The sequence below is a fragment of the Haliotis cracherodii genome, unplaced genomic scaffold, assembly GCF_022045235.1.
Source record: "Haliotis cracherodii isolate W230 unplaced genomic scaffold, xgHalCrac1.p SCAF_3, whole genome shotgun sequence".
Taxonomy (NCBI): Eukaryota; Metazoa; Mollusca; class Gastropoda; order Lepetellida; family Haliotidae; genus Haliotis; species Haliotis cracherodii.
The window spans coordinates 20,038,535-20,182,713 of record NW_027266286.1 but is presented as its reverse complement, the minus strand read 5'-3'; the positions used below and the strand labels follow the sequence as shown (position 1 = coordinate 20,182,713).

Below are 144,179 nucleotides of genomic sequence, written 5' to 3'. Positions count from 1 at the left end.
ATGTTTGAAGGCAAAACGTGCTCTGTCGGCAGCAAAGACAGTTAATTAATGAAGAGCGGAGTTTCCGTGAAAAGCGAATCTTTAAAAAAGTGCACTTGTTTGCTGCTGATGATAATTCTGAGTTGAGTTCATGTACGAGCCGTACAATGTCATTTCTGTTTAATATGTTTGGGTGAGGAAGCATTCACTTTTTGCAATGATAATTTGATGGTGTTAACGTCGAAGGCTTTGATACAGTGACAGCAAATTGCAAGTTATTGTTTTGTACAACGCTGATATCTTTCCAAAAGACAACCACGACCATCTACCTATATTCACATGTAGACAGATTACACAGTTAAATTGTCGTCTTGAAAATAACCAGTGACTCATACAGAAATACAAAATATAATTACCAACTTCAGCTCGAGTGGCATAAACATGGACACCATCTATAGATAGTGTTTGTCTTAAAGTAAAGACTGTAGCTATTAATTAAAAACACCAAGGCCTGATAGCGGTTCATATTCGAATCTGTCACAATGAAAACACAGAGTGAACCCAAGCGAAGTGGGTTCTCAAATTCTTCGGTAAGTAATTGTGATGACACAAGGTGCGAAACGGTCGAACATGACACACGCGAAAGCTGATCATAGTCTTCTATTTAGTTTGCAGAAAGTAGGAGTTCATTACCAGTTCTCATTTATGCATATATTATACTTCTTAAAATATTGGACCCGTGGGGTAGAATGGGTCTTCAAAAACCCATGCTTGCCATAAAAGGTGACTATGCTTGTCGTAAAAGGTGACTATGCTTGTCGTAAAAGGCGACTAACGGGATCGGGTGGTCAGGCTCGCTGACTTGGTTGATACATGTCATCGATCCCAATTGCGTGGATCAATGCTCATGATATTAATCACTGGATTGTCTGGTCCAGACTCGATTATTTACAGACCGCCGTCATATAGCTGGAATATTGCTGAGTGCGGCGTTAAACAACAAACAAACAAAACAAACAAATCTTAAAATAATACTGGAACCCAAGGCATGAGCTTGGAACATCAAATGCTTAAACCAGATCCGTGTCAAAGTGGTAGACGTCTTAGACCTGCATCACTTCAGGCTTTCCGAACACATCAAACTGACACGCAGTGATATAACTCAAATACTTTTAAAGTTTCAAAGTGGCGTAAAGCTAAGTCACCCACAATATACACCATGAAGAAATCGCTGAGTATTATTAATTTATTCCTTGTAACTGCTGAGTCATTAATTGCGTCACCATACTTGAAGGTCAACCCTACCGTATCCGAAAGAAATCGGAATTTATACAATCACTTTTTATCTCTCACTCACGCACTCACAACACGTGTACGGTCTCACGTTTACAGTAACCTGAATCATGACTGAAGTTCTGTCTCTGTAGCAGCTTTACATCCAACCCACACCACCCACTTAATGATCGGACACGATCCTTCGAAACAGCGTGAAATTAATCACACAACCCAAAATGCATGGTTAAGCATCAAAACGACATATACTTGTCATTGTGTACTGTAACAAAGCATCGCTGCATCAGCAATCAAGTAACAGTTCAAGATTGTATGCCACAGTGCGAAATAACAAACGATTTCATGCTGTTTTTGCATTTAATCTAGACATTTACCATCTTAAGTTTTTGAGTTTTTTTAAAAAGAAGGAAATATTTTGAACATATAGGCGTAAGATTATTAAAAGAAAAATATATTATGTAGAAAATGTCTTTTCTTGTCAAAAAGTATGTTTTTTCTTATGACCTGAATAAATCCACACTTTCACAAATGAAGGTTTTTGACAAAAAGGCCAAATATCCTCTACTGATTACATAAAAATATATAATATCTTGTTTATTTGTTTGTTGTTAAACGTCACACTCTTGAATTTTCAGCTATGGGTGCCCCGTACGTGGTCAAGTCCTGACAATCTAGTGATCGAAATTGTGAGCAATGATCCACGCCTCGGGTCACGACGAGAGTTGATCAATTGAGTCAGCGAGCCTCACCTACCGATCCATGTGGTCCTCTTACGACCAGCACAGGTTGCTGTGAACTAAATCCGAAATTCCCAAGGTGACAAGATATCTGACATACTGAATGGGTGAGTGAGTTATTATTTAACGTCACATGGGCAATATTTCAGCCATATCGTGACGAGAAGTTACATTTATGATACATTTATGATACTTATCAAGGGTACAGCCACTAACAATCTAAGTTATGAATTTCGCACTACCAATTTTTAAAACAATACATTGAACACATCAAAATTTATGAAAAAGTTCTATTTCCTTTAAAAAACATAATATTAAACGAGGATTAACATCATTAAAAAGGTCCTTAATTGTTTTTACATTGAAATATTTATCCCTTGTGATAGAAAAATCAACACAATCAAGCAGGACATGCTTGACTGTGATTCCTTCATCACAAGGGATACAAAACGGAGGCAATATTAGAAAGGTAAATGCAGAATGATCAGAACATTGAGGGTGTTATATAGTGACGTCATATGGCATCATGTTGTGAGGGGTAGCCTTGTGGTTAAAGTGCAGGTGTTTGTTCGTCACGCCGAAGACCCGGTTTTGATTTCCCACAAGGGTACAATGTGTTAAGCCCATTTCTGGTGTGCCACGCCACGATATTGCTGGAGTAATGCTAAAAGCGGCGTAAAACAATACTTACGTATTTAGTGACTTCATTTGACTTCAAGTGACTTCAAGACTAGACGTAGACTTGCTTCTGCTGACTACATCCAAATGTCTAGCTGTGTTGGTGTTCCTGAATACTTACGATGAACAATACACAGTCAAATGAATAGTTTCTTTAGCGGTGTTGCGGTGATTAACAAAATCTTGTTTTACATTTACTGAAACTGTTGTAGGTTTTGGCGAGGTAATTTCACATATGAATTCCAATTAAATTACATTGCTTCAGAATCATCTCTTTTTTTGCCGTCTAATCCAATTTTGAGATAATGTGTTTGAGACATCAGAGTAACCTGAATCGGCTATGGATTTGTTTTCAAGTAATTGGTTTCATATTTGTCTCAAACATTACAAAATATAAAACCCGCCCCTGTTGCTGGGCAATACTATCTAGTTACAGTCAGTGAAGAAGATTTACTCGTCAGATGATGTAACGCATGTTGTTGAATATTCACCATGAACAAAACATGATCCACGCCACGTAGATTAAGTGAAATCGGAATTTGAAATGACTGCTTCCATGGTCTAGTGGTAGAGCGTCCTAAAACGGAAGGTCCGGGGTTCCATATGCATCCCCGGCCGCGTCATACGATAAGACGTTTAAAGATGGTACTTGTCGTTACCCTGTCTGGCGCTCGGCATTAAGGGGCTAAAACAAGGACTGGTCGACTCGGAGTCAGTATACTGTGTTAAACTGCGGCATGTTATCTCAGTGAGCTAGCACTATAAATCGGTTTCAGTCCGGACTAGTACAAGCAGACACACACACACACACACACACACACACACACACACGTGCATGCACGTCGCTATTTAAGTGCAATAATATTAGACGCGACGGTAAACCCCATTTCACATCACCTCACCTCACAGTTTTTGAAATTGTTAATAGTTTGGGTTTGAGAAAGAAGCGTTATCAAATGAACAGTTTCTTGGTCGGTGTTGCTGTGACAAACATGTAGGTTTTGACGTTTAATTTCAAATATTAATTCTATGGAAACTGACAATGCTTCAAAATCATCAGTTTTTTGCCTTCTGACCCTATTTTGAAGTACTTTTGAATTGGCTATGGATTTGTTTTCAACAGTTTCATATTTGTTTCAGACATATCAAAATAGAAAAAGACCCTGTTGGTGGACAATACTATCTAGTTCAGTCAGTGAAGGATATTTACTCGTCAGTATCATGTAACTGAAACACGTTGTACAAAATGTGCAATCGCAGATATTGCAGAAAGTAGATATACTTTGAATCGCAATAATATAAACTAGGTCCTTGAGAATAAGATGGATAGCTCACATAAAGTCTCAAATTGGGTAGAGAGGTTTTTGAGCAGAATTTGTAATAATCAAAACACAGTTTGTAGTGAACAAGATGTTGTTAAAGGTAACCGTGTTATATTAGTTTGGTCTGGGTGGTCTAAATAAATTGGTTTGTTTGTTGTTTAAAGCCGAACTCCAGTGGTTGACATCATGAGCATCGTCTACGCAGTTGGATATGGTGATGACATGAATAAACGAGCTTGCGATTCTTGTCACCCGATTCCATTTGTCGCCTCTTTGGACAAGCATGGGTTGCTGAAGACTAATTCAAACTAGCTGTGTTACATTAAGACAGTATCCATGTACACTTACAAAGTAAAGACGGAAGTTGTGGAACAAGTTTATTATTCTTTTCGATATGCACGTAGACAGATCTAGAACAAAGTTTAGAGGGTCAAGGGTCGCCATTCGGCTTGTCCAAGCAGGACACGAGTCTTTACAAATACAGTCATCATATGGTGTATTTGAAATGACACGCAAGATGAAGAAAAACATTTGTTTTAACTTTCCATAGTGTAATACCTTCTTTCGCCTTTACTCTCTGGTATATTCATTCATCTGAATAAACAGCAATATTCAAGTGTAGTTAATGGATCCAAGTGTTATCCTTCAGTCATTGTTAAATGAAAGGATACGATCAGCTTTATACGGGTTACTATCGACAAATTAGCTTTTTGCAATAAAACCGACATCAAAGTAGACATTGTCCGTCAATGTATTTGTTTTTGTTTTTGAAAGCATATAAAGAGTGAAATATGAAAACAGCTGCTATACCGTATGAAGTCCATGTTTCAACCAACAACATTAAAGTTGGGGCCGCAGGTGATATAGTGCTTAGATTCCTTTAATAATTGATGCTCTTTGGGCGCCTATGAAATATATGTATCACTTAACTGTATATTTTATATATGAAAACTCGACTGTATCATATGCGGAAAACGAATTATATGAGTACGTGTTAAGATGACTGGCAGTCGCACCAGTCACACCCTGTTACTTGAAACCTATTTGATTCCCGAGGGAATTCATTCAGCTTCGTCTAAAAAAATAACAATAACTATGATAAATAAATATAGGATCACCTCTTGGTAAATAACATTACTGATCATTCAGTAAGTCTGAGTTACGTTTGGCTTAGGTTATTCTATAGCACCAGTTATTATTTTTAAATGAATCAATATGATAAATAGTCACATCCGAACGGAAGCTCTTATATATAAAGCAAAATCATATATGTGTAGTGATATCTCGAGAACAAATGAGTGATTGAGTGAGTGAGTTTGGTTTAACGCCGCTCGAACACATTAACCTTCATGATTAATAATCATGTCAGCTTAATGTGGGAGAATATATATATATATATATATATTATATATATATATATATATATATATATATATTACGTGAAAACCAACTCACCTTTGCTTCAGTCCTCGACGTCATCAAGTGACAGTATGTTGTACCAAGACACAGCCATGAAATAACATCACTACACAAAAACAAAAATAACATTTATTATGTATAGATAACATTATAAGTTTAGTAACATCTCACAAAACCTGGAAAGGATCTGAAACAAAAGGGTCCAAAGACCCTTTTTCTGTTAAACTGCTTTCTTGTGAAACACTATTATTTATTCGTAAAAACTGCATATTCTGTAACGGAATAAGAAAACTACTTGACAATTAACAATGGAGATATGTACGCATCGGAATCTCACTTGGTTGCATAGATGCATTGTGGAGCGAATTTAAAAAGGATATCTTTACCTCATTGGTCATACATATAGAGATGCAACTTTGTTGCTACTTGATGTGATTGCGTCAGAGAACAGAGTTGTTTTGAAACACGAATTAAATTAATGTATATCCTTGAGCCATAATAATTACTTTTCCTTTGAAATGGACACCAACTGTCGGTAGCATAAATCATGACACGTAAATGGAAATGAATGGAAATATTCCGTTGATAATAGTTTTACCAAATTATTTGTCTACAAAGTTTACATTATTCGGTATCTTTGTCGCGCATGTCATGTCAAAATGAAACTTGACACTTACAACCGGTATATTTGACAGGACCAGTACATATGTTTCCGATACAACGCTTTAATGTAAACATAAAAGTTAACAATGGAATATATAATGCACTAAATGTGAACGTTTAAAGTATTACAGCTAAAATGGATAGAATTATCAGAAATCTGCGGGCCATCCTATAGTATGTTCTTTGACATTGCTATTTGTAACTCAGTGTTTTACAATAAAGAGACCTATTTACACTAGCCAGTCTGCCTAAAATAATATTGAAGTGACACCTGGTGTCGGGACAGTCCTGCCCTCCTTGTCAAACTGGGAGCCGAGCGTATACTTCGAAAAGGAAAGTTTTCAGATTACTATGACTTTATGCTTTTTTTTAATTTTAGGAACGAACATGTACATGTATGACCAAAAATACGAATACAAAGATAACATTCGCCATATGTTAGTGTCCTTGCAACACTCTGAAGATTCACGTTTTGAGTATACCCACTAAATACTAAATAAAATTTGCAAAATCATTTTCATAACCACAAAAAATCTATTTGTACGATTCAATTGTAAGACTGTTTATCAAATCGTGATGATACCAGGTGCGAAAAGCGGAGCGTATCCTGCCCCACCGTGGCGCCCATCACAATCAAAACATGTTAAGTCACAGTGTTAAGATGCATCAAGATACATCATTGCACTGGATCCATGAAGTAAAATCTTATATACGTGTGTAACTCCAATATTAACTCCATATAACTGCAGCCAAAGCACTTTGACCATCCTTTATTCAAGTACGTATCTGGTGAATCATTGGGCGTAACGTTAAGAAGATGATGACAAGTACAGTAAACAAATATAGTTTCAAGATTCACAGTGACAAACTAATGTCCACAAGGGATTACTCCAACTTTCCAATAGTCATTGTCGAGCAATATTCCAACAGGTCCAACGTTTGGTGTCTAGATTTCACAACTTTTGAGATAAAATAGAGCATACCCTATCTACGAAGATTCCAAAGGGCGTTATTCGACTCTTGCTGAAAAATTGTTTGATCAAAGTAACAACATTCAAAGCCTCAGTAAAGCTTTCAAAATGTGTTAAGGTAGACATGTGGACATTTCCAAATTTGACGTATCCGTGATACAAGTTATGTTCGATGCAATTCCTTGTTTTCACTTGTACCATATGTTCCCGTGTTTTATCCAGGTGAAGAAGTGACTTACATTGCATGTGTTGTGATGGGTGACACTGGTGGGCCAGGATACGCTCACCTTTCACGACATCTGGCATCATCACTATTTGATAAACACATGCTTGTCATATAGTCGAAATCGTACAATCGTTTCTGCTTTAATTTGACATACACTAACATAATATAGTCTTCATCTCAAGTTCAAGCTACCCATCTTGATGGACAATAGTCTTAAAAGTGCAAAGGATGGACAGTACAAAGAGGAGCACAATGTAAGTGTTCAGAGACTGAGTGTAACATTACTTCACTTTTAGTAATATTCCAGCCATATCGTTGTGGCTCTGTATTTTCTACCCCAAGATTGTGACAGAGTCACTTGGAATGGGCTTTAATAACTGTACCCATGTGGGCAATGAAGACAGTGCTTAGAACCGTAATATATGAAGAGCAAAAGTCCAGCTAAATGACGATAGACTGTAAATAATAGCTTCTGGACGAGAGAAACCTGTGATTGAGATTACGAGCAGTGATCCACGCAGTCGGGGTACGATGACACGCAATCCACAAAGACAACGAGCTGGATCCACTGAGTCCACTAGGACAACAAGCAAAGGTTGTTTTACTGTATTCTATCCAAGAACCACCCTATCCACTATGGTACTTAACAATATTGAATGTGAGCTCCATTGATATTAACAGAATGTTGCGAAGAACTTCCCCCGTAAATGTCGATATCAATAATAAATTTTCATCTAAGCGTGTGGCTGATTTTTCAATAGTTATGAAGAGGTCAGGTAAGGTACAACACTTGGTGGCGTCCTGCAAAACAAGGATTATTCTTGATGACGAAACCAGGAACGCTGTTTCTGCTGTAACATGCGGTGAACGACCACATGCGATCATTGACCAAAATGAGAAAGTCTTGTTCATGATAAAACTAATAGAAAGTGGCAAATAATGTTTCTTTAGTGCCCTGAAGTACGAAAACAGAAGACTCCACTCGCATATTCTGTAATATAAATGCAATACCAACTAGTTAAAAACTTAATGATCATTGAAAACAAACACAAGTGTTTCTTCCCATCAATGGTTTACAAACTAGAGAGTTTTAATGGCGTCATTGGAGAGGTCCAAATTGATGTTTGAAGGCAAAACGTGCTCTGTCGGCAGCAAAGACAGTTAATTAATGAAGAGCAGAGTTTCCGTGAAAAGCGAATCTTTAAAAAAAGTGCACTTTTTTGCTGATTATGATGATTCTGAGTTGAGGCCCCTGCCAGAGGTATGGGCCGTGCTGCGCAAGAAGTGCTGACTGGATAAGGGACAAAGCTTCAACGGTTGTCGATGTCATTTCTGTTTAATGTGTTTGTGTGAGGAAACATTCACTTTTTGCAATTAAAAATTTGATGGTGTTAACGTCGAAGGCTCGGATACAGTAAGAGCCAGTTAATGTCGCTGATACCTCTTCAACAGACAACCACGACCATGTACCCATATTCACATATAGACAGATTACACAAGTAAATTGTCGTCTTGAAAATAACCAGTGACTCATACAGAAATACAAAATAAAATCGCCCACTTCAGCTCGAGTGGCATAAAAATGAACTCCATCTATAGATAATGTTTGTTGTAAAGTACAGACTGTAGCTATTAAGTAAAAACACCAAGGCCTGGTGAAATCAGGTGGGAAACGGTCGAACATGACACACGCGAAAGCTGATCGTAGTTTTCTATTTAGTTTGCTGAAAGTAGGAGTTAATTATCAGTTCTCATTTACCAAATTTATTATACTTCTAAATTTAATAATCGAACCCAACGCATTATCTTGGAACTTCAAATGCATAAACAAGACACGTGCCAAAGAAGTAAACGTCCGAGGGCTGCATCACTTCAGGCTCTCCTAACACATCAAAGTGACAAGCAGTGATATAACTCAAACACTTTTCAAAGTTTTAAAGTAACGTTAAACAAAGTCATCCACTCCCTCATTTGAAGAGTTTCGGTATACACTCCAAAATGATTGCAGAGTGGAGTTACACTTATTTTTGCAACGCCCTCAAAGTATTATTAATTTATTCCTTGCAACTGCTGAGACATTAATTGCGCACCAAATTTGAAGGTCAAGCCTGCCATGTCCGCATTCAGTGTAAGGAATCAGAATTCATAAACTCTCACTCACTAACTCTCTCACGTATACAGTAAACTGAATCATGACTGAAGTTCTGCCTCTGTAGCAGCGTTACAACTAACCCAACCCCGAAACAACGTGAAATTAATCATACAAATCAAAATGCATGGTTAAGCTTCAATACGACATATTCTTGTCATTTTGTACTGTAACAAAGCATCAGCAATCAAGTAACATTTCAAGATTGTAATTGTATGCCACAGTGAGAAATAACAAACACTTTCTAATATCACGCTGTGTTTGCATTTAATTGAGATGGTTTTACGACTGTGGCTATTATTTCCCGAAGAACAGGTATTAAGCTGAAGATCTAGACCTCATTCAAAGAAACTACTTTATCTAGTTTGATTTTCAAATAAGTGACGTCTCTTAAAAGGCTTCTGAGATTACACTAGTAATCATGCATTGTTGTCCTTTTTTTAATCAGGCTTGTTGAGTGGTGTCTTTGCACGTGTCCGTTTGTTTATTGTTTATTTGACTCAAGCCGTCGGGAAAGCATGACATGATATCAACCAAGTCACCGAATATGACCACCCGATTCATTGATTTAAAATCGCTGTGCAGAATTGCGTCCTTTGGGCACGGCAGAAACCTGTGATTGTAGGTTCAAATTTCGTTTTGCCCAAATTTCAGCACCATACCTGTGTTAAATGTTTGAGACCTACATGATCACTTTAGGCTTTTCTCACACATGAAGCTGACAAGCCGTAATATATAGAGAGAATACTGTTGAAAGGGGCGTTAAACCCACCTCACTCAAAAATTGAAACGCCTACGCACTGACAATATTGGCTTATTCAAACACAGAACAGCAACAGAGCAAGCAGCTTCGGTCCAATTGAGAGTGACATACTGTCACGTGAATGGTCATTTATTAATAAGAGAAACATATAATATACACCTCGTCTTAAATATCGCACCACACATTTTAAAGTAAAAGTAGAAAATATAATTTTCGTTTTTTTAAACTACAAGTACATATTTCATATACTACACCATCTGTGAACATAATATCACAAACACACCCTGTTCCGAGCTACACGTGCATGCTTGCGTTGAGCATGCTTGTACCGGGGGTCGGTTTGCTAAAAATGCAGTATGCACATAGGCGTATGTTGTGTTGGCAGACACAGCTAAAATTTGGTTTTAGGCATAAATTAAGCTTTATTTTGACCAACCTGTGAAATGCCCAAGCGTCCAGTGCCTCTGAACCAAAGTCGGCAAATTATTGGTATGCACCAGACTTGTATGTCATGTCGTGCTATTGGAGCACAACTGAACATTAATCACACTGTCATCAGCAGGCTAATACGTTAGCATACTGCTTCCGGTGAAGTGAAGGAATGGACCGAGGTCTGGACGTCCGAGAAAAACCAATGACAGGGAAGATCGTGTTCTCGTACGCCAAGCCAGACGAAGCTAAAAGTCTACTTGTACAGAGCTGTGACATGGATGGCATCCATAAAACAGAGTGTCCATCAGCACCATCAGACTACGCCTAAATTCTGCAGAATTGAGAGCAAGACGACCAATCAGACGTCCACTCCTCACAAATCAGCACCGCCATGCCCGTTCAGCCTGGTGCCAAGCACGTGCTCGCTGGAACCTGAAGACATAGAGAAGGATCCACTGGTCTGATGAAAGCAGATTTTTGCTGCACCATACAGACGGGAGGGCACGAGTTTGGAGGCAGAGAGGCACAGCATATGATTAAAGGAACATTCAAGCTGATGTTCATTTGGGGATGGATCCGTCATGGTGTGGGGGTGTTGTTCCTGTGATTGTAAACTTGACCTCATCACAGTTCCCGGAAAACTAAATGGACAGAGGTACCAGAACTCGATCCTGAACGGTGCTGTTGTGCCTCATTTCGATAACCATGCTCTCGCCACACGTCCAGTCTTGATGGACGATAATGCCAGTCCAACTCGTGCTCGAACTGTTGTTCAGCATCTCAAACACAAGGTGACAAGATATCTGACACACTGAAGAAATATTAGAAAGGTAAATACAGAATTATCAGAACATTGAGGGTGTTATATAGTGACGTCGTATCATGTTGTGAGGGGTAGCCTAGTGGTTAAAGTGTTTGTTCGTCACGCCGAAGACCCGGTTTTGATTTCCAACAAGGGTGCAATGCGTGAAGCCAATTTCTGGTGTCCCCCGCCATGATATTGCTGGAGTATTGCTTAAAGTGGCGTAAAACAATAATCATGTATTTAGTGACTTCATTTGACTTCAAGACTAGACGTAGACTTGCTTCTGCTGACTACGTCCAAATGTCTAGCTGTGTTGGTGTTCCTGAATATTTACGATGAATAAAACACGATCAAATGAATAGTTTCTTGAGCGGCGTTGCGGTGCTTAACAAAAATTTGTTTTACATTTACTGAAACTGTTGTAGGTTTTGGCGAGGTAATTTCACATATGAATTCCATGTAAAATAATATTGCTTCAGTATCATCGTTTATTGCCGTCTGAACCTATTTTGAGATAATGTTTATAAAACCTCAGAGTAACTCGAATCGGCCGTTGATTTGTAATCAAGTTAGTAATAAGTGGTTTCATATTTGTTTCAGACATTACAAAATATAAAAAAGTCAATGAAGAATATTTACACGTCAGACCATGTAACTCTTAACACTTTGTATAAAATGTGCAATGGCACTTATCGCAGGGAGTTGATTTATTTTGAATCGCATTAATAATATATGGAAACTTGGTCCTTGAGAATAAGATGGGTAGCTCAAAGTCCCAAAAGGGTTAGAGAGGCTTTTGGGCAACATTTGTAATCATCAAAAGACAGTTTGTACGGATTCTCTAGCAATCTGTTGTAAGGGCAGTTTTGTTGAAGGAAGCTATGGACATTGTAAGTAATACCATACGTGAAACAAGCGGACTTATTGGCTGGGACTTCAAGTTATCCGAGTACAGTCGTCCTTCAAAAAAGATTTTGACGAGGGTCAACATGAATGTGTCTGAAATAGGTATACTGAATCGGGAAATATCCCATAATATAAGTTTTGAAATGGTATTGTAATAGTTGTAGGTACAGGGATACATGTTTGATTGTTTGTTGTTAATAGTCCAGCTATATGACGGCGGTCTGTAAATAATCGTGTCTGAACAACACAATCCAGTGATTGACATCATGAGCAACGATCCACGAAATTGGGATCAATGACATGCATCAACCAAGTCAGCGAGCCTGACTACCCTATCCCGTTAGTCGCCTCTTCCGACAAAACAAAGTCGCCTTTTACGGCAAGCGTGGGTTGCCGAAGACCTATTCTACCCCGGATCTTCACGGGCGCGATACACGTACACTGCAGTAGTATTGATAATCTTGAAGAGCTTTTATTAGATAATCAGTCGGAGTTTAAAGCATCCATCAGTGTAGTCTGTAGAGATGTGAATGCTCGTACTGGTCAACAAAACAATCCTCTCGTCTACAAAACGTTATTGTTCATAGTAACTGTCCATTTCCAGAAAATGAAAGCATATTTGTTGAAGATCGGAAATCCCAAGACATTGTCATTAATACATTTGGTCAGATACTGTTAGATATGTTGTATACATTTCAGTTGTTTTTGTCAATAGGATAGTGTATGGGGATACTCTTGGTGAATTTTTCTGTTGTGGAAATCAAGGCGCTAGTGTTCATTATATTAACATGTTGAACATTGGCGATCCTTAATTGAAGTTTAGAGTCTGATTTACCTTTGGAATTGACATGTAAGTTCCCTGATATGAATGAAACATAAAACAAATTAAGAAATGAGGCTGTCACTAAGAAGAAACTAATATGGAATGACGAAGTTCCGCACAATTTACTGCGCAAGCTAAAAGAAAGTTAAAAAGGTACTTCTCGACAAATCTGATAATGATATTGTGGAGACAATTGATGACTTTGTTCAAATTATGTTAAATTCAACATTTTTTTATGAGAAAAGAATAAAAACTGAACATGGATTAAAAAAAGCACACGTAATGTCCACAAAGCGCTACGGAGATTTAGAACTACACGTACTTGACTTGACACAAAGAAATACTGCGAAAGTAGGTATACATATAAAAATTGCTCTCGGAGATAAGAAAATTGATATGCGCATAGACAAGACAAACTAAAAACGTCTTTTAACAACCCTTCTGCGAACTTATGCTGAAGATAATATAACAAAAGCACACTGGTGTTTCAAATGATGCATTATTCAGAAGTTCACCATGGTTGAAAACGAAATAATAGAGGCGATAAATCACCCCCAAACGTGAAACGCAGCTGGCCCTTATAATGTAGTTATTGAAATGTTGAAGTGTTCTAAATGTGAAGTTATGCCTTTTCTTTGCAAATGTTTTAATAATTTATTTGAAAATTGGTTTTACTCTAGCATATGGTAGACTTCAAAAAGGCTTCTGATTCCGTTAATCGACATATGAAAAGCTGGTTTCCGAAGGCAAATGTTTAGGGTTAATGTATTCTAATGTGAGGTCATGCGTTTGTGGGGATGGTAAAACATGTTTCTTTGTTTTTCCTTTGGGCCTAAGACAAGGCTGTATTTTGAGTCCGAGCTTTTTGTCATCAAAGAATTATTTTACGAAATAGCTTCTAATGTTTCCAAATGTTTCCAGATTTGATAGAAATGATACTTTTCGCAGACGATGTCATTTTAGTAACAGAAGGTGGTCTAATAGATTGGTATTCGATGATCAGTTAGTCAGTATAGTAGATCACAATTCATATTTAGGAACCTTGTGCTCATCACACAATGAATTGGAACAAAATGTGCCAATGACGTATCCTTGCTTGCAACGGAAGCTTTAATGAGTGTATGTAACTGTGTAATTTTATTATAAGGTTCTGAAGTATTGGGATTTCAAAAGTATGACTGTTTAGAGAAGCTTAACTTCTTTACATGTAAATATTTTCTACACCAAATTGTATGGCTTATGGTGAATGTGGTACCGTATTTTATCAGCTCTCAGATTAGATGTTTAAAATATACTTATTTAAAATTCTTCATCTTCATGAACAACGTCTCCCTAAATTAGCTTATACCATGTTTATATATTTAGATAAAAAGGGAACGAATAATTGGATATCGCATATAAGAAATCTTTTATTTTCTCATGGTTTTGGTATTATATAGCTCAGTTGGAAATTTCGAAATCGGTCTATAAATATGTTCCACCAAGAACGGCATACCACTTTAGAGGATAGTTTGCGTTATGAAATTTACAGAACTTTCAAGACTTACTTCAGCCAGAAATATATTTATCAGTTCACATGACGTAAAAGTTAACAAACATTTAATTAAATATCGACTTGGTTTACTAGACCTATAAGGAAAAAAACTGTCCATTGAAAAATCGAAAGAAATTTTTTCATACTGTAATATAAAGATAGAACTTGGTTGACTCGCTGATATGGTTGATGCATGTCAATGTATCCCAATTGCGAAGATCCTTGCATACGATGTCAATCACTGCAGCTGGATTGTCTGGTCCACACTCGATTATTGTTAGACCGCCGTCATACAACTGGAGTACTGCTGAATGCTGCGTTAAACATAACTGCCGGGAAGAAGAAAGTACACACCTATGTTTGATGGGGGCTAAACCAGAAACAAACAAGAAGTGGTAATTCGATGGTAATATATTTGATACGGGTGTCATAGGCGATATCACATGGGTCATACGAATGAGGATGAGGTGCCGGTTCCGTCGCAGTGACAAACCTGTGCCCAAATATCGGTCATCGCCTGGCGTCGTCACGAGTGGTCTGCTTAAGCTTGATCTTGCGTCAGGGTACCGACAGTCTGTCTGTAATGTTCAAACAGTCTGACGATGGTTGAACGTGTATAGTTGAAGTTCTTGCAATCGCAGGTTGTGTGTCTGACACCCATCTGCCTCATTCCTTCGGCTTGCTCTCAGTTGCGGGTGGTTTAGAGGGGAGGCGCTAAGGGGAGGGAAGTTGGCAGCGTTCGAGGGGTTGGGGTTGGAGAACGGTGTGGGGTTACGAGTGTACAGAGATAATGTGTTTGTGCTTGTACGTATAATTATACAAGCAGTTTCGAAAGACGGGCTGCTGTATCGTCCGGCTGCCGCTTTTCTTTTTGCAATCGCTTAATTTTGCAAACCGTCCCAACATTAAAACTTTGCATACCATGTGTCTAACCTAGGTGAGTAGTTTTGGGCATATAATGGCCCAAGGTCAAAGTCATTGAAAAACTTTTAATGTTGCATATATGATCATTTTGTATCTCTTATATTTTGGTCCTAATTTGAAGAAATGAGTTGAGTTTAGAGAAAACAATCATTGATATGAAAAGAAGATCACCTTGAGCATAATTGAATACTCCAGCTGTGAAAGTGTGTCAAAGTTGATAATTTCTCTAACTTGATAATTATGGTTACTTAAACCATAAGTAAGTATTTTTTCAGTGCACGCACTCTAACTACCAATTGAGGAACTGAAAATGTTACATCAACAACCTGAGGCATGAGGCCAAGGTCAAGAGTAACACTTTTGGCATGTCTCAGCAAGACGTCTCAACTCCCTGTGGATGAACAAGTGTTCATAAAAAACTTTACAAAAGTCAATGTGTTGTCTGATTCACTAGTTTTATGAGGGGCATCTTTAATATTTGTAATTACAATTAAGTATCAGTTATAAGTATCTTTATACTTTAGTATGTACGCAATTTTAAAGTTTTAAAATGTTATAGTTATAGTGACAGGATGGCATTTTATGGCACTCGCATCCACGCCCCCCTTACCTATTTGCGCGTTTAAAACATTGAAGCGCTCCTCTTTACCAAGGAATAACATCACAGCATGGGACAAATTAGAGGAAAACAGGAAAAACAGTTCCACCAATCAGCAATTGTGCTTCAAGGTGCCTTCGGTTTCTCCTTTTTCCATAGACGCGCAGTTGTCACAGGCTTGAAGGTTCGTTATTCTGATTGTGTTTCATACATTCATTGCAGTAGGAAGGTCTGGCGTTGATACGAATACAACGAAATTTATCGAGTCTTGGTGGCTACTGTATGCATATCACAAATAGTGTTAAGATGGTCTGATACATTTTGAGCTCACGTGTACTGAAAGTCCGTTGTATTTGTTCAATGGCCAATGTCGTCGTACTTTATATAACTTCATAGCTGCAATGATCAAGAGATACTTGAATGTCGGCGTGCATGTTGCAGACGTTGAGCTTATACTTTGTAAAAAAACTGACAGTCTTTGTCCAAGTGTGAAGTTTAAGCTTGATCTACCCGTTCATTCCAGCCACGCCTTGATTATCACGTATTTTACATTTATGCAACAGAAACGCTAAACCTTTATATCAATTATGAAGGCATTAAATGTAATCAATTCCCGATATTTATTTTGTACTAGATGATACAGACTATCCACCATATAGTCGGTCTCTTTTGGCCAGGATAGATTTTCGTTTAAAGTGATGTTATATAGGATGTTTGACTCTCAATACACTATATTTGAAACTCATGCAACCGAAAATAATCATTCGCTAATACAGTGTATTTGCCAAAATGGGTGTGAGTGAGTTGGGTTTAACGCCGCTTTTTAACAGTATTCCAGTTATATCACGGCGTATCGGCTTAATGTGGGAGGAAAGCCCGTGTGATACAGGTTTCAGACGTTTAGCACTTCGGTGAAACCCACGTGCACGGGTATGGTGCTGACAAAACAAGAAACATAATCGGGGCGAACCGGGGCGAACTGGGGCGAACCGGGATTCGAACCCACAATCATAGGTTTCTGGCGTGCCCAAGGAACGCAACTCTGCACAGCGAATCGCGGCGCCTGAGACGATAGGGCCACCCGTGCCCCCCGTATTTGCCAAAACATGTAACACTGATATTGCAGCTGTGAAATTGTAACAATAATGGTAAAGAAATCAAACCATTAAGATCATTACTGTGCAATCAATTAAGAATTGAACTCCAGTTTTTGTGGGTTCACTGAAGTTTGAACGAATTCACAATGTTCTTTAAATTCGTATGAATTCGTATGAATTTAAACAGAGCTTTGATATCATTCAGTTTTGATAATTTAGCACTTGAAATTTACACCCGTACATATACAGATATCGGTTTCAAAAGAAAAACAACTGCCAAATATAGTGACCGAAATTTGATCAAACTTGTTTGCCTTGCCACCTCAACACATTAGTCGTCCCGTGACGTCACTACTTATGACGTCACGGTGTAGCACGGTCTGGGATGGAGCATATCGGTGGCCCGGTGACAATTTGCGGCGATACAAACTATCAACTTTAGACCAAATTCGGTAGGGGAAATATCTTGCTCCTTTATCAGTATAATGAATAATCCTTTCCCAATATCGGATATAATTTGTTGGAAGGAGGAGAGTTTTGTTCGTTGTATCAGGCGGATCTGTATTGGCATACGTTCGTAGGGAGTATGTTTTGTACTGAGGCGGAATTATGTTGTGACACCGGCAAATGTTCACAAGGTAAAAATTCATAAACAATCTTCCACTATCGTGTTAACGATTTTGACAGTTCGCAGGCCTGTAAACCCACAGTTTGAAGTCATGTGACTAGCTTCCCAACGAATAATCGTCATGGAAAGCCTGTAAACTTTAAAGAGATATTATTTGATAAAAAAAAAATATTAAACTGATCTTTCTACATCATAAGAATGTCTGCAGAATAGTTACAACGTCAGGATGGTGGAATCACAATTGTGTCCGATAAGCAACTCATTTTAAGGACATTGGTGTGGTATGTTGTATGATGGGACACGCGACGATATACACTGAAGTCCTTCTAATTGAAGCTATATATTTTCAGTCATTAAAACAGTCGGTTTCTTGTCTACTGCAGTGCCATATTGTCCTTGGCACTATATTTACAAGTACGAACTGCAACAGGCTATTGAAGAATTTGTTTTGGATGAGAACAATTGTAAGAAACTGGAAGTTACATTGTTTTGACATTGTAAGGCAAATGACATCAATTCACTTGTGGCATAGGCGCACGTAAGCCAGTGATATGGCAGTGTAAAAAAAAAAGAAAAAGATTAAAATTACCCTTTACTATTGGAAAAAAAGAAGATTTCATTGGTTCATATCATTTATTATGTACAGAGTATTTTGAAATAAATGATGTAAATATATCGGAGTGTATACAGTTTGTGTGTCACGTTTGTTATACTTGAATGCTTATGTTCCCCTATTTTTTGGACTTCAAATATTGGAAAGAACCAAATGCCCCCCAAGGTCTCACGATGATAATGACAATGATGTAGATACAGTTCAGAAAAAAGAGATACATTTAGTATAACATTCCAACACGTAACACTCTTCTGGGAATGGCTAAAATACAACATTCGATGGTTATTATACCAAATAGCATTTACTTTTTATTTGAAGCTTCTCAAGTGTGGATACAAAAAAATGTTCAAACTATAACTTTGGTTTGATATTTTTGTTTCAGATAATCATGAATTAGTCAGAAGAGAACTGACAGTTCTATTGAGAGTGTTTTTAAATTTTAGTTTTGAAGAGTTTCAAGTAAAGGGCTTGATAAAAATATGATCTCACAAATACTTAATCACGACAGCATAGTGAAAAATAATTGGAGTCTGTGTACTCTCAAGGCGACAAAACATTACAATATTATCCACAAGCCGTTTTCATTACGGAAATATTTTCTCAGTGCATAATCTTGTTTTCAGATACGTGCAGTTACAGTCAAGAACAGTTCTTTCGTCGCAAGCAGCCACAAAATTGAGCAATAAATGCCACATTATTTATTCAACATCAATTATTAATCTACAATACTTACATGTATCTTGTGAAAGTTTATTTTTCAGAACATTTATAATATGACCGCAATATCTTCCGGAATTTCTTCATTGCAAAATAAAAAAAGAATGGTGTAAATATATTATATCTTCAATCAAACACTAAGGGTTGCAAGCGCTATCTTCATATGGCGACACAACGTGTTACATTTGCAGCTGCCAGTGTTCGTTTTAAAAACAGATATTTGTTTTGCAAAAAAAACCAATTAAGTATTTATTCATTACAAGATTATACTGCATCCCCCTAGTGTTCATATGGAGACACATGGGGTTACATTTGCAGCTGCTACTGTTCGATTGCCCAAAACGATCTAATATCTCTGTATAGAAAGTTACAGCTGCATCCCAAAAGTTTGTTTACCTACTTCTGGAAACCAATTTACATTCATGTTATTTGCTGTTTCATCAATTTCATCAATACCCTTGCTGGCGATAAACCTTTTCCTTATCTGACTACTCGGTTTCACAGTAAAATGGTTTTCAGAATCGTGCCAGTAACCACATTAACGAACATATTGCAGAACAAATTTGACCAAGCCGGAAGTAAAGAATGGTTCAAAAACTGAGAATGGTCATTGAATTGTTCTGTGTAATGACCCCAATGTATTTCATTCGTGTATTATGTTCACTTCTTATAGAATAGAATTTGAAAAGTATGAAACATGAAATAACTTACCCCGATAAAAAGTTGTAGTCAAAGGGTTCAAGGATTCAATATTTTAATTATTTTTCTTAACGTGGCCTCTTTCAAGCTTTGCCAAAATACCATAAATATGAAGCCGTCACTTTTGCATGGTGAAGGTAAATTATTTTTGCTTATTTCATCGAAAACATTTATAAATTAGTTTTAACTAGAAACGGTGTTCGTTCGACAAACACTGAAGCAGCTCCTCTACCAGCAACTCATGATCAGCCGGTTTGCATGTTGCTCAATTATTGACAACAAGCAAAATGAGAGAAAATTCGACCAAAGAGATCTTTTCCCAAACGTTTCAATCTCTGCGTTACCTTGACCTGTGTAATGAAATCATGCCCAGTAGTTTTTTCGACAGGTTGGTAACAAGATTTGATGCACAAGAATAACCTTACAGTGATCTTTCTGTGACCTCTCTGTGACCTTGACCTTCAGGACAATTTACGTCCAAAGTCACTTGGCTCGCAACCTCAATGTGGAGATGATATATACCAAGTTTCGTGAACAAGTTTTCTCGAGATTTTTAGCACATGAGTGACATTTCAATTACCTTGACCTTGACCTTAACATGACATGTGTCAAACAAATTCACCAGGAAACCTATATGTCTAATATATCATATATTATTGTCATAGACCTTGAGGTGGACGGTGGCGGATAAATCCTGACGGGACTGCTTAATTATGGCGATTTGAATAGGACTCTTATTATTTGATGATACTACACAATAACATCAAAAGCAGGTGAACAAATTCCAGAGATGCAACTATAATTACGAAAGAATGGATGGGTATGTTTATAAACACATTTAAAAAAAATATAATCACACATTTTAAAAATTTTTTTCTTATATTTTAAAAATAGTTCAAATGACTAGTGTTCTATTTTGGGTATTCTGGGCAGTTCAGAAGTCAACACAAACGGTTGCAATATCAACCCCTCGTGTTTTAATGACACTAACAGCTGCGGATGCAACGCTTAGTGTTCACATGTTTACACTAGGGGTTGCAGTTGCAACCCTTAGTGTTCATAGAGGGGCGGTCGGGTAGCCTAGCGGTTAAAGCCTTCGCTCGTCACGCCGAAGACCCGGGTTCGATTCCCGACATGGGTACAATGTGTGAAGCCCATTTCTGGTGTCCCCCGCCGTGATATTGCTGGAATATTGCTAAAAGAGGCGTAAAAAACAAAATCACTCACTCACTCACTAGTTTTCATAGTTACACGAAGGGTTAGGTAAACACTGGGGGTTGTAACAATGCGTGATTATGTCTTTTTCCTTGGTGCTGTTTAGATGCGTGACTATATGCTATGGCGTTGTGCTATGTTGATGTACTATTGGGTTGTCGTATGATGGTGAGTGACGATGTGCTATGACATTGTGCTGCTGTGATGGATGACGATGTGCTATGGCGTTGCACAATACCACAATGTTTGCTCACGTAATCCCAACGAAATAGGTATGGAAATGACTTCTGTTTCATGTTTGTGAAGAAAGAAAAAATATTTGATAATATGTTAATCTTCCAGTTTTCATAGTCACATAGCTATTTGATGGTGATTAATGAACACCGTCGGAATCGTACAATAGACTCGTATAGATGTTTATTATTATGAAAAGGATTTTGTCGCCTTGTCACACGATAGTCCTTTCTTATAAATCAGAAGGTAATTTTAGTAAAATAAAACCAAACGGGTGGCCCAGTCGTCTAAGGCGCCGCGATTCGCTGTGCAGAGTTGCGTCCCTTAGGCACGCCAGATTGTGGGTTCGAAATCCCGGTTCGCCCCGATTATGTTTCTAGGTTTGTCAGCACCATACCCGTGCTCGTGGGTTTCACCGAAGTGGTAAACGTCTGAGACCTGCATCACTTCGGGCTTTCCTCCCACGTTAAGCTGACACGCCGTGATATAACTGGAATACTGTTAAAAACGCGTTAAACCCAACACACTCACTCACTCAAAACCAAACAAAGCTCCTTCTGGAGACGAGCCCACACGCGCAATTAGGCATACACACAGGAACTAAGTTATTCTTCCTCCGGAAAATGCAAATCGATGCAACGTGTGGACAAACGGAAAGGGATGGAAGTCAATGCAAGTCCATCGTGTCCAATCCTTGACACTATCATGCGTGCATGAAACATAAGGCATATTTACATTCAACATAGACGTCTATGTAGTACACGGGTCAATACGGTGTCTCTAGTGCAACCGCGTGTTCGTAACTGATCAGTCAACACGACTGCAAAGAAGCTGGAGCTGGATATTAAGTAAACCCAATCCCTCCCAAACAATATCGATGTGTACATATCCGGTTGTAGTAAACTTAAACATGTACATTATAGCTACAACCAACGAAGCTATTGTGGTTAAATTTGGCTTAGTAGTTTAACTTAAGCTTCATGTATATCAATGATCCTAAACCGTTTAACAATTTTAAATAGCCGATATCCTTCCACTGACTTACCCACCTGAGCTAGAACTAAAGGAGGTCAGTGAAACCGCCTCACCATGTCCTATTTAGATCTGTACATATGATTCAAAACGACAATCACTCTCCGCAAGACTGTGTCACAAAAGGGATGACTTGAACTGACCAACAGCTAACGTTCACTTGATATATTCCAGCCGCTCCAGCCTTTGGTGTCTACATTTATGAGGTACAATCGAGCATGCTCTTTCTGCAAAGATTTCATACGTCATACGACTCTTGCTCAAAGGTTGTTTTATCCATATGTTTTCAGGTAAACATATGTTTTGCCCTTGGTTTGCATTGGTTTGTGACGTGTGCTACCGGTGGTGAAAGATACTCTCACCTTTTCATGAACGTCTCGTATCAATATTTGACATTTGATTCATAAACACATGCTCATGATATAGTCGGAATCGTACAATCGACTCTGTTTTTAACAGAAATTTCTTCTGATTATGAAAATGTTTTTGCCGCTTTTATTTACAAACTATTTTTGAACACATGGACATCTCCTTACAATGATACATCTTTTGAAGAGGTAAGATATTTGTATTTTTGAAACATTTATTTCAGTCAATAAATGAAGTGACTAGTACATATGCTTCATCACATGATATACAATTACAAGGCATTCATCACATGACATTGTTACTATGTAAACCAACACCAAATATAATCTTTTAGAAAACTACAAATATCAAATATTACGTGCCAACTACAACTTCATCTTTACGCACAGGGAAGATGTTTGAGGGAGAATCTACGTGGGGTGTAAACTATTTCACCGAGAATCTACGTGAGGTGTAAACTATTTCACCGAGAATCTACGTGGGGTGTAAACTATTTCACCGAGAATCTACGTGAGTTGTAAAGTATTATTCTTGAGCGCCACCGAAAATCTGCAAACTATTATTCTAAAAAATCTCCTAGCATATAAGTGGTTGCAAGCTATTTCACCGAGAATCTACGTGGGGTGTAAACTATTTCACCGAGAATCTACGTGGGGTGTTAACTATTTCACCGGGAATCTACGTGGGGTGTAAACTATTTCACCGAGAATCTACGTGGGGTGTAAACTATTTCACCGAGATTCTACGTGAGTTGTAAACTATTTCACTGAGATTCTACGTGGGGTGTAAACTATTTCACCGAGAATCTACGTGGGGTGTAAACTATTTCACCGAGAATTTACGTGGGTTGTAAACTATTTCACCGAGATTCTATGTGGGTTGTAAACTATTTCACCGAGAATCTACGTGGGTTGTAAACTATTTCACCGAGATTCTACGTGGGTTGTAAACTATTTCACCTAGAATCTACGTGGGTTGTAAACTATTTCACTGAGATTCTATGTGGGTTGTAAGCTATTATGCTCGGGAGCCACCGAGAATCAACGTACGTTGTAAACTATTTCACAGAAAATATATGTTGGTTGGCTGGTTGGTTTTTTGTTTTACGCCGCACTCAGCAATAACCCAGTTATATGACGGCGGTCTGTAAATAATCGAGTCTGGACCAGACAATCCAGTGATTGATATCATGAATATCGATCCATGCAAATGGGATACAATGACATGCATGAACCAAGTCATCTAGCCTGACCACCCGATCCCGTTAGTCGCCTCTTACGACAAATATAGTCGCCTTTTAGGGCCGGATCTACCTTCACGGGTCGAAATTATATGTACGGTATGTTGTATACTATTATTCTTCAGGACCACCGAGAATCTTCATGGGTTGTAAACTGTTAATCTCCAAAATCACCTAGAATCTAGGAGGGTTGTTAACAAATTCATTGACATTTTACGTGGGTTGAGAACTATATCACCGAAAATATATGTTAGCTGTAAACTATTATGCTCGAGAGCCACCGAGAACCTACGTGGGTTGTAAACTATTGTTTTAAAAATCACTAAGAATCTACGTGGGATGTAAACTATATCCTTAAAAATCACCGAGAATGGGCTTGGTAGTAAACTCTTTCACCGATAATCTACGTGGGTTGTAAACTATGATTCTTAAAAATCAACGAGAATATACGTGGGTTATAAACTATTTCACTAAGAATGTACGTGTGTTGTTAACTATTATGCTTGATAGTCACCAAGAATCTACTATTATTCTTAAAATTCACCTTCTTTCAGATAATAAAATTACATGTTTTGAAGCAACGACGGAAAATTCTGCTTCAAACACACTCCCCTTCAACAACAACAACAACAACAACAACAACAACATCAACATCAACAGGCACACATCAAAACCATTGAATTGTCAGTCTCATTTCAGTCTGAAACATTTGTAATTCTTGATCATTATTTTGATGACTATATGGATCTAAAAAATATATTTGAGCTAACTGTTGTTACACAGTGAAGCCCTGTTAAACGGGACAGCCTTTTTCCAGTGAAATCGACCAGAATAACAATTTCCGGTTTGATGAACCATGGCCACGGAGATATATCTGTATGTTCCTATGTACCTATATATGTTTGTTCCCCAAAATAATCGTTTGTCATAATATGTCATGATGTAACATATGTACCTATTGCTACGACTAGACAGAAAATGGCGCGGCTATGATGTTAACCACCGAGTAAAAGAAAGTATACGCCCATGTTTGATGGTGGCTAAAAATGAAACAAACAAGAATTGGTTATTCGACGATGATGTATTTGATACGGATTTTGGACCTTCAGTTTGCAGTGTTCAGCCTAGTAACATTTTGATTTAAATTTACAAGTGTATACTTTCTTTTGTCCGGCACTTGGAAGCCTCTTGAAATGTACAGCACTGACATCATGTCTGATCTAAGACTCATTAATAAGTTCTTAAAGATGAAATGCATATGGAACTCACACACACACACAAGCACACACACACAAGCACACACACACACAAGCACACACACACACTTACACATACATATATATTGCGCCATAGTTTTATCGTTTATCGAGTAACAAGATTCTTTTGCGATAATATCTTTCAGAATGGTTCACACATTTAATGGATGATTGCAGCCGTCAATATTTCATAATGTGTGCCTACACGAAGTCAATCTGAGACACATTGCCACCTATATCAGCCATTACAATTGTCTGTTGCTCTTCCACCAAGGCTCGATCGTTTTTCAAAATACGAGATGTCGATACTTTACAGGTGATAATGCGTTTTACAAATCGTTTATAGCGACTATCAAGCAGAAGGAAAATGAGAGGGTTAAGGGCAGAATTGGCAAAAACAAGACAGAATCCAATAATTTTGAAACCATGCCAAAATTCGTTGAAAAGGCCAGGATCAAAGTAATACCATATGAGGAATGTATGTCGAGGCAGCCAGCAGAGGATGAAAACCAAAACGAGGCAGAAGACAGTAATAGCAAATGATTTTCTCTTACGGAATTTTTTGTCCTCTTTTTCGACATTCAGTTGACGATTATCTCCCTTTAATGGTGTTGATGACGTAGGCTGGGTTAGGGTTGCCTTAGAGATGACACTACAGAATATGAGGACATAGAAAGGAAAAATTACAGCAAGTGGAATAACGAACAGCAAAACAAACCGCACTGCGGTGATGATCTTTGGGTAGTCTTGCCCCCACGAAGCTGTGTACGCGAGACAGTAGTACAGCTTGCCTGTATGAGACTTGGGTGATTCCACAACAGCTGAAATTAGGTCAGGAATCGAGATGTAGAGTGAAGTCATCCACACGAACGCCAGAATGACAGCGGGAGAGAAACGTCGCCTTGAGGACCGATGACGACCGGAAATGATCATGTACCTTTCAATGCTGAGAATTGTCAGTGTGAACACCGATACGGCTGTCCCAAGTGTTTCAGCAAAGTGACTGAGTTTACAAATCGCTTCACCATACGGCCACGAGAGAAGGTAGTACCAAGTAGCATTGAAAGGAAGTGACACGAACAAAATAACAAGGTCCCCAATCGCAAGGTTGATGACAAATACATTGTGAGGGGTGCCGAATGTCTTATGCTTTATGAAAGAACATAAGAGCAGAATGTTACCAAAGATACCAATGATAAAAATGAGGACAAAAACAAGCGGGACTGCAACAGCTTCCGGTTGGAGTTCGTGATGATCAGAGTCAGAACAGTTGATGTTGCTGAGAGTCTTGTTGCATCCTTCCTCCACGCCGTCGTCCATCACAGCCTACATACAGCAGCCTTGTCAGCACAACCTGAAATATTAAAGAGTATTAAACTTCAACTGATCATTGAAAGAGTTTCGGTCTGGACAATATTTTAACAGAAGGATAGGAACGAGTGGCCAAGTCGTCTAAGGCGCCACAATTCGCTATGCAGAAACCTACCATCGTGGCTGTAATGTTGTAAACGGCTCAGACATGCATCACTTCGGGCTTCACTGACACGCAGACATACAACTGCGATACTGTCAATGCTGCGTTAAACTAACGCATTCTATTATTCACTCACTCAAAGTAGGCAGCATTTGAGTGTGTGTGTGTGTGTGTGTGTGTGTGTGTGTGTGTGTGTGTGTGTTTGAGTATGTGTGTATGTGTGTGTGTCATTGTGTGTGCTCAATACGACATGGTCGGCATACACACTAGTGACATTACTTGAGATAAATCTTTTCGTATAATTTTACCCAGCGGAAGCTTTCGTTAGTATGTGTGTATCTGAGGTTTCCTTGAAATCATCTTCTTGTGAAAGTGATACACGATATTCCATAGATATTGGTGTTTTAATTAATTATTAACCACAAAACAACAAACAAGTAATATCATTTAAGATATTTACTCGATCAGTAAACACATCGGGGTTAAGATATACTGAACTCGTTCAGCTCATTTACACCTTTAGAAGACATGTATGAAACTGTCATGTGAAAATCGACAAGAAGAGGAAACATCTTGCAGGCAGATCTGCATATCCAACATTTTCAACGGCCAAAGAAGTTGAAAATGTCAACTCAGCACAGTAAAGTTTCCAAGAAATATGATTGTAGTTTCATTTGACTCAACTGTTTGTCATTCTTTGTAGATTATCGATTGCCATTTTTATTTGACAACACACTAACATATCTAATATCTGAACCTATTTAAAGCGTAGTGACCAGCTGCTCTGCTATGTCTCACGTACTACACTTCCTGTTATGGTGATGGCGGGGTAGCAGAGTGGTTACAGAGTTCGTTCGTCACGCGGAAGGCTCCGGTTCGCTTCCCCGCATGGGTACAATGTGCCCTCCTCCATGATATTGCTTGAATATTGCAAAAATGGCGTAAAACCCACCTTACCCACTGACCCATGTAATGTGGTGTTAATTATATAGCACACGTAAACTGTTTCGTGCCTCATCTCCTTTTGAGCCCCTAGACAATGCGTAACCATGTGCGTAGTGACGAAACCAAGGTAGGCGCTTCAAAACTCACTGATGAGCTTCAAAGTGTTCGCAAAGTGTGAAAACATATCTCAAAACTTACTTTTTCACAAATGCACATTTTAATCAAACTTGATCTGATAATATTTTCTTCAGAACAATCGTATGCACCGATGATGTATAGGCCGCTCTTTGTCAACTTCATGTCTGTAATGTCATGTGTTTGATCATGTCGTGCAACCATTGAAACTTGACTGTAATAGAGTGCCTCGAAATCAGGTGACGGTAACAAGATGGCGCCTGATTTCTCGCCTCGCTTGGCGAGGCATTATGACGATCAAATTGACACGATGCTGTCATTTGACTATCCAAATGTAAACAGAAATACATGTTCTCAAAGGTAAGGCTTTGTGTAATGTGATTGTTATTAGACGCGTAATGAGAAATACCTCTTAAGTACTCGAAACCACAGTACGCAAAGAGAGGCACTGAAACAAGAATACAAGCAGTGGTACTGACAACCCAGTCACCCACTGCCTGAAGCTTCTGATCATCATTACAAGCGCGTACTAAAAAGATAAACTGTTCAGATGTTGGTTTTAATTCGAGATGCACGCAAATGTAACCATTTGCAGTCACCTGACTCCCAACCCTTACCCGGATTATAACCACGTGATCAGGACCCCCAGGATTAGATATTATCGTTCATGTCTTAAGGGTTGAAAGTTTTGAGATAAAAAAATCCATTTTAGTTCAACGGATCGGTGTTTAGCCGTGCTGTTGTCTGACTTCGGGTCCGTTTCGATTTGATAGTGTAGGTCTCTAGTTGAGTGTCCCATAGAGTTGAAATGTTTGGCGACGGGTTTGGTCCCTTTTATGGTTGATGTGGGCAAAGTGTTCTTTGAGTCTGACCAAAAGACGTTAAAAGATGGTCCTTGTTTTTACCCTGTCTGGCGCTCGGCATTAAGGGGCTAAAACAAGGACTGGTCGACTCGGAGTCAGTATACTGTGTCTGAGTGGGGTATTCATGTTAAACTGCGGCATGGTATCTCAGTGAGCTAGCTCCATAAATCGGCATCAGTCCGGACTAGTACAAGCAGCCACACAAACACACACGTACATGCACGTCGCTATATAAGTGCAATAATCTTGGACGCGACGTTAAACCCCATTTCACCTCACCTCACCTCACCTCACCTCTTTGAGTCTGATGCAAAAGTGTCGTGTTGTTTCTCCTACACACTGTTTCCCACCATTTGGAGCAGTTTCGTAAGTAGATTATGTTTCTACTCTTACAGATGAAGTGCATTTGGCATTTGGCCTATAAGTCTGTTGAGAGCCATTCAGCTCGAAACTAGTCACCAATACCAGAGGTTACTTTTGGGTTTTAGGCCAAAACATCTTCTTGAGACGTTCATACAGTTTGTCTCTATGTAGGTGCATACTCCAATCAACTCACACAAAGTGAAAGACAGTATCCAAGATTAGAAATTACTGTGTGGTGTGTTTGGAACATTTGTAAATCGTATGGAAGTGTGTGCTGCAATCTGAGAGAAGGTTGAGAATCGTTATTAAATGGAATTAAATTTGCTGCGCATTTCATGTGTGGGTGCAGAGGTTGTAATGTATTGGGTATGATGTTACAGTGTATTCATGATTAGCAATGTTCGGTGGTGGGTTTGTGAGGCTTGTATGGTGATGCCGTTGTGGTGTTATCCATCAACCAGAATTTCAACAAAAACAGAAAGATTGAACTAGTGGAAAACAGCTTAATGTACCGGCAGAAATATTCCCGATCCAAATGGGATCACATAGAGGAAGCGATGGGATTTGTTACATAGCCTTTCATACTTCAAAGAATCCACAATCTGAACAGTAAAACGCATCAGCCATTGGTTCACGTCGACAAAAAGTCAATTGCAGAAGACATGGTTTAAAGTCACCTGCTGTCGGTATCTCAGACCTGTAATTGGATCAAAGACAGGCTGTTTGAGTGTAACAGATGAAAACAGATGGCTACTCATCCAATAACAGGAGATGCTTTTCAAATTATTGCCAGATTATTTTAGGATAGTTTTATCTGATTTCACATTTCTTCCTTGGCACCATTGTATAGATTGTAAGTAGACTATTTTGTGTGAGGTTTCCATGTTAATCAAGTCATCTTAAGAGTGGAAGTTTGCAGGGGGGTGGGGGTGGGGGGTGGTTTGGGGAACGTTGGTGAGGTTGAGGTTGAGGTGAGGTTGGGGGTGAGGGTGGTGACGGATGTGTGGTTGTGCAGGTATTACTTGAATGTGTGTTACGGCGATAGTGTGGTACTGCAGGTATTGCTGGAAGGTGTGTCACGGCGGTAGTGTAGTTATGCAGGTATTGCTTGGAGGTGTCTGGCGGGGGTAGTGTGGCTTTGCAGGTATTGCTTGAAGGTGTTTGACGGTGGTAGTGTAGTTGTGCATGTGTTGCTTGAAGGTGTGTGGCAACGGATGTGTGGTTGTGCAGGTATTGTGTGAATGTGTGTGATAGTGGTAGTGTTTGTGCAGGTATTGCTTAAAGGATTGTGGCAGCGGTAGTGTAGTTGTGCAGGATTGCTTGAAGGTGTGTGACGGCGGTAGTGTAGTTGTGCAGGTATTGCTTGAAGGTGTGTGACGGCGGTAGTGTTGGTGTGCAGGTATTGTTTGAAGGTGTGTGACGGCGGTAGTTTTTTGTGCAGGTATTGTTTGAAGGTGTGTGACGGCGTAGTTTTTTGTGCAGGTATTGTTTGAAGGTGTGTGACAGCGGTAGTGTAGATGTGCAGGTATTGCTTGAATGTGTGTGCGGTGGTGTTGGTGTGCAGGTATTGCTTGAAGGTGTGTGGCGACGGATGTGTGGTCGTGCAGGTATTGCTTGAATGTGTGTGACGACGGATATGTGGTCGTGCAGGTATTGCTTGAAGGTGTGTGACGACGGTAGTGTTGGTGTGCAGGTATTGCTTGAAGGTGTATGACGGCGGTAGTTTTTTTGTGCAGGTATTGTTTCAAGGTGTTTGACGGTGGTAGTGTGGTTGTGCGGGTGATGCTTAAGGGTGTGTGGCGACGGATGTGTGGCCGTGCAGGTATTGCGTGAATGTGTGTGCGGTAGTGTTTGTGCAGGTATTGCTTGAAGGATTGTGGCAGCGGTAGTGTAGTTGTGCAGGTATTGCTTAAAGGAGTGTGGTGACGGATGTATGGCTGTGCAGGTATTGCTTGAAGCTGTGTGACAGCGGTAGTGTGGTTGTGCAGATATTACTTGAAGGTGTGTGACGGCGGTAGTGTGATTGTGCAGGTATTGGATGAAGGTGTTTTCTGTGTGTGTGCGTGTGTATGCGTGTGTAAGCGTGTGTGTGACAGCGGAGGTTCGGACACATATTGTACGGATCCGTGGGTGAGCAGTTGAACGACTTGCATGTTTATTTGGGTACAGTATTGCGGTTGGGTATTTGGGTACAGTATGTACATTTGGAAAGTACTGATCTATAGGTATACATGTCGGGAGCGCAGGTTAGAGGTAGTGTTGTTCTACAGGTATGTTGGTCAGGAGCGCTTGTGACTGAAACAACAGTTGATCAAATGCTTGACTTCCTCATTGATAAAATACATGTACAATCCGAGTGGTAAGACATTTAGGTAAGAAGTAGGCATTCCCATGGGCACCAATAGTGTTTCCCTTCTTGCTGATCTGTTGCATGAGTCGTTATGCATAGGAATTTGATTTTCTGTTATGTTGGCAAAGTCCAACAAGGGAATTTGGCCCGGAAGTTTTACCAAAGCTTCAGGTATTAATGATATGTTATCGTTCATTAACCATCAAAACGCCAATTCCCTTCCACTGATCTTCCCACCTAAACTAGAAATAAAAGAGACCAGTCTGGCGACCTCGACTGGTTCATATTAGGATCTATGAAAAAAGATTCAGCGTGACAATCAACTCTCCACAAGACACGAGGGATTACTTCAACTTTCCAGCAGTCGACTTTCCCTTTATTTCGAGCAATATCCAGCAGCTCCACCCTTCGGTAAATCTACTTTTCACAACTTTTGAGGTACAATAGAGCATACTCTTTCTACCAAGATTTCAATACTCATACGACTACTGCTCATAAGTTGTTCAATCAAGGTTACAACGTTCAAGGCATCAGTAAAGCTTTCAAAACGTTTTATGGTAGACATGGGGAGGATATTTCCAAATTTGACGCATCAGTGTCAAAGATGATGTCCCTATTTTGACATGCACCAAATGTTCCCATTTGGAAAGATGGAATGCTTGTCGCAGAGAAATAATGAAGATCCATGACTTTGTACTTTGCTAATTACTGAATGTCAATCAAAACTTATTTATATAGTTTCAACCAATCATACATCGCACAATGTCTACAGACTAAAATATCTAAACCTATGAGAATGTGCCTCGATATAAGTCAGGTACACTCACCGACATGTCATAATAGATAAAAAAAATCGAAGTTTTTCATCGGGAAATGATGCCTGGCATTGTGGTAAGGATGTTGTATGTTTCTGAAGCGGTTGTCAGATTTGGACAACATGCTTTCAGATCGATTTGAGAGTAAAATTAACTATCAAATACGCATTAATGTCGCACTGGCTGAAACGTCCCCGTCTATTGTGATGAGACACTTTATGATTGACTTATCTGAATCCATTGTATTGACATCATGTTCTCTGTTCGACCTTCGAACAAAAATAAACGACCAGTCCAGAAACTAGAAGAAGGTTAATGACGCATTTTATCGCGTTCGGCTCATCCCTTATCACATTGTGTCAATTTCGTGACACTTTGGTACAAGGAATTGGATATTTGTTCAAAGTTCGTTTTCAAAAGTAAGTATTTGACAGCTTCATTGTCACAGAAACGAGATGTTAATATAAAAAACAACGTTACATCTCCATCCAAAGTCTATTCATCCACAGTAACAGTAAATTGTAGTTTTTTGAGAGTGACCTAAATGTGTGCTCTTTGTTGCATTTATTCTGAATATTTCCTTGGTAGGACATAAATATATCGACAAAAGTTAACCCTTTCCATTTTCAATAGAAATATTTGGATAAACAGGCTGAGTCGTTTGTACGATTCCGACTATATCATGAACATGTGTTTATGAATCACCATCACATAGTAATGATACAGGGGTTTGCGAAAAGGTGAGCATATCCTGCCTCACCAGTGGCACAAACACATGCAAAGGCAAGTCAATTGTTCAACTGAAAAACACCACGGGAACATATGGTACAAGTCAAAAATAGGGAATTGCATCGGATATCGTTTTTGTCACTGATGCGTCAAGTTTGGAAATGTCTTCCACATGTCTACCATAAAACGTTTTGAAAGCTTTACTGAGGCCTTGAATGTTGTAACCTTGATCAAGCAAATTCTGAGCAAGAGTCGAATGAAGCTCTTTGAAATCTTGATAGAAAGAACATGCTCGATTGTATCTCAAAAGTTGTGAAATGTGTTTTGTAACTCAATTTAATAAAAGCGAGTTTGGTTCACAAAATTATTGACAAAATGAATGACGTCATTTTACAAAGTCTTTAAGATAAGAAAAAGTGCGTATATACACACTTCCGTACATATACATCTCCGTATATACATACTTCCGTATATATACACTTCCCGTATAAACAGTATCCCTAATACCAACGAAAGGTTTGTGCGACATGACTGCCAAATATTTGTCACAAGTTTGACGCATTAAAATAACTTCTCTAGTTGTTCATGTGTACTGTCTTTGACTCAGGAAACGTTGATCTGAATTAAAAATTGGCGCGGTGGACAAACAGTAATACAATCGCACACCATATTTGAGAAGAATACAACTGTGTTGAATTTTTAAGTGCCCCCGGTTTTTTTTTGTCTACGAGCCTTCCACCCTCAACGGTTATAATGAATTATCAGTCCACTTCCAGTCCCTCTGACATGCGTTAAGCGTTTAACGTAGAACTTAAAGTTTAAGTATTTGTATTATTCTATTCTATTATTTAGTTTATTACTGTTAAGTACCTTCACCATCAGGACACATTTGTCGTAACAAGTTTGGCTTCATCAAGTAACGACTGTGGTATAAAAGAGCTCCTAAATAAGCAAAATTCAACATTTGAACGCAACGTTGTTTTGGCATTAACTGTACCGCTACAATATTATTTTACTGTCAATAAAACTCAAAAGTGAAAATACAGGAGGTTATATAAAATGGATATCCTGTTAAGTAAGTGTTTTCTTAAGGCTGTAGCATGCTGACAATGGCACATGCGTTCGTGTTCCTGAAATAAATGATAGCTTCATCCCTTTTATTAAATAGAACTAACGTAACACGAGTCTAACCAAACCGTGTATATGATCTCCTCAGCCCACGATATGACAGACATTTCCACCAGCCATCTAGTGTGACTAATGGCGTGTATGGTGACTGGTGAGGCGTTGGCTTACACGGTAAACCTGGAAGTGTCAGGGGCACACAGACACACGCACGCACGCACGCACGCACGCACGCACGCACGCACGCACGCACGCACGCACGCACGCACGCACGCACACATACATACACGCGCACACATGCACATACACATAAACTATGTTTATAACGATCACCCTTATAACGAACTAACGGATAAAACGAACTGCTTTTTGTTGCCGTCCATTTGATGTATATATGCTTTTAACGAACCACGGTTATAACGAACTAAAATAAATAAAAATAAATAAATAATATATTAAACACGAATTGTTCTCCTACATGTTCAAGCTTAATCTCCCTGAAGAAGCTGAAAAATGAAGACCAATCTGTGTCGTGTCATTATCTTTGCGAAATTCAATACAAATGTGCTACTGTACACTGGTCAATCTCACAAATATATATATTTACTGTGTCATGTAGGGGATTGTGGGAATCATCCAGACATATCTTCTGATCTATATGGCACTGGCTAATGGAAATGATATGGTCATGTCTGCAGGGGTGTAACCGATGAAGTGAAGCGAAATGGGGTTTAACGTGCATGAGTGCGTGTGTGTGTGTGTGTGTGTGTGTGTGTGTGTGTGTGTGTGTGTGTGTGTGTGTTTGTGTACTTGTCCGGACTGATGCCGATTAATAGTGCCAGCCCACTGAGATAACATGTTGCAGTTTAACATGAATTCCCCACTCAGACATCGTATACTGACTCCGAGCCGACCAGTCCTTGTTTTAGCCCCTTTATGCCGAGCGCCAGACAGGGTAAGAACAAGTAACATCTGTTAACGTCTTTTGGTATGACGTGGCCGGGGATCGAACCCCGGACCTTCCAATCTCCGGGCGGACGCTCTACCGCTTAACCACGGAGGTGGCTCGGGTGTAGCCGGTTGGATCATCAGGTTCAAACAGTTGCTGTGATGAGATGGTGGCGTACTAGGCCGTTAAAGAAGTATGTTGGCCAGACATGCACGAATTCGTCCAGGCATGCTTCTCATGAGTCGACCAATGTCAGCTTGACTCATGTTGTTCCACTCATGAGTGAGAGCAACACCGGGTGCAATGAAAGTTGTGGGTGGATTTTGACGTTGACGTACACGCCTGACAATGACGTCCAACACGTGTTCATTGCGGGAAAGGTCAGGACTGAGTGCTGACCATGGCATGACATGGATGATTTGCTGTTGGAAGAATCGGGTCACAATCCAGGTACATGGATTATCATCTTCAAAGATGAAACGTTTCCCAAATCGACGTGCAAATGAGACCACGAGTGGTGCCTTGATGTTGTCCCGATGGTTTGGGCCTGTGACTCTGTCATTTGGCGGTCGGGTAGCCTAGTGGTAAAAGCGTTTGCTCATCACGCCGAAGACCCGGGTTCGATTCCCCACATGGAGAAATGTGTGAAACGGATTTTCTGGTGTCCTCCGCCGTGATATTGCTGGAATATTGCTAAAAGCGGCGTTAAGCCATACTCACTCACTCACTCTTATTAAAACGCTTGTTCTCCCTTTCACCTTTGTGCGCTGAAATAGTCATGCGTATTTCGTCACCCCAGGGAGGGGATCATTAACTCACAACGTGACAAGTACTGGCCACGTTACAGCGTCTCTGGTAGGCGAGACGTGACCAAGACCCGGAGATGCAATCAGAGACAGAGATATAAAGTAGACAGTAAAACAATCAAATACAGAACCACAGTCTATAAACAGTGAAAAGTGTACGCACCGACTACCTGATATTTTCATACAAAATAGCCTTACACACAATCATATTTATTAATTTTGTGCTGAAACACCATTGTCTTTACTTGGAAAGGGACATACACGTATTGAAAAACAAACGATTGCTGTATCGTGTATCTAATGACTGTTTGTTGCTGCTCCATGATCAAAGATATTCGTCTACTATTTCAAAGAGATTCCTGGCATGATATGATATGCCAGTGTAGCAAAAGGTAAATATAGTAAAAAGCTTAAAATACCTGTGTGGAAATCTATCACTATCAAAAAGTCTATCACTTTTCTCGAATGTTCTAATGATAATGACATTTAAACTTCATTATATGACAATATTTTATCAGTTGGAGGTTATTCTTGATAACCTAATGAAATTATTTCATGTTCATTAAAACATACATCATCCAATTTAAGAGTGTGCAAAAATATATTATGTCAAGAAAGATATTCTATTAACATTAAGACATATCGTATGTTACATTTCGTGTTTTTTTCCATTTACAATCCCACACCAAGTGACTTTTTCCATTAATCACGTTTATATTTTCAATATTTACACTTGTTCGCTGTCTGCATATATGTTCATGGAAAGGGCGTTGTAAGTTATCTTTTGCTCAATCCACTAAAACTTTTAATATCAATAACATTTGTTTAAAGCTAATATAAAATACCTTCTAGAAAGTTATAAAAAGTTACAAGAATCATGTAAAAAGTTCATCAAGTTTCAATACTAGTATGTTACATTTATCAAAATGAGATCCATGTCGAACTATTTATTCCAAAAGGATGCGTGTAAGTTCGGCACATGGTGTTTCGAGAGTGTGACACTAAACTTAGTTCATGTTGTAAGCTCGGCTACACTGTAGATTCGGAAACCCACGTTGTGTCTAACAGGGACCAATACATTAAGATGAATTATTTTCCAGTCTTCGTTTTTATGAACAATCAATGATTCAGTCTAGTGTCTACCATATGAATCATCTAATTCAATTATATGTCAAGGAACATAGCCCGAACCGTATTAACCATAAATACACAGCACTATACGTTCAGAAGTATAAAAAGCGGGTAAAGTATTAAATTTATTCTTGAAGAAGGTAAATAAAACCGTTAAATAATATAAGAAATATATGAATATGAGACTTTATCCTTTGAACATTATAAAAGAATGTTTTGCTGAAATCCATATAATAAAAAGGAACATGCATTCATTGTGACGGCCTTTGAAACTATTTTATAAACATGACTAGGAATTGGATTACCATACACTACACTTGGGCACTGGCAGAAAAATACATACAAAACCCCAAGAAGCGGTTTAACAATAGCGAGTGAGCGAGTGAGTGAGTATTGCAGTGTATAGTATGGATAAATTCAAATACTGAAAACTTCGCAAGTTCCCACAATTGAAAGAAGGGGTCAAGTAAGGAATCTTAGTCATTACATGTAAATAGTCTTTGATGATTAATGCTAATATGTTGTTTATTCATACATATCAATATGGAGTTTGTAGTGAACAGGGAAACGTGTCTATTGAAAAAGATGTGTTAACATCTACATGTACTTTTATGATGTTTGATGATTAATATGAATGATATAATATAATATATGATATAATGATAACCGACCATTTGTACATCGTTATATATCATCATCATTTCAATCTTCGGTTATGACACACCTGCCTCCATGTTTTTGTGTAATTTGATATTTATGTGTCTGTTTCACTGTGATACATGTTCATGTGTTCACGATATTTCACATACAGTTCAGCATATATCAGTTGACTGAAAAACATTCGAAAATTCGAGACTATTACATTCGAGGACGAGTTAAAAATTCTCTTATCATTTGAGATATACAATATCATAAAACTATTCTAAAACGAATCTAACAGGCTCATCAGGCAGAATCAAAATACCCGTACTTTGATGCTACCTTAATCTGTATAAAAAGTAATTCTGCAGCCCTGGGCAATAGGTAGAGAAATAGCGTCACTCACCTGGTGTTATGTGCAGCCTTGACACGTGTGTAACAGTTACAGATGGTGAAGTCGTTCTGTGACAGAGGCTGATTCAACAGGCGACGAGCTTCATCGCCATCCCCTTTGAAAACATACACGCTTTCCTAAAATGCTTTACTTTTTATAGACGACAAATAAGGTAACTGAGATGGAAGACTATCTCACGTTGCTGCCACCGGGCGGTGCAGATATTGCTGTGGACGTGCTCCTCGCGAGAACGCCAGCGGTATGGGTCACTCACAGCTTTGCAGCGTACCGCAGTCCACTGCCGCTGCAATTCTGCATTCAATATTGATGGCAAAAACAATTGTCACAGATACAATTGAGTTAGTTGGAAACTACGGTTAATGTCAAACGATTAGCTCCTTTTCTAGCTCTATTAAATGTCGCTTCATATTGTTAATTAGTGTCTATGAAAGCATGCCAGATGTACTGTGATTGTATAACGTAGGATGATATCGGCAGATTGGTTTCATTTCCAGAACATAATAGTTGGTGATGAGGAAGAATAATTAGTTATGGTGATGCTTGCTATTCTTGTTGACAGCGTCCCCTTAGGAAACAGACATCTCGTCAAGCTTTCAGCTCAGATCTCATGCATGGAAAAGCAAAACTTATTTAACTCGTTTTGTTTTATTTGTTTAATTGTTGCACTCAGCAATTTCCCAGCTATGACGGCGGTCTGTAAATAATCGAGTCTGGAGTCGCCGCATAAGACAAACATTGTCGCCTTTTACGGCAAACATGGGTTACTAAAGCCCTATTCTACCTCGATTCTTCACGGGTCAGTTCAACTAGTAGTGTAAGGGTAACGCTATTTTTCAGGGCATTATCATTTTCAGAAGACCGAGGTCTTCCATTAACTGACCGACGAAGGAGGTCAGTTGAAAATACCGAGGGGTTCTGCAATTGATAATGCCCTGAAAAATAACGTTACCGTTATTATAGCTAAAATGGATGGAATTTTTTATCAAATAAAAAGAAACAACAATATCGGTTTTGAAAAATTTACTGCAATCAACACGAATGTCACTGACCCACTTTTACAAATATGGAAACGTCATAGAACTAACCAGATGACGTCACTATTCATTGTGACGTCACCTATCCCTATCCTCTGACGTCACCTACCAACGGGCGTGATAATGGCCCGTCGTCAAGCAATATGAGGGCATTATCAACTTACAGTGGCCCGCTCATTTCCAACAACATGCGGGCGGTTTAATGATAATTCTATCCATTTTACTTTAATATATGGTATTTATGTGATGTACTGATGTTGATCCGGGGAAAGTAAGAAGATGGTAGCTGTACCTTCTGTTGCTTATTGTGCTCAGGTATATGACCACTCGTGGATTGGTACCAAGCAGAATATGCTTGTCAAACTAAATGGATCGGGTGGTCATACTCGGTGACTTGGTGGATTGGATGTCGTGATATGACAACGGCTTAGGACGTTGAAAATAGTATCGATCACTGGTTTGTCTGGTACAGACTAGATTTATTAACAGATCCCCCTTATGCAGCTGGGATATAGGTTAGTGTGGCATTAAGCAACAAACAACAAATTCATATGTGTGTATGTGTGTGTGTGTGTTTGTGTGTGTGTGTGAGTGTGTGTGTGTGTGTGTGTGTGTGTGTGTGTCTGTCTGTCTGTCTGTCTCTGTGTGTGTCTGTGATTGATTGAGTGAGTGAGTTTACATTCGTACGTTGTCACGTCGGAATTATTTGAACCATACTGTGACTAGTACACGCCAGTGACTGTTCAGAAGGACGACTTGTTGAAATGACGCAGGGAAAAACAATTGATTTAGTTTTACATATTGATAATGTCAAGTTACTTAGAACGTTTCAATGTGAAATGAGAGATGTTCTTTACACCTACGTCTTGCTAGCAAGTAAATTATTCCCATCTTACGAAATTTCTGGTCAAAGATGTGGAAAATGTTGCAGATTATGAAATACTAAAAGTTTCTTAAGAAAGCACCATATTTATTCTTTGCTAGATTGATCTACCCACAAACACCTGTGACAGACATACGAAAGTGAAACTCGAGGGCTTGATCTATTTTGGTGAAATATATGGATTGCCTTATTTGTAGCAAGCTCTTACTGGCGTTTTTGTTCTAACCTTTGAATGCATGTGATTGGTGAGTAAAGAGATAATCCCTGAAACGTCCAAACTCTTAATATCATATTCGTATGTGTTTCAGGCCGTGACCTTAACGCTCGAAAGGTTAAAACATCTTTAAGAAGGTAAAGGGATTAAACTCACCATTGCGCTCTCTGTATTTGTACTTAACCCTAAAATACCTTATGGGTTGTGCGTGATTCGTGAGGGTATTAAAACTAAACTCAACATGTTGATATTTTGAGCAGTTTTGGATGATAGGTTCCGTTGACGGTGAGTCGGACGAGGTAATCTAAGTTGCAACGTCACGTTCACGATTATTGCACTTATATCGCGATGTGCATGCACGTGTGTGCGCGTGTGTGTGTGTGTGTGTGTGTGTGTGTGTGTGTGTGTGTGCCTTGTTGTACTAGTCAGGACAAATGTCGATTTTATAGTACTAGCCCACTGATACACCGTGCCGCAGTTTAACATGCATACTCAACTCAGACACAGTATACCGACTCTGAGCCGACCAGTCTTTGTTTTAACCCCTTAATGCCGAGCACCAGACAGTGTCACAACCGGTACCATCTTTCAACGTCTTTCTCGGTATGCCGCAGCCGGGGATCGAAACCCCGGCCTTCCGCTCTCCGGGCAGACGCTCTACCACTAGACCACAGAGGCGGTCGGTTCCGTTTAACATTACAGATATCTTTTCCCATCAGTTCATTCCGGTCATAAATACAAATGTTAAAGGAATATAATTGAAAGCGCTTCTTAGTGCAATATTTCACATTATCATATTATTTTAAGATTTACAAGGGAAGTGGGATAGCCTAGTGGTTTAAGCGTTCGCTCATCACTCCGAAGATCCGGGTTCGATTCCCCATAGGGGTTCAATGTGTGAAGCCCATTTCTGGTGGTACAAACTATGATCCGGCTGGAATATTGATAAAAGCGGCCTCAAACCATATTCACTCACTTCATACGGACTTTCTGTACATATGTCCTAACTGGAAGATATGCAAATGATGGATTTATGAGGCACGGGAATTCCATTCTGACGTATTTTGTCACGTGGTACTTTAGGTCTTCCAGCCTTTGAATATCGCTCGATGGTGTGCTTTTAGGCTAATATAACAACTATTCCCCCTACGCATCATGCAAATTCTAAATGTAACGGTGCAGATGGGACTCAGGCTGCATTGATAAAGACATAAATCAAGAGTGTTGTACCGCTGTGCCCAGTCACCTGTGGACTACATATTCCGGGCCAGGGAGATTTATATAGTCTAACTAGTTACTAAGCTACTGAGTGAGTCCGCTTCCCTCTGGAATGTTTCCAATATGTTTTTGTATTATATGTTAAACCTTTATGTTACATTACGACCGCTTTTACGCGAATCTGACTTATTACAGATATATTACATATATTGTTTCACAACATTGCTGACCGCCTCCGTGGTCTAGTGGTAGAGCGTCCGCCCGGAGAGCGGAAGGTCCGGGGTTCGATCCCCAGCCGCGTCATACCAAAAGACGTTGAAAGGTGGTACTTGTTGTTACCCTGTCTGGCACTCGGTATTAAGGGGCTAAAACAAGGACTGGTCGGCCCTATAGTCAGTATACTGTGTCTGATTGGGGTATTCATGTTAAAACTGCGGCATGGTATCTCAGTGTGCTAGCACTATAAATCTGCATCAGTCCGGACTAGTACAAGCAGCCACACAAACACACACACGTGCATGCACGTCGCCATAAAAGTGCAATAATCTTGGACGCGACGTTAAACCCCATTTTCACCTCACGTCACAACATTGCTTACATTTTAGAAACCGTACCTCTGTGAAAATGTTTGTCTAAATTAAACCATGTAGATTCTTCCTCAATGACCCATGACATTGGTATTGTGGCGGATTGGAAGGGGGTTGAATAACGTCGTGGTTAAAGCGTACACTCGTCACGAACTCAGCAATATTCAAGCTACATGGTGGCAGTCTGTAAATAATCGAGTCTGGACCAGACAATCCAGTGATTGACATCATGAGCATCGATCTACGCAATTGGGATACGATGACACGCATCTACAAAGTCTGCGAGCCTGACCACCCTGACCACGACAAGCATAGTCGCCTTTTACGGCAAGCATGGGTTGCCGAAGACCTATTCTATCCCGGATCTTCACGGGTACGTCACACTAAAGGCCCGGGTTCAATTTCCCACGTAGGTTCATTGTGTGAAGCCCATCTGGTGTCTTCAGATGTAATATTACTGGGATTTGGGTAAAATCGGCGTAAACACTTTAACACATCTACTGTGTACAAAGAATGGAGGTTGGGAAGAGTACTTGTCATGATAGAGATTGGAGATTGAATATTTCAGCCCAAAAGAAATAAAGATCCTCATTGACGATATTGTTAGTTAAACACCACTTAGCAGGGATGGAGGGGAACTTCTTTCCCCTCCATCCCCACCCGCAGCTTCACCCCCCTTCCCCTGCTCCACCCCCGGGACACCCGAGTCGCCAAAAAAAGAGGTGCACGTCTCACACAGTGTTCTCAAAGTTGTGCATAGTGTACTTGAATATCTGTTTAAATTCTGTTCTCAAAACAATGTTGTGTAAGCATTTTAGGTGCTAGGGTTCTTTGAACTATGATTAAAATTGGTTAGATCTTTTAGGAGCTCCGAGCCTTGGGGTTTTAACTGATCATTTCAACGATTAAACATCAGATTAACTGCAACTCATTCTATGTTATTTTTCACCTGTATTGTCTGTATAATTTGCTATTTACTTGTTTCTTGGAAGCGGTATTCAGCAGTTGTCAACAGTGAGTGCAGAATGGCCGCAAAACTTTATTGAAGTGTAATAAAACTTACTACAAGCTTAGTAAGTGAACTATTTCAGTTATTAATTTATGAGAAGAGCATTCTTCGAAAGATGGTTAGTAATTTCTACTAACGGATTAGTAAATTGTACTTGTCTGCGATAAGCCACTTATACGTGTCTAATAAGCAATTTTATACTCACTGGTTAGTAAAATCTCCTAAAATGTGAGTGTCTTAGTAGACAGTGATGTCACGTAGTAAGTAAACTTCATTAACTATTTCTGTCTGTGCTAGTTCAGTTTAACTTCCTCCTTTTCGGGCAGAAAATGGCAGACCTCGGGCTTCTGCAAATGATAAAACCCTTGAAAATCGCGTTACCTTTATGCCATGAACCTCCGGAACGTCTACTATAAAGAATAACATTATATTTCACGAGCGATCGTAAGTTGAGCTATCTGTCAGGACTAACTTTATCAATCTTCCTTCTCCCCTCCGTCTGACAGATAGACAAACCAATGCAATAAGATCAACACTAACAGGCAAAGGTTATCGTCGCAACCAGAGGTTGTGTGCCCCAAGCGGATCATTACAAAACTACCGGAGGATATTGATGTAATAAATCGACGATATCAAGTGCAGGGTTATTCCCCCTAGGCCCGGAAATCTCCTGATTTGATAAGTGAAAGAAATGCCAATCACGCCATCTTTGATTCTCGAAGTTCCGTTATGAATTAGATTAACTACGACACCCGGTCATGGGTTCTGAAGAAGGGCATTGAAGAGAGTGCATCTGGCGAATATATATTACATTTACTGTCCCTAGGTCAGTCGTATAGTACAGCAACACTATAATATGAAACTACACTAGACAGTTGGATTAGATGGTCCGTTTTCAAGGAGAGTCATACCGGACATGTGTCATCAATAGTATCAAGTTGTCCTGCCTTTGTCACGGTGTGTACTCAACTGAAAATAATTGATTAATAACTTAATGCACTTTATGAGATTTGTGGGTTCGAATCCCTGAAGCCAGATTGTTATTTATGGTATCTGTTATTTTCATATCGAATTTGATATATTTGACAGACACACTTTCTTTGATTTGTTGGTGGAAGAACTTTGAAAGAGATTGCAATTTAAAATATTTGCATGTGGACCAATGTTGGTTTGATAAGGGCTTTTCAGACAAATACTCTCTCGTGTGAGTGAGATTGGTATGGTTGCAATTGTACGCCGCTTGTAGTAATATTCCAGCATCATCACGGCGGGGAACACCAGAAATGGGCTTCACACATGGTACTCATATGGGAAATCGAACCCGGGTCTTCGGCATGGCGAGTGAACGCTTTAACCACTAGGTTACCCCACTGCCCCAGTTACACTTATTACAGCTGATTATTTATGATGTATTATGTATCAAAATCACCTCTGTATTCTCAAGGAGAAATTCTAAATGGATATTCCTTAAATCATTTTCACTGCACTCAGTTTGCGAAGACAGTTTTGGTTTGTTTAAAAATAACTGAACAGTTTATCATTTGTCAATCAGTCAATATTTTACACACTAATATTTTCACACGTATACGTAGACAACAGTAAAGGACACACGGACTCAAGTTTTTCCGCCCCGATTATGTTTCTAAGTTTGTCAGCACCATATCCGTGCTCGTGAGTTTCACCGAAGTGGTAAACGCCTGAGACCTGCATTACTTGGGGCTTTCCTCCCACATTAAGCTGACACGCCGTGATATGACTGGAATACTGTTAAAAGCGGCGTTAAACCCAACTCACTCACTCCAGTTTTTCGTGGGGTCGTAAGAGCCAATTAAAATGACTGGTGGCTACAGATAATACATCTGCACCCCCGACGACCGCTGAACATTCAACATCACGTGGTTTGATAGCGTTGATAATGATCAACGTCATGATGACAAATATGCAGCCAGATCACACAAACCAACAAAACGATCTTATGCTTTTACGACATGCCTAAGTTTAGGATACAGGACTTCTTCGCGACTGTGCTTGTCGTGAGAGGCGACTAACGGGATCGGTTGGTCAGGCTCGCTGACTTGATATATATGCATGTCATCGTATTCCAATTGCGTAGAACGAGCTCATGATGTCAATCACTGGACTGCCTGGTCGTGAATCGATTTTTTACAGACCGCCGTCAAAAGGCTGGAATAATGTCCAGTGCCGCGTTCAACGACAAAAACAAAACAAACCCAAACCAAAACAAACAAACAAACATGACTTCTATCATAGAATCCTCACGGGAAGTGAAGAATTAAGACTTCGTTCATCGTAGTGATCACAGGACAATGTTTCTTAAGCTACAGTCACACAGACATTGCGACCGCGATGCAACCTCTTGGCGAATTTCCTTTGCGACCGACTGGCGATCGCTGAGACCGGTGCAACTACAGTAACTTCTGCCCATATTTGGAATTAGGGTTTTGCAACTTGTCAGTGATTGATCGGCAACTGTTCACCGCAGATACACCGAAATGTTTGCAACTGGTTGAGACCGATCGGAGATTAGTCAGCGAATCTTCGGTGACTTGTTGCAACTGAACGGGGACTGGTCGGTGACTAGTTGTCGATCGATCACCGATCAAAACATAATGCATATGAAAAGGGAGTTTTTCTGAATCAAATAATTTCTTTGCAAGTTGTCAAGATGTTAACAGCAGAACAGTTGCAGTTGCTCCGCCTGCAAAGAATAATTCAAAATGCTGCAGTTGCTGCCATGATTGTGTACTGAAGAATGAGAAGGATAAGACGAAAGCAGTATTGTGTGATACCTTGGATCGCAAGAATGCCACAGCTAGGAGTCGTGAGAATCTGATGGCAGAATGGTGATTTCGTGGGCTACCTCAGAATGGAGCCTGTCACGTTTCAAGAACCCGTACAAAGACTCACACCGAGATTGACCAAAGAAGACTCTAATTGAAGTTATCACAGCTTGGCCTTCTCATTCAGATTTCGGTATTTGTTCGTGAAATTTGTGGAACCATCATCGAAGAGTATGTTGATGAAGTAGTGAAAACACCCTCAACACCTGAAAAGTGGCGCCAATTGAGTGACAAATTCGAGTTAAGATAGAACTTTCCACATGCAGTTGGGGCCATAGATGTCGCCACTAGAGCACCCAGTAAATCTGGCTCCCTCTACTCTTCCTTTGTTGAGATGTTGTTGGCTGTGGCTCAATTGAAGCAGACCTGTGCACCACAGCAGCTGTCTCTATTGTATCTTCTACAATTTCTGGTTATTTAATTTTCCTGCCTTCAAGGACCATAGTGATGAATGGAAATAATTGATGTGAACTCTCTGAGTACTTATGACCAAATGATGCTGTAACACACAGACAGGTCTTTTTATGGACGGTGACATGTTGCAAACCCAGCGGCGAATGATCGACATACACTTGGAAACCACTTTGCAACCGATCGACAACCAGTCACTGATGAAGCGCAGGTCGATCACCGCCACATCACCGATCAATCACCAATAGGTCGCCAATAGGTTGCAAAAGAGTCAACACCCTTGTGTAGATGAAACCCGTCGCCACACAGTGGAATCCAATCAGCGATTAAAATAACACCACTTGGGGACCTCTAGGAGACCAGTGAAACCTCCAAGCGACCAAATCGGTCGCAGCCAGTCTTTTGTGCATGTTCAAAAGACTGGTTGCCACCGAATGGGTTTTGCAACCGCTCTGAAACCTTGTATCGACCTCAGTGAAACCCTTCAGAGACCCCGGAAACATTATTGCGATTGTCAAATAGTTTGGTTGCCAGGAGGTTGCATCGCGGTCGCATTGTCTGTGTGACTGAGGCTTTGACGAGACAAGCAGTCACTACATGGACATCGTTTACGAAGGTAGTGTCCGTCGACATTCAGTCTTGTACATGCTCAGTCGCTGAAACCAGTGAAATTCTTCCTGTCTGCCACTGAAAGCTCACATCAAAGGATAGCGATGCCGAAGTAGATGTGGTACACCCTTCTGCTTAAACGATGCATGTCTACAAAAATTCCATGTCAATAATCAAGAATATTAAAATGGATGGATGTACTCACAGACGTCCTATAAATATTCCGATTTGCGTGACCTTATGAAAAAACAAATATACATTTTTTGTTAAAATACTGCAATGTTTTAATGGTAAGGTGTTCAGGAAAGATCACGAGCAGGTACAAGGTAACAGTGATACATCTATAGTTTTACTGGGCCGATTGTCAGAAGGTGAAGAGATGGAAGTTTTTCTTGACAGTGGGTTATTGCATAGACTCTTGCCAATGCATGTGTTTGTGACGGGTGGCACCGGTGGGGCAGGATACGCGTTCCATTCAGCGAACTCCTGGTATCATCACTATATGATAGTGATTCATAAATACGTGCTCATTAGATAGTGAGAATCGTACAACCAACTCTGCTTTGGCAGATATTTCTAAACAATATGGAAAGTATTTTTACGCTTTTATTTAAATGTACGTGTAGCACAGAGAGGGTTGTATTTACGTTTAAAACGAGGGGTCTATATGTGCATGTAGCACAAAATGAGTTTTATGTACGTGAGTGAGTTTGTTTTAAGCCTCTTTTAGCAATATTACAGCAATAACACGGCGGGGGACACAATAAATTGACTTCACACATTGTACCCATGTGGGGAATCGAACCCGGGTATTCGGCGTGATCAAGCGAACGCGTTAACCACTAGACCTGCTTTATGTACATGTAACACAGAGGGATATATATACATGTAACACAGAGATGGTTGTATGTACGTGTAGCACAAAGAGGGTTGTATGTACGTATAGCACAAAGAGGGTTATATGTACGTGTAACACAAAGATTGTTATATGTACGTGTAGCTCAAAGGGGGTTATATGTACGTGTAACACAAAGATTGTTATATGTACGTGTAGCACAAAGGGGGTTATATGTACGTGTAGCACAAAGATGGTTGTATGTACGCGTAGCACAAAGAGGGTTGTATGTACGTGTAGCACAAACAGGGTTGTATGTACGTGTAGCACAAAGGGGGTTGTATGTACGTGTAGCACAAAGGGGGTTGTATGTACGTGTAGCACAAAGATGGTTCCATCTACGTGCAGTACAAAGGGGATTTTATGTAAGTGAAGCACAAGAGGGTTATATGTACGTGTAGCACAAAAGGGGTTATATGTACGTGTAGCACAAAGGGGGTTGTATGTTTTTTTCAGCACAAAGAGGGTTTTATTTACGTGTAGCACAAAGATGGTTGTATGTACGTATAGCACAAAGAGGGTTGTATGTACGTGTAGCACAAAGGGGGTTGTATGTACGTGTAGCACAAAGATGGTTCCATCTACGTGTAGCACAAAGGGGGTTATATGTAAGTGTAGCACAAAGGGGATTATATGTAAGTGTAGCACAAAGATTGTTATATGTACGTGTAGCGCAAAGGGGGTTATATGTACGTGTAGCGCAAAGGGGGTTATATGTAAGTGTAACACAAAGATTGTTATATGTACGTGTAGCGCAAAGAGGGTTATATGTAAGTGTAACACAAAGATTGTTATATGTACGTGTAGCGCAAAGGGGGTTATATGTAAGTGTAACACAAAGATTGTTATATGTACGTGTAGCGCAAAGGGGGTTATATGTAAGTGTAACACAAAGATTGTTATATGTACGTGTAGCGCAAAGGGGGTTATATGTACATGTAACACAAAGATTGTTTTATGTACGTGTAGCGCAAAGGGGGTTATATGTAAGTGTAACACAAAGATTGTTATATGTACGTGTAGCACAAAGGGGGTTATATGTACGTGTAGCACAAAGATGGTTGTATGTACGTGTAGCACAAAGAGGGTTGTATGTACGTGTAGCACAAAGAGGGTTGTATGTACGTGTAGCACAAAGGGGGTTATATGTACGTGTAGCACAAAGATGGTTGTATGTACGCGTAGCACAAAGAGGGTTGTATGTACGTGTAGCACAAAGAGGGTTGTATGTACGTGTAGCACAAAGGGGGTTGTATGTACGTGTAGCACAAAGATGGTTCCATCTGCGTGCAGTACAAAGGGGATTATATGTAAGTGTAGCACAAAGGGGGTTATATGTACGTGTAGCACAAAGGGGGTTATATGTACGTGTAGCACAAAGATGGTTCCATCTACGTGTAGCACAAAGGGGGTTATATGTAAGTGTAGCACAAAGGGGGTTATATGTAAGTGTAGCACAAAGGGGGTTATATGTACGTGTAGCACAAAGAGGGTTGTATGGACGTATAGCACAAAGGGGGTTGTATGTACGTGTAGCACAAAGGGGGTTATATGTACGTGTAGCACAAAGGGGGTTGTATGTACGTGTAGCACAAAGGGGGTTGTATGTACGTGTAGCACAAAGGGGGTTATATGTACGTGTAGCACAAAAGGGGTTGTATGCTTTTTCAGCACAAATAGGGTTTTTATGTACATGTAAAACAAAGAGGGTTGTATGTATCTGAAAAACAAAGGGCCTATATGTACGTGGAGTTCCAAGAGGGATATATGTACATATAATACATAGAGGGTTAGATGTACGTGTAGCACAAAGGGTGTTGTATGTACGTATAGCACAACGGGGGTTATATGTACGTGTAGCACAAAGGGTGTTATATGTACGTGTAGCACAAAGATGGTTGTATGTACGCGTAGCACAAAGAGGGTTGTATGTACGTGTAGCACAAAGAGGGTTGTATGTACGTGTAGCACAAAGGGGGTTGTATGTACGTGTAGCACAAAGATGGTTCCATCTGCGTGCAGTACAAAGGGGATTATATGTACGTGTAGCACAAAGGGGGTTATATGTAAGTGTAGCACAAAGAGGGTTGTATGAACGCGTAATACAAAGACGGAAGCATGCACGGCAGAATAAGGACTGTTGTATAAATAACCATTTTGCTGTTAAACTGTATGGCAGCATCGAATTCCCTGACATGTTTCGTCACATCAAAGCACCAAAATAGTGACTCTAATCCAGAGCTTGCGCTGAGTGTTCGATTATGATATGAACCCAAGGGAGACAGAAAGTTTATGTTTGATATAAACAGAACTGCCTCTAACTATTCGTCTTCTTTACCCAAAGGCGACTAAAATGTGTGCGCAGCGCTGATGGAATCAATAGACACACCTGTAATTTAATGTGACAAGCCGCCATTTATGATATATTTCTCACGTTCCATCACGTATTTACTCTTCATATATCAAATGTCAACTAAATTTATCATTCAAAGCCCGGCGTCTAATTTCCTTACACAACAGAGGAAGCACACAGAGTAGAGACGTAAGCCTTTGTTACATCGCCAACGTCGCCTGTTTGATGAAACTAACAATCCCCAATGTAACTCCAACATGTAGAAAGTAGAGTGCTCCTTTGTATAATTGCAACTTTAGGCTCAGACGTCATTACGTGACTAATAGTTGTGGTGCTTATATTTGTATCTCAAACATACGTGGAAATCGATCGCGTAGTAGTCTAAACTTTCAAACAAACTCCGGAATAAAACCTATTGTCATTTTGAATACATTGTCCTGAAAATATATCGGATGCTATGAATATTGTGATTAATTTAATGAAATACACGTTTTATGGCATATCGAGGATGATATAATACTCTTAAAACTGCATATCCAATCTAAAAAATCCAAAGGCCGGAAATTTGAATGTCCTCTCTACGAATAAGTTAAAAAAAATCAATTTAGCCAGAGCATAGATCGAAAGCGTCAATACCTCACTTTATAGGCCCAACAGAACATCTCTTTTGAGTTGATTACAACTGGGTCTCTCGAGGCCTGGCGCCGGGAATAAAGTCGTAGTTAGAAGCAACGCTTTATCTGTGTGTATAGCCGTGATAAAGGGCCGCTATCACTGAGGCCGATTAGGAGGGTTGTTGAGATAACACGCCTCATGCTGAGAACCACATTCACTATCAGAACATATTGAGAAACAAAATGAACGTTTGTTTAACGAGTTTGGATAATTTTGTTTTTCTTAAGTGTAAACATATTTTCTGTCGTAAGGATTCAAATTGTTTGAAAAAATATGCAATACGTGGTGTGTCAAGCGAACAGGTTTTTTTGTTCAGAAAAATATATCTTCTTTCGCAAAACAAATGACTGCTTGACGATACTAGTCATCTTTTATACGAAAGCGGTTTATCTCTGTTTTTTGTTTCCTTTCACTTAAATAGTGAATCTAACCAGAGATATCCTCTTGTAAATTATATGCGTACCATGTAGTCGTGGTGAAATGGGAAATACCATACACAAATCGTGAGATCTGATTGAAAAACGCAGTAATTTACTATTCCTTTGGTAATTCGTGGTGCATTGTGTAACAAATGAGTGTTATGCAATAAATGAGTCGTCAACAGTGCTTTGTATAATAAATGAGTTCACGGTGCCTTATGCAATAAATGCGTTGTTCATAGTGTTTTGTGTAATAAATTAGTCGTCCCCAGTTTCTTGTCCAGTGAAGGGGTCGTCCACTGTGCCTTTTGTGATAAATGGGTAGCTAACAGTGCCTCGTGCAATAAATAGGTATCTGACAGTGCCTCGTGTAACAAATTGGTAGCTCACGGTGCCTCGTGCAATAAATTGGTAGCTGACAGTGCCTTGTGCAATAAATGGTATCTGACAGTGCCCCGTGCAATACTGGGTAGCTGACAGTACCTCGTACAATACATTGGTAGCTCACAGTGCCTAGTGCAATAAATGGGTAGCTCAGAGTTCCTTGTCCAATAAATGGGTAGTTCAGAGTTCCTTTTCCAATAAATGGGTAGGTTGCAGTGTTTTGTACAATATAAAAGACGTTCACATTAATACCTTATACAAAACATAATTCACACTTCTTGTAACATAAAGGGTCAATGAGACTGAATAGTTAAAAAACAATGGTCATTAATGGTAGCGTGTTCAACACATCAATATTGTATATTCCACCGGCAAAATATTTTGTCATTTATACTTTTATCCATGGTAAATACTACTTAACCAATTCATCTAACGGCCCATGCATCTTTTGCATTGTGAACCAATTACACTGTTCATAGCAAATGTAGACAGGAATACTTTTGTACCTACGTCAAAATATCACAAAACACATAATAGTGTTATTTATTTGATAAATAGATATTTTCAGGAGCAAAAATTTGTTGACAAACCAATTAAGGTTCGAATCCGTACTGCATATTTCAAACTTTTATATAGCTGACCTTTTTAAATGAGTAAACAATGAACAAAACATGTTTTAAAATCCATCAATATCCCATCTACATAAGAATGCAAGCGATAAATTCCTTTCTATAATCATAAGAAACCTCTGATAAAAGCAGAGTCAGGTGCACGATTCCGACATATATCATAAACCTGCGTTGATGAATCGCTATGAAATATTGATGATGCCAGGTGTTCGCCAAAAGGCAAGCGTATCCTGTACCAGAGGTGACATCCGTCATTAACACATGCAATGGCAAGTCGTTATTTACAGTTAAGCCAAAAACAATGTTTTGTGAGCTCCTGATAGCTGCACAATCATTGTATGCTGTTCGCATTAATAACCATATGTGCGATAATCCTGATCCCAACAGACACGCAAACATACAGCTTGTGTGCCGTGCTTTAACATGCACATGCAATTTGAGACTCACGCCCTTGAAGTCGGGGAGATGTCTTCAAGGATATGCATGGAAAAGAGGCATTAATTAATTTCAGAATAACTTATTTTTATTGAATTTTATATGAAGCGCCGTTGCTAAAATCCGTAAGCGATCAAATGGGTCGCTCAACTGGTCCCTTTTATGTCGAGCTCAGGTGGGTAAATCAGTTGAAGGGAACTGGATATTTGACCAATATGGAACGATATCAGATCTTCGAAAAACACGAAGCTTAAGTTGAACATCGTGGCGATATTCCCTATTTATTTTTATGCTGCAAAATGTTAATGTTAATGCGAAAGTCTCAATAGCATGACAGTTTAGTTTAGTAAGTAACAGTAAGTCATCTGCCCTTCTTTTAAGCGAACCACACGATTTGCCAAGCAGTGTTTCTTAATGAAGCCTTTTGTCGCTGGCCTAATGGTGACCCTCCACCAGTTCATCAAAGTCAATCGAAGTGTCTGTTCTACTAATTGCAAGTGTGTCCGCTGGGACGCCCATAGTCCTGTATTTCCGGCGAAGTATTCATCTCCCCATGCACTCATAAAGTGGCGTATACAGTTTCAGCTTTCGTGTTGTTCAAGCTGCTTGGAAAACGCTTATGCCTCTGGACAATGAATGGAACGCACTGCACCATGTAACCTAGCATTTGCCTATTTGGATGGCACATATTTTCAATTTGGTCTACATTTGCCACGTTTCTTATATAAACATTAGTATCTTTGCTTAATGGGAGTTTTATTTTCAGACACATTTTGAAGGTTTGGCTGTTTTGAAACGCTCCAAGAGACAACATTTGTATTCATAAAGCGCAGATTAAACAGTACTTAATAATCCCATTGCAGATGTAGTGGCCTGTGTGCTGTCACGGACGTAGCACACGACAGGATTAAATTCATCACTGTTGGCATTGGCAATCTGTTACCAGCTATCTTAGCACGTCGTCACGGAAATCACGGATGCTAGGGTATTATCAAACTGTTAATCGGTTGGCGAAAATTGGAAAATTGATACAGTCATAATAAAATCGACTCACATTCTTCATAAAGCATGATGTTTATAGTACTCGTTATGAACGGACATCTAAAATTCTCTAATATTCTTCTGACGTTTATATCTATTTTAATATTCACAAATACAAGATAAATGAAATGTAATATTTGCTGACGTACCTTTTATTCAAGGGTTGTGTTTCACCACATACGTTAAAAAGATCAACTATTAGATTAGAAGGTATAGTGGTATGTACTGTTTCTGAAAGGTATAAGTGTGAGGGGCACGGGGGGCCCAGTCATCTAAGGCGCCGCAATTCGCTTTGCAGAGTTGCGACCCTTGGGCATGCCAGAAACCTATGATTAAGAGTTCGAATCCCGGTTCGCCCCGATTATGTTTCTAGGTTTGTCAGCACCATGCTCGTTGGTTTCACTGAAGTGGTAAACGTCTAAGGAGGGTTACTTCGGGCTTTCCTCACACATTAAGCTGACACGCTGTGACATAACTGGAATACTGTTAAAAGCGACGTTAAACCCAACTCACTTACTCACTATAAGTGTGAGTGAGTATGGTTTTACGCCGCATTTAGCAGTATTCCAATAATATCACGGTGACACCAGAAATGGGCTTCACACATTGTATCCATGTCGGGCATCGGACCCGGGTTTTCGACGTGACGAGCGAACGCTTTAACCACCGACCGAAAGATATGAAAAGGCTGAACAGAAAGTTAAATCTGTTTAATACATCACGAGTCTTCCAATGCACTGGTAACCTCATATGTCTTATAAGACAATAACTACTAACTTTTTATGCAAATTGTATGAATGGCGGGTGTTACCGGTAGGGCAGGACATGCGTACCCTTTTCGCTAACTCCTGGTGTCATCAATGATTTGCCCTGTACGCAAAGGGAAATCTGTTTCGTTAGATGATCGAGACAGGTTATTCTCTGTCATTGACAATCTACTTTTACTTTAAATGGATCGATGTTTCTGTTGGTGGACTGAAGTCCCCGCGTTTCATCATAAGCTCAGTTGCATTTATCCATGCTGGGTCAACTACAAAAAAATGTTGGGGCCGAGACTATAACCGCGCCCCACTTTGTTGCAAAACGAATATATATATCTTAATTTGTTTTAATTAATTTGTTTCAATTTCTTATAAGCAGCAAAATATCTGCACTTCCACACAGCTGACGTAATTCAAAATGAACATACTTTTTATATTAGTAATGGTACTCTGAGACTCGTTTCACTTGATTACACTCTGTTTGTTAACAGACATGGTAGGAGTACTACTGTGCTGCGATAAATACTTAAACTTTTTTATGCAAATTGTACGAATGGTTGGTGCTACCGGTACGGCGGGACATGCTTACCATGAAAACCTGGTGTCATCAGCCGTCTAGGTGTATGACAAAAGTCTTATCGCCGCCAGTCTACATGAATGTTAGCTGTTCATTACCAATCTATAAGCATGATGTCTGTCATATCACCCGTCTATATGTATGACATATTTCTGATCACCAGCCTATATATGTGATATATATCTTATTACCAGTCTGTAAAGCTGATATATGTCTGATCACCAGCCTATATGTATGATATATGTCTTATTACAAGTGTGTATGGTTGATACATGTCATATCACTAGTCTATAAATATGTTATATTTCTTATTACCAGTCTTTATGGCTGATATATGTCTTATTACCAGTCTGTTTGGCTGATATATGTCTTATCACCAGTTAATGAGTATGCCCTATGTCTTATCACAAGTCTTTATGTATGATATATGTCTGATTACCAGTCTGTATGGCTGATATATGTCTTATCACCAGTTAATGAGTATGCCCTATGTCTTATCACAAGTCTTTATGTATGATATATGTCTGATTACCAGTCTGTATGGCTGATATATGTCTTATCACCAGTTTATAAGTATGACATATGTTTTATCACAAGTCTTTATGTATGATATATGTCTTATTACCAGTCTGTATGGCTGATATATGTCTTATCACCAGTTTATAAGTATGACATATGTTTTATCACAAGTCTTTATGTATGATATATGTCTTATTACCAGTCTGTATGGCTGATATATGTCTTATCACCAGTTTATAAGTATGACATATGTTTTATCACAAGTCTTTATGTATGATATATGTCTTATTACCAGTCTGTATGGCTGATATATGTCTTATCACCAGTTTATAAGTATGACATATGTTTTATCACAAGTCTTTATGTATGATATATGTCTTATAACCAGTCTGTTTGGCTGATATATGTCTTATCACCAGTTTATAAGTATGACATACATGTATGTCTTATCACAAGTCTATATGTAAGATATATGTCTTATTACCAGTCTGTATGGCTGATATATGTCTGATCACCAGTTTATAAGTATGATATATGTCTTATTACCAGTCTGTATGGCTGATTTATGTCTGATCACCAGTTTATAAGTATGACATATGTTTTATCACAAGTCTGTATGTAAGATATATGTCTTATTACCAGTCTGTATGGCTGATATATATCTGATCACCAGTTTATAAGTATGACATATGTCTTATCACAAGTATATATGTATGATATATGTCTTATTACCAGTCTGTATGGCTGATTTATGTCTGATCACCAGTTTATAAGTATGACATATGTTTTATCACAAGTCTATATGTATGATATATGTCTTATTACCAGTCTGTATGGCTGATATATGTCTTATCACCAGTTTATAAGTATGACATAGTCTTATCACAAGTCTATATGTATGATATATGTCTTATTACCAGTCTGCATGGCTGATATATGTCTTATCACCAGTATATAAGTATGACATATGTCTTATCACAAGTCTATATGTATGATATATCCCTTATTACCAGTCTGTATGCTCGGACCGCCTAACGAGTCTCCCTCAACAACACAAGCATACGAATAACGTTCCCCCGGCGTCGCCATAGTTTCTCTGCCATCTGCTGTTGAGATACGGTAACGCCTCTCGTCTTAGAATAGGACTCTTCTCCAATGCTGGTGGCGCCAATGCTGGTGCTGTGTTGCCCACTGACCCTTGGTCTTCCACTGCGTTGTCGGTCATCTGTATTGTTGGTGGTCTGGTACCATTGCTGGAGTCTGTATGGTCCTTACGTGGACTTGAAATGCATTGGCTACTTGCCGGGCGGTTTGTCCCGCTTGCAATCGTCCAAGGGCTTGGTGTCGCTGATTTCTTGTCAATCTTGGCAAGTGGTAGCAATTCAATAAGGAATAAATGTTATCCGATCTGGGCGGATTTTTATAGGGCAAGAACTGGGGGGACGCATGTGCATTTCAATTTGTGCGGAACTCACCTGCATCGGGTTACCATGGCCGTTCCCGTGATGCGTTCGGGCGATAGGTTTTATTGTCATCTGTTTCGTTTTTTATCATCAGATTTTATTTTCCGGACAAGCTAATGTTAAATTTTAGAAACTTTGACAAAAATACCCCAGATATTTAAATGACAACTTTTCATGCAATGTTACTTGGGGTGACGTTTCTTTTGCGGTTCAGTATATTGAGCCGTTATAAAATACCCACCATAAAAATGTCAATATATCAACTCTTATTTTCTGCAAAAGCAATTCGGGAAGATAGACTGTGAGAGAGATGACTCAGAGATCTTTGTAGACAGCAGCTGGTGGATATATGGTGATTATTCCGCACTGTTTCACTTCTTGAGACATCTTTCCTGATGATACTACAGCTCACAGGTGGTGTGCGCCCGGAACACGTAGTATCTAGTTACATGTGTACACTTTATCTCGCCTCCTTCTTTTCCCAAACTAACCTACCCAAGCATCAACCCCCGCAACGCACACCCTCTTCCATGCGCTCCTGGGACATACATTAACGGCATCTTGACAACATATTGTTCCAAAATATCCCACCATATGCAACATCAGCGCCATTAAACCCACCCACGAGCCGACTTCTTCCACGTGAATGCTCCTGCCTCAGATCTCTCCCCCTTGCTGGGTGAGAAGGAGAGTGGAAGTGGGTCAGTGGGAAGACGAGGGGTGGGTCAGTGGAAGGAATAGGGGTGGGTCAGTGGGAGGACGAGGGGTGGATCAGTGGGAGTACTAGGGGTGGATCAGTGGGAGGACTTGGGATGGGTCAGTGGGAGGACTAGGGATGGATCAGTGGGAGGACTTGGAATGGGTCAGTGGGAGGACTAGGGATAGATCAGTGGGAGGACTAGGGATGGGTCAGTGGGAGGACTTGGGATGGGTCAGTGGGAGGACTAGGGATGGATCAGTGGGAGGACTTGGAATGGGTCAGTGGGAGGACTAGGGGTGGATCAGTGGGAGGACTTGAGATGGGCCAGTGGGGGAAATAGGGATGGTCAGTCGGAAGACTTGGGATGGATCAGTGGGAAGACGAGGGGACGGGCAGTTGGAGGACTATGGATAGTCAGTAGGAAGAATGAGGATGGGTCAGTGGGAGGACTTGGAATGGGTCAGTGGGAGGACTAGGGGTGGATCAGTGGGAGGACTTGAGATGGGTCAGTGGGGGGAATAGGGATGGTCAGTTGGAAGACTTGGGATGGGTCAGTGGGAAGACGAGGGGACGGTCAGTTGGAGGACTATGGATAGTCAGTAGGAAGAATGAGGATGGGTCAGCGGGAGGACTAGGGATGGGTCAGTGGGAGGACTAGGGATGGTCAGAGGGAGGAATAGGGGTGTGTCAGTGGGATGACTAGGAGTGGGTCCGTGCTCTGGAATATGGGGCGATACAGCGACCAAGAACAATCAGACCTTTTCTCCTACTCTGAGTTATCGTAATTCCATTACGATTATTACTGAGTTAGGGCTCCATAAAACATCTTAATGGCATCTCTGCACTAACAGGCATAGTTGGTTTTGCTTCATCGTGAGAACAATCTAAAGTTGTGGGCGATTGCTAAGATGGAAAACTTTAAGAAGTGGGAGTTTGGGATTATTTGTTAATGAGGCGTGTGTTAAGATGATATATATCATAACGTGTAAAGGATGTAGAAAATGAGTAAAGTACTTGTTTGTAATAGGATCAAAGATATATAGTACATCATGCTATGAATAACACACAAGACATATACAAATAGTGGTATACACATTCACATAAACGGACACAGATACAGACACAGACACACAAACCGAGATACATATTCAGATACGATGCTGACACATGAATAGGTACAGGTAAACATAATTAAGAACAAGAAATCATAATATATACAGACACAGACACAAACACAAAACAAACACAGGCAGCTTATGCCAAGGCAATTACAAAACCAAAGACACACACGTGTGCTACATTTTTCATTCATCGGTGAAGATCCGTCTTACTATCTGTCTGCATAACTGAAGGCCTACTGTCTGTTTACCTATCTTTCTGGCAATGTATTTGTCTGCAAATCTTTTCTACTGTCTAGTCTGCCTACCTGTTATTTGCCAAGATGTATGCTTACCTAAAGTATCTGTTTGTTTACCTGTCTGTCTACTATCCTTTTAAATGTTTATCTGCCTACCTGTCTGACGATATATACTACAAATCTTCTTTGGAAAACTTTTGCCAAGTTTATATTTTCCATAAATGTTTCTTTTGCAGTTTATGGCCAACCATAATATCAAAAGATGCGTGTGATTTCGGCTCACTAGCAAAATCTGAACAAGAGCTTTCGTCAGCGTGCAGATCTAGAGTGATCTCGCAATTGTCATTTCCTTTCTTCCGCAGCTCACAGACCGAGCCTGATCGGATACCTTTCTGGGTAATGTCTGTCGTCCAAGTGAGTAGCACAAGCAAAAGAGCCACACGATTGAGGAAATTACAGGATTACTCCTGCGCCGGTATCGTGTGACCCCGAACACCTTCAGATAATTGTTCACGTTTAACTTCCTTGGTCCTATGTTACTTCATGGTTAACCCAACAATAGAGTTGACTGACAAATAATCGTTTTTTTTATTAAAACAATAAGGTAATGTTACTAGTTATATGAACGACAATCTAAATTTATTCAATTTGCATATATTGATATATGTACTTGGCACGAAACAAAACTGCACATACATGTTGTGTCATAATTTTGTATTCGATCTTTTGAGGTCTGTGGGAACAACACAACCAATGAAAAGCCAATATGAAAACAAGCACAAATCCAAATGCACACCTTCACGTATGCTTCTGTAAGACACGTGAACAATCAAACCTCAAGCCATGAATGTCATGGTAGTCGACTATTAGACGTTGCTATTCGGCGTCAACAGTCTAATGACGTCATTGACCAACCACGTTCTGGACATCCAAGATGTACGACGCTGCCCAACACCGTTGGATACGGCTGATTTGGCATAGACCATCGCAAATTATGGGCGGTTTCATACCATCAACGTCAGACGCCGTCACCCGCCGGTTGCGACATCACGCACCGGGTTCAACCTTACGATGCAAAGACATCGGCAGCTACGTCTACAACTGTGTAATCACCTCATCCGCCATCCTCTCTGTTGGTGGAAGAACGTCTCGTTCACAGATGAATCCAGATTTCAGAGAACTGATGATCATCAGCGCTTGTTTTAGACATGTGTTCGTTGCATGGGTGTCTTACTCAGGAGCAGAGCGGTGCTGATTGCACATGCTGGACACGTACTCGCTATTGACGCTTGTGATTTCGACAAATGACCCCTAGGCCTGTGACTAGATGATGACGTTGCTGATTCATGAGTTGCACTTCATGATTGTAACCATCGCCTCATCTAAATAAGATGGGATTATTTTAACTTCAATCTAATCTATCGTTCTGGTTTGGTTAGCACAATCTTTATGGTGCCGCCAACTAATGCACAGTTTCTGTTGGTGCCAAGTATATATAATAATTTCTCCAGTGTCAGTTATAATGAAATATTAATGAATCAGGCCACAATACATCGCTTTTTTGTCTTCACGTACCCCCCCCCCCCTCCCCAATAGTAATGACAGATGAAATGGCAGTATGTATTTATTTCTCAAAGACATACACTTTTTTGTAATGCGCCCAAAACATATGTCTTTGTCAATGTTCAGGATCAGAAAAGCCACACCCCAATATATTAATTTGTTGTGAGTAAAATGTATGTTCATATCACATTTTTTGTATAGCAATTGCATATCTGATTATGACCTTCATCGATGAAAACAAATCTATCACGTAATTCAGCTAAAACGGATATAATTATTTTGTTTCATTCTGAGTTGGCGTTGGCCAAGGTACCTAGTAAGCACTCCAGTCTACATGTAAATAGCAATCAGACTGTTGTGAAATTGTTACGACCGACAGCTGTGTACGAAATTAGAACAAGGCTACATGTACTGATACAGTGTGGGTGTTGGCATATGACTTGTGAAATTATTCTAAGTAGGAGAAACGTACATTGTGCGACACAATGACGTAAGGCAACTGAAAAAGATACCAAGACCCTTTACTTTGCAGGGAATCTAATCATTCGCTTCACAGGACACCATTCCACTACATTGATAAAACGTGTATATCATTACATTGAGTAACACTTTATTAATAAATAATGTATACACAATTAAAATAAAACTGGAATTAAAAAAATAATTGAATACGTATCTAAAACAGATGCTTTACATGTAAATTGGATGTAATGTGTTGTTTAAAAAATTTACCGTTTCGTCTTTCCAATTTCATTGTATCCGAATCTAAGCAGTGACGGTTGGTTTTGTTATTGGTTAAAGTTAAAAAACGTGATTATATTGCATCTATTTTTAATTCAGCTAATTAAACTTTGCTTTGTAAGGTCATTTGATGATACTGGTCATACGTTGTAAGGCTTGACAATTTCGAATGAATTATAGCTATAATTATTTATCACGAATACGAGGAGTTTTTGTCATGAAGAGACCGTATCAGGAGTGACCGGACATTTAAAGTAACGAAGACAACAGTCCCCTGAAGCTCAATAGACACGCATGGGTTGCAGTAGAAGAAAGTCAATCGAAGATTTCACATGATTTTAGTTTAAGTGCCCCATGAAGGACTTGAAACGTGAAATGAAGACGCCAGATGAATGACAGGACGAGGATATTAAAGAGTCATACAGGAAAAGAAGTCCATTCAAACATGTGGTAGACGTGGTGAGGCTGTCAGTCAGATGCACACAGGCCATAGGCAACAACGGTTAAAGCTGTTTGAGTAAAGGAGAACCAATGCAACAATTTAATATACTACAATAGACCGAGGAGGAAACTGTTTGTTTGTTGTTTAACGCCATATTCCTGCTATATGACGGTGGCATTTCAATAATCGAAACTGGACCAGACAATCCAGTGATTGCAGTCATAGACATCGATAAGCACCCATGTCGTTTGTTACAAGCAGGGGTTGCTGAAGACAAATTCTAACCCGGATCTACACAACTTAGAGGGATAGTGTACCAATGGCATGTACTACGGTAGCCCAAATACACAAAAGCGTTACTTTATATTAATATAACATTATTGATTTAATGACTAAAACTTATGTTCCTGTCCAATGTACTATGATGTATATATGCAGTTGTTCTAACTATATTTATATTACAACTAAAATATATAGGTTCTTTCGTAAATCTTCTTAGATAATGATACATATGTACATTGAAAAATATATGATAAGTTTGGTTGCTGGTAGTTATTGGATCAAACTCAACAAATACCAGACTATTACCATAGCACCCATTCTGTTAACGTGCCTGTACTTCGTGAGGCAGTTCTCCCCGGTAACCTGAACCTATTGTAAGTATCGACTGTATGTATCGGTGGGTCACGTTCGGTGACTTGGTTGATTGCTTGTCCCGAAGGCTTGGTCGTTGATCTTGCCCACAATCACTTGTTTGTCTGGCCCAAACCTGTTTATTTACAGGATGTCGTAGGTAGGTAGAATATTGCTGACCGCGGTGCTAATAAACATTCACTCACACGCTCAATGTAACATTGGGAAATATTAATGTTACAAAACAAACATAATACTTAAGTGTTTCTCTTTACTTGTAGGGGCAGCCGGTAGCCTAGTAGTTAAAGCGTTCGCTTGCCACGTCGAAGACCCGGGTTCGATTCCCGACATGGGGACAATGTGTGAAGCCCATTTCTTGTGTCCCCCATCCTCGCCGTGATATTGCAGGAATATTGCTAAAACCATACTAACTCACCCTTTACTTGTAAACAGCATTTGTGTGCTAATGACATAATTCGTAATCAACATATCGTTGTGAGGTTCCCCAACGGGGGAGGGAGGGGGGCACATAAGCACGTCACCACGCGTGATGCTGGATGAGAAGTGTTCAAGAGAACTTGGACGAAGTACTGACATAACAACGTCGGGTAGGGTTACGTATCTCCAAGAACATAATTGCTTTCTACACTCTACTTCAACCATTTGTTTGTTCAGTAAGATTCACAACTAAAAATAGTCCATATTCCAACCATAATCTTTATTCTCACATCCTTCGTGTGTAATCCTTTATTTCTAGATCACCATTTGACATATAAGAAATATCCCCAGTTTTCCCAAGTGCGTATCTATGTGTTGTGACAGCGGCAACGCGCGATGATTATCCAGCTAGAAATAGAATCAATCCTCGTAAACAAATCAGATATAATCGAATCAATGTCTTTGAAAGAGGGACCCAAATTGCCCCAAGTCGACCAGCAGGGCCTGATAGTATCTCTTGTGTAATTACAAAAAGGGCCACAAGTTTGCAAACTATCCAGAATATTGATTATCAATTTCATCGCACATCTCTTCTAAATATAACAGCGACTAAAACGCTGAAGATGGACCGATGGCGGCACTGTTTACTTATGTGACCTGAGCCGCGTCGAACAAGGGGTCACCAATCTTTATGTCGTTTCGCTAAATTGATCCAAACTTTTCGTCTTATTTCTGTGTTTGGTAGACACTTAGAAAGGGTGATGACTAGCATTTTCCTCCCCATTTGCGACGATGCCGTTATGTATGCTTAACCCCGGGTAAATAATGTTCTAGACATTTCATATGTATTTAGTTTCCTCGTAATGTTTTCCATCACGATTAAGTACCGTTTTCTGAGTCAATCAGTACTTCATCGTGTTTTTAAGCCAGCGAAGCAAGACGCTTCGGAATAAAAGGTCTTTGTTTCCCGTTTATGTTTTATCTGTAAAGTTATACGACACTTTAAAGACTGATGGCCATTATTATCAGATAATCTGTAGCCTGGGAGGCTTATAGTGATAATTTGAAAGTGAATTGTCAACTCGTCTCCTGATTCATGGCATGTTACTAATCAGTACAGCCACAGAAGATCTCCATTCAAAAGCGTATATATGCCTTATGTGTCTGTTCATCTGACAGTCTCAGACTATACATTATAAGCACAAAAAACTATTTAAAAAAAGTTCAACGCATGCGTCAATCAAAACCTTAACGGATCCTAATAACAATATAATTGAAATCATAATATTTCAGGAGATCAGATGTCTGTGAAGACAGTCGGAGAAGATCCCATTTACATGTATGTGATTTATTGGTCTTGTAATCACAAATGATTCTCTATTGTTGACAATAACAACCCTCGTCTCGTATTCAAATATGCATCAAATTATAACGAGCAGCCTCCTACCAATTGTTATCACAACTTTAAAATTATTTTGGCTGCTGTCGAATATTTTGGGCCAAATAGAAGAAGATGTTCAATGGCCTAAGAAGGGGTTACGTCAGTGAGTGATGTTGTCAATGGTAGAATGCACCAATTGAAAAAGAGGAACCGCATTGGAATAAACCATTATGTTCCAGCCAGCTGTCATCCTAAGTCTGGCAGACCTTAATGAAAAGTTGTATCTGTTCCCAGAGAAGGCTTCAAGTAACATACCCATTAAATGTAAGCATCACTACGTTCATTGTATGATCAAAGAACTTCCTACAAGTGACATCTACATCAATGCCGTATATCAAGACAAAGAAAGGAAGAAATCTGCCAAAACCACGCATCAGTACTTTGGACTTGACTCTAAAACCCGAAGACATACCACACAAAACAATATTCAAAGAGTCATCAGGGAAAAGTGGCTTTATTCAGAATTACACTTTCTTGGTAAAGTACAAATTCTAGTACATTTTTGGGGTCCCATCCAGGATTCAAACCCGTACTCTCAGAGTGAGACACCTTATCGCCAACACACAAGTCACCGATTGCTAAGACAGTGTAACCTCAAATACAACATTTGTTACATTTGACCACTTTCTAAAAGTGTATTCATATTTTTCGGCAATGGGACCCGTGTCATTTTATACTTACCAGAAGGGTACATAAAGTACGTGATCCAGACTACCAGTTGTCGGACTTTCATTTCAGTGCTTGCCTCGGTGGCTGAGTTGGTTAGATCGCTGACTTAATTAAGCCATTTGGTGCCTCACTCTGAGAGTGTGGGTCTGAATCCCGGACGGATCTCAACCCCCAAAAGGTAAAATTGTGTCTACCTTGTAAACAACATATACAAAACTTTTAATGACCTAAGAAAGAAAATCTTTTGTGCATGTTCGCGCTCAAAGTAAGCCCAAAATACTATGATACTTGTGAAAATTGATATATGGTATTTACGTTAAAAGCAGCGCTAACTCCAAAATATTAATTTGGAAAATAAAGTATCTTATTAACGGTATTTGTATCTTCAATATATAAAGAGTTTTTTATCCGATCACGCGCATATATATTAAAACAATTTTTCTGATATCATGATAATTAATTCAATTAATAATTGGCCAGAATTAGGATTGTTGATTATGCTGTTTGCTTTAATTCAATAACAGGATTTACTCCAATCATGAACAAAGTGTTTATTTGACGTCTAGAAAAATATTTCAGTAAATTACTGTTTCGCTTTTGACCATACATGATAAGAAAGACTTCATTTTTACATATGCCAGACAAACCATCTACATAAGTATAACAAACATCATATTCACCAAATAATCATCCCTTTTATGTCTCTTCGACTCCATCGCTTGGTGCTTATAGTAACTATGATTGAAACACTGTGGTTAACCCTATTGTTAAATACTTTAATGTTCATGTTGATAGTAAAATAATAAATTTTATTTGGCATTAAAGATATAGAACTTATTGCTGTTTAAGTGTGAAAATATCGACTTTCCAACTTGTACTGACCCATTGACCATCAACACACATACCTCTTGAACTGGCTAGCCATAATATGAGAACTGGACTTAATCTGGATTCTTCTCTAGTCTGGAACAATAATTGTTCATCACGAAAACTACAAGCAGAGGAGGGATATGTCTAGTGTAACAGATACCTACAAACATGTATCGTATTTCTATCAGTACTCATTGGACGTTTAATCCAATGAAACTGCATCAGAAAGTACTCAGTAAATATCATATATGCCTTACTATTGACAAAGCTATTCTCACAAATGGCAAATATTGACCTTCTTGGTTTGAAATGAAAAGCTTATTCAGCTTCAGAGAATACTGTGTATATTATCCCAATGTAAGATTACAATAGTTTAGGAACGTTATGAATAGAAGTTTCGCTTTCTGTTGAAATTGGTAACAGGATAGTTATTATAATGTTTTGAACAAAGAATTAAATAAAACCCCAAAATAAATGACAAATGTTATTTTGGGGATAACGCTTTGTTAGTACAGATTCTAGTACTTTTTGGGGTTTGGACTCGTACGAGAATCTGTACTGTACTAAGAAAGTGTTTGTTACATTTGACCACTTTCTTAATTTCTGGCATTGTGTGTTCACAAAATGATGACAACGGGTGTTCACGTATTAGATGATCATACCTCATAAATCAGCTGTCCCCTGTTTTCATATTGCTGGAATATTGCAATAAAAGGCCTAACATCCAAACCACTTTTTTTGTCTCTTTGTCCAGGACCCTTGAACCTTTGACGAATGAAATGTAACTATATCTATAGTCACCACGTATAGTGACAAATGCCTCATAGATCAAGGATAAGAGTTTTACGTAAGTTTGTCGTTGCGTATGGAAAAAGATATGTTTTGGCATAATTAAACTGTGTTCTTTTCTGAGACTTACAAACATTCAAGCAAATCGTTTGATTTTTTGAGAATCCGCATTGCCTCAAATTCCACTTGTCTCCAATTCTTTCTGTGACTATGTAGCAGGTAGTCGTTTCTTGGTTGTTTGAGGCATAATTGGTTGGGTTGCAATGAGACCTGGGCGTAGAAAGCCTTAAAATACGACGCCTAGACAAGATCGTCTCATTACATTAAATGCACTACGCTATAGATACAGATCTGCTCCTGTTGTCAATAGAGAGTTTTGTACAACAGGCAGGCGAATTTCAACATGTTTGCTTGTTTCTTTGTTGTTTAACGCGCACTCAGCAATATTCCAGCTATGAGACGGTGGTCTATGAATAATCGAGACAAACCAGTGATTGACATCATGAGCATGGGAATTGGAATACGATGACATGCATCAACCAAGTCAACAAGTCAGCGAGCGTGACCACCCGATTACTCGCCTCTAACGACAAGCATAGTCGCCTTTTACGGCAAGAACGTTCAACATGTCCCGCTTAGAACCGTCTCTTCACAGCCCGCCTACGTGCAAGGTGTCCTGTGAAGGGTGTGACCCTAACAGCTTACGATAGGCGGCAAAGATTGGGTTGGGATGGGCAACTCTAGGGACGGGATGTACGCAAATGGCGTTACACCAGGTTTACAGCCGAATCATTGTTTTGTCTCCGATTCACAGATGGCAGAAAACGTTGTTGGCGACGTAGCGACGAGCGGTATGTCAGGGCAACGATTCTTGATCATGATCGGTATAGGGGCGGTAGTGTCATAGTGTAGGGTGGTATTACACATGACAGGCGAACTGATTTGGTTATTGTGAAAGGGTACTTGACTTACCAACGATATGCCGACGAAACTGTGCGTTCTGTCGTTGTACGAATCGCCAGAATTATCGGCAGAATGTTTCAACTGCAAGATGATAATTTCAGACATTTCAAGAATGGCCAGATCGTCACCGTATATCTCCGACGTAAAGGCATACGGACGTTGGACTGGTCCGCTAAGTTCCGTGACATGTCCCCAATAGAGCAGCTGTGGGATGTTCTTAGCTGGAACCATACCCGTGCTCGTGGGTTTCATCGAAGTGGTAAACGTCTGAGCCCTGCATTACTTCGGGCTTTCCTCCCACATTAAGCTGACACATCGCGATATAACTGGATTACTGTTAAAAGCGGCGTTAAACCCAACTCACTCACTCTCTCACTCTTGGCTGGAACACCCAGAGACCCACCACCCGCCAACGTGGCACAGCTCTCCGGGAGGTGGGCCTCTATACGCAAGTTAATCAACAGTATGCCATCAACAAGTTGCCAACACGGTGAACACACCGGATACTGATGTACATGTCCGAAATGAATTTACAGACATTTATCGCCATTGCACCTTCACTATCATTTCATCAGTGACCGCAGTGCTTGTCGATCGATAGTATAGATAATAGCTGATAATTATTTTAGTCCCTTTACTTTTCGTTGTAATTCCACAAACGTGAAGTGACAAAAAGTGTCTACAATACAGCGTTTCAAGTTGAAATCGATATGGTAAAGTTTAAATATACAAAGGAGTGGTTGTTTTTTATACAAAATGTACTCTATTGCACCTTCGTGTGATCGCCCCCTCGAGGAGTCAGATTCTAATTCGTGGATGTCTTGGATTTAATACATGGTTCATGCTCACAATGGCTTAACTTTTTCCAGAAAGTCTAGACAATGTCGAAACAGCTTGTAAAATTAGTGTTCAGTTCTATATAATTTGAACATTTGAAAAGTGGATGATTAATGCCTTGTTAAGTTCCATGTCCATTGTTTAAATGTCAACCAAGTGACACACAACAGATTTGGCGTTAGAAATATCACGATCCGTTCCAATAAAGAGGCGACACGCGTTATGCAATCCTTTTTGAAGAAAGTCATTTGTGTTTCGATTCATTGCTCAATGACGATATTGATAGTAAAATCTTGCCTGGCATACGTTATAGATTGTGTCTGTATCATACAAAATATCTCTGTTGTAACAGACATTTAACTAACATGATGTAGTAAACTGGAAACGGGTCACGGGTGTCCAAGTCATCTGAGGCGCCGCAATTTGCTGAGCAGAGTTGCGTCCCTTGGGAACACCAGAAACCTATGATTGTTGGTTCGCATCCCGGTTCGCCCCGATTATGTTTCTAGGTTTGTCAGTGGTTTCACCGAAGTGGTAAATGTCTAAGACCTGAATCACTTCGGGCTTTCCTCCCACGTTAAGCTGACGCGACGTGATATAACTCGAATACTGTTCAAAACGGCGTAAAAACAACTCACAAACACAGACTGGAAAAGTTTCCCCATTACAATTACAGTGAATCATATCACGCTTGACTCACGACCAAGAGAAGATCGGGTCCACACAGAGACCACTCCTTTGCCTAAAGAGAATACTTCCTTCAAATGCGTTAAAAGCTGCGATGATTAATGTAGGACTTTTCGGAAACGCAGTTTAATATTACGGATATGCAACATCAATTTAAGAAAAAAAATGATTTGCAAAAGTAAAATCTCAAGATGACATATCTGCAACATATTCAGTAATTACCCCATATATACCACAAACGGAATTACTTTCAGATAAACAAATCTTGCTCGTTTGGGGTGATTTCATTCAAAAGTGTTCATCCAGCAGTAGATGAAAACCCGGTAAGGTGGGTGAGTGAGTGAGTTCGGTTTAACGCCGCTTTTAACAGTATTCCAGTTATATCGCGGCGTGTCAGTTTAATGTGGGAGGAAAGCCCGAAGTGATGCAGGTCTTAGACGTTTACCACTTCGATGAAACCCACGAGCACGGGTATGGTGCTCACAAACCTAGAAACATAATCGAGGCGAACCGGGATTCGAACCCATAATCAAAGGTTTCTGGCGTGCCCAAGGGACGCAACTCTGCACAGCGATTCTCTGCGTCTTAGACGACTGGGCCACCCGTGTCCCCCGGTAAGGTGAGATGGAATTATGAATTCAGAACGTTCCTAATAGGCAGGTTGGGTTTTATACCCCCCAGGGAGTTGAGAAAGGAACATGAACCTACAAATACTAGATTCGTTAGCCAAGGTAATACTTGTACGCGCTATGATCATATGTCGTGTGGAGGTCGTGCTATACATGTGCACATATTGTTATGATGCCGGATATATATATGTCATACCTTTTTCATAAAATATCTGTGATATCAAATGATGCGAGATGATTTGTAGAATGTTCATCTGAAAATATCCACATTCTGGTAAAAAAAATACACCCAACGTTCGAATTTGAAACCTTCCAAAGGGAATCTCAAAACCGGTATGGTTAGATTCAGAATGGTAACAAGTTCTGATAATGAAGGGCAAACTTTCGATACGTGGAGGAATGGTAATTCCTAAATGATATTGCTTAGGATCGTCTGGATTATGTAGTGAGAGTTATGTTGTATGGGTCAGTATTAAGTTGTAACCAGCAACTGGGAATGGAATTTTTGTTTGGAAATTACCTTTGCATATAAGCCTTGGATGCGTTGATGCTCCTTGATCCAGTGCTCTATACGGTAGGGAATAGGAAAGGCACGGACGGGGAATTAGCAGGACAAAAATGAGGAATAAGCAAGGCAAAATCTGAAAAGAACATAAGATGAGACAATTATATTAAAAACACAGAACTTTTTGCATTTATATCGTGCGCGTGTACCGCCCCTACCCCCATTCTCCCCCTGAAAGATCATAAAATACATTTCTCTTCGTTTTTGTCATTCAAAAAAAAAAAAAAAAAAATCATCTTGAGATTTAAGGGTACATATCCCCTAAATTCCCCATAAACCGGTTTTTGTGTGAGGAGGAGTGGGTTTGTGAAATAATAATAATAATAATAATAATAATCATCATCATCATCTTAGTTTATTTGTATGGCGCCAAACTCCAAACCAGCACGTGTGCTCATGGCGCTTGCATTATTACCCCAGTCAATGGATCAATGAGAAGTAAGTCATGTCTATGAAGCTAGAATCAATTTCATGTTCTACATTTAAGAAGTAAAAACAATTGTCACGAAGATAACTGTTTTCCATGTATTCTGAAAGCATTATGATAACCGTCTGATTCTTTTTTGACCGTGTTGTGCGTGACGTACGAGTGATAACTTTTAGTCACTGGGTGTCACGTTTCAACATTATTACGTTACTATGTTTTCGCATTTTGTCAAAATGTGTTTGTTACGAATTTGTCATTCAAGTCTTTATATGTTTGTTAATACTTTTTAATATTGATAATGTTGTCTCCTTTTGATTCGAATTGAATTTCCGTTTATCGAACTTTACATGGGTACTCGGTAGTATGAAACTTGACACATGAAGACAAATTTCTCAGGCTCATAGTTAATATACTGCCGAGGGAGTTGATCATGAGGAAGCGAATTAAAGCTCTTTGATCCGTTGACCGGAATAATAACATACCACAAGATTTGTGCATGCCTGAGTTGAGTTTAGAATCGAATAATTATTATTTATACTCATAAGACCTACGCTACAATATGATTAGTAGAAAAAGCAATAATGATCGAAAAAATATACCCAAGAGTATTCTAACACGGACGGCCTCAACATAGTCCTGGTTAAATACCGATTTCACTAATGATCAATATTCATGCTCAGAAGATTTGATTCGGGATGTACCATATTCTAAGGTCTTTTCAGTGTTATCAACAATGGATTTCACTGTTACATTTGGCACCAACTTTATATTATATAACCGTGGGTGTGACCATCGATATATCTAAGTTGGTCAGACACTATATTATATATACAACATTATATATATCCTGTCGTAATGGACCTGTTCCCGTAAGCGTCATACATTCGCAAGTCAATGTAAATTGAGGTGGCACCAGTCAGTATGTTCCGACAATATCCAATCCAGGTCTGGATTTTTAACTTTGCACCATGTGTGAAAATTAAGACATTTCCAGTGCACTTAGGGCAATAAGTAACTGACAAATTGATCACAAAAGACAGCAGACAAACAAGGTGGTGTTTGACAGATTGGAGTCAAACTTGCTGGGACCGCCAATTAGCTTGAACCCAGACCCCCTTTAAGGAACTGCGATAGGGGGTAGTTAAAAATATACAAAACCAGAGGTTATTCTGTTCCATGGGATAACTTGAGTCGAGGTAAGAATTTTGGGTCGTCAGTCAGAGTTCGATTCCCAGTATGGTACAATGGTCGGAATCCTGGCGTAACTGCAATATTGTAAGAATAAGCTTAAAACCCTACAGTTTCACCTTCCGGCACCGGGGGTAGTCCCCTACTGTGTCCGATAGTAAGCGTGGGGGCCTGCACGATTGAAGTATCGATCTTGTGTTCGCGCTATCAGCCTTCAAGTAAACCCCAGTACGACCACGAAGCATTACAACACGTAGTTGCACGATAAAGATTGAGAAATGACAATTTGGTGACCTGAGTTAAACGTCAGACAGTAACAAAGTCCAATCAAGTAATCCCCCACAAAGTAAACACTTCAATATTGTACGGTAGAGGGCGGAATGCGAACACAGTACCTGTTTGAAAAGTAGTCGCTTTATTGAACAGTTTGATAAAACGTCATCATTAGGAAGCATCGATAGATTCATGAGCGTGTGTTTGAGACGGGCGTTCGTCGTGACGCAACGCGGCGGCTGGACATTGCTGGGCGGCCAATAAGCTGTCTCTGAGTGGGAAGTGTGGGCTGGCCTAGTCTTAAAGGAAGGCACTCCAGCTTCCGAGAGTTGTGCTAAGCCTATACCGTGTAATGGACTTGCTCGCCCGCTCTTAACACTGCATCAATACTATCACATAGACCGGGGGCGGCCGTGCTAAACAACCCAGCTTGGGTGCCTTGCTCAGTGACGGAACGATAGGGCTTGAACGAACCTTGTAAGAGCTGGGCTGGCACAATTTATGAAATAAAGTTGGAAAAAATTAAAGACGGTTTAGGCAGTTCTGTGATAGCAAACAAGGAGTTTAAGTGAAAAGACAGTAAAGATCAAAGAAACTTGATTACAGGTATGGATTCCCAGCATTCGTGGTGCATCTCCTTCACAGCATTGATCTACCTGGCGCTCCTACTTCAACCTGCAACAGGTAAGAAATATTGTTTTTTGTAACTGGACAGACAGTTTGATATATGTATCTGAGTATATTATAACTTTGGATACAAATCATGGCAAATATATATATGTATGTCCTGTATGTTTACCAATAGGATTTCATATATGTATAAATTCTTTTCTTCTAAACCTTGATTTATGTACTGGATAATAAATCAACTTTGATCGGCAATACAAATACTTTTTATCTGCAAGGGGACGTTCGAATATCATTAAGATAATTAAATATGAGTAAAAAATACTCGTCATTCAATATCTGTTTGAAAAAAGTGGCTGGATATTTTGAATGAGCATAATATCACTCAGGGACATTGGTAATTCCCTTGAGGAATTTCCTGTTTTTTAAGATTCCTAGTATCAAGAAGTGAGCGTAATACCCCAATGCCGTAGTAGTCACGTAACCTGGAGGGGATATTGTGGTGATGTTGTTAGAAGATTTGTTCTTTGTAAAGTCCCCATTGCAGACAATACAGATTACCCTATACAGATGTATTTGCTTTTATTCATTGATAAGCATCTAAACTCCCCGAAACGGATAGGTAATTTAGCATAATCATATAATTAAAATTAATTTCTATAAATTCTCATACATACTGATGTCATAATGAAGATTGTCATGGCAGCACCTCAGTATCAAAATTAAGAAGCTACTTATGAGTGTAGGCCGAAATATGATGCTGTGCAAGTATTAAGAGTCGTGATATTTGACAGATACACAAAACTAATGCCACGTCGTTTGCATGACTATTAAATGGTTTGTTCTCTGTAAGTAGAAGATACATTTGGGGCATTTCAGAGGCAATATAGTGCCTAGAAGGACATCACGAGCTATATGGTGGAACTGCTATATAGTTGACAGCGCACACACCAATGCTATACTTGGCATATGTCAGGGATGAACTTGTTATTATTTGCTGACGACAAATCGTTCAGAGGTATAACAAGATAAAAGACCCGAATGGTGATTTTGACGCTGAATAACGTTTATTCTTGATAAAACCCACATACAGATATCCTTTTGGATGAACCCAAAGAAGAGCAATAAGGGAAGCTTCACTGTATCCCTACCAATTCTCAGACTGACCAAAGGTGACTGATTAATGTGGTGCATATCATACCTCCGTGTAATATTTCGTTATAAAGTTACATAATTGCTATGGGATACATTTATTTTTTAATCGAGCATTCACATAGAAGTTGTCGGTGATACAATATGATAATTGTACGTTCTCTTTACAAAATCAGAGGCATTTGCTTGTCAATATCTTCTTCTGCTACATACTGTAAGAAACTTGCTGTTAACGCTTACGTCTATATCATTGGACAGAAGCATTCTTACCTGGAATGACCGAGAGACATAAAGAGAGTTTCAGATAGGGGACTGAAAGAAGTCAATACCAAACTGCTATTGTGCACAATAGGTCATGCAGTATTCGGTGACATAACAAAAGTGAATTACTTGCTACCAACGCTTCACACCTCATTAACGTCGACAATAGTCCGAAATCGTGACTGTGAACATGTGCACACTATCGAGTACATGCAAACCGAACACATTTATTAACGAGAAACAAACTTAAAGAAATGTATTTCATTCGACAATCTGCTGATAGAAATGAGTTTTGGATTAAGTTGATCCCTTATTGCCACTGCTATTACTGAGGTGTTAAGATTTGAACCTTCACTACCGTATTCCACTACGACCAGAATCCTCTCACAGCATTCGTATCATGGTATCAAAGATACGTGTGCATTTCGGTATTAGCAAAATTCCATTGGAGCTATAGCAATCTAGCCTCATTATAACTCTTTGTAAACTGGTCTGAGGTTTTGTTTGAAGAAACATTAGAACACATCATTTAATTATCAGATTATTGCCTGATGCTGATGTTGTTCTAAAACAACATTATCATGAAATCAGCTGACATTATATACACCTGTGAGGAAATGCTCTTCTGTTTCCAGGTTGCATTTAAAACGCCTCAATTGTTCTTCCTGTCGGGTAGTTTAAAGAGAGAATTGAAATATGGATATCAAAATAACAAAAAGATCACACTTCTTTCACGAATTGTCTTGAAGTTAAAAACCTGATTCTGTAGTTGTATAATATAAACACAATATCTTCACGACTATCACATATATCTTTCATTGTATTCTATGCATTTACATTCCATTCCATTCCATTGGGTGGAAGCAAAAACGAAATAGGGGTGAAAATGATATGAAAGGATCACTGAAAATCGCTTAACACCAGGTGTAACAATTGTACGGCTAAATATATATGTAAGCAAGGTCATTATACACAAGAATGTTATATTGAAATATATTTCCCTCAATGGAGAGAAATCCTTATTTGTGGGAAAAAGAAAACCAGTGCTATCTTGTCAAAAATCTTCACGGCGAGATGGCGTAATGACATGTACACGCCTTCAAGGCGAGATGGAGCAATGACATGTACACGCCTTCACATCGAGATGGCGTTGTGGCATGTACACGCCTTCACGGTGAGATGGAGTAATGGCATGTACACGCCTTCACATTGAAGTGGAGTAATGACATGTACACGCCTTCACATCGAGATGGCGTTATGGCATGTACACGCCTTCACGGTGAGATGGAGTAATGGCATGTACACGCCTTCACATTGAAGTGGAGTAATGACATGTACACGCCTTCACATCGAGATGGCGTTATGGCATGTACACGCCTTCACGGTGAGATGGAGTAATGACATGTACACGCCTTCACGGCGAGATGGAGCAATGACATGTTCACGCCTTCACATCGAGATGGGGTAATGACATGTACACGCCTTCACATCGAGATAGAGTAATGACATGTACACGCCTTCACGACGAGATGAATTAATGACATGTACACGCCTTCACAACGAGATGGAGTAATGACATGTTCACGCCTTCACATTATAGTGGAGTAATGACATGTACACGCCTTCACATCGAGATGGAGTAGTGACATGTACACGCCTTCACGGCGAGATGGAATAATGACATTTAAACGCCTTCACATAGAGATGGAGTAATGACATGTATACGGCTTCACATCAATTTGGAGTAATGACATGTACACGCCTTCACATCGGGATGGAGCAAAGACATGTACACGCCTTCACAGCGAGATGGAGCAATGACATGTACACGCCTTAACATCGAGATGGAGTAATGACATGTACACGCCTTCACATCGGGATGGAGCAAAGACATGTACACGCCTTCACATCGGGATGGAGCAAAGACATGTACACGCCTTCACATCGAGATGGAGTAATGACATGTACACGCCTTCACGACGAGATGGAGTAATGACATGTACACGCCTTCACGACGAGATGGAGTAATGACATGTACACGCCTTCACGACGAGATGGAGTAATGACATGTACACGCCTTCACGACGAGATGGAGTAATGACATGTACGCGCCTTCACATCGAGAAGGAGTAATGACATGTACACGCCTTCACATCGAGATGGAGTAATGACATGTACACGCCTTCACATCGAGATGGAGTAATGACATGTACACGCCTTCACATCGAGATGGAGCAATAACATGTACGCGCCTTCACATCGAGATGGAGTAATGACATGTACACGCCTTCACATCGAGATGGAGTAATGACATGTACACGCCTTCACATCGAGATGGAGTAATGACATGTACGCGCCTTCACATCGAGATGGAGTAATGACATGTACACGCCTTCACGGCGAGATGGGGTAATGACATGTACCGGCTTCACATCGAGATGGAGTAATGACATTTTAACGCCTTCACATCGAGACGGCGTTATGGCATGTACACGCCTTCACGGCGAGATTGAGTAATGGCATGTACACGCCTTCACGGCGAGATGGAGTAATGACATGTACGCGCCTTCACATCGAGATGGAGTAATGACATGTACGCGCCTTCACATCGAGATGGAGTAATGACAGGTATACGCCTTCACATCGAGATGGAGTAATGACATGTACACGCCTTAACATCGAGATGGAGTAATGACATGTACGCGCCTTCACATCGAGATGGAGTAATGACATGAACACGCCTTCAAATCAAGTTGGAGTAATGACATGTACACGCTTTCACGATGAGATGGAGTAATGACATGTATACGGTTTCACAGCGAGATTGAGTAATGACATGTACACGACTTCACATCGAGATGGAACCATGGCATGTACACAGCTTCACATCAAGATGGAGTAATGACATGTACACGCCTTCACATCGAGATGGAGTAATGACATGTACACGCCTTAACAGCGAGATTGAGTAATGACATGTACGCGCCTTCACATCGAGATGGAGTAATGACATGAACACGCCTTCAAATCAAGTTGGAGTAATGACATGTACACGCTTTCACGATGAGATGGAGTAATGACATGTATACGTTTTCACAGCGAGATTGAGTAATGGCATGTACACGCCTTCACATCGAGATGGCGTCATGACATGTACACAGCTTCACATCAAGATGGAGTAATGACATGTACACGCCTTCACATCGAGATGGAGTAATGACATGTACACGCCTTCACATCGAGATGGAGTAATGACATGTACACGCCTTCACATCGAGATGGAGTAATGACATGTACACGCCTTCACATCGAGATGGAGTAATGACATGTACGCGCCTTCACATCGAGATGGAGTAATGACATGTACACGCCTTCACATCGAGATGAATTAATGACATGTACACGCCTTCAGGGCGAGATGGAGTAATGACATGTACACGCCTTCACATCGAGATGGAACCATGGCATGTACACGCCTTCAGGGCGAGATGGAGTAATGACATGTACACGCCTTCACATCGAGATGGAGTAATGACATGTACACGCCTTCACATCGAGATGGAGTAATGACATGTACACGCCTTCACATCGAGATGGAGTAATGACATGTACGCGCCTTCACATCGAGATGGAGTAATGACATGTACACGCCTTCACATCGAGATGGAGTAATGACATGTACGCGCCTTCACATCGAGATGGAGTAATGACATGTACACGCCTTCACATCGAGATGGAGTAATGACATGTACGCGCCTTCACATCGAGATGGAGTAATGACATGTACACGCCTTCACATCGAGATGGAGTAATGACATGTACACGCCTTCACATCGAGATGGAGTAATGACATGTACACGCCTTCACATCGAGATGGAGCAATGACATGTACACGTCGAGACAAATCGATAACATCTTGACGTCTTCGTGACAATTCGGTTTAAGGACATGGGGGCGGTCGGGTAGCCTAGTGGTTAAAGCGTTCGCTCGTCACGCCGAAGACCCGGGTTCGATTCCCGACATAGTTACAATGTGTGAAGCCCATTTCTGGTGTTCCCCGCCGTGATATTGCAGGAATATTGCTAAATGCGGCGTAAAACCATACTCACTCACTCACTCATGCCGAGATGGAAATTAGCCTGTTCACATTTCATGATGAGTTGGAGTAATGACATGCAGACGTCTAATGTACATCAGTACAGTAACAAAACATGCAAAGGAACAGGTGCAGACATGCTATGTTCACTGAGGTCCACCAAGATAATTACCGACCTAATTATAACGTGTCACTGCAGTAATTAACACGATCACGTCCATGTCACTTGATATCATACCAATGGCCATTCCACCTTTCTTGTATCTCATGACACGATCTAGACAGCAATGGTCCCCCACTTGGTGAATATATCTCAAAATATTGACTTTGAAGACCTGTCGTAAATAAATCTCTTCATGCAAATGTGTTTCATATCATCTTGTTGCGCTGTTAAACGTATCAACAATTAATTACATTCTACAGGACGTCCGTTTAATAACCACAGACAAACAATTGCACTCCGGTTGTCTTTTTTGTCATTTGTGTGTGAAGATAACTGATAAAATTAGTTCTTTTTGTTGCATCTGATGATGCAACGATGAAAACAGGTCATGTCGGCACGGGAATGTTGATCTGGTCCAGTTAACACACCATAAGGCATTACCCGTTTAACACCTCGTTGAAAGCTACTTCATCAATGCTGAATTGATGGAGTTGGTATGTGTGCATGACGGCGTGGAGAAATACCAACCTCACTATGAGCACTCCTACTTTCAGCACAACTAGTTCTATTCGAATGGAGACTTAAGGGCCTCACTTGTATTCATAACATTTTAATTCGTATATCAGAAAATGCTGATATATGAATAATAATAATGACTTGCGACAAATAAAATTCGTTTTGGAATGGGTTTGTTTCAATTGATATAACCGTATACTTGGAAATTATCATGATATTCGATGGGTACCTACAAATTATACTCTCTCGGTGCATCAAATATGACATTACATTAAATGCGTTATAGTGTTACGTCAATATTGAAACACGAATATAATTAGTGGCCTAATGATCCTTCTCTACATTAGATACAATCAGAACCCTCAACGTGTTGCAAATGTTGTAATATAGAAAAAAACCCATTGGAAGTTCCAGTAGGCTAAGCTTACCGTTAGACCTCATTTTCATTGCTTAAAGTGTTCCTCGCCCTAGTTTCAGTTCCATGGTGACCATCTTCTACATTTCACGGGTGTCCAAGACAATTAAGTGGCCAGACACTTCTTCTGTTTGGTGAATCTCATGGCCAAGTCCCGAATCTTTCTCAGCGCCATACCTGTGCTCGTGTAGCTCACCCAAGTGGTAAACGAAACTAGTTATAGGCATTTAGAAGGTAGGAATATTATGGATAACAACTTCTTTATTATAAACGCACAACGTTTCAGGGCTTCGACTTGCCCGCTACATCAGGTGAATGATGATGTCCACATTCCTCCTTGTCATGAAGTTGTAAACGTCTAAGACCATCATTACTGCAGTTTCTCCACTTTAAGCCGACATACTGTTACGACGTTAAACTGACTCACTCTACGGCGTTACATTTAGAGTGAGTGAGTATGGTTTTACACCGCTTTTGTAATATTCCAGCAATATCACGGCGGGGACACCAGAAATGGGCTTCACACATTGAAGCCTTGTCGGGAATCGAACCCGGGTCTTCGGCGTGACGAGCGAACGCTTTAACCACTGGGCTACGCGACCACCCCTGTTACATTAAGAGCTACAACGCAGGACAAAACATTGAGAACAATTAACACCTGGTGTCCCCGACATTTTACCAGCCCCACTGGCCATGTCATGACCATGGTCATTGATTATCTAATAGCTTTCTTAAAGCATGTGCGATGCAAATTCGAAAGGTCAATGTCTATAACTTAAACAGAAACAACCTGTTTGTGGGTTAATCGGAAATTCCAATTAAATCAATGAAGTGATAATCTGGACCATTTATCTCCCTATCATGTATGCGTTTAGTTCCCCAGATAAGAAGTAATTCACATGCATCTGAGTCCATGCCTGTTTGGCAAACACGAGAAGAAATGGGTCTGCTAATCTATTATGCAGGCTAACATTTCACAGCTTGTTGAACACGAGCATTGGAGCTCTGGTACGAGAGTTGTTGACATACTGATTGAATTCATGGTTTGCTTCCATCACTCCACTATTGTTCTACCGGGTATAACGCCATTCAGCCATGAAGTCTTTTCTTTTCCACGCCTATCAAGGTATTTCTATATTTGGAATAGAATAATGGCAATCAATATCCAATTTCCAGTATGAATACAACCCCTCCCCATTAGCTTGAGCCAATTCCGTTTGTCAAATACATGTACCCGTTTCAGACCCGACCCAGCCGGGGTAATGGGTGCATGGAGGCGTCAGTACTAGGAGTCATCACATTGAGGATCGGTCCAGTAAATTGCAATCGTCAAGTCAGCCTGTCTCTCCTGGGTGATAAGTCAGCACATTGGTATTGCAAATTCATCTATATGTTCAACACATTGAATCTGAAAACTTGTCAAAAAGCTTGAATCATTAAACATTCCTTTCCCTTTAGCCCTTAAATTACTCTTCTTTCCAACAACCTGTCACCGCTTGCCTATTGAAAGAGGAAGATGGATTATAACATCGATATGGGATCATATTTGTAAATTATGTGATATGAAAATGTTGGTGATGAATATCATTACATTTGTAAAAAACATATTTTAACAATGGTCATAAATTGTATATCCAATTTAAATATAGGAATGAACCAAATATGCTGAAGTTCGTAGACTTGTTTAACTCCTAAAAATATCTGTCCAGAAGAAACTTTCTAAATTAACTGATGTCATCACGAAAGCCGCTAAAGATCCACGCTAATCCTCTCTACGCCTCACTGTTTGTACCTCATATGCCGAGGACCGATGTTAGAGTTTAATTAAGTTTTGTTTTGGTTATATCAGTCTATACATGCACAATTTTCTGTTTTGTCCTCTCACAGCTGTCATATCGTGATATTACTGAAATATTGTTAAAGTTAAGTCGCGTTAACTTCAGTAAAGAACCCGTAAGATTTATGTAACGTAACGTTCGTTCTTCATCGTCACCACCTACCAAGTATCAATAAATCGTCACGTCATTAATTACTAAGTACCCGTACGTAGACACGCCACTAGCTGCTTAGTACCCTTACGTCGTCACGCTAATTATCTACTGAGTACGTATATGTCTTCCCGTCATTATCTACGCGCTACCCGTACGTTGTCACGTCAGCGTCTAAAATGCAGCTGTACTTCGTCACAGCATTTTATCTACCGAATAGCCGTACATCGTCACCGACGTTGTCTACAAAGTATTCTTACATTTTCTTCATTATATATTAAGTATCAAAACGTCGTCACGTCATTATCTCCTAAGTATCAGTATGTCGTCACGTTATTATCTACTGAATATCCGTACGACGTTTACGTCATGATTTACTAACTATCAGTACGTCGTCACGTCATTATGTACTAATAATCAGTACGTCGTCACGTCTTATCTCCTAAGTATCAGTACGTCGTCACGTCATTATCTCCTAAGTAGCAGTACGTCGTCACGTTATTTTCTACTGAATATCCGTACAACGTTTACGTCATGATCTACTATCAGTATGTCGTCAAGTCATTATCTCCTAAGTATCAGTACGTCGTCACTTTATTATCTACAGAATATCCGTACGACGTTTACGTCTTGATCTACTATCAGTATGTCGTCACGTCATTATGTACTAATTATCAGTACGTTGCCACGTCAATATGTGCTAAGTATCCGTACGGCGTCAACTTCATCATCTACTAAAAATCCGTACGTCGTCAGCATCACCATCTACTAAATATCCTTGCGGCGTCTATCAATCCAGTATACGACATGACATTACCATCAGTCTAATAATCGTTCATCATCACTTCAGTCCTAAAGCACTAACAATGACAAATGCTTCTCTACCTTGAAGATAACTTCGTAAATGCAGTTACTTCATTTCATTTTAGATAATCGATGTTAACAGTTCGATAGGAGGTAATCAACTGTGTTTCGCTATAATCAATCAAAGGCGCATTGATGTAAGATTAGATATGTCAACAGATCTGCCTTGTGACAAGATGACAGGATCTCCAGACCTTGCTACGTTGCATAAGAGATTAGCGGTCTTTACGTGAGATTACTGACACAGTCAAATCCCGGCTGCATGCCTGTCTGATGAAATGTCGGCATCGCGAAGGGGCAACACTCTTTCAGAAGATTAAATACAATTTTGACGACATGTGAAACGCATTACCACATTTCTTATTCCATTTCATTTTAGGCAAAGCCTGCTTCGAGCTCATCTTAAAGATAGTCCTCGAGTGATATTAAAAGGCCAGAGCACTAGACTGACATTTAGTCCCAGAAATAAAGTTATCTTATTTAAAAATACATATCTACAAAACAAAAAAGAATGAAATCTAAATGGAGCCCAGAACAATCCTTAATTTCAGAACTGACAAGAAAAACTGTTTTTGATACCAATGATGATCTTTCAACGCATATGAAGTCTTGCATGGAGACACGGGGTACATCACGTTGACACGTCATGTGAGAATTCCCCAAGTCGCCTACAGTGAGTTTCAGTCGTTTGATCAACACATGTTGATCAATGATAACTCAATCGAGTCTGCGTTTTTTTAAAATAAACACCAGTTGTTTGGTCTATATTTCTTTTCTTGTGAGTATGGGGGCGGTCGCGTAGCTTATCGGTTAAAGCGTTCGCTCGTCACGCCGAAGACCCGGGTACGATTCCCGACATGGGTACACTGTGTGAAGCCCATTTCTGGTTCCGCCCACCCCCCACACATATTCTCTTTAATTTCTCTCCTTACTTTCACTCCTGACTAAAATCTTCATTCAATAGTCTATTAATTGATGTTTATTCTTGACCTGCATTATAACAAGAACAAATAAACTCATTGTATATAATCATTAATATAGTTATTAGAAAGATGATACATCTTACATTCACATTCCTGCCAGCAATTATATTCTCCATCTATAAGTGCAATGCCATGAGGATAGGTACTTTATGTAATGCATACAATTACATTTTAACAGGTTGCCATTGTAATGAATATACAAAACAGTGCATATCAGTATCGTTTTCACAGCTAGATTATCTGTCATGGAGGAGCAATGGACACTTCGGTCAGCAAATCAATGTCGCTTAACCTTATCTGGCGAGAAGCTGCTACAACGCATAGCATTATAACGAGATTCGTCTTCGGGCTCTCATTAACTCGTTACACAATTCCTGGGTTTCAAATTAAATTTAAGCATCAACGCACAAACTATAAACGTATCACATGATAACATATTTGGAGAAATCTTGAGGGAGAGATTTGTCTCCCTTTATTTCTTCCGTTGCATAAAACTAAGCTGGCAGCAGCCTGATATCGGATGAAATGCTCAAATTTGAGAGGTTATAACCCTTTATGTGTCGTGATCATCAAAAGTGGAGGTTTTCATTTTTTGTCAGTGAGGCGTTTCTTGGCTTTCATTTTATCTTTCACGTTTCTATCAATCTAATTTATCCGAAATTATAACCGGTCAACCAATAGAGAGGCTGTTTGATGGTAGGAGAGAACATTTGACACAATGAACAGCCCTCGCTGGCTTCAGTACTATCTTGTTCAATTACACATTTCTCAATTACGTGTTCATGATGACGAATGCTCCTAAAGTAGCATTTTGTTTGATGCTGATGTTTTATAACCAATAAATGAATATTTCATTTGTTGAATTGGCATGTGACGTTCATGTGTTAACCTTTCCATATACACAAGAAATCGCTGCCCAGTGGAGAGTACATTGTACGATTTCAACTAGATCATGAGCATGTATTTATGAATCACAATCTAATGGCGATGATACCAGTTTCGCGAAAAGGTGGGACTATCCTACCCACCGGTGACACCTGTCACAAACGCATGCAAAGGGAAGTCAATTATTCACCTGAAAAATTAATCTACTGGAACATAATTATGATTGCAGGTCAACACAGTGAATTGTAAAGGAGAACGTTCTTTACCAAACAACATTTGTGGTTGATGATGTGAATCGGTAATGATCGAAATAACACAGCATCCCGGAAACAATGTCTCTTTTAAACGAATGATTCAGATACTATGAAGTACATTTAGGTGAAGACGTCAAAGCGGTGACACCCGTCACAAACGCATGCAAAGGGAAGTCAATTGTTCACCTGAAAAATAAATCTACTGGAACATAATTATGATTGCAGGTCAACACAGTGAATTGTAAAGGAGAACGTTCTTTGCCAAACAACATTTTTGGTTGATGATGTGAATCGGTAATGATCGAAATAACACAGCATCCCAGAAACAATGTCTCTTTTAAACGAATGATTCAGATACTATGAAGTACATTTAGGTGAAGACGTCAAAGCCCGACATCACTGACTATAGTGTCGATTACTAATGGGAACTAGATATAAAACAGATGGTTTTCTAATCTACAATCAACAGGTCGTACGTCCTTGGTTCAACGCCAAACATCTCGGATTTCATGCCTACATTACAGTTCTGTAATGTATTGTTATGTACCAAACGTCTGGACCCGGAAACCTATATTTATCCGATAATTACACAGACACTTCGCAATTAGTCCAATGTCCGCCATTTACTGTCTCCACCACAACATTCTTCCTGTGTGTTTAAACCAGTATTACCCGAACAGACGTTTATATAATCGCCTCAATAACTATAATAGTCACATATCTACGCCCGATAGTTGTGTCAGAAACATATGGTTGCTTAATGGTTACGGAAAACCTATAATTGACAACTATGATGACATGTGAGCCAAAAACGACACCGTCCCCAGCCATGTAAAATGACACCCTGTAAATCCGGATGTAATATTTCCTGACGAACTGACCCGAAATGCCAGATTTTCCGCACTTTGTTTGTTGTTTAACGCCGTAATATTCCAAGTATATGACTCCGATCGGTTAATAATTTCATCTACCCCAGACAATCCTATAATTGACGTCAAATACTTCATCCAAGTCGTCGAGCCTGACCATGCAATCCCGTTAGTCGCTTCTTACGACATGCATGAGATGATGAAGACCAATTCCAATATGAAATGTTAATACAAGGGAATAGCCAGTCTTTCTTATCCACTGAAACAGATTCCATTTGAGGTAGAGGGCCCCGACCCTCACTGGTGGATATTTGTATTTACAAAGTAGTTATAGTGACTTGTTTTCGTTTGACGGTATCATTGGTACTGCGTAGAATCCCTGTGTATGTGCGTGTGTACGTGTGTGCCTGTGTGCGTGCGCGTGTATGCGTGCTTACGCACGTGCATGTGCCAATGCGAGTGCGAGTGCGAGTGCGAGTGCGTGTGTGTATCATAATAATTGCTCATAATGATAGTCCTATGTTGGTCGCGGTCAAAAGTGATGACTGTTCCCGATATGATAATTTTCATTCCAAAAATCTTTCTCTTATAAGTGGTCAGGAGAGTTTTGGGCCATTCCCTTTTATGCACCTCTTTGCTCATCAGAAAGTAAGTGAACAGACCGTCTCGATGAGTCTGTAAATAGAACAGTAACATTCTTCGTTACAGTCAAATCATAAACTGCTTCCACGTCTGGCTCATCATTACAGTCTAAGGATTAAGCTAGGGTTTACAAAGTGATTATGGGTCTTGGGGCATAGATTTGTAATCACTGTCCATGTAACTACACATTTCTTGTTTTTTATGATAAGTTGATTATCTGAATAACAATAACCTTAGGGACCGAACCTATATTACAGGGGGTGGGGGAAGAGGTGAGATTACGGCAGTGTGTGTGGAAAAAATGACAGGGAAGGAGGGGGTCGCCAAAATGTATTGGGAAGGGCCATGAACAAACAAATGTTGGGGTGGGTGGGGGGTGGGGAGGTGTGCTCGGCAATGTATGATATAGTCCTAATACCAACCTCATCCTTCCCACCCTAATAAATTACCAGTCCCTTACCATTGTAGAGCTTGTGTGGTATACTGACGACTCCGCGCCGATCAGTCCTTGTTTAAGCCTCTTAATACCGAGCACCAGGCAGGTTAACGACAACTTCCATCTTTTAACGTCCTTTGGTTTGGCAGGACTCGGCCGGGGATCGAACCCCCGACCTTCCGCATTCCGGGCAGACGCTCAACGTTTCTTCTGTATAACATGTTACAAAACACACAAGAGTCTACTTTCTACTTTCTATTTTGCCTTTCACACCCAATGGTTTCGTCGGATAATTGAGACTGATTATCTCTGACCATGACTTCATATTCACTGAACGTGGCTATGTTACATGTGTCATTTTATTTACGTTGCACATCTTTTCAGTCATATATCAGGAATAAGTTTGAATTACCGCCAGTACCGTCCAGGTTGACCTTTCTGTATACACTTACCTGTATTTTAAAACTTTCTCGACATCGACACTTATTCTCATCGGGAACAACAGCGGTGATAGAGGAGACAGGGTAACTGGGAATTGATTTTCAGTGAGGTTTTGTTTTAGTGAGTGAATATTTCACTTAATGAGTGAATAATTATATGTGTACTTAAGTTGTATTCGCCTGATATATCACTTGGAAGGACTAGTGAGTGCGTTGTAACGTTTTTACGCCGCTTGTAGCAATATTCCTTGAATCTCCCGGTTGGGGACACCAGGAGTGGGCTTCACACGTTGTACCCATGTTTGAAATTCGAACCCGGGCCTTTGGAGTGACTAGGAGTGTCCACTAGGCTACCTCATAGCCAACTGAAGGTGAGCGTAACATTTTGAAAGCTTTGCTGAGGCCATGAAGGTTGAAACCCTGATCAAACAACTTTTAGAATCGCGAGACGATTTTTGAAGTCTTCGTGGAAAGAGCATGCTCGATTGTACCTCAGAACTTATGAACTGTAGACACCAAATATAAAACGTCAACACCAGAGTCCATAACCTACCGAGAGTAGACTCCACTGGGCGTAAACGGCAAATATGAACATTTATATGAATACATCACTGAAAATCAGTGAAGGCTGAAGCGGCTGGAAGTTGAAGTCATCCCTCATGACAAACAATCTTGTGAGTTATTTTTTCACGGTATGCAAACAACTAACTATGAAACAGACGAGGCGGTTTTATGTCTGGTTCAGGAGTGTAGATCAATGGAAGGTAATTGTCTATTTGGCAATTATTGAACGACATCAGTTCATCGCTGAGGCTTATGTTAAACTTCTTGTCCAAATTCCCTTAGTTTGATTTTGTCAATCCGAGCAGAAATTATATATATGAATCGGAATATATATATATATAACTTTCTCGATATATATATTGAATCCGAGCAGAAATTCCGATTCATATATATAATTTCTGCTCGGATTGACTATATATATATATATATATATATATATATATATATATATATATATATATATATATATATATATATATATATATGAAAGTTATGAATTGTGGTGATTTCTGGTAACATTACATCTTCAATCACGGAGAGTGTAAAGGACAATATTACTTTCGTTTCAATTCAATTTTCACATAAAGTTGGCTCTTCAAAAGATTCAGTGTAAGATATTTGTTTTTTTATTAGGATATCAATCATGGAAATATAGAAAAGAGCTAACTAATTTATCCAAAGCTTACTTTTGAAATGATCTTCAGCTCCAAAGGAGTCTAAAATGTCATGCAAAAATCAATTCTTGAGAAATGATGATGATAAATATATGTGCAAGGAGAGCATGTTTACTTTAGTTACAAATAGTATTTGCACAGATATATCAAATCATTAATCATTGCTTTTATATCGTTCATAATGTAGAAATACCGATATTTCATCTTGTAAATGAGAACAGTGATTTATATTGGTTGAGAATTAATGTAACTGCAACAACTTACAATGTAGATATCAGACGCCAAGTTTTCGAACGGCGTTTGGAAGTGATACACAGAAGAGAGAAAATTTATGGATGTAAACATCTTTATCAGGAGGAACACAACGCAGATCCCTTGTTTAATTTCATATCTTGTTATCATATACTTTCGTTGTTTTACATGTATATATACGTGCTCTCTACGTTCTAACATTCAGCGAAGGAGTAAACATATACTCCGAAACGTTTTGTTCCTCATAATAAAGAAGTTGATATCCATAAATTCTCTCTCTTATCAGACACCAAGTAATTAATATTTTAGAAGGACGAAATACGATGACCTATGATATTTGGTCAGTATTTTTGACTAAAAGATATGATTGCTTTTGAACCGTGAAGAACTCTACCAACAGCATTTTGTAATCTGCTGTGTTATAGAAACTGCATCGATCTGGTTGTACACACATCCTTTATAAAGTGCGATACAAAACAATCAATGGTCAATTGATTGGTGCTAATCTGGACCTGGATCCTACCAGTGTTGCTTGAACAAACATATAATATCCCGCTGTTCCTGCTATGCATGTAGACAAAAGGAAATTAAGTTAAATAGTGCAAATGTGTATTTAAAAGGGAACTGAGACTACGAAAGAGAGACTTGGCGATTTCTGTAATGGATTGGTCTCGTATGAAAATATTGATAACGTTCCCTAATGGGAGCACTACTGTATCTCCATCAATATACAGCCAAGCTTAGATTTGACACTCTCTTCGTCTTTGATTAGCTATTAGGAACCTCTAACTTGGTGAATGACTTAATCCTATATTGAACATGGGTTTTGAGCAAAGATAACATGTTTTTGATTCCTCAGTCTCTGTTCGATGTTGGGTTAATTTCCCATAGGTCGACCATATGAAGGTCATCAGGATAAATGAGTTACAGTTGTGTCTAAAAGCTACTGCTTTTAACGTTCGCAATGTATTGTCTTGATCACTTACTGCGAGATTTTATTGTTGAGAAGAATGAAAGCAAAAACAAAAGGTGAGGTGAGGTAAAATGGGGCTTTACGTCGCGTTGAAGAATATTGCACTTAAAAAGTCCACGCACGTATGTGTGTGTGTGTGTGTGTGTGTGTGTGTGTGTGTGTGTGTGTGTGTGTGTGTGTGTGTGTGTGTGGTTGTTGTTGTTGTTTGCTGCGTGTACTAGTCCAGACTAGTATGCTATTCCGGACCGACAGCCAGGCAGGGTAACAACAAATACCATCTATTAACGTCTTTTGGTATGACGGCCTTCCACAGCAAAATCAAAGGACATAAGTACCACCACGCTGCTTTGTTGAAGTAGATGTAGTCAGCGAGAGTTGATACTACCTACCTGTTTTAACCGTACAACCTAATTTCTAAAATTGATTTCCAGAGTTATCAGGTTTAAGAATCACGGAGCATCTGAAAAATGCCTCTTGTAATCAGATAGAGACGGTATTCAGTTGATAACTATTGCTCAGAAAAGGGATGACATGCCTTGTCACCTTCGTCTGATCTGAACGTTCATGATACTTAAGTACAGAAATACATTTAGTGTACCAGAGTACGCTGAGATGTCTCCCAGGGGATTCTGCCTTGACACACAGCTATTTATTGGGGAAGAAATAATTGGCCGTTTAAAGTGCTCATGTCATTGCCGAGAATGGGGAAGTACCATACCAGAGCAAACTGCCAGGTAAATTAACTCGTGATTTCCTTTTTTGTATGATTACAAGTCTCCAGAGTATGTTTTTGACGTTGAACATGCACACTGTGTTTTTATTTCAATTGCGGATTCGAGTTTTAAAGTACGTGAGCTCTCAAATCTGTGTACCTTTTTGGTAATTAAATTACAAGAACACGTTTCTGTACATTATATACATCTTTAAAATTATAACCACAAACCTGTTTCCTGGTATAAAACCGGGGGACTGTTCATTCAGGACCAGAGGGAATCGATGAAGGGTCGTCCAAACATGTCACAGTTACATTTGTGGTTGTGTGTGTGTGTGTGTGTGTGTGTGTGTGCGTGCGTGTGTGCGTGTGTGTGTCTGTGCGTGTGCGTGTGCGTGTGCGTGCGTGTATGTGTGTTAGTTTGTTAGTGTAAGTGGGTGTTTTAGTGTTAGTATGTGTGTGTTAGTGTTAGTGTGTGTTTTAGTGTTAGTGTTAGTGTGTGTTAGTGTTAGTGTTAGTGTGTTTTTTTTAGTGTTAGTGTGTGTGTTTTAGTGTTAGTGTTAGTGTTAGTGTGTGAGTGTGTATTTCACGATAGGTAGACCTTGACATGAGAATGTTGGTAACCCTTGCTATGCATGGCCAGTATTGTGACGTGGATATCTCGTGACATGTATTGCCAGGAAACGGTGACACGTGTAGCTCGTATCAGGCATGACAAGGCCTCAGTGTTCCGCGTATCGCGTGCCATGTGCACAAGTTAAACTGATTTTATCATACCTCCCCACCCCAGTTGCGTACAAATGTATTTCTCTGACACTCACGTTTCAAACTAATTACTCCACAACACGTCTGGCAATGTGTACTTCTGACACATCTAAAGCATTAACGTCAGTTTCACGTTCATGTGTGATCCTATCATTCTGTGAATAGATATTACTGAATACCATTAGTGCCATAACAATGCACTCTAGATTTCCTATCTTGCACAGAGCGAGGCTCCTGATCAATTTTAATGTGCATGCTGCATTCGCTTCATAATTATAATCTCCCTAAAGACAAGTGTTCAATTTTTTGCAGAATTACGTTATACATTTGCATTCTAGTGTATGCAGTCGCATTGCTTCGGGTCTATAACACCGTTACTTGAAATGTTTGCCTGTCCATTTCTCACTATTTCGAATGTCCGGATATCTCAAAGTTCAGACAGCGCTACGGTCTTCGTGGATCTTGTTTCCTTGTAACTTAGGAACCTAACAACCTCAACATTTGTTAGAGACATCTGAGAATCTGTATTTACATTTATTTTTAAACATTTTATGGTACTGTTTTTCAGCAACACAATTCTAATATAGATGACTCTATCACTCCTCTGTCATTATGTATTCTGTGCAATGTGTTATCTCTCGATTCAAACGAGACGCTCAGGAGTTTATCACTTTCCCCTAGGGAAATATATTAGTTGACATATTCGAATTTATTACTTGCCCGTGAAGAGATCACCCGTTTAATAAACATACAGCTGTATTACACAATGTGTAATACCAACACGGGTGCTTATGTATTGTCGGAACAAGTTTCACGAAAAAATATTTAAAGCTCTCAACATCCCTTGGCTTATGACATTATGCGTGGAGATGATAAATCACTGAGAGTAGCTTATGCACACCCGATGACCCCAGCAACCTTGTTGCTAGGCTGACGTCATATGACATTTTTTCGCCGATGGATCTTGCAACACAATTCCACAAATTACGTCATCGGATATTGTGACGTGATTGTAAACTTTGTGGTGCAGGGCCACGTTCCACAAGGCGATAGGACTGTAGTGCAACGCGGTCGTAAGTTTATATTAAAGTATGTGAGTTACGATAACCTTAGCGCTACGATAACTTTGTGGAACTGACGCCTGAATTCTAAACGTGGACCGTTGTATGGTATTAAATTAATACGTTTCAACTTTTGGCGTGTTTGAAGTATTATTATGTTAAACTAAATTGGATTATGCCGTGGATCGTGTAGCTGTCAGCCTATTCACACGCGACAGTATGTGCAAATAATGGCAAATAATAAAACAAATGAGAGAGAGAGAGAGAGAGAGAGAGAGAGAGAGAGAGAGAGAGAGAGAGAGAGAGAGAGAGAGAGAGAGACACGCACACACACACACACGTGCATGTAATATAAGTGCAATAATATTGGACGCGACGTTAAACCCATTTCACCTAACCTCACCGTATAGTGAGAATGGCCTCCGCCGCTTCTAATTACATCAATAATCCACACAAAGTACCCGTGTAGAAGACATCAACAGATTAACAAGGCATACCCACCGCTCCCAGACAAAAGGGTGACATTTAGGACAAAGAGGAGTGGAGAATGTTGATATAGGGTAGTGTATGAATTAATATACTGTAATATAATGGCTTATTCTCTATGCATCATTTGTAAGTGATGTATTTCCACGTGGATGAGCGATTAACGCTACATTATACTGAAGCTATATCTAGTAAATTAACAATTGTCATCGCTAGAGTATTTTCCTTTGTAACACTAAATAACATTTACAACGTTAAGGGTTATGTTAGTACGAGGAATCCCTAAATTAGAACAACCCTGATAAGGGAATAAGACCATTAGTTACCTTTTATTTACATTTATTTGTACCTAATTATTTTTACGAGCATTTTACTTACAGTGAACGTTACGTGGTACCTACAGTGGCACCGGAAATATATCGAGTTATCCATAGTTTGACACAAGGGATGTTTCAAAACGAAGCCATATTCTCGGTACCATACAGTTAGTTTTACTGTAGCTTTTAGACATCATGGATCTACCATGTTAATGTTGTTTTACTGTATGTTTAGTACGTCGTAGATCTACCATGTTGATGTTGTTTTACTGTATGTTTAGTACGTCGTGGATCTACCATGTTGGTGCTATTTTACGGTATGTTTTATTAAGTCCTGGATCTCACATCGTGTACCATTACACCTGAATTCACGTTGACGTTAGCATGTACAATAATCTCCCACACTGTTGCAAGTATCAGAGTAATGATTGACAGGAATGTTTATTCACTGCTAGTCGTGATGAATAGCATGTTAATACTGTTTACATAAACACACCAGCCATCCCTGCTGATGATATATGTAGATGGCGCCGAGGGCATTAAAACACTGTTAGGCTAAATAACACTTTTGTAGTTCCCGTAATGACGAGGATAAAAGGTATAAAAGGATAACTGGCTGTGAAGTCATTCATTTGGCACTGTTGGCAAGACAATCAGGGAAGGATCACATTTAATACACACGAAGTTGCTTGATAACTAGCACTTGATCTTCTTGCTTTCCACCACGACTACCAATAAATATATCTGTTCTGCTATAATGTCCATAGGGGTTGTGCAAGGAACGTGACATTCCGCTTACACATGTACAGTTGCTGAACATAATTATATGTACCCTTTACAAGGTAAATACAGATGGATTATGTCGGTGTTCATGAATCCAGGACATTGTCCAGACACTGGACATAAGACTTTATCATCATGGCGTCCACACGCATCGGCAGCTTTAGCTTCGGTCCAAGTCTCATGATAATGCTGGTCGTTAATACCAATCTACACTGCAAGCGTAATGCATGACTTAGATATCTGTGATCAGTGAGGCTGTAACTTTAGATAGGATACAATAGATGTATAGATGTTGATTGATCCCCTGGGAGAGGTTTCAAGAAGCAATACGCCTACAAAGCTCGAGAGATTGAAAAGTAAAATGTTTAAAGTGACCCTTATATTCTCGCTTGACGGCTTCATTACCATGGTAATCCATCACTCTACTCACTGCATTGCCACTACACAACACTGCTGTTAAATCTTTACAGAGGAACGTACAGCTGTTTTTGCACTTTCAATTGTTGTTTAATGAGTGGTTATTAAGCACATTTAAAAAAATGAAATATACGATAATAGCCTCATCGCCAAAGAGACTTGGATAATTAATATTCATGGTCAAGCTCTGCATATTCCCCTTAAGGGAATGAAGAATGCCGACATAATTAAGCCTTTATTCATCTTGGTTTATGACTGACGATTTGTTTATATGGAAAGGCAAGTTTATAGGACCCGGTGCCTGTTATCGTTCTTGTTTAATGCATCAACTATTTTTGGTTGTTTAACGCCGCATTCAGGATTATTTCAGCTTTATGACGGCGTCCTATAAATAATTGAATCTGAAATAGACAAACCAATGATAGATATTATGAGCAACGATCCGTAAAATCGGGGTACGACAGGTTATCAAGTCAACGCCCTATACATTAAACCGCCTCGAAAAACAAGATAGGTTGTTAGGGGTAAATTCTAACCCGGAATTCCACCCATGACACATGAATACAATTTTTCAACATTAATATCAAAACGACACGGACTGTTTCATTTCTTGGAATAGTGGTTATGTCACACTATTGTAGAAAGTGTTACAAATGACCACTTGGGGGAAGGCAATAAAAGCGTAATGCTGCAAAATCAAAGTTTCAATTTAATTTGTTCCTTTGTGAGTTCTATTTGTTATGGGCAACAAATTCCCAAATGGATTATTTTTTCCTGTGTCTTGTGCGAGAGCATTGGGCATAAAGCCAAAGGGTAGTCTTAAACGGGCTGTTGGCTGGTAGGTTCCATCGAAATATATGAAAAATATAGATTTCACTGTAGTTTTTAACACATTTTCACATAATGCTGTTGTATGAAGCTTGAACGACACCTTTCCTGTATTCGAAAGACGCCAAAAGCAGTGGCGTGTGTAAAAATTATGAATGTTTGCCTGCTGATACTTTATTCAAACATAATTTGCAGTTGTATCGAATCCTTCACACGTACCTGATCTTGACCTGTTATAGTTATGATGTACTACACATGTATATGTGCATGTGTGGCCTCTCGTGATCACTTTATCTCTGAAATAGACAAAACCAATGCCATGTGTAATACACAAATGATGATATATAGAAATGTTAAGCATGAACAAATCATGATATATAGAAAAAGTCAAGCATGAACAAATCATGATACATAGAAAAGTCAAGCATGAACAAATCATGATATATAGAAATGTCAAGCATGAACAAATCATGATATATAGAAATGTCAAGCATGAACAAAAGATGATACATAGAAATGTCAAACATGAACAAAAGATGATACATAGAAATGTCAAGCATGAACAAAAGATGATATACAGAAATGTCAAGCATGAACAAAAGATGATATAGAGAAATGTCAAGCATGAACAAAAGATGATATATAGAAATGTCAAACATGAACAAAAGATGATATATAGAAATGTCAAGCATGAACAAAAGATGATATATATAAATGTCAAGCATGAGCAAATTATGACATAGAAATGTCAAGCATGAACAAAAGATGATGTATAGAAATGTCAAGCATGTACAAATCATGATATATAGAAATGTCAAGCATGAACAAAAGATGATATGTAGAAGTGTCAATCATGAACAAAAGATGATATATAGAAATGTCAAGCATGAACAAAAGATGATATCTAGAAATGTTAAGCATGAAAAAATCATGATATGTAAAAATGTCAAGCATGAACAAATCATGATGCATAGAAATGTCAAGCATGAACATGTGCCGTTAACCTCGCAGTATACTTGTGCACGACTTTAATCACCAGAACTATACACAGGGATATTATATTCTTAGCTTAGTGTAAAACTCAAAACACGAAAAACAATGTAAAGTTATCACGTTTAACCTTACTTGACGTCACGCCTTTCAATGCCGTGGCTGGTTGTTGTGGGGGAGTAGATATTATTTCTGACGGAATTATATACATCATGATGGGGGTGGGTATAAATAGTTGTAATATGATACTATTGATTGTCATTTATTGTGATGTGCATTTGCTGAGTAAGCAGGTTGTCATTGCCACATAGCATTGTTAGTTGTTATTGTGTGAGTATCACTGTGAGTTGTTTGTGCTTATTGAACAGTAAGTACAAATGTTGCCTTGTAACGAGGGAAGAAAAGCCTATTTCCCGACATGGAAAGAAAATGGAATGAACAGTTGTTCCAAACTTTGTGAGTGATTATTTACTCCGAAATGTCCAACATTCGAATGACCCAGAATAATTCTAAATTGTATTGCTTCGGAATTCGTATGATTGTTCTTGAATGGTTTTGATTGTGTCGTCTAGAATATTTGGTATGATTTCTATGCATGTATTAGTTTTTACACAAAATGGAAAGACTATGTTTTTGCTGTGTTTCATACGCTGGACGTTCTGTCCAGGCTAATACATCACGAGGAGGCTTCTTTTGAGACATGTTAATGAGATTAAGAAGAATACATTAAGAATACCACTTTTCAAAATGACATTGAAATTTGATACTATTACTTTTATGTTAAACCGTCATACTGTTGTCAATATTTTTCATTAGCAGTATTGTTGTAGATGCCCAGTGCACAAGTGTATCAGTATCACACTTAAATAGTGTCGAGCGATGTCAAACGTTAATGTCTGATAATCGTGTTTCTTCACTTTTATAAACACATCTTGCAGTAATGAACACCACATATATATAGAATGGGCTTTGTCTGACAGTGAATACGGTAAAGGGTTACACTGTCCATCATGGCGAAGAACAAGAAAGAAATTTTACATAGCGAAATGTAAACTAGTATCTTGACAACTGCTTCTTCGAATCTCAGCTGGTTCGGTATGAACTTTCATGGTGACTCGCCTTCTCTCGAGTGTCGTGTGTAGAGCTGACGGGATCGATACGCTGCCCCTGACGAAGATGAAAGTTCTCCCGTTACTGAGGCTTCTGTTTAGCTGGCGATATGTGCTGACAATCAAAGACATCATTAGGAACATGATAGTGATGGACAGACAATGCTACACTTCTATTGGACTTCATAGTGGAATCAAACTGGTTAATTTGAATTGTATAGTTCAAACCATGTCCCTGGTACCTGATCTGGGAGATTCGTCAGGTAAAAAAAGGACATAATTCAGTTTGGCTAATGACACAAGACCTCAAAGTGATGATTTGGATACTAAAGTGTGGTTTAAAAGGTTGCACGAAGATCTCGAAATAAGCATACTTATGCTATGATTGAAATTATCTGATTTACACATGAGTTCATTAAAGATGTAAGTTCCTGTTTTAAGAATATACTCTTTAGGAGATGCATATTGATGTGAGTGAGCGTACACATTCTTATCAGGGCAACAGTATACCTGTCATCTGTATGGTATGTTTTATCTAGTGACAAATGTTGTAAAATCTCCTGTGTAACAAAATTGCTCGATAATGTTTCATCGGTGATGAAAAGTTCTTTTGATGGCAATCTCTCTTTTCAACGGAGCCAAATTAAGATTTCCTCATTTATCACGCACAATACATGCATATCGGTACATAACAAAATCGGACCAATTCGAAAATAATTGAAAAACTGTTACTCTTTTCAACATGTATTGACCGTCGTTACGGCTGCAGTTTGTTCATAATTAAGCCTGTTGACAGCTTAGTATTCTTTTTTAATGACGAACCTATTTTACCATCGGCGATTAAATGTATTGCACAAGAAAGAGGTGGGTGAATTAGTTTAACGCCGTTTTTCAGTAAAATTGTCACGTCGAACAAAAGTAACAACCTGTAACTTCGTACAAACGTAACACAGTATAACCTCGTGTAAAAATTACAGAATGAACATCATACAAAAGTGACACAATGTAACGTCGTACAAAAGTAACACAATGCGACGTCACACAAAAGTTACTATGTAACGTCATAGAAAAGTAACACAATATAACGTCATATAAATATAACACAATGTAACGTCAAACAAAAGTAGCACAATGTACCATCATACAAAAGTAACACAATGTAACGTCGTACAAAATTAACACAATGTAACGCCATACAAATGTAACACAATGCAACGTCGTACAAAAGTAACACAATATAACGTCATGAAAATGTAACACAATGTAACGTCAAACAAAAGTTACACAATGCAACGTTGTACAAAAGTAACACAATGTAACGTCATACAAATGTAACACAATGTAACGTCAAACAAAAGTAACACAATATAACGACGTACAGAAGTAACAAAGTGAAATGTCTAACAAAAGTAACACAGTGTAAAGTCTTAAAAAAGGTAACACAGTGAATCGTCGTTCAAAAGTAACAAAATGTAACGCCATACAAAAGTAACAAACTGAAACATCGTACGAAAGTTACAATGTAACGCCGTAAAAAAGTAACAAACTGTAACTGTACAAAGGTAACTTAATACAACAATAGTAATACAAAGTAACGTCTTACAAAAGCAACAGTGTAACATGGTACAATACGTAAACGTAGTGTGACGTGATATTGCATAATGTGTGACATTGTTGAGTCGTCCAGCCAGGAATAGTGTGGCCACTGCACACAGAGGCTGAAGACCGTGTTAATGGTGTGTAATAGTTACACATTCATATTATGTATCTGTCACAGAGACGATAGACCGACAAACATCTGAGGATACACGTGCTGGATTACAAGACATCGTGGAGGAGTCAGTGTAGTTTTTCAAATTCTCATCCCGAAAGAAGCTTTTGTTTCGGCGACAATACGGTCGCTCAATACACGTCTCTTTATCCCTGGAGCTACAACGTGCAGCAGATCAGGCTAGTGGTAGCATGTTCTTTATGCGCAAACATGACGAATTACTCAAGTACACACACGTGACTTAAATAATGAAATACTGAGGACAAGAAACGGTTGCCACTAACCTTGGCACAAGTTGCGTTCTTTGCTACCAATATTTTCAGTTCAGAAATCACGTTCAGCTTATTATCTGACAGTAAAAGAAAGGGAGTCTTTGTTCACTGCTATGCTTTTCATATTGCTGGAATTATTACGGTGTATATATTACTAGTCGATGGTCAATACAATAACAGTGCATCTGAATATATTGATTTTAGTGATTACACGCCCACAGTACATTATCTTGATGCTGGGTAAGCTTCATCATCTTCCCCTCCCCTGCAACATCACATCTCCACCTGAACAACTGTTCCTGGGGAAGTGCTCTGTGGGAAACAGTACGTGAGAATATATGTTTCCATGCAACAAATACATCTCGAATTGTAGACTTGTACCCATGTCGGGAATCGAACCCGGGTCTTCGGCGTGACGAACGAACGCTTTAACCACTAGGCTACCCGACCGCCCTTATATATACACGTACACTTTTGTGTGTGTGTGTGTGTGTGTGTGTGTGTGTGTGTGTGGATATGGAATATCATTAGTACTCCTAAAAGTTGAGTTTGTGACAAATACCAGAATAAAGTAGTACTCTTGCTGTGATATCAACTCTTTCTTTGATTATGGAAAGATTTATGTCGCTTTTATGTATTTGAACAAATTACAAGACACCGTGGAAATGAGTCAACACATTAAATGACCTCTTGACGTCATTGATCATAGCGCGTGCAACATGGGACAAGGACATCTGTTATCGCGTTTCACGTCACTTGATTTGTCTCATATACTTTTACACGTGCCAGCTTTAGAAAGAAGCATTATTCCTCGATTAATCTTCGAGAGTAGTCAGAACTTCTGCCAGTTTGACTAACACCGTATGTGTTGGGGTCTAAGCCAGGCAACAAGACACTGCTTAATAACAGGTCTTAAAAAACAATTAATTTCAATGAAAATCTTGGCATGAATGATTATTACTTCTTCCACGATAATTCTGTAGCAATTTATTGTTGGATGACTCCACAGAGACGAAGGAATCTTGCTGTCACGAGAGGGCAAACCTGACGGGGACTTGAGGGCAATAAATTGGCTTCCCCTTGGTACTGAGTGCTTCTTATCACAAGGCAGTAAGCTGCTGCATCTCACTGATACCAACCCCGTGAAATAGGACATTTATGCTTAAGAGGGATATTGTATTTGATAAAAGTCGTTATAACTGATCACGTTGGTCGGTTTATTTGTGCCGAAAGCTCAAAATCGAGGCCAGCGACTACGGCCCTTGTTGCTACAACAAACAAGCGATACTCAGTCTGCAGTCATATTAAATGGAATGCGTGCTTGTATGGAATACGTGTGTACGGAGAGAAGTGCGGATTAATGCGTACGGAGAGAAGTACGGATTTGTCAGGGGTATTCACCTTGTTCGGGCAGTACCAAGAACGACATTTTACTCCAGACAAAGTCATCTTCAGTTTCATAGAAGTAAAATATTACGATATGCCGATTTCATAGTGCTAACCCACTGAGTTTAACATGAATACCCTACTCAGACACAGAATACTGACTCCTTATTTTAGCCTCTTAATGCCTAGCGCCAGCAGGGTAACAAGAAGTACCATCTTTTAACGTATTTTTAGTACGAAGCGGCCGGGGATCGAATCCCTGACCTCCCGCTGTCCGGGCAGACGCTCTACCACTAGACCACGGTGTCGGTCTCAGGTATTAGGATGTCGGTTATGACAAAGTGGATATAATGAGGTCAGATATAATGAAGTGGATATAACGAATCAAAATACTAGAGTCAGATACAGCGAAGTGGGATATTATGAAGTCAAATGAAAGAAAGTGCGATACAGCGAAGTGAACATAACAAAATGAGGTATTATGAAGTCGGATATTACGAATGCAACCTCCATTTCCATTCCAGGATCGGTAATGGATGCGAATATGGACGTGAGTAGCGTCCTTCGAACATACCAGCTTACAAATTTCTTCTCAGACAGGGATGCTATGTGTGTCATTCACTGTTCATTCAACTTACTGGTATATCTTAAGGTTGGTTGGTTGGTTGGTTGGTTTGTTGTTTAACGCCGCACTCAGCAATATTCCAGCTATATGACGGCGGTCTGTAAATAATCGAGTCTGGACCAGACAATCCAGTGATTAATATCATGAGCATCGAGCCACGCAACTGGGACCGATGACATGTATCAACCAAGTCAGCGAGCCTGACCGCCCGATCCCGTTAGTCGCCTTTTACGACAAGCATAGTCGCCTTTTACGGCAAGCATGGATTGCTGAAGACCTATTCTACCCCGGAATCTTCACGGGTCGTATATCTTAAGGATTAATGTACAGCGATTCACCATTGCATTACAAGATCTTTATTCACATGAATGCTACACCCCAAATGAGTGAGTGAGTGAGTGAGTGTGTGTATGGTTTTACACAGTTTTTAGCAATATTCTAGCAATATCAAGGTGGGGCACAGGAAAAATGGGCTTCAAACATTGTATCCATGTCAGGAATCGAACTCGAGTTTTCGGCATGACGAGCGAACGCTTTAACCATTAAGCTTTCACACCGCCCAAAATGTGATATGTATATAATCCACATTCACATATCATTCTCATCTTAAATGACCAACATGCTGCCATGTCTAACCCTTCAGGTGAAAGTTATCAGAATCCATTAATGTATATGTGCCAACGTTTTGCGCAATCGTCGTTTTATCTGAGTTCCGTAGACTTCTGACATCTTCATGTATTTGCAATGCTTCGAAAACCTTCCGATGCATAAAGCTCAGATTATGTAAACGACTGGATGTTTTTCTTTTCAACTGGTGAATCATCGGGAATTTGCACTGTCAGCAGTTTCGTAGACAATACGAAACTTTATGTTTTAATTCCAGGTGTCAGTTATTAGAATTGTTTAAGGTGAATCATTTTAATGTTCTATTTATCTGTGTGTATTCTATTTATATCTGCATGTATGTAACACTTCCACTTGGTTTTCATGAGCTCATCTGTGAACTATTTGAATTCCATTGAAACTTCAGCTGAAAATTAATCTGAGTGAGTGAGTTAAATTTTAAGTCACATGGGCAATATTTCAGCCATATCGTGACTATCAATAGTTAAACACAATATATATACTGAAAACTTGCATAAAATTACTAGATTCATCACAGAAAAAGATATAAAACTAGTACGGAATTATAAAAGAGAAGAACACTATACATAACGATACAAGATAAAAAGAGGCTATAGATCGCCAGCTGCTGAAGGTAGACCACCATGCTATGGTCCATGGGGACTTACAGTACTTTTGCTACCTGCATGGACGAAAAGTAATTTGATGAATAATCGTTAAAACCCAAATGTGATGCGTTCTTCTGATATTGGATCCTTGTGAATGCGAAGATCTCATTGTCATATTTCCACACACGTTAACTAGATCTCATAATGCAAATGAAACACGTAGATAAGGTAAACAATAGACAATCCCACATTTCGCAATGTTATGTATTCACGATACGTTCCATCGACAGATGTTTGAGACTCGACAAAGTGCACGAAATAGTCAATTAAAGCAAGTGTACATTTACATTTACTGGGTGTGAAGGTTATATTTCATAACAACTTATTATAACAATGATATTCGTGTCAACTTTATGATGTTTAGAGAGAACAATTTCTACCTATGTATTTATATCTATCCCCAGATCCAGTAGTTGTGTGCGTTATTCAATTTGATTAATCCACGTCATATAACATATCTTGCAAAGTTACTTCTTAAGACTTAGTAAGGATAGACAATGCTTTCAATCACCTGTATTGTGGGTGTTGTATCTTCGTGAATCTTTAACATATCTGGTATGACTGAGGTAGTGTATGTCTATAATGACGTATTAATACAACTGAATGTATAAAATATATGTAGAAAAGGTCTGTGGTTTCTGTGCTGAAATAATCATAAGCATGATAAGGGGATGTCCCGTGTATTATACAGTTATATCACATTTACTTGATGTCCCGTGTATTGTAAAGTTATATCACATTTACTTGATGTCCCTGTGTATTATACAGTTATATCACATTTACTTGATGTCCCGTGTATTGTAAAGTTTTATAACATTTACTTGATGTCCCTGTGTATTATACAGTTATATCACATTTACTTGATGTCCCCGTGTATTATACAGTTATATCACATTTACTTCATGTCCCGTGTATTATACAGTTATATCACATTTACTTGATGTCCCGTGTATTGTAAAGTTATATCACATTTACTTGATGTCCCCGTGTATTATACAGTTATATCACATTTACTTGATGTCCCGTGTATTATAAAGTTATATCACATTTACTTGATGTCCCGTGTATTGTAAAGTTATATCACATTTACTTGATGTCCCTGTGTATTATACAGTTATATCACATTTACTTGATGTCCCGTGTATTGTAAAGTTTTATAACATTTACTTGATGTCCCTGTGTATTATACAGTTCTATCACATTTACTTGATGTCCCCATGTATTATAAAGTTATATCACATTTACTTGATGTCCCCGTGTATTATACAGTTATATCACATTTACTTGATGTCCCCGTGTATTATACAGCTATATCACATTTACTTGATGTCCCGTGTATTATACAGTTATATCACATTTACTTGATGTCCCGTGTATTGTAAAGTTATATCACATTTAATTGAAGTCCCCGTGTATTATACAGTTATATCACATTTACTTGATGTCCCTGTGTATTATACAGTTATATCACATTTACTTGATGTCCCCGTGTATTATACAGTTATATCACATTTACTTGATGTCCCGTGTATTATACAGTTCTATCACATTTACTTGATGTCCCTGTGTATTATATAGTTATATCACATTTACTTGATGTCCCCGTGTATTATACAGTTCTATCACATTTACTTGATGTCCCCGTGTATTATACAGTTATATCACATTTACTTGATGTCCCCGTGTATTATACAGTTCTATAAGATGTACTTCATGTCTCCGAGTATCATACAGTTATGTTTCATTTATTTGATGTCCGCATGTATTATACAGTTTATACATGTGGGGAATCGAACCTGGGTCTTCGGCTTGACGACCGAACGCTTTATCCACTAGGCTATCCCACCTCCCCTTGTTCACATGGAAGTACATTTTCTGAAACTGCCGGGCAAAAAAAAGTACCACAATACACCGATGTTTGATTCTGGCTAAATGTAAAACAAACAAAAATGGGTTTTCGATGGTGATATATTTGATATGGACATCATAGTTATGTTTTGGACCTTTAAGCAGGGTTTCGGCGACTGTTTTCAGCCTTGTAACGTTTGTATAACGTTTGTATAACGTTTGTATAACGTTTGTAATTGTTTGGTAAAATCTAAGTGTGTACGTTTTCTTCGCCCTACAGTTAAGGTTAATAAAGATGATAGCGCGTTGAGGAACCAGAGAACCTTGTACCAAACTGAAATGTTTCCAAAGCTTCTGCCTCTTTTTATGAATTTCATGTCTTAGAATAAGCAATAAAATGCATTTCTTTTATCTTTCCAGGGAAATGCGTTGGGAAATGGGCGATACATTCATGTTTTGGAGGTGAGTACACACGTATTACACATATCAAACTACACACATAAGCATATCAACACATATCAACTTCTGTCGGTGATTGATCACAAATGATGCGGACGTATTGCGTGTGACAACAAGACAAGGACATTTTCATTTGTTGTTTAAAGTCACCGTCAGCAAGATTCCAGCAATATCACGGCAACATATTCGTAGATGCAGCTTGAGGCCCAACGTGACCAAGCCTGACCACTCGATCCATTGCTGGGGACCTATTCGGGTCCCAACATGCCCTCAGCAAGGAAACACGCGGACTACATTTAGGTTTACAGAAACGTTTGCTTATTACGTTTGCTGGTTATAAGACCAGGTAAAACGTCAGTACACGCACATGCAAAACGATACCTCATTTGCTTTGAAAACATATTTTGTTGCCGTAAATACTGGACCAAAGTATATTTGCCCCAGGTACAGAAAAAGTTTGTAATTTGTTTAGCACCACTAAACTAAATATATGAATTATCTTGAAGCAGCCCCCCGCCTCCCCCCACCCCCCCAAACAAAAAATAAAAAAAATAGAAAAGAATCGCTCTTACGAATTCCCATCTCCTCCTACAGAAGATTACATAAACGGCCCCTAACTACTACATAATTTGAATTACGTTTGACGGAGGGCATCTGATTTATTGAAATTGGTGTTAACATTAAAGTTCCGGTTTTCATATAACACTTTATAGATAATATTTTCATGGAACGTCAACGTATGATACTATTGCTATTGCGTTGCCCTTGTCCATAATGCGCTTTGAAATCATTGAAAGCATCTTTTGGGGCAGAATAAATTATCTACCCCATAGAATGTTAATTGATACAAGATCGTTGGCAACGTAACCCACTCAGTTGTTTCGTCTTCGAGGGTTGATTGATGCGTTCTGAGCAGCACATAGAACGAATTGCGTAGTAGCGAAATCTGTGTTGTGGATATTGCATGATGGTATATCCGCAAAAACTTGAAGGGTAGTGATCAAGTACTAGTACTTGCAGAAAGGCGGCTTAACACCAAACACCATCGATGAAGATATTGGTACAACACAAGGGACGGATGACCCTTCCTTTGCCACCATAAAGAAGAGTTTAAGCTTGGAAGGGAGAGCCTTGAAGACGATCCCTGTCCGCTGAGGCCTATCACATCAGCAACGCCAGAAATGATTCGCAGAAGTCACGATATGGTGGTCACGACCGGCGAATGACCGAGCGTCATATTGCCAGTTCATTATACTTTTTTCACAGTTGAGAGAATATTCTGTTATCACAGAAACTATCAGCTTTTTAGGTTCCAATACTTCTGTTAACTGATAAAATAACGCTTCACGCACAACATGTCTCGTGGTGATCAAGCACTGTTTGAAGCTGACCAAGAAAGCTTTGTGCAACAATTTGTGACTATGGAAAACATGAGTTCAACACTTCCAAACAAAAAACGAAACAGTGGAAGCATCAGTCATCACTACCACCAAAGGAAGCAAAGACTGTCCCATCAGCTGGTAAAGTTATGGCCTCTCGTGTTCTGAAGATTCCGAGCATCCTCACCATGGTGGACTATCTTCCAAGGCCAGACAATAACCGGATGATATTATGCTGCACTTTTGAGGCACCTACGGGATGAAAGTAGGACTATGAGAAGCGGAAACCAAAGGAAAAGATGCAATCTTCCTTTGGGACAACGTGCCAGTGCCCAAGTCAGATATTGCCATGGCTACATTCCACGAATGTGGCTTTGAACTCCTTCAGCATCCACCTTATTCTTCTGTTCTGAGTGGCGTTGTACAAAGCAACCGTAGCGCTACGATTGTTGGAAGTCTATGCTTAGGTAAGGGTGTTACGATCACCTTAGGGCATCTTTGTATAAGGGTCAGTCAAGACTTTCTCCTGTTCCCAAACATTAAGAAAACTCTAGTCGGGACCCATTTCGACTTGAAAGATGGCATCATATCAGCTATGGAGAACGTTTTGTTCGGCCAAGAGAAGGACTTCTACGAAACACCCCCCCTCCCCCCACCCCCCGACATCGCTGGCAAAATTGTATCAATGTGGAAGGGAATCATTTTGAAAAATATATCATGTCTTCAGTTCAAATCGTTCAATATAATGCTCAGAACATACTTATCACCCCTTGTACATATTCAGACAATGCACACCAAGGGACAAATATGAATTAACATCTAAAACTGATCATTTTATGTGTCAATGCAACAAGCGATGAAGCCTGAAGTGTGAAATGCCAGAGAGTTTGATTAATCAATGTATCCGATCAAGTAACAGAGTCTTGTCACGTCCAGTGTGTGGTGACAGAGAAGCGTGATGATGACTGTTAGTGTCACTGCTGATTGACGGCGATGTAGGCCGATTGCTTGACACCAAATTACATGCAAGCCTTGGTCCTCGTAGGCGTTAATTAGCGCGATTGAAATAGTGTTGTCCTACTACTAATCTCATGTCATCAGTTTGATACAGGACAGACAGTGCGACTAACTATTTGGGAGCTATTAAGATTTCACTTTTAGATTTGATTGGGTACGCATAGCCGTATGGGATTAATGCCTTTGGTGATTGCATCTATCATTCCGTTAACCAGTATTACTCTTGTCTGATGTCGGATTATGTTCCCTTTAGAGGTTTTGTTCACAAAAAGTTAATGATGAGTAGCATTAAAACCAAATGATATTGGAAACTGCTACGGGAAATATTACGGCAAATCCCTTTACCATAACATAAGAAATTTCGGCAAAATTCAGTTCATTGTACGATTCCGACTTTATCGTATGCATGTGTTTATGGATCACTATCAAATAGCGATGATGCCAGGTGAGCTAAAAGGTGAGCGTCTCCTGCCCCATCAGTGGCACCCGTCACAAAGACATGTAACGACAGGTCAAGTTTTCACCTGAACAAACATGGAATCATTCGTATGATACAAAATAGAGAACTGAAGTTGAGAATACCCTTACATAAATGATGACTATTTGGAAAATTGAAAACTTTCTCTACAACTTAATAATTATGAAAAACATACAACATATTTGAAATGCGTATATACATTTAATTTAACATTATTAACTATATGATGTATACTGTTTCTGATCCTATTTATGTTCCTAATTTAGAAGAAACGGAGAACTCGAATCAATGTTATAATATTGTAGTTAGATGGGCAGCTTTATTTCTCTTCGACGTTCGCCACCGATGATTTAGTGAGTTTGGTTTAACACAGCTTTAAACAGATTATCAGTTATCTCATAGTTTGTCAGCTTGATGTGGGGGAAAGCCTGATGTGATGCAGGTCTTGAACAATTACCACTTTGGTGAGACCCACGAGTGTAGATATGATGGTGATGATCACCGGTGATTGAACGAACTACTGGCAGAAACTTCTACAGATAGCATAATACCATATCATTAATGGCCACACAAGTTGCTACAATCGCGAATAATCGTAAACGTATAGTGATTGCACCAAGATATTGCATGGCGATAGATATCATCCGTGGATTACCCGCCAGTATTACCAGTCTCCAGTGATGCAGACCTAATAAATGATCACATAACAGTTCCTTAAGAAATAGTTATCAGTCAATTTGACATTTACATCCTTGTGTAGTCTAAATGTATTACCATTACTCAGAATCTAGCAATCAAATTGGCTATTCGCCGTCTTGTAAAAACACATACAAGTCGGCTAGTCGTTATGTATGGATATCACGACGTCATCATACTTGACGTAAAGCCACTTGTTTGTCACGTCACAACTGTCTCTGCTCTTAGTTTGAGTTCCCATTCTGAATGCCGCCCAGTCTCTTGGTATAGAAGACCAATGAGCTCGTAAAAAGCCAACATTCGTCATTAACACATGTATCCAACAGCGAGTTTTAAAACAATGCTTCGGCCAAGAGCGAAAAGAAAATCATACCCAAAAGATCTTTGTTGAAACTGCATTCAACTGATCAAAACTAAAAGGTATTACAAAGTGCTATGAATGAGGGTGAGTAAATGGGATTCTATGGAGGGTTAAGCAACTCGGGGTATTTTCGGCATGACAGGTCTTCAGCAACCCATGCTTGCCGTAAAAGGTGGCTATGCTTGTAAGAGGCGACTAACGGGATCGGGTGGTCAGGCTCGCTCACTTGGTTGATGCATGTTATCGATCCCAGTTGCGTGGATCAATGCTCATGATGTCAACCACTGGACTGTCTGATCCAGATTCGATTATTTACAGGCCGCCGTCAGATAGCTGGAATATTGCTGAGTGCGGCGTTAAACAACAACAACAATAACGACAACGACATTGCACCAGCGCGACCATAAAAAAAACTGTCTTTCCAATTCAGATGTTTGGAACTCCGATTCGATACCTCTAAATTTCAATTTTTCTTTCATCAGCAACATGATTGTCTGAGGAAGATTCTAAATTAGTCTGAATTGTCATGACAGAATATGATAAGACAAACGCTGAACATTGATATGTACTCATTTTTTAGAAAAATATCCTTACATAAATGTCAAAGTATGTTCATACTTGTACAGTGTCAATTCTTCGGGTTCATTTGCAAGTACATTGACCACTATTCTTGGCGTTAATGTAACGTTCCATGACGATATAAATACAACGATTTTGACACCAATAATCTGTTCCCACGACCTTTCAATCTCCAACGTAGGCTGAGCACACGATTGGCCTTGTAATTAACGTATGTTGAACTCCCAAGTTCCGTTGAGAGGCTTGTGTATTGTTAGCAAGGACATCCAGCACAATGAAGCTTCAGAAAGTGCCATGTTGAAGTTACTTCCCGCTTGGCCATCTGAATAGCGCCGACAACCCTTCACAATAAGTGAATCAGTTCATCTTAGAGCTAACATGATCATATGTACATTTTACCTTCTTCATTGAGCCAAGGTTGTGTGTAACTTTCTATTTTACTATTTTTAATGATTTACCCTTGATAAACAAATTAACCCATTTTTGCACACAATCAGATGAAATCATTTCCTTCTAATAATGAATCGTGGAGAACTGTGCTACAGAAATGGATCACAGTCAACATTTGGTTTTACACAATGGTCTGTTAGTTGTCAAGTGAAGTTTCAAATATAATCAATGAAGTAAACTAATGTCAAGCATCAAGCATAATCAGCGTTTAAGTGGTTAATAAGAAAGACTTAAACAGATGCAGTAAATAGTCCGTCTAAGTATCTCATAAGTTCCCTTTTGTGAAAAGACATGATTTTTTCATGCGTTTGTCTTGCCATGTCATCAGGAACGGCATCCGTATTGATCCAGGAAAGTCTATTGATTAAGTACCGTAGCGTCACTTCCTTCTAATGAATTTAAAGAACTAATTAATAACACGGATAAGATTTCAGAGCCACCGGCATCGTAACTGAGACCGGTAGACCAGGGGAATTAATTACCTCCGACAGAGATTTCCTGAATGATTATTAGTAAGGGTATCGTGTCTGCGCCCTTTACATAGACCATTGTAACCTTACCCTGCTTCTTAATGTATTGGGGGCGGTCGAGTAGCCTAGTGGTTAAAGCGTTCGCTCGTCACGCTGAAGACCCGGGTTCGATTCCCGACATGGGTACAATGTGTGAAGCCCATTTCTGGTGTCCCCCGCCGTGATATTGCTGGAATATTGCTAAACGCGGCGTAAAACCATACTCATTCACTCACTCTTAATGTATTGAAGTTGTAGTTAACAGTAATTCACTTTATATAGTAAACAATAGACACCCTTCATTTTTTCGGGTGACTCTTGTCCATCAGTTTTAAGTTTTATGCTTTTTCGCGGATTGAAACTGAAACTGAGAATATTGTGTTTTATATCTGGTGCGGCGATACCTCTGTTGCAACTGTCTGCTGGAAATCGTGAATCACTGACAATGATGTCCCCTCTCTTCTTGATTATAGCAAGCATTTCTGTCGTGAAGACGGGGGGCACGGGTGGCCCAGTCGTCTAAGGCGCCGCGATTCGCTGTGCAATCGGGCACAGCAACATTTCAGCTATTTGACGGCGATTTGTACATAAGGGAGTCTCAACCAGACGATCCAATGATTGACATCATGATCATCGGTCTACGCTATTGGGATACATTGATATGCATCAACCAAGTCAGCGAGCCTGAACAACCGATCCCGTTAGTCGTCTCTTACGACAAGCTCGCCGCGAATAGCTGCAAAATTGCTGATGCGGCGTTAAGCAATATTCACTCACTTACGACAAGCATGGGTTGCTGGAGAGCAATTCTAACCCGGATCTTTACGGGGTGGGTCACGTACTGATGTCCTAGTAGAATTAAGTTCGTGTAGGACTTCTCCTTATCACTGCATGTGAAGGGGGCACATTTTTTTGTAATATGTCAACAATGCAATTCTAAATGATCCGGGGATGTTTTCCCTAAATCTTTGTGTCCTTGAAATGCATTGATGACTGAAATACTCAATTCTACCGAGAATTTAAAAATTATTCGATTCTGATTGGTCAATCAGAGGTATCAAATTACAACTACCTTTGATAGTAACAGCTGATTTGATGACCGCATCAACGCGGAGGCTAATATTTATAGAAATGTACTTCGATTGTTTGTCGGTTTGCATGTTTAAACATTTATACGCACAATTATAGGTTACAATATGCCAAGATGTAGATACTACAACATTAAATGTATGTACATGTATGGCAATACAATTTGTGCAGAAAACGCAGTAGAAATCGATAAAGAGAATGTATTTCAAGTTTTAGAGACAACAGAGAACTTAAAGGTAACAAGGCTATGGTCGGTGTTCCCATAATTTAGATCAACAACCAACTCAATGCATCAGCCGCAACCCATGCTCACTCATTTTGTCTCTCTCACATCAACAAATTCGCGTTCACTCGGAAAGCTACAGTAGACACAGCTTTTAGTAGAAATTTCTAATGATTCTGGAAATGGTTTTGTCTCTCTTATTTGAAGCCATGCGCGTTCGCTTTCAAATTCAATTTAGCAAGTTTAAATGTATAAGTATGTGTGTGTGAGTTAAAGCTTTACGTCACATCGGTAATATTTCAGCCATATCGTGACGAGAACATTTATAATACTGACATTAAAATAAAAAAAACCCTGTCATCGACGGACAGTATAACAACTAGCATATCACAGTTTATAAGTAAAACTAGTTTAGAACAATCAAAAGAATAACCTATTATTCAACAATACATTATAAAAACGGGCTAGAGATCGCCAGCAACCAAAGTTAGGCCACCTTACTGGGGACCGTGGGGACTTACAATACTTCTGCTACCTGCAATGCTCCCCAGCAGGATTTACACCATCCCTTCATCTGCTGGCGATGGTACGCAATTAAACCATAATTAAAACAAAACAAATATACTACGTTTAAAAACAGTGGTATGAATAAACGTACTTTCAGGATGTGGTCTTACATATCCTCTCAGGGGGACAATAATTTTACACTACTTCAAACCCCTTTGAGGATACAGCCATTTATTATATACTTCAGTGTGAAAGACTGAGTTTTCTGAAGTTTAGAAAAGTGATATTTTCATTGCAGTGAACATAACACTTGATATTTCACTGCAGTGAAAATAACACCTGATATTTCACTGCAGTGAACATAACACGTTGACGGAACTATGTTGGCCTACACGAAACAGCTCGTATACAAACTGTTGATTTACGTCAGTTTAACGTTGACAAGTCATATAATGACAGATGGTCATTTACGTAGTTAATACCGATTCTTACCGTTTGTTATTTTGTTGAAAATGATTTGTATTAAACTGTGAATTTCTCTTCTGATTTGTCAGTCGATACTTAACGTTTCGCAAAGCGCCATTTTGTTACTTGAATTGCGTGTATTCTTTCGCTTCGAACAACCGTCTCATTGATTTGAAATTTATTTTTTAAAGAAGTTGATTTTGTATATAATCATATCCAAATGTATACTAAAGAATTTTAGTGACATCAAATATTTTTGGTTACTTTTGTTAATATTTTTTAAGATTTGCAAAGACGGAACTACATTTTTAGTCGTACTTACAGGGGGTGGAAAACCGTCCATGTGTGTTATGTAGGGAGAATTTACGCTTGAAGGTTTTACGTTTGTAATGAAATAATTTAATCTTCCTGCAGACAACTACACCAAACGTATATAATAAATAGGATATTTCATGTGTCGAGTGAAATATCATGTTTCTCTCACCGAGTGACGGGGGGAAAGGAGATATTTCCACTCATGGCTACGCCACTCGTGAAAATATCTCCTTTCCCCCCGTCACTCGATGAGAGAAACATGATATTTCACTCGACACATGAAATATCCTCTATAAACCATCTAAGTTACTCATTAAACACTACTAAAAATAAAAAAAATGTATAAGTAACCTAGCTCTACATTGAACACACACTAGTTTATCTCCTATATTACTCACTCATGAACACACACTAGTTCATCTCCTATATTACTCACTCATGAACACACACTAGTTTATCTCCTATATTACTCACTCATGAACACACACTAGTTTATGTCCTATATTACTCACTCATGAACACACACTAGTTTATGTCCTATGTTACTCACTCATGAACACACACTAGTTTATCTCCTATATTACTCACCCATGAACACACACGAGTTTATCTCCTATATTACTCACTCATGAACACACACTAGTTTATCTCCTATATTACTCACTCATGAACACCATCTACGTTTGACAAATGCTATCATATGAGACCAGTATTGATCCAAAATATTGAATAAAGGCTGACATCTGTGAAAAAAATGACACACAATATCGAGTATTGGTACAAGTTTGTGAAGATTAAAGTTCAATAATTGTTTATCCTCGTGTAATATATTTTATCCGATTATGTTCGTACCGGCGTTGCCTAAACTTTTACAGTTTAGGATTAGAAAGTAATGTTTGTATTCCAAAAAATACCAAACACATTTAAAGTGTTCATTGCTTGATATAAAAACCAGTTTTACAGTAAGTACTGACATGACTTTTGCTCGTACGAGTTAATAAGTCCTAATCACGAGTCCTGATCGTGATTCCTTGTATCAACTGGTGTTTTACACACACTGCACACAGCTGTTTCTAGTGAAGTCCAACACCGCCAATGCTGGTTTTTCGACCCGGAGCCATGGGAGGATGCATCAGCACCGAGACAGCTCAAGGCACTAGCTTCATTTTTTGCACAATTTAATTCGCAAAAGCCAATAAAATGGACACCACACTCACCAGAAACTGTCTAATTACATCGCGATTGCTCGATAATGGTGTCTTTTTTACGCTTCCCGATCCTTTAGAAAAACGTTCCAGCATTTAAAATGGCATTGTGTAGCAGGGGGTATCGACAAAACATCCTGGAAATGACTTTTAACAGAATTCAAGATGATTAAATTGTGCTGGATATTACGATTTGGCTATGACAATTACATGTCATTTTTTGCGAGACGGATAAACCATCCTCATAAAAAACATTGTCACGTTCTAAGCCTGAAAAGATATTTTCAATTGAGATGAATATAGTTAAAGTTATTGAAGGATACACATCTAAATAGGATGAGAGGAATTCCTTCGACGCTAACCGCAAACAAGTTTAGAAGAAGAAAGTCAGGTCATCAAAACCAAAGTTGAAGAAACGTTACAAGAAGAGGGAAAAACGTGATCCGATACAAGTAGTCTGCTTACTTAAACATCTGAGACAGGAATTAGTTAGCCTATGTAGAAATAAGTATATTAACTCAATACTTGCAAGTTTGTTTATATTAGTGAACTCCAAATATATTTTTTGGTGCTTGAACACGTTTGTATTTTGATATTACTCAATATTTCCACCTGTCTTCTTGTCGCTGAACACCTGTCTGTACGAAGGTAAACACATGATCTGTTCCCAACTCTTGTAGTTGTCTTATACCGCATTGCGAAACCACAGCTGTGTATTCGTGTAGGTTGTTCATAAACTATATATCTCGAAACAGTTGACTCAAGAGTCAAGATCCAGCTGAAGTTTGCAAGAATTTCACAGGTGTTGTTATTGTTGACGCAAGTCTCCTGCTTAAACTGTTATCGACTTCTGGGATCACGGGTGGCCAGATCGTCTAAAGCAGTTCGCTGTGCAGAGTTGTGTCCCTTGGGCACGATAGAAACCTATGATTGTGGGTTCGAATCTCGGTTCGCCCTGATTATGTTTCAAGGTTTGTTAGCACCATACCCGTACTCGTCAACATTGTTTAAGACCTTCATCTCTTCCCTGCAACATTAAGCAGAGACGCCGTCATATAACTAGAATAATGTTAAAAGCGGTGTTAAACCCAACTAAAGAAAGATTTTGTCTTCTGGTAATCAGGTATGTGTGCACCATGGAATCCATTGTGGCATTCAGTTCATGTCAGAATACGATCAGTGATATAGTTTACAGTCTTCTTCACCAACGTATAGATTGACAAAAATGAGTTTGATTTGCATCCGGTTATCTTAAACCAAGATGTTTCAATAGATACAGAAGTTGTCAATTGATAGGAATTAGATGTTCAAAACAATTTGTGGAGAGTGTTTCCCATGGGAAGTATTGATTGTGTGTGAGGGGGATGTTTCACGTGGGAAGTGTTGATTGCGTGCACGGTGACATGTGATTTCTTGTAACAAGGACGTGGCGATTTACCGTGTTAGTTCATGACATCACGTATCCAGAAATGGACGATTATAAATAACGAAATGGACGACTTTTTTGCAGCTGATATTCAGCTTTTATTGTTTTCAGATTTAAATGTCAAAGAGGTAAGAAAAGACAGGTGATGTCACAATTCATAAGGTTAATGTGTTTTTTTAACGTCTCATAACTATCGTGAAGTAATAGCGTCAGAATTTCAAATTCTCCAGAGATAGAAACGATTGTCATTCGTTCCTAACGAATGAGAGACGCCATTTATTTTTGAATGGCAAAAGCATTTAGGTTGACGAGGATAGTGTTTAGTGTACATGGGGGCAGTCATACACAGAGTTAGTGCAGTTTCCTATCCGCTGCTTCTCAGCGGCCAGCTAATGAAATGACCTTTAGATACAAGGTGTCAGCATCAAGGAGGCACCTCCGGCAACTGGTCAGCTTTAGATGGCGACCGTTTAATTGGCGGCCTATGGCCAATTGTCATGCTTAGTCTCCTGTAGTTTTCTTTATTCGCAAAGTCCGAGAAACCCTAGAGCAGAGTGGTCAGCTTGGGAACACATACCAACCGAAGGCTGTTTGTAGCTTATTGAAACTAACAGGTCTGCATAGGATGGCCTCAAGGATACACACATGGTGTGCTTGTGCTAACATGATACATTTATGTGTGAAGACATGAAACATTATAATAATTTGTTATTGCTTTTAATCCTGAACGTACACGTTTCACAATAGCAATTACTCACACATCACACACAAAGTATAACGTGAGAGATGTTTTGTTCTCCAGGCATTTGGTTGGACACAAACAATGGCTATTAGTCACAAGCCTACTCCACCACCCAACGAAGCTTAAAGACGATTATTGCAGAATGACATTGATTCTGAAATATAGTAATATAGCTTGTGAGTATATATCAGGTGAATGAGGAATAAGTATATACTTCGAAATGTTGTGTTCCTCAGGATGAAGAAGTTCACATCCATAAATTCTCTTCCTGATGTGTATCACTTCTCAATGTCTTTCAAAGACTTATATAAACTCCTTGTTGGTAAAGCATAATAATTATAGGTCGGGGATAAAGTAGACATGTTAGAGAAACTGTATCCTTATCTCATAAAGTGCATGATAAAAAATACACGTTTTGTTTGATATTTTATAGTCCTTGGTTAACTCTCTTAGGGTTTCTCGACAATCCCACTTTTAGTTTTATCTTCTCTTGAAAAATTGGACAGCGATTTCTTACACTTTAATCGTGTTAAATGTATGAACTTTAAATGTAAGACATATCCAGAAAGTATTACACATAAAATAACGTACGATATAATATTATTGTGCTTTCTGCAATGTATGTTTTAAAACCCAAAGGAAATGCTTTGTGAATAAATTATTCTTTGATGTACAAAACAGGTTACATAAAGCAGTAAACTAGTTTGCCCAATATGATGATTCTGGTTTTACCAACCTTTCATATACATTCTTAGGCAAAACATACAATCAACGTGTGTCCACAAATAAACATGTTCCCTTTTTGTCATTGAAGCTAATTACAAAGTACAAGATGTACACTCACACACTTTCGTCTGGTCTCCTAACCATTCATTCCGACAGGAATCCACACAAGGTACATGGTGTTATATATAAATAAGTTATTTTCTATACCGGGAACATTGGTACATATAGTTTAGTTTAACCAGACACTGGTTAAAGTATTTTGGTGTACGGGAACTATCGGATTTAAGTGTATACTTATTAGTTTTATGCCCTGAGGAAAAAAATAGAAATTACATAAAGGAACAAGAATTCATCAGACCAGTAATAAGCTAGATGGTACTTCAGATGAAGCTATTACTGCAGAATCTCTGAAAAAATCTCTGATATAATTTACCCTTTGGGGGATTAATCATCCGACGTGATTAATATAATGATTTCAGACATATCAAAATTAGAACTAATTAAGACCAGCCTTGACATTGCAATCAATGCATCAAAGCCTTGCATATATTCATGCTTGTATCTCCACCACAACATAATTATGTTAAGTATGTATTTGTATTCTACTAATTACTGTTTTCACTCTGTCACAATGAATGACACAGATTCCGAACTATCACATATAACTTAGTTTAAAAGGAAAGAGAAGAACAACACGAATAATAAAGTAAACCAAAGCTAAAGTACATTATCATTTCTATGCCCTTTATGTCGTTTATTTTCGACCGACTCATCACGTTATTTTTCCAGTTCTGGTCTGCATCCTACACAATTCCACTTCTGAAAATGACTCAGTATTTGTTATAACAACGCTGGTATAAATAAGCTTATATTGCTCTACTATTTAAATATTCAAGGTGGGTGCTACCGATATATCTCCAAAATCATGTATACACAAAACTATTTAGATTTTCTGCGGCGTTAAGCAATAACACCACCCACGGTCAAACCACTATAAGCAGTAAGGAGGTATCGATTCTTCATAGAATTCAACAAGGAGTCGTAAGCGTTAGGACGTTACAACGGTAATTACCCCAGCATACACACTTCCCGACCAAAACCTTTCTCACCATGATCAGTCTATTCACCAAGTCATGCTTTACTCAGAACGCTTGCCCAACGAAGGGTTACAGAGATGCAACTAATATATACGTCGGAAAACTATTTTGTCTGAAATCGATACTTGCATTATTTGTCAAGTCTAACAACCTTTGTAGATTCTAAGAGATGTTACCCATTACACAGCAGAAATCAACGTTGTAAGAACCCCATTGATTTCATATTGGCATATATCGTGAATCAATCATTGTGGAAGAACCTGTAAAGGCGTCACAACTCTCTCACAGCATGAAGTAATTGCAGTTGCAAGAAATGGAGATATGAGGGGAGACGACCTACACACTGCTAGTGGCCCCGTATGTCAACGGTAAAGATCGTTTACTCCTATATTAAGGGGAAATTATCCCTTTTATTGAGCTGGAGTCATGGTGCGAAGAATTCATCAAGCGTCTAACGTAGGGCAGGCCATCAGAGAAGCTTGGAAGTAGAACATTGTCATACAAGTGGGAGGGTGCTCGTGTCATTTCAGCATGATATTAAGTCTCATTCATGTCGTATTGGTCGGTCTTCAGGGGGTCTTAATGCTGCTCTTAAATCTGAGACAAGGAATTGGCTGATTACCGTCGTGTGAATATGCGTCACTTTAGACTATACGTCTTACATCTTGGCCAGACTGATGGGAAGTTGATAGGAATATCTCTATATGTCCCGTACATGCCAATAAACTCGGAGTAGCGACATATAGACGGATAGATCATTGATTGCTATACTGTCAAGAGTTATAATCAGTGTTAGGCTGGCTTGTGTGCAGTCATCAAGCGACGTGGATCAGTGTTTCATGTGGATCTTGTTATATCACCGCGCAAGTTTTATTTCGAACGAAATACTAACGTTAAGGAAGGAAACACTAACGTCACGTAAGGCAGTTCTAATGTAACGTACGGAAACCCGGACGTAACGCAAGGGAACGCTAACGTAAGGAAAATCAAACGTAACGCAAGAAAAGTTAAACGTTACGTAAGGAAACACTTACGTTAAGTAATAAAGATTAGATTTACAACTTCCGAGAACCAACGACAACATGTATGCTGGTAACAAGCCAAGGTGAACCTGGGATTCGAACTCATTATTAGCACATCCTTTCGCAGACTCAACTCTTCAACGCCTTAAACCAAAGAGACACTCCTGTACCTCGATTTCAGTGATAAAAAGGTATTCTTTGATATTGATGCAAACATAATGTAAAGCAATATCAAAACATATGCTATGCAACTCTTCATACGATCACCTCTTTCAGCTTAAGACCACGGGAGGTACTCTGACTGGAACCCTCTTAACGTTGCACATCAACCATTGCTCTAGCAAATGTGTTTGAGATAAACATTCATTATCAGCGATGAATATGTACTCTCTATTCCGTCGGGTAGTCCTCTCGTTAACTCGTCTCGTTGGGAATGACAGCGGTGGGCATTACCCCTCTTTCTCACTCTTAACTGAGAATGTTATCCTAAATACATGACGTAATGTAGGCTTGTATTTAAATTATGTGCGTGGCAGTGCAAAACATAAACTAGAATCACTGACGGAAAACAAGGCAGTGTTCGGCGAGTAAAGTGAACACTACGTGTTGGGTCGATCTCCACATTCAGCTGATGTCGGCTCTTATGGCTTGTTCAGCATCAGCACTTTGTCACTGTGTTGTAAGCAGCTAACGTTCAGCTCCTTTAAGAAGAAATCACATTTGTGCAGTAAGGGTCTGGGCCAATAGATCATGGTTTCATTTGGACAAAATGTTGAAAATGGTGATGTCCGCGTCAATATATTTAAGTAATTAGTTTGGTTGTATCGGATCCGTCTGGGGGTTGTATTTCAGGCATCTTTGTCTGTCTGATCGGCAGCACCACACACAGACGAGGGGGTTGATTGCCGGCTGTAACGGTACATGACACGGCTATTAAGAGTAACACTGCGAAGAAAATAAATTGAAACTATTTTACTTTGAAATTCTCTCCTCTGTGTTTGTGTCGGTGCCACTGGTGGGGCAGGATACGCTCAACTTTTCGCGAAGACGTGGTATCATTACAATTTGATAGATATTTTTAAAAACATGCTTATGATATAGTCGGAATCAGACAATGAACTACAATGCTTTTCAGTAGCGATTTCTTGCGATTATGGAAAGGACTTTGTCGCTGTTATTTACAAAGAAATGTCTGTATGGTGGTATATAGATGTATAAATCTGCAGGATATTGGAAATTTCAACGATAAAGAGTTGATCTTTTGAAAGAATAACATAACACTATGTTTTGAGGGAAAAGATGAGATCTTCATTTGGTGCTGAGAGTGAGTGAGTGATTTGGGTGTAAACGCCGCTTTGGACAGTATTCCATTTTTTATATCGGCGTGCACGCTTAATGGTGGAAGAAAGCCCGAGGTGATGCAGGTCTTAGACATGTACTATTTTGGTGAAACCAACGATCATGGGTATGGTGCTTACAAACCTAGAAATATAATCAGGTCGAACCGGGATTCGACCCCACGACCATAAGTGTCTGGCTCACCCAAGAGGCGCAAATCTACACAGCGAATTGCGGCGCCTTAGACGAGTTGGCCACCCGTGCCCCCTTGTTTAGAGGACTACATCATTTATGAATTTCAGAATAAATATGTTGTACACATCATTAAACTGATTTGTGAACGAAAATTTCCCATTGATTACGTCATATACGACAAATAAAAGTTTTTATTCATATCAATGAAATAAACGACGATTAAAATAATCACTGTGGCCTGCCTCGCTTTGGGCTTTCTTCCAACATGAAGCGGACGCGCCGAAATATGATCACTATTAAAAAAAAGGCGTTAAGCCAAACTCCCACCCCCACTCCCACCCCCACTCCCACTTATAGGTAAACCGCGCCGGATAAAGACAGACTGTTCGTTTGTGCACAGCAGACAGTCCTACATCCCGCTGTGTTAACTTAGTTCAAACTTGTCTCTATGTGAACTATTTTTACCCATCGTTAAGCAATCTACTACATCATAGTCAAGCACAGAGCGTTCTTTAAGTGACTAACAGTACTCATTGGACATTGTGTCGATCAGAGTAATTGAAGAATACGGTTGCGCCTCTGAATAGCAAGTCTTCCAAATATTTTCTTCTTCTGAACTTGGTAGTTAGGCTGGGGCATGAACCCCTCTTTCGTCCCACACATCTTGTGATGAAGATTACACACATTAACCTTCTGACGATGGCTTGGCGGCGGTTGGCACATTAACGACACGGGCTTCATAAACTGGGGCTTATTATAGTGGCTGCGATTCGTAAATATCTCCCGAAATGATTGTAGTGCGTTTGTGAGGAGGGAAATCGGTTCAGGATTGAAAAGATGTTTATTACAAAACTTTCCCTTGAGGATTTGATTGTGTAATGTCACGGAATAAGACAAATCGTCGTCACGACTGAAGTAGCGTCTGTGCGCACAATGTAACGGGCGTCAGCTGAATTGATTAGTGGCCTGACAACCGTTCCATTGAACATTTGCTTTTAACTGTACACTAAAAACAGAGAGTGTTTTCCAGATTTAGGGTTACGCTTCATTACAGCTCAATTTACACAAATATACCTAATTCTTTCTGAATTACTTTCCTAACTACAATTATTAAAATTCATTATATGACAAAACATTACATATTCATTTTATATTATTTTTGCATTTTTACATATTTAGTTTGTTGATTAAGATATTTTATATTTTCCTACACATTTGTTAAAGTATATATGATCATGTGAGTTAGGGGGTTCGGGTAGCCTAATGGTTAAAGCGTTCGCTCGTCACGCCGAAAACGCGAGTTCTAATCCCGACATGGGTACAATGTGTGTAGCCCATTTCTGGTGTCCCCCTCCGTGATATTGCTGGAATATTGCTAAAAGCGGCGTAAAACCATACTCACTCACTCATGTGAATTACTAAAGTCGTAAGTTAAAAACTAGTGCCATTGTATATAATTTTCTTTTTTGCAAATGTGGAGGGAAATGTAAAGTGACACTGGTGATTGTCTCGTTGGCATCGTCGTTAGAATGAAAGGATGCCTCGTTTTAGAATGTAAAAAAAACAAGGTATCATTTGCATAACAGCATTATGAAATAATGTCACTTAGCTCTCACGTTAGCTGCTTTTATCTCACTGGTTATATGTTTCAAATATCACCATGAAGTATCCCCTAGAGGAAAAAAATATGATAATTTCTTTTCGTCAAGGAAAAACAGGTTATTCCTTCGTTAAACTTTCTGAGCCGATGTCGTTTACATTAAAATATTGTCCTTCTTTCACATTTTTTCAATTTCTTTTGAAGAAAAAATACTCCAGTCGACCAAGAATGATATTAGTCTTGTCACGAACTCGTTCCAAGGCATTTTCTTTGAAAATTGAAATTGCTTTTCCCATACCTTTCACTTGTCCAATATAAACTGTTTAATGCCGCGCTCGGAACAAAATCCTTGCTGTCAATTGGATTAAAACGACAGATTGTTTAGGTATTAGAGGGCTTTTGCAAACAGTATTTGCAAGTTTCCAATTACAAACATATACCTTGGAAAATGACAGTCTTATAATATGTCAATTGACCTTTGTGGTGATCCACTTAACTTTCTATTTAATTATACTTGGAGAAGATCAGAGAATTGTACTCCTACACCAGCGTCCACCAGGCTGTCCTGAGAGGGTTCTATTGGACTAGAGTGTGGGAGCTTGCCAGAATCTTATTGAAGAAGGCCTTCCTATAACGCGTTCAGTCCTCCATTGACTTTAGTGGGGAAATGACATTGACATGAAACTCTCGACTGGTATTTACTATGCCCTAGCGAAACTAGGAGGGCACTTAAAATTAGCCAAAAGATCGAAACGGGGAATAAAATGCTTAAAAATGGAAATTAAGATGTTAAGGAGAATAAGAAAAACATCCTGCGATTTCCCATTAGTTGAGAGACAATATTGTCATCCTTGTGTTCCAAGTTCCCGCACTTCATTTCTTTTCCGGCATTCTATAGAGGATTCCGATTTGAAAGCCTTCGGCGAGCATAAGTGAAGCTTTTAGGGCATAATTACTTCAACATTATTAGTTTCTTGCTCAAATGGTCCAGGACACGTTTAGCAAACATTGGCAATGCGAGTTTAAACTTCGTAGATGCGTTTTCCCCATTTAAACATATCCTTTTGAGCATTTAGTAATGTCATTTCGGTACAGTAATATTACAACAAAGGTCATTGCTCTTCGAAGAATGGTTATCTTTATTTAGCCACATCCTATCGCCAATTACATCAAACTTGACCGTTCCTCAAGGAACGTGTTCTTTGTTCAGGTAAATTGAGGCCCTGATGCCTCTTATACCTGTATGGAACCAATGAGATATGTACCACGCATTTAAACACCATTTATGGTTATCATGCAGAATACATAGAGCAATTTGTTTCATGGTATATAATAATACATGTAAACTAAGGTATACGAAAATAATTCATTATGGTCGCAGGGGTAACCTAACCATTATATTGATATTGAGATTCGTTTACACCTATGTATTTTCGGTTTCCTTGTAACAGGTACCTTGTCAGGGTTGCCATACAGCTACCACCTGGTGCCCTTTGAAGTTCTTGTGTTTTGCCATTTTGCCTTTTACGCGTAATGGAATCTTTTTCGACAGATATTCGAGACTCATTGTTATCTGGCTTTGATGTTTTATATTTCTACTTTTGTAGTTTACATTTCTGCGGGGCTTGAAATGTGTCAGATATATAGATTACAAAAGTAATATATGCATTGGGTTTCACACATTTTCGTCACACTTATCCATATATCAATAAGACAATTTACGGCAAAAACGTCTTTAATTATTCTAAAAGCATTATTAGAAGGAACAATTTTTTTTCAACTTCACCCAAATATTCAGCTGTTATGCTTTCAAAGGAATAATCCCATTACTTAAACATTCTGACGGGCAAAACCTACAACCTTTACCGTTAGTTGAACTGTGTTGATTCACCCTTTCTCGTTTTGTTTCAGGCAATGGAAAAAGGTCGGACCCAAGCATCGCCCAGACAATAGATACCCAGAAACAGAGCAACTTGTTAAGGCAGCTTCTTTTACGTGAACGGTTTCCTCCCTCCGTTGGCTTAGATATGAACGAAGAACAGGATCGAGATGAGTCCGACTTAAACAGTTTTCAGGATGACTTACCACAGAGACCCTCCGCGGAGAGACAGAGCGATATTGATAGACTTAACATCATGTTGAGGACTTTGGTAGGTGTTTGATAGTCTGAACCTGGTTCACACATGTATACATGTATTGGTGTCACAGCTTGTGGTTTGTACTCCGACGTTTGGATGGAATACCTATATAGGTGATTCTATGAGGTTTGTAGGTGTTGTATATATGTAGATGAAGTCGGACTCGTAAAAAGACGACCCAACTATTGATTATTTATCTCCTTTTCGTTTCGTCTACTTTTTTGCACCGTGTCAGTTCTATTTTTGTGATATAGTGAGTGAATGTTACTTTTAGCCGCAGTCAGCAATACTCAAGTAATAGCATGGCGACCTGTGAGTAACCGGGTCTAGAATTGATATACCAGTGGTTGATAGCATGAACAACGACCCTCACCCTCAAGGCATCCGGTCCATTACGTACCGTACACATATACAAGATAAATATCATGCATGCAATGCCCCATTAGTATTTTGCAACATCAAGCTTATTTTCACAAAAAAAGTTATTAGAGCCAGGGATTTTTGAAACTTTATATAGAAATAGGCATAGATAAAGTTATGCAGTTAGTGGACATCAGAGAAATTAACACCTCAAATTCAGAGTTTTCTTTTGTGTGTTTATCATACACCATTTACACGTTATTTTCCTCTATAAGGTTCACATTTGTGGCAGGACGGGCATTAAATAGTCTACTATTGGAGCCCGGAATCCCAAAGAGGGACCCACCTTCTGGACCACGTTCTATTTTTTTCAATTTAAACGTGCTGGTTATGACAAGTTTGTTCCGTTTTCAGGCAAATTGATTCGGGTATCGGGAAAACACCACACGACATAATAATCATGCATTATATTAAACCTTAAAAAATATTGATATGTTATATCAGCAAGAGCGTACCGTTGTACTAAAGTGTTCCGATTATAAGCCTTGGTTAACAGTACCATTGGGTTTTCACCCAAGTTGTAAAGGTCTAAGACGAAACACCTGGTATCATGAGTTTCGGGGTTCCATGCATCTAATTTTCAACACAAGTTTGCCTTTTACGCTCAATGACTCTGATTCGGCGGGTTATAGAGACTAATTATTCTCTGACTTTGACGTTATATATTCCTCTCCAATTATGCTGACTCGCCATGATATAAGTGAAATACTGCTCGTGGAAGTGTGAAGTAATGACGTGTAAATTAGTCAAGATGGTGACAATGTCTTCATGGCGTGGGTTGACCCGTTGACTTGCTCCTTGAGGTATAATATCGGACGTGTGACACATTTTATCTGGTGTCGACTCATTTGGGTGTCGTTGAGGCTGAGTAGGTAGTTAATGTCCCCGAGTGGACCGTCCCCTAATGTTTACAAACATGTTAATAAGTCTAATGTTGACAGTCAGAGTCATGTATGGTTTTACATTATGTGACGTGAACACAGCTCGAGGAACAACAGGAATTATTTCGCGACCAACATTCTGTTGGTGTTAACGGATGTTAGATTACCTAATTATAGCCGGTCTTCGAGAAAACAGATGAAATCTTTTCGCAAAGAGGCTATTGTTGAATGAGTGTTAATTTGATTCAATCGATTGTGGCTGAAAATTGTCAAAACCTGCACTTGTAATAGCATTCCAATCGGTGGTGTTTGCATCTGTCGAGTCCAGTGTTTACAGTGTGCACTTGGGTGCTTCCATGGCAAACAAAAGAACATATTGCTGTTCATTATGAAGGATTGTGTTCTAGAAGGTTTTGTTTAAGCAGAATACACTCTGGGCTACAGTAGAACCCCCTTAACAGGGGCATGGCGCGTGTAATATTATTATTATTATTATTATTATTATTATTATTATTATTCCATTTTTTTAAATTATAACATTCGGATGTCTGAATTTGACCCGTACCTCTGTACCATTCTGACGAAAACATTCTATCCATATGGTACTTAGCTTAATTCTGTTTTAAACAAATGTATGACAGACAGTGTTATTTGGTATTGACATCACCTCTCTGCAATGAAAACGCATCCAAGTATGTCATCACCACAAAAGAATATATGTATTTGCAATAAAAGCGACAAAACTATGTCCACAATAAATACGAACTTAAATGCCGATTCAGACAGTATCACGAGCATGTGATTGTGAACCACTATCAAATAGTGACGATACCAGGTTTTCGCGAAAAGTAGAGGGTATCCTGCCCCACCGGACGCACCCGCCACTAACACATGCAAAGGCAAGTCAATAGTTCACCCGAAAAATCATAATGGTATACGTCAAAATAGGGAATTGCATCGGACATAATTTTTGTCACTTGTGCGTCAAACTCGGAAATGTACTCCACATGTCTACCTAAAACCTCTACCTACCAAGAGTCGTATGACGTTCGTTGGTAGAAAGAGCATGCGCGATACGGTAACATGTGATGCCAGTCATGTTACCAACACAGTACCCTGTGACCCCAGTCATGTTACCAACACGGTAACCCGTGACCCAAGTCATGTTACCAACACAGTACCCTGTGACCCCAGTCATGTTACCAACACGGTAACCTGTGACCCCAGTCATGTTACCAACACGGTACCCGGTGACCCCAGTCATGTTACCAACAGGGTACCCTGTGACCCCAGTCATGTTACCAACACGGTAACCTGTGACCCCAGTCATGTTACCAACACGGTACCCTGTGACCCCAGTCATGTTACCAACACGGTACCCTGTGATCCCAGTCATGTTACCAACACGGTACCCTGTGACCCCAGTCATGTTACCAACACGGTACCCTGTGACCCCAGTCATGTTACCAACATGGTACCCTGTGACCCCAGTCATGTTACCAACATGGTACCCTGTGACCCCAGTCATGTTATCAATACAGTGCTGCGTGAGGTGTTAAGCCCCAATAAGACCATTGAAATTCGATTAAAAAAATGATATTTTCGAATGTATGTTACATTTCTTGAATGAAGTTGGATTATGTTACTTTGGACGCGACAGAATGGCGATAACCGACTTGAATAATTGTATGCTAATTGAAATGTGCTTGCATATGTGTAATAGCCAGTAGCCATCACGCCATGCACCCATTTGCTAATTATTGTGGTAAAATGTTTGACTCTCACGACTGAAATTATACACTCACTGTTGATAATGCAGTAACTCGTAAGAAATAATAAAAAATATATATATGTGTCTCTGTACTGATACTTGAACTCATTCTATTAACAACATAACCTATGCTGGGTTAAAAAGACATTAAGTCCATTGTGCGATTCCAATTATATCATAAGCATATGTTTATTAATCCCTGTCATTTATTGATAATACTACAGTAAACTACGGTTACAGGTGAGGTGAAATGAGGTTTAACGTCGCGTCCAAGATTATTGCACTTATATAGCGACGTGAAGGCACGTGTGTGTGTGGCTGCTTGTACTAGTCCGGACTGATGCCGATTTATAGTGCTAGCTCACTGAGATACCATGCCGCAGTTTAACATGAATACCCCACTCAGACACAGTATACTGACTCCGAGCCGACCAGTACCTGTTTAAGACCCTTAATGCCAAGCGCCAGACAGGGTAACAACAATTACCATCTTTTAACGTATTTTGGTATGACGCGGTCGGGGATCGAACTCCGGGCCTTCCGCTCCCCGGGCAGACTCTCTACCTATAGACCACGGAGGCGGTCAAACTACGGTTACAACGAACACAAAGGGACCACTAATATATATATATACACACACACTCATATATATATGTATATCATATTTACAACAAATATACCCCTTATACCCCACCACGAGCTCAATCGAACAGCTGTTTTCAATCAGTTTGAATTTGTTTTAATTCTCTTTCAATGTCATATTAAGACATGTCGGTAAGATAAATTCGTTTTTGCAGGGTCACTCCGGGTACATACGCTTTTATACGTCTCTCTTTGGGCTTTCTAATATTCGCAAGGGTCACCCAAGCGCCGCCTTTGCAATAATTCAGACCTTGTATTTGTTTTCGTGTGGTCAACGAGTGAACTTCGTATGACAATATTCCACTCATATTACAGCAAGGGCCACAGGTACTGGGCATAAGGCATACTACCCACTGGGGGAAAATAACTCGGGACTTCTTGTGACGAGAGAACTCTCTTCCAGCTAATCTACCCCAAGGCGCCGTGATTGTCTTGATAGCTGTTGGGAGTCATATGGTCAATAGATAGTTCACCGTTAACAACCCTGAGATGCCAATATCCTCTGTTCTGTGTTTGTTAAACAGTATGGCCAGTCGATATTCGGTTTTAAGCGTCTATGTTTCATAAACTGACTACATTACTGGTCTAAAACGTTCCTGTTTATCCAGCTAATGATCTGAATGCAATGGAAACTAAACAAACATGGCAGGATGTAGTGGGATTGTCTATACTCTGCCATATCTGTAAATCAAAGCTTAAAGAAAACCTTCCTGTAGAATTACAAAAGCAATTTCTCCTATTTTGGGATTTTGAAAGTGATTATTGAGTATCTTTGAAAGGCCAAGTTTATTAAGATCCAAACGGAAGTATGATTTTAATCTACAACATAACAGTTCAAAGAAGTCACATGTTGTTATAAGAAGGATCTATTTACTTCGCACAAAATGTCTTCTATATTGAATTGATTTTAAGATACAAAACACACACTGCAATGCTATCTTAGACATAATGTCAACAGTGTTACGTTTATAGGGTTACACGTTCTAAACGCTTTCGTCTAAATGTCAGTCAAAGCTTTATTGAGTAGATACCTAAGGGTGAGGCATATTATGAAGACACAATAGAAAGTCGCTATAGAGTACACCGTTTTTACAAATACGAATAGGTTTTACAGATGTGGGGAATCGAACCCTGACCACCAGGCGTGACGAGTCAACGCTTAAGTCATTAGATCAAAGTTGACCCAAGACAAGATACAAATGTTTAGACTGACCATACATATAGGTATATCAGAGCTAATCGAGAAGATAGTGGAGAGTAAGCTTGGATTAATGGAAAAGCAGGTAGCTTATGATAGTGATTCATAAACGCATGCTCATTTTATAGTCGGAGTTTAACAATCGGGTTGTGTCGCTTTCATTGTAAGGTGGCTTATCGGGTAGAAAGTAGAGTGTGTTTGTTTGTTTGTTGTTTAACGCCACACTCAGCAATATCCCAGCTATAAGACGGCGGTCTGTAAGTAATCGAGTCTGGACCAGACAATCCAGTGATTGACAGCATGAGCATCGATCCACGAAATTGGGATCGATGACATACATCAACCAAGTCAGCGAGCCTGACCATCCGATCCCGTTAGTAGCCTGTTACGACAAGCGTAGTCGCCTTTTACGGCAGAGCAGAGAGTGAGTTTGGATCACTGATATACAACGTGGTTTACCATAAGGGTAGTAGACAGTGAGCTTGGATCACTGGTATAGTACATGGTTTACCATATGGATTGTAAACAGTGAGATAGGATCATTGGTATAGAACGTGGTTTACCATATAGGTAGTACACAGTGAGCTGGGATCAATGGTATTGAAAGTGGTTTACCTTGTGGGTACGAGACAGTCAGATGCGTTCGCTGGAAAAGAACGTGGTTTATCATAGAGACTGGAGACAGTGAGCGGGATCGCAGGTATTAAACGTGGTTTACCATATGGGATGTAGACAGTGAGCTGGGTACAGAACGTGGTTTACAATGTGGATAGTCGACAGTTAACTTGGATCACTGGTATTGAACGTGGTTTACCATATGGAAAGTAGACAGTGAGCTGGAATCGCTTTTTAGAACGTGGTTTACCACATTGAGAGTAGACAGTCAGCGGGGATCGCTGGTATGGAACGTGGTTTACCATATGGGTAGTAGACAATTAGCTGGGATCACTTATAGAGTGAGTGAGTGAGTGAGTATGGTTTTACGACGCTTTTAGCAATATTCCAGCAATATCACGGCGGGGGACACCAGAAATGGGCTTCACACATTGTACCCATGTCGGGAATCGAACCCGGGTCTTCGGCATGACGAGCGAACGCTTTAACTACTAGGCTATCCGACCGCCCCTCACTGGTATAGAACGTGGTGTACCTCATGAATAGTAGACAGTAAGCTTGCATCCCTGGCATCGCTGGTATTGAACGTGGTTTTCCGCGTGGATTGTCGGCAGTGAGCTGGGGTGGCTCGTAAAGAACGTGGTTTACAATGTGGATAGTAGACCATGAGCTTGGATCGCTGTTATAGAACGTGGTTTGCCATATGGATTGTTAACAGTGCGCTAGGTTCGCTAGTATTGAACGTGGTTCAACATATTGATAGTGGACAGTGAGCTAGGGTCGCTTGTATAGAACGTGGTTTACAATATGTGTACTAGACAGTCAGCTGGGATCACTGGTATTAAACGTGGTTTACCATATGGATTGTAAACAGTGAGCTGGGATCGCTGGTATAGAACGTGCTTTACCTTGCGGGTAGGAGATAGTGAGATGGGATCGCTGGTATAGAACGTGGCTTACCACATGGATAGTAGACAGTGAGTTGGGACCGCTGGTATAGAACGTGATTTACTTTATTGCTTGTTGACAGTGAGCTGGGATTGCTGGAATAGTACGTGGTTTACCATATGGATAGTAGACAGTGAGCTGGGATAGCTGGTATAGAACGTGGTTAACGATATGGATTGTAGACAGTGAGCTGGGACCGCTGGTGTAGAACGTGGTTTACAATGTGGATAGTAACCTGTGAGCTGTGATCGCTGGCATAGAACATAGTTTACCATATGGGAAGTAGACTGTGAGCTGGGATCACTGGTATAGGACGTTGTTTACAATATGGACAGTGATCTCGGATCGCTGGTATAGAACGTGGTTTTTCCATGTTGATTGTAGACAGTGAGCTGTGATCGCTGGTATAGAACGTGGTTTACCATATGGATTATAGACAGTGAGCTGTGATCGCTGGTATAGAAAGTGGTTTACCACACTGATGTAGACAGTGAGCTGGGATCGCTGGTACTACGTTCCGCATGTGGTAGATGATATATGTCACGAACCATGACCTTGTTGTTGAAAAGTCACATCGGAGCACAAAAATACAATTCACAAGCTTCACTTATTATTTATTACATTTCATCACACGTGGCTATCTTCACTGAAGTAAGCTGACGTCAAACATGTTTAGGACGTCAAAACACAATAGTATCCTAGCACCCTTAAAGCGGCATTCACACTTGCGTTAGTAGCTGTAGTTTTCCTTAGGGATATCAACGTAGCCAAAATAACACTGACGTGTCGAAATATGTCAAAAAAAGGCTTGACTACGTCGAACAACGTTTCTATATCAAAGCAGCGTTAGAAATTGGCACTAGTCCTGTAGACCTTACCAAACTGCCCAATAGTAAAGGTATCCTAAGGACTAGTAGAAATTGGCCCATTTTAAGGGTTTTGCTATATGTCATCATTATAAGGACTAGTGGACAAAAGCTGTTAGTTTCTAACCCTGCAAAGTGTTACCAGGGAAATGTCCGTCAAATTGCGGACAAGTACGTTGTACTAGAGTGATCAACTTTAAAGTACGAAAAGTGTGCCACACATTATCTACGTTTTCCTACGTTAAGCTACTTTAGACCGTACACATACTTAGTTCACTGTTTTAAAACGTTCTTTAACGTCAATAGGGTAAATGTAGTGTAGTGTAGTATAACCGGGTCATGTGAAGTTGAACGAAGTTAGACGGACGTGTGCCCCTACTAAGATGTAGTTTACCGTAGTGGTTCGTAGATATTTTATGCCATGATAACTACGATGTTCGTTACGTTTGGCTACAGCAGACTATGGTTATAACTACGGCAAACTACATCTAACTACATTAAACTCAGTTACTACTACGTTAACAAAAAAATGTCAGCTTACGTGGCATGCACAACAGATAAATCCCTAAGTACGTGTTTTTCACGTTAATGGCTACGTTATGAACACAGATAGCCACTGACAGCTACGATGAACTACGTATGGATACGTTACACTACGTAAGATTTGTCTACGCTTAAGTACGTTATTTAACGCAAGTGTGACTTAGGCTTAAGGTCCCTCCTGGTTGGTCAAACATGTTGATCTTAGGGCCAGTGATACACAACGTGGTCTACCAGGTAGATAGTTAAACTGATCACATAGAAAGTAAGAGAAGATTACTTTATGAGATATTACCAACAAAGACACATCTGATGTTTTAAACATTGTTATAACTATGCTGACTTTGATTTGCACACGAATAGGGAACGTTGTCACTTTAACGTAGTTGAACCGAGGTACTTAAGATATATATATAGGATACAATCAACAGGGCAGTCTTTACGGTGGAAAAACAAAGAGCCTTTTATAATCCTTGAAACTTGACTCAAGTAATGGAGATCTCCACGACTTGTAATGTGGACAGCTCACCTCGTTTTTTTAAACACAGCAGCCATAATGGGTGATTAAGATTTTTAAAACTCCTTAGTGAATGTAACACGTAAGAAGGGTTTGGATTTGCAACGTGGCAACGATGTCTACATGGTAGGCTTTAGTAGACCATTTTAGACTGCTTAGACTTTTGGTTCCAAGTTCCAAATGTGCCATCAGGAGCAATAAGATTAAGTTTGACGTTATGACAACGAGGGTGTCAGTGTAGAATTTGACGTTTTCGGTGTACATATCTCCCTTCTTTATTGGTGCTATGACTATTAAAGTTAAAAGCATGACTACGAGAATTTCAGATGACCCAGACTCACCTTTGGCATATATCAATCCTAGTTTTTTTTCTGCGTGCATTTAAACATTATACACTGTTGACATTAGCAGTTAGACCAAACCAGCACTCAGACCAAAATCAATTTTATGCCCTGGTCTCCCCTCGGCTAATAATTGATCTCCCATCAAATAATATGGAATACCAACCTTACTGATATTATTTTTTCCTTGCGATAATGCGCGTTTGTCAAACACAACATTGAGCAAGTTCTACACCGTCATCAATCATGTGTATACTCACTGATGGCTTAAGCTGTTTATTAAGTCGCAAAGACACACAGCTTAAGGCTTAATCTTGTTTGCGTTTCGGACCAAGGTTCGAGCGGATTAGTAACATTTCATAATTACATATCAATTTTTGCCCAGGGATCCTTATCTGTGATTCCCACCTAAACTGATGTTGTTAGTGACGAAGTGTCTTGTTTGATTCCCTGTTGGGAAGGCATCGCTGCTTCGTCTGCTTCTACACTATGAATCCATAGTGCATAGCAGATTCTAATAGGGTATTTATTTGATGTGCTGAGATGATTACTTGGGATAATACTACAGATGCCTTTGTTGGCAGGGGCTGTTCTTTTTAAAGATCACGTTGTCTTGATGGGGAGTTCTTAGGGAAGGAAGACAGCCTTTTTGGCTTGTGTGTTTAGCTTGTTGCTATGGTATAAATGAAGATTTCTTTTGTAGCATCATTTAATTATATGGATTTTTGAGTAGGAAACATTTCGATATGATCTACAGAATTATGGTCTATGAACTACAGATCATAATTGAAAACAGCAACGAACGTATTTGACTGAGTAATCTGGGATAGCTTTGATCGGTATTTCAGCTATAAAACGGCTTAAAGTGGAAGGAAATCATGTAGTGGTGAATGTTTTAGACGTTAACAAATATGCAATAGTATTTGTTAACAGGTCAAGAATCATAATCGGGGCGAATCTGGAATTCGAGATCAAAACCGGCGAATACTATCATTGTTAAAGGACTCAATACTGTACAGCGAAAACACCACCTAATACCGTACACACCACCTAATACCGAACACACCTCCTGATACCGTACACACCTCCTGATACCGAACACAGCTCCTGATACCGTACACACCTCCTAATACCGTACACAACTCCTCATACCAAACCTCCTGGTACCGTACGTTTGATTCCCTTGCCTTTCATTTCATGGATATTTGTCTTTTCTCATGGTATTTATTTACAAAAAACATTCATGTTTTATTTTTCCAATTCATTAGCAACTGAGTTTGTGAATGAGCATAAACAAGCCACGGTTCATTAACGCCGTTTCATGTTGTCTTTGTGTATATGTGGGATATCAATCCACATCAAAGGCATCGCACTCAAGGTCAACTGCCATCGAGAATGATAGCCCCGACGGAAATGTCCTATTTGTGATCATATCTGTGGAACCGTTCACGTCAGCGCTCAAACTGTCTCCCCTCAGCCCGAAGGATTCAGCTCACATGTCAGAAATATTGGCGCATCCCCCAAACCTCAGACAGAAGCTTGAAAGCTACCTTGTATGAAATACTATGTGTATGCCATAGAGGGAGAACAATTGTATTCTACTTGATACAAGCTGTTATGGTGGTGTATGTTCTATGTATGTAGAGCAGCCAATTCATAATGCCTTCGGTAGGACCGGACAAGTGCAACCGTTGTGGGTTTCGAATAGCTGTGTTATTGTATTTCACGATGCTTCGTGAGACTTGTGTACAATATACCAATATGTATTCAATTACTTAGCAATGTTATGTTATAATAAATTTAAACTGAACAGTTGTCATTTAAACTCCGTTCATTGAGTGAGCATGGGTTCGCTTTCATGTGCTATGCACAGTATTTCATTTCTATCAAAACGTTTTAACAACAGAGGCCGGAGACGTTTGCCGCTTTTATGTAAGAGCTGTTCAAGGTGGCGTTACACCCAACTGACAGACATACTCATCGCGATAATAACGAGTGTGTATGTCCTACTCGTTCACACATGAAAGATTGTGCCAGAGTTGTTATGATGTTTAATGCTATTAATTTTAGTTAAGATTACATAGGAAAAACTAGTTGTTCTACACACATATATTAAATCAATTTTTTAAATGTTTTTTTAACAGATGCTTCAAAGAAAGCTACGACTGGCCGCTGAGAGGCTTGCCTAGGGCCAGAATTTCGCCAACCAAGAGCACAGCGTCACGAAATCTCGGTCCGTTTCAAAAGCAAGTGCACTTTTTGAAAGAAAACGATGATGCCTATTAACAGCTGAAGTCGAACGGATTTGAAAATCAATACCCCATTTCATTATAACTACTCACCAGTAACAACCTGACAAGCCGAATCTTACAAACTTTAAAAGTCAGATTTGAACAATATTCCGTGACTGATTTTCGAACTCGACCATCATGCGAACTTTCAGAAAGGTTCATCAAGGGAAATTAGAATGTGCGTTTGATTTAATCATCAATTATTACAATATGAAAAGTCTCTAACATAGCTACACGTGTTCTCGCTGGGTATTCAAATGAGCGATCAAAGGATTCTCCAAGGAAGCGCCATTGACAAGACAGGATGAGTATGGCTAATGCCGGATATGAGGACACAATTACAACACGAAGAGGGGACCACCTATTTGATGTTGCAACATTCGTCATGTCATTTACCATCACAGAAAGATTTATGAACTATTTTCAGTTCGTTTCTTGACGTTATTACCTCCAGAGGTGGACATTTTGAACAAAACGGAACTGATACACAGGAAGATTGGCAATTCTAAACAACGTTTCCAGAAGGATACATTTGATTCGAAATCTTTTTCTTTAAAAGTTTTTATTCCCAAATCAGGGATCTGCATGTAAGAGCAAGTCATTGCAATATTGTTTTCCGTTTCTAAATTTAATAATCGAAGGAAAGATTGCATTGATAACAGAAGAATGGAAATATTGTAGTAATGCTGTTGTAGGTTGACACGATGTTATACTGCTTATATTCCATATAAAATATGAAACATTACATAGGTGTATGTGCATATTGTATAAAAATGGATTTTATTCATTGATCCAAAAGTTTGGAAGAGAAAGGAAATCTCAAGAAGCTGCTAACACAACAGAGACATGAGAGGAGAAGAAAGACTGTGCCTCCTCTCTTACATAAACTTTATTCATACTTAAAGGAATTCAGACACTACCTGCATGGCTCTCTTTGGTACAATGTTCCATTCCGATTCCAGAACTATTATTAATTCCTACCATTATGTATGACATACTGTAAAGAAATTCTATTGCCTTTGTTTCAAATGGTCACATGTGACTGCATATTCTGTATTCTCGCCTGTAAACATGTATTCAAGTGGCGATATCAGGGTAGAAGAAGTGGATATGTTATATGTCATTATACCCACGCTGTTCTTTGTGTAAAGGCTGCAGTGATGTGATATAGGTTTAACTGTCACTTGAATGACTGTTTATACATGTCCTTGTGGCAGATCGTGTATGGATAACGTTGAAAGATGAAATAAACAGTTCATCTATGAGACGGATCGAGCCATGTGACGTCATCTCTTGCATTTGTTTTTATTGTCTGATTGGAGAACGTGAATGTTATGACCGTGACTATTTAGTTACAGTCGTCATATTACTACGGTTGATTTTGTGACACATATGCCTTAGTCAAAGCCATGTGGAAGCCGTGAAATGAGTTCAGCGCTCCGACAGTAGGTTACATAACAGCATACCAGCTTAATTCGTGATACCGAAGCCCTAGACCTCTCAGGCGCCAAGCTGCCGAAGCGCGGTCACCTGTCCAAGGACTCACCATCACCTGATTTGTGACCTGTGCGCTTTGCATAAGACCACGTGCCGCCACACATGGCATAACATACATATTTAAATATACATACATATTTAATTATACACAGGCACATTTGAATGTAGAGTCGTGTGGTCGCATGTGGGTATAAAGTCACTTGGTGACATGTCAATATAGACATATGGAGGAAAATGCGAGTTTGTTTGTTGTTTAAAGCCGCACTCAGCAATATTCCAGATATATGACGGCGGTCTGTAAATAATCGAGTCTGGGTCAGACAATCCAGTGATTGACATCATGAGCATCGATCCACGCAATTGGGATCGATAATATGCATCAACCAAGTCAGCGAGCCGCACCACCCGAATCCGTTAGTCGCCTCTAGATCTTACGACAAGCATAGTCGCCTTTTACAGGAAGAATGGGTTACTGAATACCTATTCTACCCTGAATCTTCACGGGTCGCTTGGCTTTGGAGCTGACAGAACAAGTGTATACGGAATTCGAACCCACAAACAGGTTTACCCGATAAAACCAGCAGAGAATAACAAAACTATCGCATATAAGATTTTAAATAGAAATAACCACGAAATTACAACAACAAACAATTACAAAACAATACACAATCCCCATAAAGCAATGATTAAAACCCGCAACATTGTCATTGGAAACCGCGTTCAAACCGAGTGTGTGGCAATTTGGTTTGTTGCAGTCTGCGTGACTGTCAGTGTTTGGTTCCGGTGAAAATGTGGCTGGTTTTAATCAACAGTCGTAGCAACAAACGAGAAAAACGTCTTACCCCGTACACAAGCACACGCAGTCATTCTCGTAATACCACTGACGGTGTACGGCATTAGCGAGATGAGATAAACATGCCGTTCCCTACCGGTCAACGGTTAAGTGAATATTGATCACAAAACACTCTTTCCTTTCAGGGGTGTTTGATCCTTGGTCCACAGGAAGATTCAGGCACCGTAAGTGGTGTGTAGTGTAGGTGAAACAACTAGTTGTTTAGGGGCTCCTTTATTTAGGATATGGTGATTATGGGTTTGAATCTCAGATTCGCCCTGATAATTATAATCCTTGCTTTCTTTGGTCATACCAGTGCTCGTGACTACGTGATATAACGGAGACAATGTTCAAAGCGGCAATAAAATAAACTCACTCACTAACCCATCCATTACTGTTAAAAGCTTCATATTCAACGTTCTTGATCGCTCATGACCATCGTTTATATAATCGGGGCGGTATGGTAGCTTGATGTTTAAAGCTCTTGCTTGTCACATCTATTCAACTGTTCGATTCCTCTCATGGGTACACATGTGAAGCTCGTTCGTGTGTACCCCGCCTTAATATTGCTGGAATAACGGTAAAAGCGTCATCCACCGACCCACCTTTACCACTGTCGTCTTCCCCGTGCCTTTCGCCACCCCTCGACCTCTTTCCAATCGAAAGTATGGAATCCTGGAAGAGACATTGTCGCCCTCACAAAAACAAACAAAAAGTGTTAAAATTAACCAAAGCGCGACAATGCGACAACGCGACATTTTGGCCATGTGTGCCATTGTCGGGTTTAGAATAACATTTTTTTATTTTACCAAAAGGTGACAGTGCGACAACGCAACCTTTAATCAAGCTTTGGCTAATTTTGACACTTTTCGCTTGTATTTGTAAGGGCGACAATGCGACAACACGACAATGTTCATTCAGTCTAGATTTCCATATGGAAGTGAACACTATCTACGCAGGCAGTTAGACATTTGTGCTGATATCAGTGTGTGTTTGTGTGTGTTTGTGTGTGTGTGTATGTGTGTGTGTGTGTGATTTTTAACGACGCACCCAGCAATATTCCAGTTAAGCGCCAACGGCATGTAAATAATCGTAACTGGACCAGACAGGCCAGTGATTGATATTGTGAGTATCAATACACGCCGTCGGGGAACTATGACACAAAATCAACCCAAGCTACAACAAGCACAGAATGAACAATTCTCAACCTATTGTATGACGATGCATATGCAGATATGTTAGTTTCTTTGTTCTTGGGCGCCACACTCAACAATATTAATATCACTGCTTTATCACGGCGGCCTTATATAATCGAATCTAGACCAGTCAATCCAGTGGTTGATATTATTAGCAAGTCTCTGAGCCTCACCACCCGATCGATGTACATGTATTCGCATCGTATGACGAGAGCCAGACGTTGGCGCATGATAGGAGGCGCATGTGAATATTTAATCAGGAATACCTAATGGGTTATTATGATGTGATAAAGGCGTTTAATGTCAGTGCCGATAATAAGCTTAGCAACTGTGAGGTTAACTTCATGATCATGTAGCATGAGGGTGTATAACATCGTAATGGGGCATGCAAGTAAGAAGAGTAATATACCCATGTTGGTTATAAACTGTGTAGCCGAACGTGATTGCTATCTGGGCAATGCAGAACATGTATAAAATCACTGTCACGGACTCATGTAGGCGCTTGATAGAAGGTAATAGGCTATTTATAATGCGCATATTTCCACACAACTCAGGGGCATGCTCAAAGTGAGTGAGTGAGTGAGTTGGGTTTAACGCCGCTTTTAACAGTATTCGAGTTATATCACGGCGTGTCAGCTTAATGTGGGAGGAAAGCCCGAAGTGATGCAGACGTTTGGCACTTCGGTGAAACCCACGAGCACGGGTACGGTGCTGACAGACCTAGAATAATAATCGGGGTGAACCGGGATTCGAACTAACAACCATAGGTTTCTGGCGTGCCCAAGGGACGCAACTTTGCACAGCGAATCGCGTTTCGGTGTAGATCCTAACACCTTTATCAAGCAATAGATAATCTATTGCTTGATAAAGGTGTTAGGATCTACACCGAAACGTCGCACTAATTGTAATAAAGAAGTTGTTAATCCATAGAACTCGTCTTACTTCATCACTCCAACTTCTAAATGCCACTGAAAGAAGGCATGTTAATATTGTTTGTTTGTTGTTTAACGCCGCACCCAGGAATATTCCAGCTATATGACGTCTGTCTGTAAATAATCCAGTCTAGACCAGACAATCCAGTGATTGTGATCATGAGAAACGATCCACGCAATTGGGATACGATGACTTGCAACAACTAAGTCAGCGAGCCTGACCACCCGATCCCGTTAGTCGCCTCTTACGACAAACATAATCGCCTTTTACGGCAAGCATAGGTTGCGGAAAACATATTCTACCCCGGATCTTCACGGGTCTGTTTGTATCATGTAGGCACAGCCCATGTGAGTATAGTTGAGATATAACGGCACATGTTAGTATAGAATGCTAGGTTAGAGTCATATTGGCATCCGTGAGTTGAGAGATATGTAAGCAAATATTTGCATAGTGTCGTGTAGAACCCAATTCACTCACAATAGAGCCATATCGGCACAATGCAATATAGCATTGTTTTAGACACATGCAAGCCACAAGTCACGTAGACACACGTAAGTTTAGCATGTGGAGGCATAGATGTCAAAGAGCCACAGTAAGTTTGTTATTATTCATACATGATACAATTTCATACAAGAAGGCAACCATTCGCTTCTTGGTCGACAAAGGGTTCTACCAGTCTCACCATACAACATGTATGATGAAGTACTTAAATGGAGTATACACCAAAGAAACATTTTACGTTACTCAAATCCCACGCTTTACAACCATACATTGCTATAGGTCCTATCATAGGACAAAAGGTCAAAAGCTGTAAATAAACATTCTATTTGAATTGTTGGATAGGCATTACGTAGAAACTTAGTCCACATGCGCCACCACCAGCCATCAATCAACAGAGATCATACTTTATGGAGCGTCTTGCTTCCAACGTGATGGCTGTTCAGTGGCGGCGCTGTTACGAAACAGTCCAAGGGGAGTAAAATAGGTTTAGTGTCTGAGGCACATATGCTTCAATGGTCTTTAGCAGTTTTCGAAAGTGGTCAGTTGTCTCAGCTGTGTTTTAATGGAGACAGAGAAGGATCTATCGCGCTGTTTTTCTTCTGGTCTCTGGAACCTTTAGATTCATCTGATCGGCTGAACGTCGAGTGCGGCACAGCTTCTGTTCTGACAGTAGGCTCTTGATGTAGTTTGATAGTCTTGATGTAGCTTGATTAGCTCGTTTTGTGATTTGTACGTGATGGTCAGGAGTTTGAATTTTAGACTTTGTTTGATGGGATGACAATGGAGACTCCTCAGAGGTGGTGTCATGTGATGAGGTGACTCAGGCCTGGTGATGATGCGTGCATTACTGTTCTGAACGCGTTGCAGGTAACTGATTGACCATTGCAATAGTCTAGTCTTGACAACACGTAACTGAGCATAAGCAGTTTTTTGGTTGCATTGTCTAAACATCCACGGATTTGCTTTATGCAGAGATTTCTATTGGATTTGGAAAGGTTTTGTCGCTTTACTTAGATGCAAGTATTGCAGATCTAGCAGCTGAAAGGTGTTGTTGTTAGGATGACATTGTCGTCTCGAAGACCACGCCGAGATGTCGCACTTGATGTGTAGGCAGAATATAAGTCCTACCGACTTCGATAGATGCAGCTGGAACATTCAGGAGCTGTTAGCGAGTACCAAATATGATTAATTCCGCCTTGTCGTAATTCATCTTTAAGACATTAGTTGATATCCAACGACGGATATCGTAGATGCAGCTCTCCAGATTGAACTTGCAATGTTATAGTTTGTCTGCCTTCATTCCAAGATAAAGTTGATTGCCATGAGTACATCCGTGGAAGTTGAAGTTGTTTCCTTATTTTGCTGCCAACCGTTTGAATGTATCATGAAAACAAAGAAGGTCCCAAAACTGAACCTTCTATGACTCCGCAGATAAGATGACATGAAATGGATTTGATTCCATCAACCTGGATTTGCATTGTATGTCCCGTCAGATAATACGTAAACCACGTCAGTGGGATGCCATGCATTCCAACTGCATGTTTTAGGCGAGTCAGAAGAATTTGATGATCAACAGTGTCGATCCCTGCTTACAGATCTAGCATTACCAAACGCACTTGGCTAGTACCCAGATACCTACCATGATTGATTGACGATGGACAGCTTGTCATATAAATATTTATATTGTTTCCCTCAACTTCGCTTTTTAACATCAACCTAGCGATTGTAAGCACCCTGGGTGCCTATTGTGTGAGATCACCAGACCTTTAACATGTTTCCCAGCAGTCGAGCTGCCTTGTATTTATACCCCTCGGAAGTGATTTGTTTGATAATCATTTCTAAGAGGATGACGGAGGGCAAAGTAGACAAACGTTTATGGATAACAACTTCTGTATTGTATTGTAATAGCAACGTTTCGGTATAGATCCTTATACGGTCGTCAATCCGTTGTCAAGTTGTTATCCGAAAACTTTTGTCCACCTATCAGATGTCTACTTCGTGGGAACTAACCATCACGGCGGACTGTAAATAATCGCGTCCGGGTTAGACAAACCAGTCATTGATGTCGTTAGCAACGTCCCATAGCGACGGGGTACGGTGGCACGCAATGAAACAGGCCACTGAGCCTGTCCCACCTGATCCACAAGCCTAGGTTAGCCTAGGTTACTATTTCTATCCTGGAATCCGCACGGGTTCATTACGTTGGGCTAACAGTAATGTATTCATTCTCTGATACATATACACCACAATCACGGTTATGCAGACAATATCATGAACATGAACAGTTATAAAGATAATGGCATACATTTTCCAAGGATACATAAAAGAACTAAGTCTTGCATTAGCCGGTAGCCTGGAAGACCCACACATGCATATGTACCGTTATGCGTACAATGCCACAACTCCAAACACATGCATTGTTATATCAAAACAACACATCAATGTACCGATACATATGCGTACAATGACACGTCCACAGGCAGGTATATGACATACACAGTCAATGGTATGTGTGATATACGGGTACATATAAATCGAAACAAACATGCACCGTTATACATAACATCACATATACATGTATCAGTACACAAATAATCGCATAAACTGGCAAAAGATAGAATACACTTGAAAATTGGATTTGACCAAACAATTACGAACGTTAGCAAAACGTTACTTGGCTGAAAAGAGTCACCGAAACAGTGAAAACCTAAGGTTCAAAACACAACCCGTGGGTTCTGAAGATCAAAGTGCAGCAGTGAAAAGTCGATAAGCACCTTTTTTCGGTGACCCATAAATGCTTGTGGAGAAATTGCAAAAAATACAATGGATCGTTGACAAAGCATCACAGGTAATACAAAACCACAAACAATACATAAAACGTCAATGCCAGAACAGAACAACCGGTCCCGAGCATCCCCAGAAACAGATCCCACGGGGACCAAAGGCAAAATAGCGGTGAAAAGTAAATGAATAGATTGCTGAAACCAATGATGACGAATACACATTTCTTGTTTGTTTCAATATTAGTCACTATCAAACAAGGGTGTATACTTTATTTTGTCCGGGAGTTAATAAATGTCATATATCCGTTGACACAACGCAGCCACAGAATATAACGGTATGACAGCTAAGACAGCTACTTGTTGTCCAGAGATGACATTCGTGATGATAATATCGTTAACATGAATTAGAAATTCTATGACCTTGGGCCTCGTTTCGCAGTGCGATCCTGGCTCTACGAGTATGTTACACTGTGTCAATGTATGGGAGTAACGACAGCCGTAGTGTTACGATCGCGTTGGGATGCGGTTCCTTGGTCTTTAAATTGTCCTGATAGATATCCTCGTAGACTCAATTGGCACTTACACACGCGGTACTAAAAACATACGAGACGTCAAGTGCAGCTGATCATTCTGATAATGCAATGTTCAATCTGCTCGGATCTGGATGAGACACATTTGGCAACTATTTATGATCCTATAGTACCAGACATAGTGTTATATGTAATGTAATTAGCGTGTGTCAAGATGTCAGACAACTTTACATCTACGTTCATGTCAGGAACAGATTTAGATTATAATTTAGTACAGCAAGTCAAAGTACAATTTCAGATCAGGAATAGTGTTAGCTCTTATTCCATTACAGCAAGCAAAGAAGCAACTTTTAGACCAGGAATAGTTTAAAATCATATTCTGGTATAGCAAGTCAAGTCACAATATCAGATCAGGAATATTGTCAGATCTTATTCCATTATATCAAGTAAACTAACCACTTTCAAATGTGAAACTCGGGGCTATACATGATACCGAAAATCATTCCATTCAAACAAGGAGAAGTGTCAGATCTTATTTTGGTATAGTAAGTCAAGATGCCTATTTCAGGCCAGGAATAATGTTAGATCTTTTTCTTGTATAGCATGTCAAGATGCCTCCTTCAGGCTAGGAATAGTGTTAGATTGCATTCTGTTACAGCAAGTCAAGACGCCTCTTTCAGGCCAGGAATAGTGTTAGATTGTATTCTGTTACAATAAGCCAAGATGCCTCTTTCAGGCCAGGAATAGTGTTAGATCTTATATCAAGATTCTCTTTCGGACCAGGAATGGTGTTGGGTCACATTCTGCAACAGACAGGCAAGATGCTTCTTTCAGATCAGGAATAGTGTTTGGTCATTTTCTGGAATAGTGAGTCGCGATATCACTTTTTGATAAC

At 39.5% G+C, this 144,179-nt stretch overlaps 2 protein-coding genes across 2 annotated transcripts; one reads left to right on the top strand and one right to left on the bottom strand.

Moving 5' to 3' along the window:
- Positions 1–25,419: 25,419 nt before the first annotated feature.
- Positions 25,420–26,642, bottom strand: LOC139475169 (neuropeptide CCHamide-1 receptor-like). Its single transcript, XM_071258425.1, has one exon. It carries the CDS (start codon positions 26,640–26,642, stop codon positions 25,524–25,526), a length of 1,119 nt encoding a protein of 372 aa, XP_071114526.1. The 3' UTR covers positions 25,420–25,523.
- Positions 26,643–72,476: 45,834 nt separating this feature from the next.
- On the top strand, positions 72,477–136,292 carry LOC139474077 (uncharacterized). Its single transcript, XM_071256938.1, has 4 exons — positions 72,477–72,934; positions 104,387–104,428; positions 123,756–123,994; positions 134,866–136,292. The coding sequence occupies exons 1-4, from the start codon at positions 72,859–72,861 to the stop codon at positions 134,908–134,910; spliced, it is 402 nt and encodes a 133-aa protein (XP_071113039.1). The 5' UTR covers positions 72,477–72,858; the 3' UTR covers positions 134,911–136,292.
- Positions 136,293–144,179: the final 7,887 nt, after the last annotated feature.

Excerpts from the sequence above, each read along its gene's own strand:
- LOC139474077 (XM_071256938.1), top strand. The coding sequence starts at position 72,859 with ATGGATTCCCAGCATTCGTGGTGCATCTCCTTCACAGCATTGATCTAC. Across the intron at positions 104,429-123,755 it reads GATACATTCATGTTTTGGAG|GCAATGGAAAAAGGTCGGAC; the intron begins GTGAGTACACAC and ends GTTTTGTTTCAG. Across the intron at positions 123,995-134,865 it reads ACATCATGTTGAGGACTTTG|ATGCTTCAAAGAAAGCTACG; the intron begins GTAGGTGTTTGA and ends TTTTTTTAACAG.
- LOC139475169 (XM_071258425.1), bottom strand. The coding sequence starts at position 26,642 with ATGGACGACGGCGTGGAGGAAGGATGCAACAAGACTCTCAGCAACATC.